This window comes from Mesoplodon bidens (assembly GCF_964165515.1).
Source record: "Mesoplodon bidens genome assembly, chromosome: 19".
Lineage (NCBI taxonomy): Eukaryota > Metazoa > Chordata > Mammalia > Artiodactyla > Ziphiidae > Mesoplodon > Mesoplodon bidens.
This window is the reverse complement of record NC_138179.1, coordinates 55,540,296-55,655,325: the sequence shown is the minus strand read 5'-3', so window position 1 is coordinate 55,655,325 and position 115,030 is coordinate 55,540,296. Positions and strand designations below refer to the sequence as shown.

The window sequence follows — 115,030 nt, the reverse complement described above, 5'->3', positions numbered from 1 at the left end:
CCAGCAAGGAAAACAAGATGAGGGAATGGCATTCAGATCGAATCTCTGGGCACAGTTTTAGGGAAGCTTTAGCTCCTTGTGAGTATTCTTTTCACATCAGTGAGTACCCACAACACAGAGGGTAGAAGAAACTGTTCCTCAGCTTTATAGTGCCCCCCCTCCCGTAAGAGCTCTTAGGCTTTTGGGGAAAAGGAGAGTAACTATCCGAACATTCTGATAGTGCTTTGCAATTTACAAAGCATTTTCACAAAAGACACATTATCCCCACTGTATGGGTAAAAAGTTCACTACCCCAAGGGCAGTCATAATAACTACAATTATATCTATCTATCTCATAAAACCTCAAAACAAACTCTTAAGCCAGGCTATCCCAGCTACCATGTATTGGCTAGGTAAGCATCAGATACACTGTAAAATGCTTTACATAAAATGTCATTGAAATATCACAAACCATCTGATGTGATAAATCCCACCTTACTAATGAGGGAAAGACAAAAAAAAATTGATAAACTTTGCCCCCAAAACACAGGTACAAAGCGGGGAAGCCAGGACTGGGAACCAGATCTTTTGAATCCAATGCCTGTGCTTCTAAGCACTGTACTCTACCGCTTGTTATTCTATTTCCATTAATTTCTGATGAGGAAACTTGACTCAGAGGTCAAGTGAATTGTTTGAAGTCCCAGCTGGTCAAGACGCAGAGCTGCGACTGGAACCCCAGCTCCGTGCCCTGGAATCGTCGGCTAATACAGTAAAGTAAGCCACTGGGCAAGAGAGCAAATGTGTGGGGGTCCCCCTCCCCAACTTACATAAAGGACACAGGGGGTTGCGGACAGACCCTGTCTTCTACTTCTTACCCCTCCCCTGAAGGATGTTTGGCCTACCCCCAAAGTCTTAGTGAGTCAGGCCCGGAGGGGTGGGTGTGGTGCTGCCCCGAGTTTCCTTCCTTTGCGTCAGGCTGTGCCAAAGGAGCAGGCTGCTAGAAGGGGAGAAGGGGCCTCGGCCCAAAGAGCAACCCGGAGTCCCGCGATTACCGTGGGGCTTGAGGCCGGTAGTGGCAAGCCCTGGGGTCAGTCCGGCCCTAAGCTCTTGGTGTCAGCAGGTGGAGGCCCAACACTGGGATGAGGGAGGGGCTCCAACAAGGAGCTCGTCAAGGCAGGAGGGTTTGCTCCCTTGTTGGTGAGTTGTAAGACCCCGAAGAAAACCCACTTCGGCAAGCTGCCATTTCCACCTTGAGGAGGTGAGGAAATAAGATTAGAGTTGAGAAAGAGTAATGACTAATAAATACCTTAAACTTGCACAGAACACTTTACAGTGTATAAAACCGTTTCACCAACCTCAGCTCATCTGATCCTCCGAACAGTCAAGAGGCGACAAGGTGGCTATTATTAGTAATAATATAGACTAGGAAAACTGTAGCGCGGGATTTAGGTGGCATGCGTAGGTTACCCTGCCTTTAAGTGACAGAGCTGAAACAAAAGCTCTGCCGCCCCTGGGAGCCCAGTGATGGGCCCTCGGAGGAGGACGGCTCCCCAAAAAGCCAGGCCTTGAGCAACGCTCTTCTTGTAGACGGCTTAGAGGCGGGGACGCTGGGCAGCCGCTAGGGGGCGCTAAGGCTGCATTGCGATTTCCGGGCGTCAGGACCCAGCAGAAGCCTGACAGCCGACCGGGAAGGAGACTCTCGGATTTGCCGGGCCGGCGCACTCCTCCTTCCCGCCCACCTGTCTGCCTTTGCACAGCGCAGCCAATTGGTCACCTCCACATCCTTATACGTCATCATTCCACGTCCACCTATCTCCTAGGCCGTCCCGACGAGCTCCGGGTCTCAGTTGTCCTCGGAGTTGCCTGGTCGGAAAGTCTCGAGGGTAAGGCGCTACCCTCGGGACAGCGGGCTCCTCTGGCCACCAGGGCCGAGGTCAAGGCCCCAGGGTGGGTGTCCTTTCCTTGGAAGCGGGTTCAGGGTTCTGAAGCGTTTCCCCTTGGCGGTCCTGAGCTGGCAGTTCTGGCGGTGGCTGCAGAGGCCCTGCTTAGCGGCGGTCGCATGCAGCTCCTATGAGGCCCCTGTCGCCGGTCGGCGATGTCCGGGTGGACTTGTCGCCGCCGCCGCTGCCGGCTGTGAGCGGGTCTCCGGTCGGGTCGTCCGGGCGTCTCATGGCCGCTAGCAGCTCCCTGGTGCCCGACCGGCTGCGCCTGCCGCTCTGCTTCCTCGGCGTCTTTGTCTGCTATTTCTACTATGGGATCCTGCAGGAAAAGATGTGAGCGGATCCCCGGGGTCGGGACGCAGACCTCCGCCCCCCTGCCCAGTCCGCCTTGTCTCCCCAGCCTGTGGTCAGGTTCGCGGTCCTCCCGCCCCTGGCCCCAGTGTTCCCTTTTGCACCCCCGCGCCGCCCCGCCCTCCCGGCGTCCTGACCGCCTTTGCCGCTGAACCTCCCTAGGTTTCCAAAACGCGAAAGTTGGTCTCTGGATTCTCGGGAGCTGGTTATTTTTCTTCCCTTGGTTGCTGTTTTTTCCTGTGGGTTCTAAGGAGCTAGGTTGTACAGGCTTAGGTTTCCATGACCTGTGCCGGCCCCTTTTTGGAACTTCCAGAGGCTTGCAGGTAGCGGATTCCTTTGCTCTCGGCCCTGCTGCTATAGCCCACATCCCTTCTTCTGCCCGGGATACCTCGTTTCACCAACTAATTTTTCACGTTTCCTCTAGCTCCATCCTGTACGGATTTTTTTTTTTCCCCCTTCGGCTACGGGATCAGCAGCCTGGAAAGTCTAGTTTTTAGATCCAATAAAATCAGCTCCTGATGTCAGTGAGCCCGGTGATCCTTACCAAACTTTCCCTACGTCTAGAGAGGCAAGAAAATTTCAAAGCGTTCAGTGGCTCTGGATTAGTAGATGGCGCTGAGGGAAGTATACTAATTCCTCCCCTCTTTCTCATGCATTTCATTCTTAGAACAAGAGGAAAGTATGGGGAGGGAGCCAAGCAGGAGACGTTCACTTTTGCCTTAACTTTGGTCTTCATCCAATGCGTGATCAATGCTGTGTTTGCCAAGATCTGTGAGTACTTAGATACTAATCTGTTGTGTGTCCCCTCCCCTTTGCATCCTAGGCATTAGGTCTAACTCTCAGCACCCTCGGCCCCTTTAGTGCTTGCAACAGCCTCTCTGTTCGATTGAGGAAACTAGTGGCTTTGGAAAAGGGTGAAACTCCATTTCCTTAGATTAAATCAACTTCTCAGTCAGAAATGTGCAGGGAATGGGTCTGCTGTGTTCCAGATCCCCATGAGAATACGTAAAGCTTTTTCCTTTGTCCTTTTGATTTTCCTTTATGTGTCAGCTTCAAGCATGTTTTGAGCATTCTCTCTTTGTTCCCTGGGGGCTAGCAGCAGGGCTAACTAGTCCCTTGAACTGAATGGACACCCCACCCCCACCCCTGCCCTCCATGAGGTCTTGCGTTAGGGTTAGGCGGGATTGGAGAGTTGGAGAATCTTCAGAGATTTCCCAGTCTAAGAGGACAGAAAGAGTTTGTGCTTCTCATCTTATTTGACAGGCACATCCCTTTCATGTGGCTTCGACTTTTGCTCAGTGGTCCATGCTAGGCCCACCAGCGTTCTCTTGTATGTTTCTTTTGTCTTCTGCCAGTGATCCAGTTTTTTGACACTGCCAGGGTGGATCGTACTCGGAGCTGGCTCTATGCTGCCTGTTCTGTCTCCTATCTGGGTGCCATGGTCTCCAGCAACTCAGCACTACAGTTTGTCAACTACCCAACTCAGGTGAAACCTTAGGGTGGAATGAGGGTTGGCTCAGAAGTTGCTTGAAAAGGTTGAAGGATTCTTCCCTCTGGCCTGTGACTTAAATAAAAAGAAGAGTGTGTTTGGGAAGTTAAGAGTGTGAAGAACCATAGATCTGAGGTTGAGTGGTGGTGGGCTGGCCGTGGTCGGGCCGCTTTCTGAGGCTGCGGTCTCTGGTGCAGGCCCCACCCTTACCTCATCTTATCGAGGCACCTAGTACAGTACCTGGCGCATCAAAGACGCTCAGACATTATTTTTGCTGAATTTAATTTCAGGTCCTTGGTAAATCGTGCAAGCCCATCCCAGGTAAGCAGAAGAAGGTGGTCGCCATCTTCCTTCCTCACTCCTCCTGCGGTGAGCTTGATCCTCCCCTGCTAGAGCTCTGTTCCTCTGGGCTTTGTCGTCTCACCATAGCCGTCTCTCGGGTTCCCTCCATCCCTTCCCCCTGCCCATCCTTTATCACTTCCGGTGGTGTTGGGTCTTCATTAGCTGGTAATCCTCACTGAGCCAGAGGCTGACCCAACCTGCCTCACATAGTCAATCATTTTGGTGTCCCCTGTGTGTGCGTTGTCATTAGACACCCTAAACCCCATGTGACCATCAGCTCCCTTTTCCTCAGCCTCTGTCACTCTTCCCTCCGGCCCCTCCCCTGCCCTCTTCCTTCCTGGAACTTTCACCTTTGTTCTCTACCTCTCCCCTTCCTTATACTCTTTGCTCAACCTTGTTGCTCAGTCGTCTCTGTCTAGATGCCAGCGTTGCACCCTCCTTTTGTCCTCTGTCGGCTTTCCTTCTCGGACATTCTTTTTTTCCCGTGAGTCTTTGGCTCCTAGGAGGAGAGTGTTGGGCTCATCAATGCCTATGGGTGCCTGAATTTTCCACTCTGTTTCTTCCCTGTAGTCATGCTCCTTGGAGTGACCCTTTTGAAGAAGAAGTATCCAATGGCCAAGTACCTGTGTGTGTTGCTAATTGTGGCTGGAGTGGCCCTTTTCATGTACAAACCCAAGAAAGTAGTCGGGATAGAAGAACACACAGTTGGCTATGGAGAGCTGCTCCTGGTATGCAATCCTGCTGGGAAAGGAAGCCTTTTCCAGTAATCTTAACAAAGGAGTATCCCCACCTATGCAGGCAGAAGGCCAGTTATATGTTTTGAGGGAGGTTGTGATGTTTCTTGCCCCACATTTCTGGTCTTTGTCTCTGGCTGCAAAGCCCTTGGCTCTGCTAAGGCCATAGTGGGGAGCCTAAAATATTTCACTATGGGTCAGCTCTCCTTCTGGGGAACGATGACTCTGAGGCCTGTGTCTAAATGCTGGTGTGAGGTTCCAGAGACCTGAGAGCAAAGAGGAAAGGAGTAGTGTGTCTCTCACTGTGGCTTTTTCCAAGGAACGTGGAAGCCAGGGTTAAAAATAATACTGTAGGGCTTCCCTGGTGGCGCAGTGGTTAAGAATCCGCCTGCCAATGCAGGGGACACGGGTTCGAGCCCTGGTCTGGGAAGATCCCACATACTGCGGAGCAACTAAGCCCGTGCACCACAACGACTGAGGCTGCGCTCTAGAGCCCACGAGCCACAACTACTGAAGCCCGCATGCCTAGAGCCCGTGCTCCACAGCAAGAGAAGCCACCGTAATGAGTAGCCCCCGCTCTCTGCAACTAGAGAAAGCCCCGCGCAGCAACGAAGACCCAATGCAGCCATAAATTAATTAATTAATTAATTTTAAAAATACTATAGGGCCTCCCTGGTGGCGCAGTGGTTGAGAGTCCGCCTGCCGATGCAGGGGACATGAGTTCGTGCCCCGGTCCGGGAAGATCCCATATGCCGCGGAGCTGCTGGGCCCGTGAGCCATGGCCGCTGAGCCTGCGCGTCCGGAGCCTGTGCTCCGCAGCGGGAGAGGCCACAACAGTGAGAGGCCCGCGTACCGCAAAAAGAAAAAAAAAAAATTACTATAGTAGCTATTACTTACTAGGTGTTAGGCACTGTTCCAAGTGTTCTACGTGTAAACTAGTTAATTTTTACAACAGTAACCTCATAACTTAGATAGCGTTATCTCCATTTTACAGGTGAAGAAACTGAGGCAAAGAAAAGTTAAATCGCTTGCCCATGGTCACATGGCTGTTAATTGGAAGAGTTGGTGGCTTACATTGCCCCGGATTCTAACCCAGGCAGTGTGACCACAGAATCCAGTCTCTGGAGCACTATACTCCAAGCCAGGAGGCTAACGTGCTGGGACTAGATTTCCTCTCTCCAGCTTTAGTGGAAGAATGAGTGTGGCTCACCATGAGCCGTTCTAGGCCCCTGCACGCCAGACTTCATGGCATCGTGTTGGGAAGCGGTAGGCTTCCTGCCCTGCGCTGATCACCTTACATCTCTGTGGCTCAGATCGCCTGTCGTTCTGAGTGCCTGAGGGGAGGAGGGAGCTCAGGTGGTCTCTCCCATCCTCCGCCTGTGGACAGATGTCTGAAGGCGGCGGCTTTTCTGAGGGGTCTCAGAAGGGTGAGAGTTCTGTGTCCTGCGTTAGGGAGGGTCCCGGTGGCCTTCTCACTGCAGGCTGTACTCTTTCTTTCCCAGCTCTTGTCTCTCACCCTGGATGGACTGACCGGCGTTTCCCAGGACCACATGCGGGCTCACTACCAAACAGGCTCCAACCACATGATGCTGAACATCAACCTCTGGTCGACACTGCTGCTGGGAGCTGGTAAGGAGCAGTTCTGCTGTTCTTCCTACGTATCAGCAGAGGGCAGAGTGCCCTCATCCACATAGTCTCTAGCTCTGGTGCCAGTTGCTAACTTTGCCTACCGCTTCTCAGATGCCTTTATGTCCAAGCCCCTGAGAAGCCTTCTTGGAGAAACCTTCACCTGTTGGCTCCGCTTGCTACTTGTTACTGGCACAGTCAGGGGTAGACCTGTGCCTGGGACCATGGGAGGACACACAGTAGTAAAGTGCTGGGGCGCCCTGGGAGCTCGCCCTCTTCTGAGGGAGATGAGACGTTGGTATGTGGTGAATACTGAACATTGTTCAAACACGGATGTATTTGCTTTTAAATCAGTGCTTCCTAACTTTGTTCACATCTGGGCGCACACGGAGTATTTTTCATACAACACACTAGGGTTAGCAGAGGAGGCTGCTGAGGGCTGGAATCGACCTGTGCTTGGGGCTGCCTTGAGCCAGGGGTGTGTGGATCAGTATCTGCACAGCATCTGAGGTTTGCTGCTTTCTATCACTTCGGCAGAAGTAACTCATTAACTTCCAAGTATTTCCCAGAAGAGTCTTTAGTTAGTTTCTCTTATCAGAAAAATAGGAGATGCCTGATGGGACAATACAAGCTCACTCCATACGTTTTTCCATGCCCTCCTTCAGAGTGCTTTAGCAGGCCTCTGCAGGTGTGTGAATATGGGCACACAAGGTGCACCGTTCATCCTTTGACGTTTCTTCCTAGGAATCCTGTTCACTGGGGAGCTCTGGGAGTTCTTGAGCTTTGCCGAAAGATACCCTACCATCATCTATAACATCCTGCTCTTTGGCCTGACTAGTGCCCTGGGCCAGGTGAGTGCCTTGATGGAGGATGGCTTGGCTTCCCCAAAAGAGACTGGCCTGGCTGCGAGAAGAGGGGTGGCAAGATTAGCCGTGATGTCCTGTTACAGACTTTAGACCCCTTGGCAGATAGATAGCCAAGAACCAGCCTGACCTGGTCTTTCCCTGTCTTTCTCTAGAGCTTCATCTTCATGACAGTGGTGTATTTTGGTCCCCTGACCTGCTCTATCATCACCACAACTCGAAAGTTCTTCACCATTTTGGCCTCTGTGATCCTCTTTGCCAACCCCATCAGCCCCATGCAGTGGGTGGGCACTGTGCTTGTGTTCTTGGGTAAGTTCCATATAGAGCGGGCAGCTCTGGACCACACAAAGGGACAGTGACAGAGCTTTATTCTTTTTCCTGAATATTTACTTGTATACTTGTGAAATTTATTAGGTTATTTTAGAGAAAAATTTTTTAAAGAGAAAAGGAAGCATTACCTCTACTCTAGCTTTCCTAAGGAACATTTCATTTGAGTGATTTCTTTCCAGTGATTCTGCTTTCCCCAGATACTGAGCAGGGTAAAATTATTATACTTATTCCCTACTCATTTATGCTGCTGTGGGTAAGCTGAAAGACCTAGCTTAGAAGTTTGATTCTGAAATTTCTTTCAGTCTTGCTGTATTTATTTTTTGGCCGCACCACACGCAGCATGCGAGATCTTAGTTCCCCAAGCAGGGATCAAACCTGTGCCCCCTGCAGTGGAAGCGCAGAGTCTTAACCTCTGGACTGCCAGGGAAGTCCCTGCTGTATTTCATATATACATGTAATTACCAGTATCTTGGTGATTTTTTTTTTCATTTGATACCAATCTCTTTTCTCTGAGGAGCTTTTATAAAACCAGTGTTTGAAAACTAGTTTTATTTAAAGCTCCAATTTTGGAGAACCAAGGCTCACCCCCACCCCTCACCCCCAAATCATTTGTAGGCTTCATTTCTCCCCATAAAGTTAAGCCCGTGTTCTCTCTCTCTATAGGTCTTGGTCTCGATGCCAAGTTTGGGAAAGGAGCCAAGAAGACATCGCACTAGGAAGAGAGAGACTACCTCCACTCCAAGAATATTTTAAGTTATTTTCTCGAACAGTGACATCTTTTGGGAAAATGGACACAATAGAGATAAAGGACTAGGTTTCAGTCTGGCTATTTTTTGTTGCTGTTGTTTTCTTTTTTTAAGGAAGCAAAATCACATACTCTAAAAAAAGCATTTGGATTTTAACAAGACAGAGTGGCTGTTTCTGTTTTTGACGGCCAGGAGCACAGCCTCGCACAAGTAAAGAAAGAAAGAGAGAGGGAAGAGGCAGAGGTTGGTGCTCGTGGCCCAGGCTGCTCCCTCGTGGGTGTGGTTAGCCTGGCTGGGTGGCCAGTTCCCCCAGGAGCTGTTGTGCTTGTGGCTTCTGTTCCCGCAGGCCAAGGTCTAAATATGCCAGGACAGGTAACTGTCTGTCAGAGCCAGAGAATGTAAAAATCACTTTCTCTCTTAAAGCTCTGGTGGGCAAATATTTCTTAAAAAACTACAGATGTATTCTCTCCTTGAGAAGCTTCTCTCAAGGTTGAGATGAAATGAGCCCAGAGCCTCAAAGCCTGCTGCGCGTTCACGTTTCCCCAGTGCCTCCCCTTCAGCCAAAGCTCAGCCAAGTCCAGAGTGGAGAGCCAGTGTGTATGTCGTGAACAGCTTTGGAAGGTCTGATTCCCTTTCTCCACCTCCGCGTCTGTTCTTGGTCCTCTCGGTCCCCTCCTGGGAAAGCTGGATTAATCCTTCCTATTCCCCTGCTAAAACATTGCAGTCCTCTGCCATCCTGGGTGTCCCCATGCCAGCTCCTGCCTGTTGAAAGGGATGCTGGTGGAAGGCACGGTGGCTGAGTCCTGGCATAGAGCCGCCGTTGTCGAATTTTCTGTGTGGCAGTGGGAGGGGAAGGCGGAGCATGCAGCAGAGCCACCTGCCCAGTGCTGCCTCAGGGTTGGAAGCCGAAATCCTCCGTGGACCAAACTTTACACATGAAAGTGCATTTCCACCAGCTGCAACCTTCACTCCATCTGTTCAGCAGCCCCAGCCCCTTGGCTCTCCAGATGGGAGCCCAGCCTCCTTCCTGCGTGGCTGCCTTCCCACCCCCCCGCCCAGCCTTTCAAACCTGCCTCACTTGCACTCGTCTCACTCTCCAGGGGCCCGAGGGTCACTGCAGCTCTGCCCCGAAAGGCCCCCTCTCATCTTGAACTCCTCCTTGAGAGAAGAGGTTTTCAATACAACCGGCTGAACTTCCTTCTTTTCTCCACCCCTTTGTTTTCTCTGTTTCTCATCCTGAAAGTTGCATCAATTAGCTCCTTCCCTACTGGACTGATAGTTCTTCCAAACTGTCTTCTGTGGCTTGGTTAGGTGGTGAGACCACGTTACCAGGGCCAGGGGCCTATAAGCAGTCCTCACCTGGGCCTGTTGTGTTAACCAGAGACATTTTCCCAGCTATCAGGCCAGTCCCCTCCACCCCCACCCCCTGCCATCCCCAACCAGGGGTCTCAGGCGTGCCTCATACCAGTCACCAAGAGCAAGAAGGCTTTCCAACAGCTCAGCATGGCCCTCACCTGATACTAGAGCAATCCTGTCCTAGGCGAGCCAGGAGCCCAGGTCTGGTATCTTCATTCAGTCCTGTGCCTATTCATCTAACCCTTCCTTCAGTGTGACATGTCCTGCGAACATGCTGTGAGTTCAAAGTTGAGCAGGACCAGTACTTACCCTCCAGGGTGTTCACAGTCTAATAGGGAGACGGGCAGATAAATCACTGCATCTCAGAAATGCAGAGCTAACAACGAAGGAAGGCGTCTGGGCAGGGTGAGCCTTGAGCTGGAGAGAGCACGTAAAGATGAAAGGGAGTGGCAAGGCAGCTTTGGCTCTACCGCCAAGTGGGAAATGGGGTTTTAAACTGCCTGGCTTCTCCCTGGGCTCCTGCTTCAGCCCAGCTCAAGTGAGAGCCCAGGAGCAGGTGAGTGGCTCTACAGGGAGGCGTCATTTCAGCTCAACTGCGAGATATTTTAAAATGTTGTGTCATCTGCCAGCTCGTTCGGGGTGGCGTACTCACCTACAGGATCACAGGAACTGAGGGTGCCAAGTCACACTCGGCGCTGGTAACACTCTGCTAGGTTATAACGGTGCCGCTAAACGTGAAATACCAGGCAAGTTCAAACAGAAGTACTGATGATCACTAACCCTGGGCAGCCCGACGTCTCGGGTTTCTAAGCATCAAAGGACTTTCATCTGCAGTTAATTCTCAGCTGTGTGTATAAGGGAGGGCACCAGGACACACATTTCCCCAAGCACTGTGTTTTGCTTCTGGGGTGTACTGTACTTAATGTCTATTTCGGTCAAACGATCTGGCTTCCTTAGGTGTTTGTGCTCAGGTTCGTGGTAGAGTGGTCTTTCCATTTCCTGTACACCTCTTAGCCTAGGGCAAGGGGAGTGACGCACAAATGTGATCTGGGGTAAAACCATAGGAAGGCTATTCTGCAATTAATCATTATAAGGAAGAAAAATTATATGTTGTTGTTCAAAGGACTTAAAGGGGCAGGAATTAAACATTCGCTGTGTGTAACCTCTAAAGTGAGTTCTTTAGGATTGGGTGATGTATCTTCTCACAGCCCTGTAACACCCCTGTGAAGAGGACTGAGCAGGCATCTGCACCTTTTATAAGTGGAAAAACAAGTTAGGGAAGGGGGCAACTTGCAGTAGGTCCCTGGCTACGTCCCAGAGATTAACTAGAACTCAAGGTTCCCCGAGTTCTAGTTGCATCTTGGACCTATGCCCTTGGAGGGGGAGAAGCCAACCTCCTCAGGAGGCCCATTGCCTCTGCCGTCTGGTCCCACTTGTCGGTGGAACAGTTTGCACACTTTCTGAGTGGTGCCGGTCACTCTCCCCAGATGTCCTGGCAGAGAAATCGTCCTGGGTCTCTGCGGGATCATTCAGCCCTTCCCACTGAAAACACACCAGCTGTCTTTAGGAACAGCAATCTCATATTTATTGAGCTCCTTCTTTCCCAAAGCTCTTTTAGTTCATGGCATTTTATCCTTACAACACTCCCGGGGAGAGCTTAGGCCAAAAACAAGTCTCTCCATATTTGGAATAGGGAACCCAAAGTCCACCAAAGCGCATTGGCTGAAGGTCACAGGACTCCGTGGCAGGGCAGGGCCCAGAGTGAGCCTCCGCTTAGCACGTGTCAGAGGTCAGCAAGCTAAGCCTAAGGCACTGGTTTCCAGCTGTTTGGATTTCCTGATCCAGTAGAATTTTCAAATAATTTGGGGGGCTGATATAAGTATGCTGGCTTTTTATATTTTCAAGTAAAGACTTTAAAAAAAATCTAATATCATCATGGCTTACAAAAGGACGCTTTAAGTCCAAAAATTTTAGGAAAGGCTATCCACCTCAGAATAAAGAATCCTTCTTCCAAAGAAATGATAGTTGGAAATCATACCCAGACCTATATAGGTAATAAGAAAAATTGATTAATTGCAGAAAATGTTCCACATCAAATGTCATCCTGTGGTAATACATTGTAGGCGTGTCACTGTGATTGCTGGCTCGAAACACCTTGGTCAGTTTGGGGCTTGTATCCCACGATTGAGTCTACTGAAGCTGAATGTCGCATAAGCATGCTGACAAAGATGGAAGCAACACGCAGTGAGGTTTTACATCATTTAGGACATTCTGAGAGAGTCTAAAACAACATCTGCCTGACCTGCCTTCCCTCTGCAGGGTCAAGAGGCGAGCAGGCTGTGGGGCCAGCAGGCTTTCCTGTAAGGGCTGCGGGAGGGAGACAGACTCGGCACCGCTGCTCCAAGGTCTGCTCCCAGGATGTTCAGGCCGAGGCTTTCCTCACCCAGCTCGGAGCACCCAGAATTTATCCTGGAAGAACCTCCCCCTACTGGTGACGGTCCTCAGACTGGGAACCAGGCGCTCTGCCTGCCGTGGCAGGAAGGCTGCGAAGGAGAGCAACGAGGGTCTTGGAACGCGGAGCGGCTTCACCCCGCGCCTTCCACTCGGCTGAGGCGCAGGTCCACAAGGGCTGGTGGGGTTTCTGTCCAAATATGCCCGACTCCTTGTTATTTCTGGGAGAGGTGGAAGGGGGAAGAGGTTCAAGGCGTTCTCCAAGGGTGGGGGGGACACAATATTTCTTCCTGCCCACTTCTGTGTTTTGTCATGGCGTGTGCGTGGCCAGAGCTAGCAGAAGCATCACGTTTTAGCTTAGGGGCTGACTAGACACCACTTCCTCCTACTCAGGACCCTGGAACTGCCACGTTCAGACCATAACCCTAGAGGGAACATCACTCTTACACGAAGGCTGAGAACTCCCTGAAATTTTAATGTACAAATGTGTGTGTAAGACAGGTGCTCACACGTATGTCAAGCCAGGAGTTGGGTTTTGCTGTAAAAAGGGTCCACAGCTCTCTTTAGATTCTCTTAGGGGTCCACTGTAATCACGGGCTCATTGAGTGAAAACTGATTTCCCAAATAGAGTTATTGTATAACTGGGCAACACTATAAAATATGAGAAAGTGTCATCTCCAGCTCTGTTTAGATGGAGGGGTGAGATTGAGTTTGCCGAGAAACCCAAGGAGGGTAATGCATCCCATCTCATTTCTAGTTTTCTCCTGGCCCCTCCAACACATTTTATCTAAGGTTGTCAGGTTTAGCAAATAAAAATACAAGATGCCCAGCTAAATTTGAGTTTCAGATAAATAGCACATACTTGTTGAGTATAAGTATGTCCCATGCAATATTTGAGACATATTTATACCAAACAATTGTGTCTTGTTTATCTGAAATTCAGATTTAGCTGGTGTTCTGTATTTATCTGGCAACAGTTTGTGGCGTTAGTCATTGTCACCCGTTCTCATGGGCCCCTCTTTTTCTGGGAAAGGAAGGCACTCTCAGATGCATTACCACTTGCAATTCTGTGCCCAGGGCTTCCAGGTACTTTTTTTTTTTTTCTTTGCAGTACGTGGGCCTCTCACTGCTGTGGCCTCTCCCGCTGCGGAGCACAGGCTCCGGACGCGCAGGCTCTGCGGCCACGGCTCACGGGCCCAGCCGCTCCGCGGCATGTGGGATCCTCCCAGACCAGGGCACGAACCCGCGTCCCCTGCATCGGCAGGCGGACTCCCAACCACTGCGCCACCAGGGAAGCCCCCAGGTACTTTTGTTCAGGGCCAAACATTTTGTAATTTCCCTCTTGGCCAGGGGGAGATGCAAGCCCAGCCCTAGTCAGCAGGGGGCAGCATTTCCTTGAAATAGATCCCCAGTGGCATTTCAAGGGCCTCAGAAGGGGGAATACTGAGCTGAGGTTTCTGTTTGCTGCTGCCGTCTTCCTTCTGTAGCTTCCCTTTTCTCCCCACCCCACCGCCCTGCCAGAGTCATCTGTGTGAAAGAAGGCTCTGATCCTGTCACTCCACTCCTTAAGTCACTTCCAAGATTCCGTGGTTACCTTCCTAATACACTCTGAAAAGCCCTTCAGGGTCCCATGGGAGTCTTCCCCCCGCTTCAACTCCTGCTGTTTCCACCCTACCTCATCCCACCCTCCTCACACTTCCGGCACCCCCCCCACCCCCATTCACCACCAACTATTTGCAGCTTCCCACTATACTATTCACTGTCACGCCTTTGCACCCACAGTTCCCTCTGCTTGGAATTCCCTTTTCCACCGGCTGCTTGTAGCAGCTCCATTCATTCAACACATTTCACAAGTGTGCTTTGAGATCGGCCCTGTACCAGGCACTCTGCTGTGGGCTGGAGATACTTGGAGGAGGGAACCGACTGGAGCCTTTCCCTTATGCATCTGACGATGGGGGCAGGGGAGAAACAGTATACAAGTCATCAGATCAACAAAGTACTTGGACTTAGTTCAAGGGATAACTGATCTGACTCCCTTGAGCAGAGCTGACGGTTCCCTCCTTTGGGTCTTCTGATGGCTTTTCATTCTAAGGGTCCCAAAGTCTAACACGTGCACGATGGTGGTAGCGAACGTGGATGAACGGAAAGAACCAGTTTAACTCTACAGGGAAGCGGGTGAGGTGGGGGGTGGGTATGTGGCCTATGACACGGAGAGCACATCCCAGCTAAAGGGGACAGTGGTGTTTTACCTCCTCCGGATTATTGCCAGATCTGTTATTTCAAAAACAGATGGAAATATTGATTTTTATGTGAACTCTGACAATTTTTTAAATTCCTTGCCAGCTAAACCAAACGTGTCTACAAGTCAGATTTGGCCTATGGCCACCGGTTTGCCACCTCTCACATTGCAACACTGTATCACTGTCTTGTGTCTGATTAGTATTTACATGTATTTTCTCCCCCAAGACTGTGTCCGTGTGTCTTTAGCCCCTAACAGTGACTGGCACAGGGTAGGTGCCAGTCAGACGTCAATAAATGTTTGTGGAAGGGTGGAAAGAGAGAGGGAGAAGGAGGCAAACTGGGAACAACCGTTTGTTGCTGGAAGTTCTTATTCCCACTGCTTTGGGCGTGGGACGGATGGAGCAAGAAAGCCTGCAACAATTTATTGCTGAGTGTGCACGTGTTCATGAGTGTGAGTCCCCACGTTAGCAGGTGTGACAGCTGGAAAATGTGTCTAAGAACCATCGGCTCCTTTCTCAGCGAGCTCCCAAGCCATCCCACCTCATTCTCGGCGGATGAGGGGGAGGAGAAGAATGCAGGGCTCAGGGTAGACTCCTGGCTTCCTTCCAGGACCCGTAGTCGCTGGCACAGAGATCAGAAAGAGCTTATAGAGGCTTTTGGCACCAACGGATACATCCTCAGGGGAAGGTGTCTGGCAGCTGCCGCCACCCACTCACTGCCTACCCGCTAGAGTGCCCGCTGCAGAGCAAGCAGGTGTGGGGGTCAAAGTAAAATGCTCTCTCTTCTCACTTGTCCAAAGTGAGACCATCAAAATGACCCTTCACCCTGCATTGGGGGGATCAAAACTCCCAAGTTGAAGAGAAGGGTGAGGATGGCTTAGACGCCCCATCGCAGCCCCCAGAGACAGAGAGGGGGCTTGACCCCTGGAGCAGTCTGCTGATTCTGCTAACGGTATGCTGTCCTTTTTACCAAGAGAGGCTTCTGCCTTGTGCCCACACAAGGGAGCATTCTTGCTGCCCCAATGAATAAGGACCTATCTTCAGAAAATAGATATCTGAGGCTCAGAACATATATTTTGTCTGATTTACAGGAGGAGTAACCAGATCAATCAGGAATCAGAATTTCCATCTTGGCCCTGAAATCTCTTGTGAGACCTGAAAAATGTGATTTTCCGAAGTGGGGAGGGTGGAGGGGCCGCCTGAAGTACATTGGAGTCACTCTTTCAGCGGGATTATGGAAATGTCTGTCCCGTGATTCTCCCTCTGGTGAGAGGTATCTTGAAAGCCAAAGATGCGTCCTCCAGCCTCCAGCGTGCCTCTTGCTCGCTACCAGCTCTTGGCCAGCCAGAAGCTTTGAAGCAAGACTTTCCAGGAAGCAATCTCTCCCACAGGCAGTGCTGACTCAGCCCAGACTCCAAGCTCTCAGAGTAGCCAGCAGGGGCAGAGACGCACAGGGGGCTGTGATCTTGGGCTGTGTGGGTGCTGCTGGGAAGGGGAGATCGGGGTGCAAGGCAGTGGGGCATGGACCCTGAATTGTTTAGGCCTTTGCTAAGGGAAAGGGGAGGAGGCTCAAATAGCGGCTCGAGTCCTCCGAGGTCCAGCATCCTTTGTCAGAAACGATCTTTCCTAAATTTCCAGAGGCAGGGGTCGTGGCCAACTTAGTACCTTGGATCTGGGAGTGAGAACATTTCTTGTCTCATTTCTAATCTGCCGTGGGGGGTGTGACTGACCATCTCTCTCTGGGGCCTCCACCTGACTCTCCAACATTCCCTTTCCCCAAAGGACCCCACTTGGATGAAAGGGAGCTGTGTGCCCCCTCCCTCCTCTTCACTTTACAAATTACCTGTGGTTCCTCCCATCTCTGCTGCTCCCTGTTTCCCTCCTGCTGCCTTCCTCCTTCAGTCCTTCGTGTCATTTTCCTCTCTCCATACTCCTCCCTTCTCTCTCTCTCTCTCAGTCTCCCCCAGTTCTGACAGCAAATCCTTTCCCTGGCACAGGCCCTCGACTTGCTTGCCAGCTCTGCTGGGTTACTCTTCTCATTTCTGTAGCTTCTGTCCAATTAGCTCTCTGGCCAAGCTCATCGGGAGCCCTCTCCTCTGGCCACGCGCCTCCTTCCTTCCTGCTGCTAGCAATGCTATCACCCACGATTCACTCCCATTTGGGAATGGGGGTAGAAAGCTGGTTTGAATAAACCGGGAGGTGTCTGGCAATCTATTCTGTCTTCTTCTCTGAAGGCCCCAGCAGAGTTAAGCAAACCTTAAGGAAGAGGACACCATTTCCTAGACCATTAAGGGCTGCAGGATCTAGTTCTAACAAATGGGGGATCAACAGCTTTTTAGAGTCAGCCAGTCCTGAAAAACGAGGGCCCAGTGACCGGGAGGACTGGAAGTCTTGCCACGGAAAACAAAGCTGTGACTCAAAGACATCATGTAGATGCTTTCTTGCTCATCCATGTTCCTGAGTTTCATGTCGTTGGCTTGGGAATTAACTTTGAGACTTTTCCAACACAGATAAAAATAGAGCTCGTAAATGCCATCACTGGCACTTTCCGATAAGGTGGCCTTTTAAGGGAAGACTGGGCTCCCAGTGGATGCAGTGAGTCAAGGAGCCTCTCAAGCAGATGTTCAGGGTTCTCACAGGCTGCCGACCAGCCTGTGGCCAAACAGAGGATGCAGGAAGAGGAAGCTCCTGAAGCCTTCTGTGCCTGAAACAACAGGATCCAAGTTCCTGAAAGGAATGTTTCTTTCACTAGCTAATTCATTTATTCATCACACAAGCATTTATCTGAATACCTATTACATGCTAGGAATGCTTCCCCGTGCTGAAAACATAACAGAGAGAGAGAGAGAAAAAAAGGGGGGAAATCCCTACCCCCGAAGAGCTTACCATCTACTGAGGGACAGAGAGGGAATCAGGCAACCACGATACAGGGGTTGCAGTGAGAGGAGAAATATGGGAAGACCTAGCTCAGGGCTAGAGGACATGCACAGCTTCCTGGAGGAACAGATGGATGAACTGAAGCTGGAGAATCAGCAGAGAATTAACCAGGGGAAGGTGAGGGTAGGGGCAGGGAAAGCTGCGGAGAAGACTGTTCTGGGAACAGATAACAGTACGTGCAAAACGAGAGAACTTGGTTTACTCAGGGAATTGTAAGTAGTCCTCTGTGTGACAGGAAACCTTACTGCTAGGTGCGGGGGCAGCATAAGAGACCACCCGGAGGCTACGGTACAGTCAATGGTAAAGAGTCTTTCCCCTCTATTAAGGGGTATGATGTTCATACTGAGGGCAGTGAAGGGTGGAATGCAAAGAAGTGACTCGATCAGATTGACTGTTTAGAAATCTCACTCGGGCTGCAGGCAGTCATGAACTGGAAGGGTGAAGGCCAGAGGTTGGGAGCCCAGCGAGGAGGCTGCTGCAATCCCAGAAAGGACTGGGGAGGTGTCAGTGAAGACAGAAGGAAGTAGGAAGAACTGGGAGAGATAACTAAAGCATGGAATTGTCAGAACTTGGTGTTGAACTAGAAGTGGGATTGAGGAGTCAAGGACACTTTCCTGTTCCCAGGCTTGAGCTACTTGGTGAGGCAAGAGAGCACCGGAGGAGAATCAGGTTTTACATCTGCTGAATATTAAGTGCCTATGGTACATCCAACTGAAGATATCAGGTTGATAGTTGAATATGTAAGTGGAGCTCAAGAGAAAGACCTGGCTCAAGATCGATTTGGAACATTCCTCAGCAGATGGATGGCAGTGGGGCGGTGAGAATAAAGGATCCATCTCAAGGCAAGAGAGGACAGTGTGAAGAGGAGAGGAACTGAACACAATCCAAGGAAAGCTGATATTCAAAGGATGGCCGAAGGAAGAGCCTGTAAAGGAGACTGAGAAGGAGTAGCCAGAGAGGTAGAAGGAACAACCAGGAGTGATGGTCGTCTGCTGTTGGCCCCCAGCATTCATTTCCTCCTCCTGCCAAGAGGGCCCTGAATTTCCTTTGGGGAATTCACTTCTCCCCTCTTCTCAGTCCTGTGGTTTGGTTCATAGGGGAGACATGCTGGCTGGCTATTCCTAACCCTCCCTGACCCACTCCCCACAGCCCTCCCACTTACTCTGTGTACTCCAGCCACACTAATTTTCCTTGAGTTTCTCAAAAACTCCATGTTCTCTCTGGCCTTAGGGTCTTTATCTGCCTGGCCGGCTTTCCTCCCTCATTCCCTTTCTCCACGCTCTTTGTCTACTAACCTTCCTTTCATGCTTCCAACCTTCTTTGACATTCCAGACAAGTCTAGGGTTTTCTGTGGTACATTCATTCATTCAGTATGTACTGAGCACCTTCTGTCCACGTGTCAGCACCGTGCTGAATGCTGGGACATTATGGAGAGCAAAAGAAACAAACAGGCCGGAGCCAACAATTGATTAGGAGAGATTGATAAGAAACAAGTAAATACACAAGACAATGACAAATTATTGTTAGTGTTGTAAAGGAAGTAAACAGAGTACCAAGATACCAAGAAGGTCCTTATTTTAGTTAAGGCAAGTGGTCAGAGAAGGTTCTCTGAGGCTGTGAAAATTAAACTGAGACCTGAAATAAGAGGCAGAGCCAGCCAATGTGAAGAGTTTAGGGGAAAATTGTTCAAGGGAGGGGGAATAGTAACCACAAATGCTCATGGAGGGAACGAGCTTGATGGGCTCTAGGAATTGATAGATGGCCAGAAGACGATGAAATGACGATGGGGAAGAAAAGAGCAACGGGGGACATAGTTGAATATGAGACTCTTAAAAGCAGTGGTACGAAGTTTGGGTTTTATTCTTGGTACAATGGGAAGCTATTCAAAGTTTTTAAGCAAGGGTGCAGCATGATCTGACCAGTTTTAATTAGATTGCCCTGGTTGCTGAGTGAAGAATAGATTGAGAAAAGAATTAGGAAGACCAGTTAGGACCCTCTCGCTGTGGTTCAGGCAAAGGAGGATGTTGGCTAGAACTTGAATGGGACTGGGGAGATGGAGAGAAGTGGATGGATTCAAGGGATACTTTGAAACTAGAACCTATGGGACTTCCTGATGGATCAGAGGTAAGGTATTAGGGGAGAAGAGGTCTCAAGGATGGTGCCCAATTTCTGGCCTGAACGAGTGGATAGAGAACCCGACTGACTTGGCTTGGACTGCCCCAGCCCCCTTTGCTGCTCCCCTGCTTCCTTGGAACCCCTGAGGCAAATCTTCAGAAGCCCAGAGCTTGAGAGGCAAACATTGTCCAAAAACCACTGGGCTGGAGAATCAGTATGATCCCTTCCGGTTTTGATATTTTAAAATTCTACGCCTGCCGATGCAGGGGACATGGGTTCGTGCCCCGGTCCGGGAAGATCCCACATGCCGCAGAGCGGCTGGGCCCGTGAGCCATGGCCGCTGAGCCTGCGTGTCCCGAGCCTGTGCTCCGCAACGGGAGAGGCCACGACAGTGAGAGGCCCGCGTACCAAAAAAAAAAAAAAAAAAAAAAGTGACAACATAAAATTCTAAACTGAAAACTCTTTGTGAATAGGGACACTATTTCTATTTCTTTTGATTTCTCCTGTAGTTACCTCCGTATAGCTCTGTACCTGGGGAGCATTCAGCAAGTGCTACCTGACTGTCCATTTGGGCACAGACCTTCCATAATTGAATTTTAGATTAAATTCCCTTTTAAAAATAGGATTCTAATGCAGAATAAACTTTCAGTTGAAATCAATTCACCTTGATAAAGTAGAGCCACGGCAAGGATAATCTAAAATTGCAAAATCCGAAGTAATTTCTATTTGAGTGGGGGCAGAGAAAAAAATGTTTTTCCTAAACAACTTGTCTACATTTAGGTAAATGTTATTTTAGGGCAAATACCAACAGGTAGTGGATCAAGCCCATTCAGAATAGGGCCAAGAAACCACTGAAAATAATTCATAACAGTGAATATAATCCATTTTTTGGTAGTATATTCTCTCTTGAAAGCAAATATTGACCCTCTAAAACTTATTTTGAAACAACGACTTTAGGTAATTCTTAGAACCATTTTAAAGATGGAGATGGAGCTGTGTGGCCAAGTCCAGGACAAAAATAAAAGACAAGGTGGGGGGCTTCCCTGGTGGCACAGTGGTTGAGAATCCGCCTGCCAATGCAGGGGACACGGGTTTGAACCCTGGGCCAGGAAGACCCCACATGCCTTGGAGCAACTAAGCCTGTGCGCCACAGCTACTGAGCCTGCAGTCTAGAGCCCGTGTGCCACAACTACTGAGCCTGTGTGACGCAACTACTGAAGCCCACGCGCCTAGAGCCTTTGCTCCGTAACAAGAGAAGCCACCGCAATGAGAAGCCCATGCACTGCAATGAAGAGTAGCCCCCGCTCGCCGCAACTAAAGAAAGCCTGAATGCAGCAACGAAGACCCAAAGCAGACATAAATAAATAAAAAATAAAAAATAAAAAAGACAAGGTGGACTCAAACCTACCATCCCCTCTCTTCTCTTTCCCGCTGCTTCTCCTCTGCCTGATACTCCACTCTTCAGACATGACCTTTCCCAGCCATTTCTCCGGGTGAAAAACTCAGAACTTCAATATCTATAAGCGCATTGATCAAATCCTCAGATAAGCACACCATTCCAAGCCTTTTATAAAAGAGGGAAGTAAAGTAGCAGAATGTCTTTTATATGCCAAGCACTTTTGAACAAACGTGTCATTTGATGCTGCTTATTACCCTATGATGAATGCCCTGTTTCAAGGATGAGGTGGGAGGGTTGGTGGTCCAGCATCTCACCCCCTTCCTGTTTGGGATGAGTACCCTGCTGCGGACAGCGTCAGTGAGAAGGAGGGCTGAACGTTACACCGTGGCAGCAAGACCTTTCTTCGCTTCCCTCCTCACCGCCCCTCCCCCCTCCCCCATGGTGGTCAGGGCCCAGGATGTGGTCTAGGATTAGTCAACAGGGTGCTGCTGCCTGGGCTTTGGGTTTGCAGCCTGAGGCACACAGATGGAAGGAAGGTTAAACGTCCCTTTGCAATGGCAGCAGCAGGAGCCATGTGTCTGGTGGTGGTACTTTGTGGCAGTGCCCAGCGGTTGGACCTCCTGGCCAGAGGGTCTTACTAAAGAAGGTTGTTGTTCTTCCTCCACTAGCCCTTGGTTTCTGCCGAATTTCCAAGACTGATTCTTCAGCTCCTGACAATTCTGGGAGCCAGAGATATTTCTTCAGTAAATTCCAGTTGGGGCTGATACAGCCAGCGTTGGGGCAGTTCTTGCAACCAGAAACCAGACTGATCTGTGAGGAAACAGACCCTGAGGTCAAGGAGCTTGTTCAGGGACCCTGGCTAGCAAGTGTCAGTGTTCTGGCCGAGAAACCCGTGCTGCTTTCTTTGATTCCATGCTTCCTGAAGAATTCTAAAGAAGGGCATAAAGGAAAGGAGCAAGGATGGCGCACGGATTAGAGTGAGGCTTGAAGACCAGCAGGCATGTGAACACTTACCCCCAAATCCACATTCAGTAACACATCGTAAATAAGTGGGGTCTATTCTATTCTGTGTAGAGGGACTGTGCTATGTTCATATATTATTTCAGTTAGTCCTCACAACATTATGAGATGGTGAACATTATTTTCTCCATTGTTCATATGGAAAGACAGGCTCAACGAGGTTCGTCCAAGTTTATATATAGAAAGCGATAGTGCTGGGTTTGAACTTGAGTCTCCGAGGCGGCTGGAGCTCATTCATTAAGCCACAGCTGCTTCACTATGAAATTTAATCAATCAATAAATGTTTCATCGCTGCCAATTTTCTACTAACCCCATCACAGCCCTAGCACAGCCTCATCAGTGTGTTCTTGTTGGTACGCTTCCTTGAGTGTGGTCTTACATCTGTATCCCAGGGGGTGTCATCTGTCACCTTAGACAGGACCATGCCCCTACTAAGGATCTTCCTTCCTGAATTTCCACCTCCTATCCAGGCACTCATCTTCTATTCATTCCTGCCTGCCTCTACCTCCCCTACTCCTTCAAGGGAAACCATGCCTTTGCTTATTGGACTGTAGAATGGAGCTGAAGATCCTCATTGGCAGAATAAATACCAGATGTCTAGGGGTCTTTGGGACAGATTCCTTGCCCAGACCTGGCTCATGATGGCCAAAGAACACTTTGTCGTTTGTGTTTTGGATTAAGAAAACAAGTTCTGTATGTTTCCTACCATCACAAAGAGCAGTGAATTGAATTGGTGCCATTGTAAGCTTGATTGTTGTTGCACAGATAAAAGCCTCATTAAGTCCCTCGTGAGGGGAGAGAAGAGGGGGTTTCTTGCTTGTTGTGGTTACAACAACGAAACAGTAAATGGAGGAAATAATTAAATAACTGCACTTTCCCCCCCGAACCTCATCAAGAGGTTGGGTGAGTTTTTAATTAGTGCTGCGTTTTCAATAAATCCGTATCTGTACGTGGTACTGATTCTTTCCTGGATAAGGAAAGATAATAATGAGAATCCTATTTTTCAGCCTCACACTAAAGGGATGCCTAGTGTATTTAATCATGCTGTAGAAATCCTGGCAGCTTTCTCTGAGCCCAGCCTCTGCTCTAATTACATTTCTAGATTTTAGTAAATTGAAAGGGAAAATGTAGGAACAAAATAATTAAAACTGAAGAGGAAGTGCATATTAAAAAGGAGAAGCTGTTTAAAATTCTTCCACACAGTGCTTCCAAGGACATCTACAGTCGTTTAATCAGATCCACACCAAATCAAAGTCCTTTGTACAGAGGCTGGTGGGATCCCATCTCAGGTGGGCGGTATGGTCCCCACGGTAGAATGGGAGCCTCATCACACCAGGCTACAGATGGAGATAGGACTCTTATGTCCTTCTAGCTCTCTGGAGATTCAGGGCCAGCCTGGACAAGCTGCTGGTGCAGACTCACCAGCTCCGAGGAGTCACCTCCCAGGTCCCAGGCAGAGTCTGACTAAACTGTAATGATTAGCCCCAATTGTAAGGTAGCTAAAGTATGTTGTCCGTGCCTCCAGTTTCCTCCTTCTGTACCCCTTCCCACCTCCATGCTCCTCCCTCCAAGCAGTACCCCTTTTCTTTCTTCCCTGCCATCCTGTGAAATCTGAAGTCAAAAGAACAGGAACTGAACAGTTTCAGTGACACTAGGAATCAGTTACTTGTAACTGGTTACTGGGTTGCCTGTGGGGCACTCTGATTCTTCCCAAGGACCAAAAACCTCGCTGGCTTCAGCTAACAGAATGAAATGTTTGTTGGTGATGATGAGTGAAATCTAATTGGAAAGTTTCAGGCACCAGCCTAATAGGTGACGAAAGTGCTTCTTGTTTTAAGTGGGGCAGGCACAGTAACCACATAACTGTTGAATTTAGGATCTCCATTTCTTGATCATTTTGGCTGAAATATGGGTTGAGCGAGCTTAAGGAGTTTAGAGTGTTTTGTCTGTCATTCCTAGGACATTTTAAGCTGTGGGATTGTAGGGTGTGCTTGCGTATTTGAAAGTGGAAGGCAGCCTGGCACTCTCACAGCCTCCCCTGTGGCTTTGCTCATGGGCTCCCAGCTTTCCCTGCTGAACAGACACACCAGCCACCCGGAGCCAGGATGCATGTGGCAGGAGACAGTCCCACAGAAGCAGAGCTTCCGGTAGCTACCCCCAAGGCAGGGCCCACACTTTGTCACCCCACGACCCATAGATTCATCTGGTTGCTCTTGGATACAGTGCCTTCTCGTGCATTTGTGTGCGTGTCTACGTAATGATAAAATCTCAGTATGGAAAAGAGACAACGCCTGTTCCAGATTATTTGGCTTGATTCAGTAAGAATAATATTTTAAAGTTGAAGCTAAAGGAAAGAATTGTAACAATAACAAATATCCCATCACTGACATTATTACTCTAACGTAATAACGTGGAGATGACCTTTTTCTCCCAGGGCCAAGATGCTCTGAGATTTTCTTTTTTGGGGGCCGTGCTGCACAGCATGCAGGATCTTAGTTCCCCAACCAGGGATTGAACCCATGCCCCTTGCAGTGGAAACGTGGAGTCTCAACCACTGGACCACCAGGGAAATCCCTGAGACTTTTTTCTTTTACTCAACTCAGGAATCAACGATAGCCCTTGGGGAGCTAGGATGTGAGACCAGCTGGGGACCCAGGTGTCCAAGACAATAAATTGTCACTGAATCAACTTCCTTTCAGTTAAGCCAGCTATATGCCTGCCTTCCCTCAAAAGAACGGTCCTTCTCCTTTCTGTTTCCAAATGCTCAGTTTTATGTTACTTAAAAGAGTCTCTAACATCATCATAAAGTCTAAAAAATATAATACTGACGGTTAGAAAAAAATGAGGTAAAGTCGTTAGTAATCCGCACCCTGCTTGCAAGTATAAGTTGCTGTTGTTAAATGCCTTTATTGTTACGGCCACCCCACTCCCACTCTTGGTGTGCCTCTATTTAGTCCTCGCACCTCCGCGAAGCCTGCCGCGCCCTGCACGCGACCCCCTCCGAGTTCCCGCCTCTTTCTTCTCAGGCCCCTCCTTCCCCTCAAATCCTCGGGCACCGGTGAGAACCAGGACGCATGCGCACTAGGGAAGGTAGGCGGAGTCTTGAAGCAGAAGGAGGAGGGGCATGAGAACCCAGAGAAGGGAGGGGAGGGGAGTAGAGGGGGCGGAGGCCGCGCGGGGTGGGGCTCGGCGGGTACGCGCTCGCTGCGTCGACGTGCTGACGCCATGACGCCCCGGCTGGTGTGTTTCGGTGTGTGTGTATGTGTGTGAGTGTGCGCGCTCCGAGTGTGTGTGTATTTGTGTATCGGCGGTTCCGCAGGTCCCGGATGTTGCGGACAGTATGAGGCGAGTGCAGGGGGACGGGGACCAGCAGCTGTCGCCGCCGCTCTCAGGTGAGTGGGGGGAGGAGAGTCGAGGAAGAGGGTTGTCCTGTCGGAGTGGGGGGGGCCGTCTCCCTTAAGGGGTGACTGACCCCCCCACACTCCCGCCCCCCGCCGCCGTACTAACTCTTCTCTGCCCCATTTCCCACATGCCGGGTTACGTGGCCCGCGAATGCCAGAGACTAATCAACCGTAAACGCGCCCCCGCCTTCGGCCCCCCCATAATTTTCCCAGCCCCATCCCCCTTGCCAAATAGTGAGCTGTCGCCTGCGGCGAGATGGGTGACTGCGCATGCGCGAGTGTGAAAGAGCCGGGGGTGCTTGTTCCCTGCCCTCGGGGCGCATGCGCATCGCTGTGTTGCAGGGACCTGCGGGATAAAGAGACCGTTGACCACGCGCCTGCCTTCCCGGGCAGTGGGCTAGACTTGGTGCCAGGTAGTGAGCCTGTTGCTTTTATCCAAAAGGGAGGATTTAAATTATTTAAGGGAGTTTATGACAAAGCACCGTTCGCATCTTGTGTTGTCCTAGAGACTCCCAGGCTACAAACGCCTCCCAGAGCCAACATGCCCCATGCTGACCCTTCTTTTGAAACTGTCACTGCAACTTCTAGTTGTAGCATTATTTTTCTTTCCTCGGATACTCCCATCGTCATGTTGTATCTTTAATGCAAACTTCCCCTAAATTTAGGAGTAGGTGCCCCAACCCATTCAATTATTCTGGCAGGGGATTTTGGTAGCCTTTCTAAGGAGGACTAGGGTCATAAAAAAGAAAGTAAGGGGAGTTTTCGTTTAGTAAAATTATTTATTATTCTCACAGAACTAGATAAAGAGCGAAGGGTATAGGGCTTAGAGTAGTAATTGTAAATCAAGACGTCAGGGTTCTCTCATCTCCAGCCCTCCTACTTTGTGTGACCTATTTGCCTCTTTTTTGGTAAAAGATCTTCCTTAGCGCTTTCGTTTTAGCTGTACATTATTGATGCTCTGAACAGCACATGAAAACAAAAGCAATCTGAAGCTACTGGTGGACAATAAATTACCCAGTGGACGTTTTAATTTTAAGTAACAAGAGTGGTGTTTCTTTCACATTCGCAAATAACAAAGAGTAATTTTTAAAAATTAACTTTAAGGTACAATAGTATTTCAGTGATCTAGAACCAGGGTTTTCAGTTGGCAGATTATACGTGGTCCCTTAATTTGCTCCTTCCTGTGTTGCCACTGCTTTGGGTACTTGCTGCTTCCCTCTGCCATCAGAACAGAGTGAGGAGTTAATAAACTGTTACAAGCAAAAGGTTTGCTGAATAGCATTGAAATGAATAACTAAATTGTTGGGGGTGTGTGTGTGCACACTTTCTGTGTTTTTCAGTTGTCTTTGCCAACCTTGTCTCCTATCTGGATAACTTAGGAATGGGACATATTAGTGAGCCTTATTTTCTCTTCTCTTTCCTTTGTGTTCTTTCTTTGGTATTTGCCTCTCAAGGCTTTTTTTTTTGCTGCCACTCTTAACTCTAGGACCTTATGTTCTTGGGCCTTAAAGTATATATATATATATATATATTTTTTTTTTTCACTTCCCCACTTAACTCTGGCCTTCTCATGGTTCAGCTGTCTTTTGTGCTGTTTTCTGTTGCCATGGTTACAGCTGCTGTTTTCTGTTGCCATGGTTACAGCTGGAGCCAAGAGAGGACACAGGAAGCGTAGGAATTTGGGGGGCATATATCTTCTTGTGTCCTGTGAAAGAGCTGGAGACTCATCTTTTTTTTCCTTGTGTGAAGACTGAGGAGTGTAAGTTATTGTGACAGCTTCACACTTAGGCTGGGGGTGGTTGGTGTCCATTTGGTACTTTGGGACTTCTCCTTTTAGAGCTCTTCATAGTGGTTAGTTTGGTGCTTGGAGATGTTTAGTGTTGCCTATGTCCAGACTTCCATCAGGTAGTCTGGTAAAATCTTGAAGTAAAGCTATGGAGGTAATAAATGTCCATTTCTCTTCTCAGTAGGCTTCTGTCCTGTAGGATGCTTTGTTTTTATCTGGTTGAATTTACTAAAGTCTCATGTAAACTTTTCATGGTATGAAGACATGAAATGCTTTTAGGTTAAGATAAGTATTAATTAAATAATTCGAACTGGTGCAGAGCCCTGTTTAAAAAATCACTCTTTAAAGTGGGTAACACATGTACATACATATGAAATAAAACTCAGACGCTACACAGAGAGGGAAGAATCTTTCTTCTCCTGTCCTCCTTTCATCGTTCTAGTTACCTCCCTCAAAGGAAACTGTTGTTACCTGTATTTTGTTTACCTTTCGAGAGATAATGCTTTGATAAGCATATACAACTATGTATTCGTTAGTATTTTGTTTTTATTTGTTGTTTATACAAATGATAAGATACTATACCCACTATTCTGCACTTTGCTTTTTTTACTTAGTATATCTTGGCTGTCATTTCATATAGTACGTAGAGTACCTCTCCCTTTTTGAAAGATGGCAGATATTCCACTGTATAGATGTACCGTCATTCAGCCAGCTCTTATTGGATACTTAGGTTGTTTTCAGTGCTACAATTAACTCCTTTTATGTACTTTTTATGTACATGGGTGTCTGTTGGATAAATTCCTAGTGGAAGGATATATGCATTTTTAATGTTGTTAGATATCACTAAATTGCTTTCCATGGAGGTTGTATTTATATTCCTGCCAGCAGTGTATGAGTCTGCCTCTTTTCTCACCAACACTGTATTATCAAATTTTAAAAATCTTTGTGCAGGGGACTTCGCTGGTGGCCCAGTGGTTGAGAATCCACGCTTCCACTGCAGGGGGTATGGGTTTGATCCCTGGTCAGGGAACTAAGATCCTGCATGCCACGAGGCACTGCCAAAAAAAGAAAAAAAAAGTCTGTGCACTCTTTTATCTCAGTTTTTTTTTTTTTTTAAATTTATTTATTTATTTATTTATTTATTTATGGCACACGGGCTTAGTTGCTCCGTGGCATGTGGGATCTTCCCGGACTAGGGCTTGAACCCGTGTCCCCTGCCTTGGCAGGCGGATTCTTAACCACTGTGCCACCAGGGAAGCCCCTTATCTCAGTTTTTAAAGTTTATTATGTAGCTTGTTAAGATTCATTACACCCAGGAGTTGTGGGTAAATACTGTCACTGTTTTGCAGATGGGAGTGGTGGTGATAGACATTTTTGGACTGAAGAATAATGTCATGAGAATAAAGTTGTATGCCTGGATAACACGGGAAATCCATTAACAATGCTAGGAAGACATGTAGAACCTATATTCTAATTTCTCCCTTTAACTCTTGCTGCTAGTTTCTCTATGTGAAATTCTGTAAGCCCATAAGTGATGTTTGATGATCTCTTTTTGATAGCAGTGACTCAAAATTGTTTATACGAGTGAACTGCCATTCTGTCGAGGAGTTGAAAAGCTAACCCAGTTAGTTAAGGTGCTTTTCTGAGTGCCTGCACAGAATACTGCTACTGGTACTTTTATTTTTTTAAATTTTTATTTTATTTACTTTTTTTCTTTTAATGGGGTATAGTTGTTTTACAATGTTGTGTTAGTTTCTACTGTACAGCGAAGTGGAGTTCCCTGTGCTATACAGCAGGTTCTCATTAGTCATCTATTTTATACATATTAGCGTATATATGTCAACCCCGATCTCCCAGTTCATCCCACCCCCCCCCCACTTGGTGTCCAGACGTTTATTCTCTATATCTGTGTCTCTGTTTCTGCCTTGAAAACCGGTTCGCTACTGGTACTTTTAAAAAGTCTGCTAGGGGCTTCCCTGGTGGCACAGTATTGAGAGTCCGCTTGCCGATGCGGGGGACGTGGGTTCGTGCCCCGGTCCGGGAGGATCCCGCATGCCTCGGAGCGGCTGGGCCCGTGAGCCATGGCCGCTGAGCCTGCGCGTCCGGAGCCTGTGCTCCGCAGCGGGAGAGGCCACAACAGTGAGAGGCCCGCGTACCGCAGAAAAAAAAAAAAAAAAGAGTCTGCTAATTGCAGAATTTGTGCTTCGCTATGAGCTGTGAGAAAATAGAAAAGAATTAAAAGATGTCTGTGCTGGAAGGAGCTTACAGTTTTATTGGAAAACCAAATCTGAATATATCAAATTATAAGAGAACAATTAGAAAACAGAACAGGAACAGAAATATACTGTGTTACATGCTGAGACGACTTTGTAAAGAAGCGATTAAGATTTAGAGGCGAGGTCATTTGGAAGGCCTTCCGGGAGGAAGTACATTTTGAGCCCCCCCCCCCCTTAACAACTGCTTAGGTGAAAAATTTTAAACATACAGAAAAATTGAAAGAACAGTACCGTTATCACCCTTATATCAATTATCCCCTAGATTCAACAATTTTTCATGTTTTCTGTATTTGCTGTATCTATGTATGTGCATGTGTCTTTACATATAATATATAAATCTTTATCTTGTAGATATCATGACACCTTAATACTTTAATGCTTTACTTTAGATGCATCTTTTTAAAATAAAGACATTGTTTTAGTTAATTGTTCTTACATTGTCACAGCTGAGGCAATTAACAATACTTTCCTAATACTATCTAATATCCAGTTCATGTTCAGATTTTCCCAGTTGTCTCCAATACAATACTTGTTAGCTATTGGTTTTTTTTCTCCAAACATGTCTCTTTAGTCTCTTTTTTTAAAGTCTTTATTGAATTTGTCACAATATTGCTTCTGTTTTTTATATAAATTTATTTATTAATTTGTTTTTATTTTTGGCTGTGTTGGGTCTTTGTTGCTGCTCGTGGGCTTTCTCTAGTTGAGACAAGCTGGGGGCACTCTTTGTTGTGGTGTGCGGGCTTCTCACTGTTGTGGCTTCCCTTGTTGCAGAGCACGGGCTCTAGAGTGCAGGCTCAGTAGTTGTGGCGCATGGGCTTAGTTGCTCCACAGCATGTGGGATCTTCCTGGACCAGGGCTCGAACCTGTGTCCCCCGCATTGGCAGGCAGATTCTTAACCACTGCGCCACCAGGGAAGCCCCCTTCTGTTTTTTTTTATGTTTTGGTTTTTTGGTCACGAGACATGTGGGATCTTAGCTCCCCGACCAGGGATCGAACCTGCACCCCCTGCATTGTAAGGTGAAGTCTTAACCACTGGACCGCCCAGGAAGTCCCCTCTTTAGTCTCTTTCTCAATCTAGAACCCTATATTTAGGAGCCACGCAGTATTGCCTTTTCGAAGAGACCAGGCCATCTGTCTTGTATAACATATCACTTCTGGAATTTTCTGAGTGTTTCCTCACAGTTTTCATTTAATTTGTTCCTTTATCTCTGTATTTCCTACAAACTGGCAGTGAAGTCTTAGTTAGATTCAGGTTAAACATTTTTGGTAATAATACTTCATAGGTGATGCTATGTACCTCGTATCACATCACAGTAAGAGAAACATCGTGTCCTAATGTCTGACTGTTAATGGTGATGAATTTGTTTGTTCAAGACCATAAATACCAGCTCTCTCCACTGTAAAGACTTTTTTCCCCTTTGTAATTAGCAAGTAATCTGTAGAGTGGTGACACTTTGGCATGATACTATTTTACTTCTCCAGCAACCTTTCACCTGATGATGATGATCCTTGCCTGAATCAGTTATTTCTTTGGTTATTACAAAATGGTAATTTTCTAATTCTGCCATTCCTTTGCCTTCCATCTTCTGTAAAGAATTCCCTCATTGGTTAGGAAAAAATTATAATTTCTTCCCAGAAGTTCAGGTAAATTATTAATTTTCCCTTTAGCAATTTTCTGAGTAAGGAGTTGGTATACCTTTAATGATAGCAAATGAATTGTTTCTTTTTCTTGCTCTCTTGGTTTTAGTATCATTATAAACTCGTGGATTTTAATTTAGTCTATGTTTTACCAATAATTATAGCCTTTTTTTTGATACTCAAAATGTCCCATATTTGACCTATGGGAACCCTTAAGCTTGGTGTATGAGTGCTTCTAGTAAAAGAAGTCCCTGGATCACTTTGTATTTTTCTTGTCTCAAATGTCCCCTCACCTCACCTCTGTACATTTATATATACATTAATTACATTTTCTTCCCTTTTAATAAATTATGTTGTTCATCTCCCTAGGGAGTTTCTGGCACCAAATTCTAAAAACTAAAGGTGCCTTTCTTTTAACACAATGCACCTAGTGTTTGACTCACTTCTGTGCCACTGGCATTGCTGGATTCTGAATCTGAGACCTCACAGATTTCTTATCTTGAATAGTCTTTGTGAAAGACAGGTAGTATCTCTGAAGAGAGCATTGCTTCCCACCCCGACATTGTTAATATAAGGTTAGCTATAGAGGAGACTGGGGAGTTTCTTCTCTCATGAGCAACCTTGCTTTTTTTCTGAGATTGAAAGGTACACAGGATGAAATTTGGAAACTGATAATTTGTATATAGTATCTTGGGGATATGGGTTTTGATTGTTATAAATCTTTGTGTGTATATGTATATATGTACAAGTATGTGTTTGTCTTTCCTCCCTTTTCCTCAATTACACACATTTCTCCAACACAGTTGGACTGTTATGTAAGATTATGCTGTAATAGCATGTTGTTTTCATTATCACTAGATTTCATCATAAAAAAGAGACAAATTTTTCTTAATTAGGGAAAATTTTCAGATAGGCCATGAACTCTGATATCTAGCTGTCTTAACACAGGGTGTGGAACAGTGCTGGATCCTGTGGATTTTTATCGTGTACTATGGACTCAGAAATGTTGATGCATCCACAGTGTTTTCTGAAAATCCATCACACTAATGAAGGATAATATAAATGAAAGATACAGTGGAACTACATTCTAAAACTGTTTTAGGGGCTAAACTAATTCCTGCCTTAGCAGAAAATGATTTATAAGATTCTTCCCATTTAGTGGTATTTTGAGTAACTTACTGATTTCAAGTTACTCAAAGCCTGACAATAACAGTATTCTGATATTTATCTGAAATTCATTTTTCTTTTTACCATCTTGTCATATTTACTTTCAGATTTTATAAGGTTATTCTTAACCTAGTTTCATAACAATACTGCCTCCATATTCAATTCTGGTTGTGTATTCAGGGAAGCACACCTGTTTCTTGTGTTTGTTTTCAGTCATGGTGAATCACTCTGAAAGGCTATGCTGATACATTTGCTACTAAGATCCAGTAGCTTCTTTTACTTTTGTTTTTGACAAGCTCCCATTATAGGAAAAAAGATTCTGAAGTTTAGCCTCTTTAGGGAACACTTGGGCCTTCATGCTTACAACTATGGTCATGTTTTAATAGAATTGGCAGGAGTTGTTTAGTTGCTCTGTGTGGCAAAGTTGGTCATGCTGCTTTGGGAGAGCTGGATGCAGACCACAGAATGGGAATTTTACATTCGGACAGTAACTGTTGCTTGACTGTGAAGACCTTTATTTTTTTAACACTTAAAGAAAAAATTTTATTTATTTATATATTTTTGGCTGCATTGGGTCTTCGTTGCTGCGCGCGGGCTTTCTCTAGTTGCGGCGAGCGGGGGCTACTCTTAGTTGCAATGCACAGGCTTCTCATTGCAGTGTCTTCTCTTGCTGCAGAGCACGGTCTATAGGTGTGCGGGCTTCAGTAGTTGTGGCATGTGGGCTCAGCACTTGTGGCTCCTGGGCTCTAGAGTGCAGGCTCAGTAGTTGTGGCGCACGGGCTTAGCTGCTCCGCAGCATGTGGGATCTTCCAAGACCAGGGCTCGAACCTGTGTCCCCCGCGTTGGCAGGCAGATTCTTAACCACTGCGCCACCAGGGAAGTCCCAACAACTCTTTTTAAAAAGTTTTTTATTTTTTGGCCACGCCACGCGGCATGCGGGATCTTAGTTCCCTGACCAGGGATCAAACCCACACCCCCTGCAGTGGAAGCGCAGAGGGTTAACCACTGGACCACCAGGGAAGCCCCAGAGACCTTTATTCTTGACTGTTGCTTTCTAAGAAGCTGTTGGCATAAATCTTCAGGCTGTGGCACCAGCTACATCAAAGAAGGGCTTGCAGTAGTTCTCTGAAGACCTCTAATTCCTCCTATCCATCTATTTATCTGTAAGAAAAAAAAAGATGTATATGTAATCATTCATCTCCTTAATTTGAGATTTACATAATCCTTTTCTTGGTATTTAGAAACAGGTACTACTTTCTGTTTCTATGATTTTGACTACTTTAGCTACTTCATAGGAGCGGAATCATGCAGTATTTGTCCTTTTGTATCTGGCTTATTTCACTTAGCATGATGTCCATGAGGTTCATCCATACTTTAGCATGTGTCAGAATTTCCTTCCTTTCCAAGGCTGAATAATACTTCTTTGTATGTATGTAATTACATTTTGTTTATCCATTCATCCACCAATGGACACTTGGGTTGCTTCCACCTTTTGCTGTTGTGAATAATGCTCCTCTGAACATAGGCGGGCAAATATCTCTTTGAGACCCTGATTTCAGTTCTTTTGGGTATATACCCAGAAGTGGAATTGCTGAATTATGTGTTAATGTGTTAATTCTTTTTTACTTTTTTTAAGGAGCCTCCATACAGTTTAATGTAGTGGCTGCACCAGCTTACATTCTTACCAATAGTGCACAAGGGTCCAGCTTCTCTACTCCTTGGCAACACTTGTTATTTTCTGCTTTTTAAAAAAAATAATAGCCATCCATAATGGGTATATTTTAATTTGTTTTTTAACTTTATCTTTTGTTGACACTAAGTTTAAACTTTAAAGTAGGATTTTTTTTTTCCTTTATGGTGTGTTTCTTGTGAGGTAATAGTTACATCCTGTATTTTCTTCTACAGGTTTTAAAGTTAAGCTTTTCACATTTAGGTTTCTGATCCACCTAGAATTTATTTTGATGCTTGGTGTTAGGTAGGGATCTAATTATTTTCATAAGGATAACCCAAAGTAGGGATTTAATTTTCTTTCCATAGGATAACCTGATATGCCACCATCATTTCTTGAATAGTCATATTTGCCCCCTACAACTTTAAATACCACCTACATGTTTCCAAATATATGAGGATTTGTGTCTGTGTTCTCTATATTCTGTACCATTGGTCTGTTTGCATATCTTGTGCTGGTACTACACTGCCTTAATTATCATAGCTTTATAATAGTCGTTCATATCTGGTAGGGCAGGTCTCACTACCTTGTTCTTTTTCTGTTCATCAACCTCTCTGAAAAACCCTGTCAGATTGGTGTATTTCAGTGAAGCATTTGCTGTCTAAATTGTATTGACATGATATATAATGGCCTTCTCCAAAAGAGAGCAAAGCCTCCCTTATCTAGCAGCTGGTCGTTAAGTTTGTCTCTTATTCTGAATGAGCCAATAATTTCCATTCAATTTTTAGTTTTGTTGGAGTGATTTTTTTTTATATAGGAATATGGTCTTCATATGGAGGGGAATCTTGTTATAATTTGTTGTCTCATACAAGGACACCAGATGAAACACTTTTGGTAACGGCATTGAGGTTCTATGGTGTTAAGGCTTTCTTGATCATAAGGAAAAGAAGCTTATTTAAAATAGCTCATATAAAAGATTTATCAGAAGGAAATAGCTGTCGTCGAATCCAAGGAAAAGGTGAACAACAACGCTTCAGAAAGGACTGGCACCAAGACAGTTCCAAGTACAATACTTCAGCAGTTAGAGGTAATGGACTCTAGTGTTTCACCATAAACAGACCTCAGTATCCATGAAGCTTAATTCAGATTCCTGAGCAATATCTGATTTGGTCAGTCTAAGGCTTGATTTCCCCTGGGCCAGATATCTGCCCCAGGTTCAACTCTGGTTGAGGATACAAAAAACAATTTGGGGCTGGAATCAGAGGCAAATTCTCTTAAGCAGTGGTTCTCAAAACTTTTTGGTCTCAGAACTCTTTACACTTTTTAAAAATATTTATTTGTTTTATTTATTTATTATATTTTATATTTGACTGTGTCAGGTCTTAGCTGCAGCACACGGGATCTTCACTATGGTATCTTTCATTGCGGCACGCAGGCTTCTCTCTAGTTGTGGCGAGCAGGCTTTCTCTAGTTGAGGTGCGCGGGCTTAGTCGCCCCACAGCATGTGGAATCTTAGTTCCTTGACCAGGGATCGAACCTGTGTCCCCTGCATTGGAAGGTGGATTCTTTACCCCTAGACCACCAGGGAAGTCCCTCTTTACACCCTTAAAAATTATTCAGCTTTTCTTTATGTGGTTTATATCTATTGATAGTTACTAAATTAGAAATTAAAACAAAAAACATTAAAAAAAATATTAATTACTTAAAAAGCTATCATATTAACACAAAAAATATATTTTTATGAAAAATAACTTTAAAAAATTATAAGAGTGACATTTTTAGATTTTTGCAAATCTCTTAAATATCCTGCTTAATAGAAGACAGCTAGAATCTCATATCTGCTTCTGTATTCAATCTGATGTGATAAATTGTTTTGATTGAAATACATGAAGAAAATATGGCCTTAAAGGACTTGTAGTTGGAAAAGGGAGGATTATTTTCAGACAATTGTGCATATTATTCTCTGATACTACACCAAAACTTGATAATTGGTAGTTTCTTCATAAGTTAGGTTGCAGTGTGGAATCTGAAATCATATCGATGTTACTGTTACATTAAAATTCATTTACATGAATTTTGTAATATCATGATACATGATTTTATAATATCATGCATTGGTTGTTTAGGAAATGTTGGTTCATTGAGTTAAGCAGATCTTCCAAATGACACGTTTCATAATATAATACCAAAAACCCACATTAGCTAATATCACTATCCTTCTTAGCAGAAAAATTTGTAAGTATTGGGCATCTATTAAGCAGCTACAGTATTTCCAAAATTTTAATTTTTGATTGAAAGCTTGGACTTTATCACTGGCAACAAATACTATCAATTGTTTTCCTTGAACGGACAGAATCACTTCATTTTCAAGAAAATGCCTGCTAAATAGTCACGTCTGAATAACCACAGTTTGCCCTTTGTTCCAAGTAAAAGTAGTGTTCCATGAAAAAAGCAGTTAGTTTAGCTCACTAATCAGAGTCACAATCGCTTTTCCTGGAGACAACCGATGTACTATCCTGTAGAGGTGCTGTTTGCATACTTCCCATTTCATCACGCAGAATATTTAAAAGACCCATACAAGGGCTCAGATTTAATAAAATTAATAATTTTTATTGCTTCATCAAGAACATTTTTAAGTGAAATTGACTTTTTAAAAAGATCACTAGTCCATGATGATAAAAGACACACATAACTCTAGTACAGTTTGATGCCATTACCTTGATTTAAGCTAAGGCATCCACAGTTATACCCATTACTGATTTTGTATCACCAGTGCAAATGCCAACACAATGAAAAAGGCAGTAGTTTCTTAGTATTATGAAAATAGTTTCAGCTTAACAGACTCAATGAAAGGGACTTTTCAGGGATCTCTGAACTACACTTTGGGAACCCCAGTGGGTAGGGAAACAGAAGTCTACTATTTGAGGTACAACAAGTGTTTCATGGTAGAGTTTTACTGGATTGCTGGTAGTGTTACTTAACATCATTTAACGTGATGTAGAAATGAATGGGATACTTAAGAGATCATAAACAGTTTCAGATTTCTTGTTGAACAGAATATTTTCCTAGTAATTATCATTTTCAAACAGCAGAATTTAAGGTATTCAGATTTTTAGCCAGATAGTCTTTCAAATATGTCATAATCTTAGGGTAACCCATTTTAATATGGCTTGTGGAATTTATGTCATCATAGTAGCACGTGCAGCTTAACATTTTTTTCAAGCAGTTGAGTACATTAAAAAGTCTGAGCTCCAAAGGTTGCATTTGGGAAGATCTTGCCTTTTCAGAAAAAACATAGAAGGGAAGGTTAAGGCTAGGAATCTGCTATTTCAGCTTTAAGTCTTTTTGGTCATTAAAGAGTCTTGTGAAAGAAAACACCCCCTCCCCCCAAATTTAAATATGTTTTATGACAGAGAAGGGGGACTAGTGGGGCTAAGTGACTTCATTTCAACAAGTATCTATTGAGTAATTATAAACAAAAGAGTTTGTAAAAGGTGGGGGAGGGTATGTTCTGAAATGAGTGGGGAATTAAACCAGTATTATGTGTTTTGGTGTTTAGAAGAGGAAGAGGGACTTCCCTGGCGGTCCAGTGGTTAAGACTCCTCACTTCCACTGCAGAGGGCACGGGTTCGATCCCTGATCGGGGAATTAAGATCCCACAAGCCCCGTGGCGCGGCCAAAAACAAAAAAAGAAGAGGAAGAGACCATTCATTTGGGAAAGTTAGGGTGGGAGGACTACCTTTGTGAAGGTTACATTTGAGCTGGGTTTTGAAGGGTAGGTATTTTAAAGGCTGGAATTTTGATAGGCAGGAATAAGAAGGGAATTCAAGCAGAAGGAATGTCATGAGTAAAAATGTGGAGGTGGGGAAATGCCGTGTTAGTATAGGGTGCGTACTGGAAATAATGAGCAGTGTAGTGTAGCTGAAGCAAAAGACACATGGGAAAATGGGAGCTAAGACAGGAAAGTAAATTGGCCCAGAACGTGGGAGGTCTTCTACCAAGGCCAGGCAGTTAGGGTTTAATGTGGTGAGTGATGGAGAGACTTTGAAAGTATTTGATTGAAACAATAACATGGTCAGAGTGTGCTTTCAGAAAATGTATTTGACCTCAATCATTTATTAATTCATTCATCGAAAAATTTTTAAAGTGCTCGGTGCCACTTAAGCGTGAGGAATGCTGTATATAGTGGTGAACCAAACAGAAAATCCCTGTTCTCATGGAATTTACATTCTAGGAAAGGAACTTCAACAAATAAACAAAATATAATTACAAATTACTGTAAATGTTATGAAGGAAAGGAATAAATTACTGTGGGGGATAATGGGGAAATTAAATTTAATTGAGGAATCTGGGCAGGCCTTGCTGAGGAGCTAAATTTTTAATAGAGTACCTACCTTGTGCCAGATGATGTTCTAGCTGCTGGGGATATAGTTAAGGAACAAAACAGACAAAAATCCCTGCTCTCATGAAGTGCATATTCAGGCAGTAAACAAGATAAATAAAATATATGTTATGTTAGAATGTGGTAAGTCCCAAGGAGAAAAATAAAGCCAGAGAAAGAGATGCTGAGCATTGAGGTGGAGGTGGGTATTGCAATTTTAGATAGAATGGTCAGGGAATGTCTCACTAAATCACTACAAAAGTAATATTTGAGTAAATATCTGTAGAAGTAGAAGGTGGAGGAGTAAACCAGAGACTCCAGGCAGAGGGAGTAGCAAGGGCAAAAGCCAGGAGGAATGTATGTGCCTGGCATGTTCAAGGCACCAGCAAGGAGGTCAGGTGGGTGGAGTTAGGTGAACAAGGGAGAAAGTAGTAGAAATAAGCTTGGAGTGGTTCGTAGGAGTCCAGGACCTGTAGAGCAGAGGGTGAGCCCTTAGCTGCATGCCAGAATCACCCAGGGAGCTTTTAAAGCTCCTGAAGCCTGGGCTTCACCTCATACCACCTAAATAAGTATCTTTGCAGGTGGAACTCAGTGGCAGAGGTGATGGAGAGAAGTAGATTATTTGAGAAGTATGTCAAAGAAAATCTATTTAATTTTAGAGTGAATGTGGGGGTTTAGGGAGAACTATGTCAAAGAAAATCTGTTTAATTTTAGAGTGAATGTGGGGGTTTAGGGAGAAGAAAGTGTCAAGGATGACTCCCAGGTTTCGGGCTCAAGTAATTGGATGGGTAGAGGTGCCACTTACTGAGATGGGAGTGGGCAATAGGAATGGGAAGAGTAGGTGTGGGATTTGGAGGGAAGATCAGAAGTCAGGAGTTCAGTGTTAGACATGTTAAAATTTGAGATGTGAATGAGGCTGAGTATAAATACGTTAAGTAGGCAGAAATGTGAGTGGAGCTTGAAGTAAAGTCAGAACTTGAGATAATAAATTTGTATATAACCTGCTTGTTGATGGTCTTAAAAGTATCTAAATGACATCATATAGGATATATTTGATGGGGAAGGAACTGAAGGTCTGGACAGTTTAGCCTATTCCAGTAATTGGAATAAGAATTGGTGCTAGTGTGAACTAGGATGGGGGCATTGGGACTAGAAAAGAAAGAGTAGGTTGGAGGTTTGGGGACCTGTGGAGCCTGTATGTAGTGGGGATGGACAGTAGACAAGGAATGAAATCGCTTTGAGATGTCAAGCCTGGGTAATGGTCGGTCTCTTAACAGGTATAAAATAGTCAGGAGGAACTGGTTTGGGAAAAAAGATAGTGTTTGGCTTTGCATATATTGACATTTAAGAGATGCTGCTTAGCAGGCAGGCAGTTTTAATCTATTGCACTGGGTTTTGGAAGAGCAGGTGAGCTTTGAAACATAAATCTAGGTTTTATTTACATAAGATTGGTTCACCATGGGAGTGGAAAAATTTTTGAAAACACAACATCCTAGGTCTTTATCCTGACCCGCTGGGCCCCCTGTGATATCATCCCTTCCATTTTCTTCTGCAGTTCGCCTTTGTGCCCCATGCTCAGGCTGCACTGGCTTTCTTTCTGTTCTTCCAGTATGCCCAGCTAGGTCCTCCTTCAGGGCTTTTGTACTTGTTTTCTCGTCTTGAGTGTTCCCTTCCTCTTGGTAGATGGAATAGAAGTTCAGAGAGAAAAATTCGGAAGTTCGCATCTGGGAAGTAGAAAAAATTCCAAGAGATCCTTGCTAAGGTATGAGAATGTCCATGAGCATCTGAAGTGGAATGGCTGTGGGAGCCATTGAAGTTGAAATCCTGTCAACAAAAAGATACCATCTTGGTCTTCATGTACTCCAGTATTCAAATCTGTTGATTAGAGATGCTAACTCAGTGGATTTCCCCTCTGCCTTGTTGGTCTGATGATGGGGTGTTGGTGGTGGTCGTTGTTGTTGACCTTTGGAATATAACTTGACTTGATGATGACTTGACTCATTGCCATCCTGTCACCACTTATGGAGATGTCTGTCCTCTGAATAGGTGAAAACTTCCTTCAGTGAAAGTTATTGGTAATTATTTCAGAAACTTCTGGCATGAAGAAACAACATGAAAACAGCAGGGAAGTTGATTACATGTTGACTTTGATACATTGTTGAGGATTACTCTTCATGAGCTAGTGTGTCACTTCTTAAGTGGTAAATAGTTGTATGTTATTTCAAATCTACACTATATTTTTTTCAGAGTGAAAAGATTTGCTTTTTTCTGATCATTAAATCATGGAGAAATACAAAAAATAGAAACAACTTTAAAAATTTCATGTCATTACTAATACTCTTTTAAAGTAACTACATAGAAATATGTTGTATGGATGCATCATATTTTATTTGGTCCATTCCCTCCTAAAGAACTTCCTTTTTCTCCAATTTTTGCTTATAAATTATTCTGTGATGAATCTTTGTACACTGATCAGATTGATTCCTTAGGATGGATTCCTAAAGTGGAAGCAGAATTGCTGTGTTGAAGGTTATGCAATGTTCCATATTTTCCTAATTATTCTTTTAATATCTTTATAGTTGAAAAGATATTTAAACAGCATTAAAGGACTTTTTAAAAAATTAATTAACTAATTATATTTATTTTTGGCTGCGTTGGGTCTTCGTTGCTGCACGCGGGCTTTCGCTATTTGCAGCGAGTGGGGGCTACTCTTCATTGCGGTGCGTGGGCTTCTCATTGCGGTGGCTTCTCTTGTTGTGGAGCACGGGCTCTAGGTGTGCGGGCTTCAGTAGTTGTGGCTCATGGGCTCTAGAGTGCAGGCTCAGTAGTTGCGGCACATGGGCTTAGTTCTCCGAGGCATGTGGGATCTTCCTGGACCAGGGCTCAAACCTGTGTCCCCTGAATTGGCAGGCGGATTCTTAACCACTGCGCCACCAGGGAAGTCCCCAAAGGACATTTTAATAAAGGAAAAAAATCGATTTTATCCTTTTACCAGCTGTTTTCCTCTCCTCATCTAAGTTGTTCTGTTTTGATTTTTAAATACCTATTCCATGTTCTCACTACACCTACCAAAAGAGAATTTGGGGGTAGGGAAAAACACATACAAAGAACAATTACAATTCTGGGCATCTTATATTATCAGATAAGGGATCCTAAGTAACATTTGTTAACTGCCAAGAAAGTGACAATAAATATGATGGGAATTCAGAGTGAACTGAGGTGATTAGGAAATGCTTCAAGGCAAGGTGGAACCTGACCTGGATCCAGAAGAGTAGTATTCAGATACGAGGTAGGAGAATGTTCCTGGCCTTCAGAATGGTATGAACAAATTTGAGGAAGGTGTGTATCAACTGACAAATAGGCAGGAGTATGCGGCTAGGCTAATTGGAAAGGAGGGTTCATGCTGTGGTGCAGTGGAGAGGCTGCTGTTGGAGTTAAGTTACATTCCAGAGGACGGATTTTATTTTTGGTACCTCTGAAGTTGTACAGTAGGGAACTTTAAGATAAAGCAGATATGTGGCCCAATTTAAGCAAACTGAATAGTCAATTTTTTGCAAGAAATATAGGTTATTTATTTATATAAGTGAATTATTTAAATAATGAACTTCCCGTAGATCTTAAAAGTTCTTATCACACACACGTTTTTTTGGTAACTGTGTAATGATGGATATTAACTAAACATATTGTGGTAATCATTTCACAATATATATGTATATCAAATCATTATGTCATACACCTAAAACTAACACAGTGTTATATGTCAGTTATATCTCAAAAAAAATGAACTTCCCAATGCTTAAATATTCATTTTATTATATAGTTTGACAGCATGTTGCAACTTTTGTGGATCTCAGTTTCTTCTGTAAAATCGAAGGGTGGTTGCTGAAGTCTTCTGGCACTTGAGATTATTACATAAACTTTCAAGAATACCTTGATTTTATGAAATAAATTGGCCTGCAGTTAGGCTGATACCCACTTCCAGCTCCTTAGGCACAATAATGCACCCCCATATCTGTGGGAGCAAAAATCCTCAGTTGGATGATCTCTCATGACTTACCAGGTCTAGACTGATTCACTTTTGGAAACTCATTTGTTCTCACCTTTTACTTCTATATAACATTTAGAGACTTTCATTTGAAAGAATTTTGTGGCCTAAGATTGAGCCTCAAGAGGATGCTGTGAGGTCGATCATATCCAGGTGCAATTTTGGATATAAATCTATAGGAAAAATTACATAATACATTCTAAAGTAGAATGTTAAGGATTTCTTTGTTTACTGTCTGTTTTGAATTATTTACACCACTTTTCACTTCCTTTAGTGTGGATAATTGAGAACTGACTAGTACTTTTTAAAACTCAGACTTTCTCTATAAAGTACATAATTGTGTTAAAGCTAATTTGTGGTATACTTCAAATATCTCCCTCCTAGCATCACATTCTTTTTACTGAAGCATATTTGACCAGTGTTGCCTTTTAGAGGGAACCAAGGTCATAAGCTGACTGACTAGCTCTTCTGACAAGCCTTCTCAGGATGCTGTTAACTTTTTTGGGCCTTTAGGATTTAGGATCCATTCCTCAGTTTTTCAAGTAAACTTGTTTCTTCAGTGCACCAGAGTTGACTGGTCTCAGAGAAAAGTGGCTAGCCAAACTCACATTGGGCTGGCAGGTAAACCAGAATGCCATTTTATTAAGGTACATGGTGAGGGTTTTATTAAGGTACATTGAGGGGCAGTCTTTTCCATGACCTAGAAAATGTGTCTGCTCAGTCCCTTCACCTCCTAGTGTCAGAGTATTATTAGTATTTTTTTTTTTTTTTGCGGTACGCGGGCCTCTCACTGTTGTGGCCTCTCCCGTGGCGGAGCACAGGCTCCAGATGCGCAGGCTCAGCGGCCATGGCCCACAGGCTCAGCCGCTCCGCGGCACGTGGGATCTTCCCGGACCGGGGCACGAACCCACATCCCCTGCGTCGGCAGGCGGACTCTCAACCACTGCGCCACCAGGGAAGCCCCGTAGTTCATAATTTTTATTTGAAAACTGTTAACCTAAAATTTTTATCTTCTAATCTATGGAGTTCATTCTGGTAGGTGGGACGTTGAACTCCATTAGCTAGAATTTGCTAGCACCTAGAAGACTTTAATTTTTTTTCAGCTGCAGCCAATCTTAAAGGGCCTACAGGTAAGGGTGTTTTTCTGGTTGTTGTTAGTGGTGGAATTTGGGGACCTCCCATGTGTTTTCTGATAATGTCATGGGCAGGACCCTTGCCAGGTGACCCTTATATTTGACTTCGTGTCCCATTTACTTCAACTGCCCCTCCCTTTCCTAGGTGATGCCTTGTTGGATTATCTGCTCTGAACCCAGTGTCTGGAGTTGGGCCCCATTGATAATTAGTCAGAGCAAGGGCTGAGAAGACTTCCCTCATTTTGAAAGATGCTTCTGGCCCTTAGCATAGGACTTGCTGTGTTTGGTGAGTTTTACGTGTAAGTGTATGTAAGGTCGGCTTTGATTTGAGTGCTTCGTGTTGATCCTTAAAACTGTGAGGCTTTTCTTTTAGTGATCCCCTGATAATAGAAGAAACTGGGGGCAGTTTTCTTAAGAGATTTAGTGTTGGGTGTGGTTGGTTTACTTGGATGAGGAAAGGAAGGATTATGTGTTGGGAATAATCTCATAGTGGGTGTTCCTAAATTATGTTTAATCACTTTTCTTATAAAATTAGAGGGAGCTTCTGCTGAAAACATACCACATTAGATATACCTCATTTCCCTGGTTCTAAAATTTTTTTTTAATTTCTTTTTCCACATTTCAGTGTAAGACCAAAGTTGTTGCTCCCTCCCCACCATGGGATGGCATACTACAACTGAAGATGTAAGAAATACTTAAAATAACAAATTACAGAAAAGTAAAATGAGAACTTTTATATATGTTTACTTTGTTTTTAGAAACTCATGTACTCCTCCTGGAGTTGCCTGATGTTTACATGGTCCTTTGCAAGTACTTCCTAGTAAACTAAGATGATATTTTCAAAGTGGATGACACTCATTAATTTAATTAACAGTTACTTGTACCTGGAGTACATGGAGTACATGGAGTATCTACTCCATGCTAGACATTATACCAATTATTTAATTAAAAAACACTTAAAAAATACACCAGGAGTTACTTCTGTGTGCTCTGTTAACACTTATCAACTCTGAGATCATGTACTATTCCATTTAACTTGGGAATAAACAGCTGAATTAATAGGGATCCTCTGGCAGTGAAGAAGATAAGGAACTAAATTGATTTTTCAGTGTACCGATATCCATCTCTGGGTGAAAGTGGCCAGACTATATGTGGAGGAATTTAGCCATACATGCTATTAAATCCATATCCTGATCTAAGATAGAACTTGATCTCCTTGGAATTAATAGAATCTGCAGTACAAGTTGCTCACTCTCACCTACTCTTTGTGCTTCCTTGTACTCAAAGGTGTGGGAGAATTGAGCAGTCAGTCATGTGGATGGGGAGTATATATTGGTACAACATTTTGTTGAGCAATTTGGCATTATCTATCAAAATAAACAGTGCTTAGACTTGGGCTTGCTGCATTTATGTTCAGGTACACCTGTTTGCTACATTGTTTGCAGTAGCAAAAACCCAGAAGCCACACATCAGGGTACAGTGGAATTCCTTGCAGCCTTTGGAAAGATCAAGGTATGTGTGTGCCTCCAAGGAGTATGAGTGTGTGTGTGTGTCTGTGTCTGTGTGTGTCTGTTTGCTGGTACATGCCTTTTTTTGGTTTTGTGTGTTTTTTTGCTTGTTTCTGAGGCTACAAAAGAAAACAGTGGGTGTCTTTAGGCTTAGGAAAAAGGAACTTGGGTGTCTGGAAGGTAACTTTTACTTTTCAATTATAGCTTCCTATAACTTTTGAATTATTTATACTGAGTACGTATTGCTTTTATTTTTTAAAAAGCATATATGTAGAGAGGCAGATGTAATTTTAACAGTTTTTCCTAAGGGTCATAGAACTTTAGTTCTAGAAGGGAGCTTAGAGAGCCTTGGACAGTTGCCCTCAATTTAAATATAAGAAAACTTAGATTTAGTAAAGTATCTGCAAAGCCTACACTAGAATTCAGGTCCCAAGGACAGCAAGAGCTTATGAATATATTGACTTGTTCTGTTCTGTTCTGTTCTAACAGTTTATTTAACTGATGTCCATTTCTCATTGTGAAGAATTGATTTCGAAAGACCCAATAAAATATTGACCTTTGTGAGACAGATCTTCATGTAACTACCTCTGGCAATAAAGGTAAAGTGGTAGTGTTAACTCTTACCTACATTTTGTAACTTTTCCTTAAAAGTGAGTTTATTTATGAGGTCTATAAGTTTTTAATATTTGAAACGAATTTGTGTCTAGAGTCCAAAGCTTCCCTTTTTGATTTGAATACTAACTGATTATCTAGATTTTTAAAACGGATTTTACTGAGTTTTTGTTCCATCTAGTTTCCAGGGATGAATAGATGGAGAAGTAATTTTTGTGTCTTCTAAATGGCTTCCTATTTAAAGACCAAGTATACTGAAAAGGATGGTAGGGAAATTGTTTAAAGGAGGAAAATTTATATATTGAGGGGGAACTCTCAGTTCTTGAAAATATGAGTTCTTCTTTTAACTATAAGTTGAGTCTTTTCCTGGCTCTTCAAGGCCAGAAACATTTTCTCTTAATTCAAACCAAGCAAAGAAATTGGTAGTAGTGAGGCTGGTGATTTAACATGGGACTGGACATCCAAACTGTATTCAACGAATATTTTTTATGGTTGATTGACTTTAGGGCTTAAGCAATGGAAACACATTTATTAATGCTCAGAGTAGTTGTTGGACTTAGGATAAAAACCTATTTTTTGCTGTGACTCTACTAGTTGTATGGGTGGGAAAAACTTAGTCTTCCAAAATTTAAATAATCCATAAACCTCTCCCAAAAAGGGACCTCTATTTGATAATAATTTGATTCAGCTAATAAGATGACTCGTTGCTTTGAAGGAAAGGGTTTTCAGGAAATAGAGTAAAAGAGTCTTTTTACATCTTGAGGATCAGAGTCAAATATGTGCAGCTTTAATCAGTTAAGGTTTGGTTGAATTGAAAGGAAGAAGAGTTACAGAGGGCCAAGAACAAATAGAGCCGCAAATTTATCTTTGTAACCTCACAGCCTTGCGGAGGAATCCAGGTTCTGTAGCCACTTTAATTCTGTTGCGAATGTAGATTGAGCAGTAGAATTGGGTATCCTGACAGTTGACTTAATTTGAACAGTCGCATTAGGTAAGACTGGAAAACAATCTGTAAAACATTTTACTGAATGTCCATTAAATCCTTTTATATCTCTAGAATATTTTGCTAATTCCTTTATTCACCAGATGTTTATGAAGCACCTTCTATGTGCCAGGCACAATACAGGATTATCTGGGTACAAGTCCCTTGCCCTCAAAGAGTATTCAGGCTAATAGCAGAGAACTCCCTTCACTTTACTCAGATCACTTCAGTCTTTTACTCCTGAAGAATTAAGTAGCATTAGCAAGTTTTCTTGGTTTTTTACTACCACCCAAAAGGCATTTGTTACAATTTTTGTTATTATTTATATCTCCATCTCCAAAAATGCTTTTACGTCTACCTTTTATTTTTCTAGCCAGTTTCCCATCTCAGAAAACAGATCTCAGCTCCCAGTCCCATTATGATCAGTTGTTTTCCTCAATTGATAGAAAATAAACTATGTACTACAGAATAAGGCTTAGTGGTCAGCAAAACTAGTGATTTCTTTAAGGCAAGACAGAGTCTACAGGCTTGATATTATAATTTTTAAAAAGAGAAGCCTACGTGGATACAATAAGAAAAGTTTCAGAGATCCAGGATGGCTTTGTTAAAAATTTTTACACCCAAATGAAGAAAGAAAGTTTAATCAAGTTTCTGTTGGACCCAAACAAGAGAAAGACCAGGGGCTGCTTCTGACTTTGAACTGGGCATTATCTCAGCAGAGCCCCCACTGTCTAGGTTCTGGTTTTCAGACTTGCAGGACCAGAATGTCAGTATTATAAGTGTGCTCAGAAGATGATCAGGCTCTACAGACTGTAGACAGTGTGGAGGATTCATTCACACAAAACAAATCCATGGAAGAGTAGGGATGGGGCTGCTACTTTTGGCTGTGGTCACAGAAGGACTTTTTTATTTCTAATTAAAAAATTTCTAATTAAAAAAACCAAAGCATTTATTTATTTATTTTGGCTGTGCCGGGTCTTAGTTGCGGCACGAGGGATCTTTGCTGTGGCATGAGGACTTCTGAGTTGCGGCATGAGGGACCTTTGCTGTGGCATGAGGACTTCTTAGTTGCGGCATGCATGAGGTATCTAGTTCCCTGACCAGGGATTGAACCTGGGCCCTCTGCATTGGGAGCATGGAGTCTTATCCACTAGACCACCAGGGAAGTCCCCAGAAGGCCTTTTTAAAAAGAGATGACTGTTGAGCTAAACATAAATAACAAGAAGCAAGTAATGTGAATAACGAGGAGAAGGGTCTTCCGGGCTGAGGGAAGATAGCACTAAGACCCTGAGATGGAAACAAGCTTGGCTTAGTTATAGAAAGAAGGCCAGTCAGTGTGTTGGAGTGAGGGATAGGTGATACATTTGGCACAGTGGACCAGTTTTTTTAGGACCCTATAGGGTCAGGTAAAGAGATTGAATTTTATTCTAAGTGTGGTTAAATGGAAGAGGGACATGATCTGATTTACCTTTTTAAAGTTCATTGTGGCTACTGTGTGGCAAAGACATTGTGCTACAGAGGAAGCTGGAAGATCAGTTAGACACCAGTTAACACTGGTTCAGATGAGAGAAAACTGCACAGAAATGGGTAAAATTTGAGATGGATAAATGTGGACTGTATTAGGAAGCTGGACAGCTGACAGGACTTGCTGATAGTTGGGGTATGAGAGGATAGGGGTTTTGGCTTGAGCAACTGGGTAGAAGATGGTGCCATTTAGTATTTTAGTCATGTTAGACTTTTCAAATGAATATAATTAAGGAATGATAGAAATTGTGCTTTTTAATTCTGTAAGCTTGTGGCAAAGGAGAGAGAGATCTCCTGGGGAAAAGACGCTGGTTTTTTGTAAACTCAGACTAGAAAATACTCTGGCATGTTAGAAAAGTAGACATTTTATTTTTAAAAATTAATGATGATAAGGTGCTAAAATATGGAAAGTCCTTAAAAAAATATGAGGACATATGATTTGTTCCCAAGGGTCTAGTCTTGAAAGTAGGAATGAGCCTATCAACAGTTTGCCCAGGTGTCATTAATAATTGTGCTCAGAATTTGTTAGAACAAAAGAGCAAAGTTTTCAACAGAGTTGACACTTGAAAACAAAATCAGAACTGAAAGTTAGGGTATGTATATATATATACACACACACACACACATATATATATATATGTATCTTCTATCAGGTATTTTTCCAGTTCCTCCGTGTTGAATAATACCTCATCTACGAATCACCTAGTCACAGGAATTAAAGTATTGAATTAGAAGTTGAAAGACTTCAGTCTTAACTCAGCCCCCTTAATAGCCGTGTAACCATGGTAGATTGTAACCTCTGAGCTTCTGTTTCCTTATTTGTAAAATACTTGCCCTGCACGCCTCACAGAGCTGTTAATAAATCATGAATGTCAGAGTACTTGGAAGATGGTGAAGCGTTGAATACTGCTTGTGAGGGAATAGTTATACAGCTTAAAGCATTTACCACAAAAGGACCTTAGAAGTCCTTTTAAAGAAGATAAGGAAGCGCTCGCTTTGGCAGCACGTGTGCTAAAATTTGAGTGATACAGAGAAAATCAGCATGGCCAAAAAATAAAAAAATAAAAAGACAAGGAAGATGGGGGTGGGAGTGCTCCGGTTGTACCTCTACTGTGAATCTTGAGGTTATGGTTTCCATTAGGCTGTAGTACTCAATTGTACAGACCTATTCTCAGTGGCCTTATAATTCTTAACCAAAGTGACCTGTGAAACAGAGGACCCTAGATAAATTTAAATGCTATGAGGATGATACAATGTGAGTTTGGTTTTGCTCTCTTATTTGGTAGTTAGAACTTTATTCCTATCCATAATGAAAACGAAAGGCAGCAAAATACGGTTAGTATTATTTACTTTTAAGTTCTTTTCCCTTTATTTGCTCTTGGGCTCTGGAGAGGCATTTTGTTTGGTTTACTTGGAGTATCTTTTCCTTAAGAAGGGAAAAGTATAAACATGCCAGATGCTTGCTAGCAGTTGAAAGCAACTGTTGGTCAGCCAGAGAAAAGAAGGAAAAAAACAGGTTGGGGAATGGAAAAAGTGAAGCAAGAGGGCGGAAAAACAGATTTGAAAGAGGAGAAAAAGCATTTAAATCATTTCCAAAAGTCTCAAGTTTTCTTTTTAAAAATCTCTTTGAGTCTAAGTACTATACTTTGAGGTGATTGAAGGAGGGGTTGGTCTTAGAGGAGAGGGAGTAAAATCAGGGAAAGTGTTCAGGTTAGAGGTAGATGATGGAGAGGAAGGAAAAGGTGCTCTCTGGAAACATGGCTCCTTGTGAGGACTGACAGTCTCTGAGGATGTACCGGGTCAAGATGGGTGTTATTCTTATTTAAAATGTGCTTCTTACTGAAGTATAGAACGTCAGTCTCTTTACTCCCTCTGCTTAAGTAACCCCGGTGCTGTGTTCCCATCAACCGGGGAAAATATTTCACCAAGAGCTAAATTTTTTATTATTGAGAAGATCTGGACTGAATTCATTGGCTCTTTTGGTTTGATTCAGACTACTATGATGTCAACTTTTTAAAGCTTTTCTAATCTACTTTTCCCTCTAAATTCATTGTTTTGGGGGACTTCCCTGCTGGTCCAGTGGTTGAGAATCCGCTTTCCAGTGCAGGGGACCAGGGGTTCGATCCCTGGTCGGGGAACTAAGATCCCACATGCCCGTGCGTACGCTCTGGAGCCTGTGCGCTGCAACTAGATAGAAGCCCATGTGCCACAACGAAAGATCCCGCACCACAATGAAGATCCCGCGTGCTGCAACTAAGACCCGACGCGGCCAAATAAATAAATAAATATTTTTTAAAAAAAAGAAAAAAAGCCGAACAAAAAGTAGAGAGATTGTGAAACCTTCAGCTGAAGTCCTCTTCATTTACTTTCTCAGTTCTTTTTCCTACCTCACTCCCCAGAGACAATTTATGACCATAAATTTAGTGTGCATCTTGTGCAGAGTGTGTGTGTGAATGTATAAATAAATTCTATTGCAGTCATTTTTTTCATTTATTCTTGTTTTCAAGATCTGTCCATCTGGATACATGTAGATCTAGGTCCCTCATTTCAGCTGTTTCATTTTTTAATTTCTCTGTATGAATATTTCACAGTTTTCCCAAACCCCTTTGAAGGATATTTAAATTGTGTCCATTTTTTTTTTTTGCCATTACAGACAGAACTTCAGTGAACAACCACCTCATGTCGTTTTTTCCTCCTCCTCCTCCTTCCTTGTTATTGCTTGGGTGGTTTGATTTTTGTCCTAAATATCTTATTTGAATTCTCCCATTTGGTTTACCACTTTGGTATTCACAATCATCATTTGAAGGAGAGGAAGGGATGAAGAAACCTTCTCTAACTTGAAATGCCAGTTTTCTTTTACTAAGGCCAGGGGCTCTGAAATGTTCTTTTCCTGTGGATTCTTTATGGACTCTGATAAATTTGGCAACCTTTGCATTTAACATTTTATATTTTTATTGTCTCATATCCAATAGCTGATTTTCATAAACATCAGTAACTACTCACGTTTTCCCTCTCTCCGTTATATGTTTTCTTTCATTACTTTTTAACTCCTAGAATACTTCCCACTCGTTAAATGTAGGACTGGTATTTAGTTGGTTGATCGCCAACCTAGTTCATTCAATTCTTGTCTTACAAATTCATCATGAACCAAATGTAGCTGATACTTACGAAAGAGTTTCTTGGAGCATTCTTAGCCAAATTAGACATTTTAAAAATGTAAGCCTTTACCTTAGATTAGAATTATTACAGATAAATTTTGTTCAGGGACCATATGTTTCAATGACCAATGGTTTTCTTTTCTTTTTTTTTTTTTTTTGGCTGTGTTGGGTCTTCGTTTCTGAACGCGGGCTTTCTCTAGTTGTGACGAGCAGGGGCTACTCTTCATTGCGGTGCGCGGGCTTCTCATTGTTCTGGCTTCTCTTGTTGTGGAGCATGGGCTTTAGGCATGCGGGCTTCAGTAGTTGTGGCTCGTGGGCTCTAGAGCGAAGCCTCAGTAGTTTGCGCATGGGCTTAGTGGCTCCGCCACATGTGGGATCTTCCAGACCAGGGCTCGAACCCGTGTCCCCTGCTTTGACAGGTGGATTCTTAACCACTGCGCCACCAGGGAAGTCCCGGTTTTCGTTTATATTTTTTTCCTGGAGTCTTTAATCCACTATACTTTAGTCATTATTGTGAGGTTGGGTGTATTTTTAAAATTTATTTATTTTATTTATTTACTTATTTATTGGCTGCGTTGGGTCTTCGTTGCTGTGCGCAGGCTTTCTCTAGTTGCGGAGAGCGGGGGCTACTCGTTGCGGTGCACGGGCTTCTCACCGCGGTGGCTTTTCTTGTTGCGGAGGACGGGCTTCAGTAGTTGTGGCACGCAGGCTCAGTAGTTGTGGCTCACGGGCTCTAGAGCACGGGCTCAGTAGTTGTGGCATACGGGCTTAGTTGCTCCACAGCATGTGGGATCTTCCTGGACCAGGTATCAAACCCATGTTCCCTGCACAGGCAGGCGGATTCTTAACCACTGAGCCACCAGGGAAGTCCCAGGGTGTATTTTTAATTTTTATGTTCCAGGGTTTTGGTTTTTTTTTTCCCCACTTTAAAGGTGGATCCTGTTCAGAGCTTTGAGCACTTGGAATGTTAAAGTGTTACAAATGAAAGCCGTTACTCTTCTCTAATAATACACTCCGCCAGCTGAAGTGTTTGAGTAGGACTTCCTTTCTTGAATATATCAACTATCTTTAAGAATTTGTGTGCTAAGTATTTTTTAAAATAATTGATAAGACCTTAAAATGGAAATCTTAGTAATAAATATAAGTGTAGAATATCAGGTGCCTGTGTATTTTCTTTCAGATTTGTTTATGTCCTAGGATATGGTTCATGTCACAAGTTACTGTGGTTGGAAAGTAACCTTCGGATCTAGGCTTATTCTGCCTTTATTTTAGGTGAAGCATTCCACCAAAAGTATAAGCTCTCTCTGTATACTCAGAAGTATGTGTGATCACTCAGTAGGCAGTGCATTGTTCAGTGAATTTTCTTCCTTATGTTGTAATCACTGAGTTTGAATGGAGTCCTTTACCTGCTCTTTATCCTGTCAATCCCATGTTTTATGCTGCAGAGAAATGTTCCTATTTTAAATCTTTCTTTAGCATAAAAGTATGTTCTTATGTGGAATACTAACACCATGGAGTTTTGTTTTCCCTTCCACTCTGGAAACTGCTATAAAAAGTTTCAGTTCCTAAGTCAAAAATAATTTTTTCTTTTAACTGTAGTCACCGTCTTGGGATATTTCATCTGGATACATAACAGAAGACTTTACTGTTTTTGTGGGCATCAGAATATAATATAAAGAACCTTCTTCTTGAAATTATATTTTGTTTGCATAATTCTTTATTTAACACACCTTTTTTCCTGACTTTAAAGAAAATATGCTCATTAAAAAAAAACTTTAATGAAAAGTATAACTAACGGAAGCAATCACTCAGTCTTCGTTGTTACATCTTGTTGAGTAATTCCCTTAGTGCTTATGGCAGCGCACACCCGCACCAGCAGTACAGGAGAGCTCTTGTCTTTTGTCTCTCTGGGCTTTCCCAGCATTGCTGTCATTAAAACATGCACTGCACATTTGTTTTAGGGGAAAATACAGTTTAGTTTGTATCAACTTTTTATAAGTCTTACCTGTGAGTCAGTACTAATAAGAGCATAAATCTGAAACTTGTAGTAAAAACAAACTTTGTTAATAAATTTGACTTACAGAGAAGGGAAGCCTTCTTTTTTTCAAATGTATTGTATTTCAAAAGTTATTGTCTATGGGGCTTCCCTGGTGGCGCAGTGGTTGAGAGTCCGCCTGCCGATGCAGGGGATACGGGTTCGTGCCCCGGTCTGGGAGGATCCCACATGCCGCGGAGCGGCTGGGCCCGTGAGCCATGGCCGCTGAGCCTGTGCGTCCGGAGCCTGTGCTCCGCAACGGGAGGGGCCACAACAGGGGGAGGCCCGCGTACCATAAAAAAAAAAAAAAAAAAAAAAAAAAAAAGTTATTGTCTAATCTTTCAAGGATAGAAATCCAAAAGAAGAGGAGATTAATAAAGTCATTTATTAAATAAGTATTTGTTTCTGATCTTCCACTTGCCAGACACTGTCTGGGTACAGCAACAAAACAGACAAGAGTCTGCCTTCTTACATCTCAGGTAAAGTGTGGTAAATGACTGTGTGCTATAGAAAAAAATGAAGCAATGCAGGAGAAATAGGATTATGGCTGGGGCGGGGAGGGGATGACATGCTTAAGGGTGTCAGGGAAGGCCTCACAGAGATGGTGGTTATTAGGGAAAGCCCCAACAATGGGGAGGGAGTGTGCCAGGAGAATATCTAGGGGAAGAGTTATCCAGGTAGAAAAAAGGGCAAATGCAAAGCCCTAAGGCAGGAATGAGCCTATTCTGTCTGAGGAACAGCAGCAGAGAAGGCCAGTGTGGCTGGAACACAGTGAACTCCAGAGAACATAATTGGAGATGAGGCCAGAGAGGTAATGAGGTCCAGTTTGTGCAGGGCCTTTTCAGTTACTGTAAGGACTTGGGCTTTTACTCAGAGATGAGATGGAAATCATTGGAGGTTCCATCAGAGGACATGATTAAACTAAGAAGGTAACACCAAAAAATACTTGTGTCCTGGCTTTGCTTTTTCAAAAGCTTTCGTTTGTTTCTTATAATAATTTGGATATTAACTAATGGCTCCTGGTGAGTAGTCATACATAGAATTAAACATTTGTGTCAGTACCGAAAATTTCCCAGGAATACAGATCTTAGGTATTGCATTTAAATTCAAAGAAAGAAAGTGTAGTAGGAAAGCCCGTCTATAGAAATTCATTCCTGGGTCGCCCTGCTTTTATTACTGAGTTCTCATCCTGAACTGTCTTGAAAAAAAAAATCAAGGGTATATTCTGTGCAATACACTATATTCACCCTTAGACATTGGAGGAGATATATACATACACATACATACACACACATATACTCTATTGGGTAATTTTATTGCATATTTTAATGCATTTTAAATTATGATTTTATTTTAATGCATTTTTATTTTGAAATATAACCCATAGAAAAATACACAAGACATAACTGTATAGTTTAAAGTTTAATTATAAAAAGCAAGTACTTATATAACCACCAATTAGACCTGGAAGTATACCATTGCCAGCAACCAGAAGAAGCTTGCTGTGTTGTGTGTTACTTCTAGAGCATAACCCACACCCAGGTGTCACTAATCTGACATTTGTGATAGTAGTTTCCTTTCCTTTGTGCTTTTACCACCTAGGATTCATCGCAAACCAATATAACATAGTTTTGTCTGTTTTTGGACTTTATATACATTAAATGGAATAATACTATATGTGTTCTTTTATGTCTTCTTTCAGAACCTAACTATATGTTTGTAAAGTTCATCCATTTTGTTACGCAGAACTGTAATTTCATTGCCATGTAGAACCCTGTCATGAATATACCCCAATTTGTGTATCCATTCTACTGTTGATGTTTTGGCTGTTAGGAACACCGCTGCTGTGCATGTTCTTATTTATGTGCGCTGATGGACGTGTGCAGGACTTTCTCTGGGCCATATTTGGGGGTAGAATTGTTTAGTTTTTAACAAACTAAACAATGGATCTTTAATTTTTTTTTAACATTTAAAACTTTTTTATTTATTTATTTTTGGCTGCATTGGGTCTTCATTCGTGCGCACAGGCTTTCTCTAGTTGTGGCGAGCGGGCTTCTCATTGCGGTGGCTTCTCTTGTTGCGTGGCACAGGCCCTAGGGCGTGCGGGCTTCAGTAGTTGTGGCACGCGGGCTCAGTAGTTGTGGCACACGGGCTTAGTTGCTCCTCAGCATGTGGGATCTTCCTGGACCAGGGATCGAACGCCTGTCCCTGCATTGGCAGGTGGATACTTAATCACTGTACCACCAGGGAAGTCCCGATCTTTAGTTTTATTAGATAAGAAAAAACTGTTTTTCAACATGGTTGTACTAATATGTCTTCCTACCAACAGTGTGAAAGTGTTCCTGTTCCTCCCAGTCCTTATCAGTATTGTCAGACTCTAAGTTTTGCCAATCCACTAGGCCTAAAAGTGTTCACTCTAGCAAATTAACTGAGAAACCAAAACCTTAAACACAGTTGGTGTGCAGTAAATATCTGTTAAATGAACTCGGCCTGACTTTTGCTCCTCTAAATCTTCTGATCGTGACTTGTCCTGTTTTAGAGTCAATAGTTCAGTACAGTTTTTGGTGAGGGCTCATTCCATCACTGACAGTAACTAGACTTGGTTGACCAAGGTAAGAGGAGCTTATTTGTGCCAGTGAAAGACAGCATTTACATTTCCAGGAAAAGATTCTGTTTTTGTTTTTGTTTTTTAAATGAAAGCAGCAAAGAGGAGATAGTAAATTTTTTTATTGGTTTATTAACAGTGCATTGTTAATTCTTTTATTTCCTTGGCTGCGCCTTGTGGCATGTGGGATCTTAGTTCCCCGACCAGGGATCGAACCTGTGCCCCTAGCACTGGGAGCGTGGTGTCTTAACCACTAGCCACCAGGAAGGTCCCAAGATGCTGTTTTTTAAAAATCACCCACGGTGTATGCAGTCCTTCATTTTCCCACAAAAAGGAAGATAGCGCCAGAATTTCCAGCCTAGGTTATACTCCTAGAACCCTTGCAACCACTCTTACCCCTGTTTCTGTTTTGAGTGACTTTGTAGGCTATGGTAGATTATTTAGGGGGATGGTGGTGGTGTTTAGCTAAGATACCTCACCAGTCTTCAACAGCCACTTCAGTGTGGCAACTGTTTATTAAAACCATAGGATACATGGCTTTGTTTAAATGTATCTCGCTTCAGTGTAATTGAGCCAGAGCACTTTCTTTTTCTTTAACATCTTTATTAGAGTATAATTGCTTTCCATTGGTGTGTTAGTTTCTGCTGTATAACAAAGTGAATCCGCTATACATATACATATATCCCCATATCCCCTCCCTCTTGAGCTTCCCTCCCACCCTCCCTATCCCACCCCTCTAGGTGGTCACAAAGCACCGAGCTGATCTCCCCGTGCAATGCAGCTGCTTCCCACTAGCTATTTTACACTTGGTAGTGTGTATATGTCCATGCTGCTCTCTCACTTCATCCCAGCTTACCTTTCCCCCTCCCCGTGTCCTCAAGTCCATTCTGTACGTCCGTGTCTTGATTCCTGTCCTGCCCCTAGGTTCTTCAGAACCATTTTTTTTAAGATTCCGTATATATGTCTTAGCATATGGTATTTGTTCTTCTCTTTCTGACTTACTTCACTCTGTATGACAGACTCTAGGTCCATCCACCTTAGTACAAATAACTTAATTTCATTTCTTTTTATGGCTGAGTCATATTCCATTGTATATATGTGCCGCATCTTCTTTATCCACTCATCTGTTGATGGACACTTAGGTTGCTTCCATGTCCTGGCTATTGTAAATAATGCTGCAGTGAACATTGTGGTACATGTCTCTTTTTGAATTATGGTTTTCTCAGGGTATATGCCCAGGAGTGGGATTGCTGGGTCGTATGGTAGTTCCATTTTTAGTTTTTTAAGGAACCTCCATACTGTTCTCCATAGTGGCTGTATCAATTTACATTCCCACCAACAGTGCAGCAGGGTTCCCTTTTCTCCACACCCTCTCCAGCATTTATTGTTTGCAGATTTTTTGATGATGGCCATTCTGACCGGTGTGAGGTGATACCTCATTGTGGTTTTCATTTGCATTTCTCTAATAATTAGTGATGTTGAGCATCCTTTCATGTGTTTGTTGGCAGTCTGTATATCTTCTTTGGAGAAATGTCTGTTTAGGTCTTCTGCCCATTTTTGGATTGGGTTTTTTTTTTATATTAAGCTGCATGAGCTGTGTGTATATTTTGGAGAGTAATCCTTTGTCATTTGCTTCGTTTGCAAATATTTTCTCCCATTCTGAGGGTTGTCTTTTCTTTTTTTTTTTTTTTTTTTTTTTTTTTTTTGCGGTACGTGGGCCTCTCACTGTTGTGGCCTCTCCCGTTGCGGAGCACAGTCTCCAGACACGCAGGCTCAGCGGCCATGGCTCACGGGCCCAGCTGCTCCACGGCATGTGGGATCTTCCCGGACCGGGGCACGAACCCGTGCCCCCTGCATCAGCAGGCGGACTCTCAACCACTGCGCCACCAGGGAAGCCCCTTTCTTTTCGTCTTGTTTATGGTTTCCTTTGCTGTGCAAAAGCTTTGAAGTTTCCTTAGGTCCTTTTTGTTTATTTTTGTTTTTATTTCCATTTCTCTAGGAGGTGGGTCAAAAAGGATCTTGCTGTGATTTATGTCATAGAGTGTTCTGCCTATGTTTTCCTCTAAGAGTTTTATAGTGTCTGGCCTTACATTTAGGTCTCTAATCCATTTTGAGTTTATTCTTGTGTATGGTGTTAGGAAGTGTTCTAATTTCATTCTTTTACATGTAGCTGTCCAGTTTTCCCAGCACCACTTATTAAAGAGGCTGTCTTTTCTCCATTGTACATTCTTGCCTCCTTTATCAAAGACAAGGTGACCATATGTGTGTGGGTTTATCTCTGGGCTTTCTATCCTGTTCCACTGATCTGTATTTCTGTTTTTGTGCCAGTACCATATTGTCTTGATTACTTTGTAGTATAGTCTGAAGTTCGGGAGCCTGATTCCTCCAGCTCCGTTTTTCTTTCTCAGGATTGCTTTGGCTATTCGGGGTCTTTTGTGTTTCCATACAAATTGTGAAATTTTTTGTTCTAGTTCTGTGAAAAATGCCATTGGTAGTTTGATAGGGATTGAATTGAATCTGTAGGTTGCTTTGGGTAGTAGTATAGTCATTTTCACAATGTTGATTCTTCCAATCCAAGAACATGGAATATCTCTCCATCTGTTTGCATCATCTTTAATTTCTTTCTTTAGCGTCTTACAGTTTTCTGCATACAGGTCTTTTGTCTCCCTAGGTAGGTTTATTCCTAGGTAATTTATTCTTTTTGTTGCAGTGCTAAATGGGAGTGTTTCCTTAATTTCTCTTTCAGATTTTTGGTCGTTAATGTATAGGAATGCAAGAGATTTCTGTGCATTAATTTTGTATCCTGCTACTTGACCAAATTCATTGATTAGCTCTAGTAGTTTTCTAGTTTTCTGGTAGCATCTTTAGGATTCTCTGTATAGTATCATGTCATCTGCAAACAGTGACAGTTCTAGTTCCTCTTTTCTGATTTGGATCCTTTTATTTCTTTTTCTTCTCTGATTGCCATGGCTAAAACTTCCAAAACTATGTTGAATAATAGTGGTGAGAGTGGGTAACCTTGTCTTGTTCCTGATCCTAGAGGAAATGGTTTCAGTTTTTCACCATTGAGAATGATGTTGGCTGTGGGTTTGTCATACAGGACTTTTATTATGTTGAAGTAGTTTCCCTCTATGCCTACTTTCTGGAGAGTTTTTATCATAAATGGGTGTTGAATTTTGTCGAAAGCTTTTTCTCCATCTGTTGAGATGATCATATGGTTTTTATCCTTCAATTTGTTAATATGGTGTATCACATTGATTGATTTGCATATATTGAAGAATCCTTGCATTCCTGGGATAAACCCCACTTGATCATGGTGTATGATCCTTTTAATGTGTTGTTGGATTCTGTTTGCTAGTATTTTGTTGAGGATTTTTGCATCTGTGTTCATCAGTGATATTGGCCCGTAGTTTTCTTTTTGTGTGTGACACCTTTGTCTGTTTTTGGTATCAGGGTGATGTGATGTTGGCCTTGTAGAATGAGTTTGGGAGTGTTCCTCCCTCTGCTATATTTTGGAAGAGCTTGAGAAGGATGGGTGTTAGCTCTTCTCTAAACATTTGATACAATTCGCCTGTGAAGCCATCTGGTCAACCCAGAGCACTTCTTATAAAGGGTTTTTTACATAGAAACTTGATAGTAATTCTTTTAGCATTTTGTGAAGTCGCTGGCAAAAGTGGTCACTCCCCTCTTGTAAATCTTGTAAATGTTGACACAGGGCAAGCCACTAATTTCATTTTTGCTGTACTCATAGGCCAGTTCATTAGAGGAATTAGCTTGAATATTTCTGACTTTAATTTCTAAGTATAATCTTTTTGAGAGATGACTAGAAAATAGAGCTCTCAGAACTAGTGATGAGATATAAGAATGGTAATTTTGACTAGTAAATCCTAGCTAATGTATCACCTGCTTTTGTAAGATTTTCCCTTTTCAGAATAGCCTAAGTAAGTAAAGACTTGCATGAGATTCAGAATCTTGTTAAGTCTGATTCATCATCTCTATTTCCAGCAAAGATTTCCTGTTAGACAAGACAAATTAGAGTCTTCCTACTGACTTGGTGAGTTTTTACGTAGTTTTATTTTAAACATAGTTTAAGATCATGAGGACAGAAGTGGAATGAAATGCATAGAAATATTTATCATGACTTTAAAAAATGCACATCTTGTAGTGCAATCTACTGTTTCATTGCAGTGCAGATAGTATGTATAGTTGGAAGTCATATAAGGTGAGCATGTAAGTTTTTTTTTAAAATAATGAGCATTACAATCAGTGTTAAACATTTTTCATAAATGGTTTCAAAAGAGGCTTTATTCTAAATATTCTTTCCTGGAGTAAACAAGAATTATTTATTCAGATCTTCTCTGGTGACTAGTACATACAGGATAAGGCTTTACACTAATGATGGAGAGGAGAAGAGATGTTTGGATTTAAATTTTTTGATAATACATGATATGGAGACTTTTAGAGTAAGATTATTTTTCTCCTGAGAAAAGATCTTCAGGGAAATTTGAATTCCAGCTTATAAAAGGAGATACCTTAAAGCAATTCATGGGCTCCCTTTTACTCTACATATAAAAGGAGTTTGATTCTGAGCAGGTTGCCTTTGTGTATGAACCTTAGAGCTCATCTCTCTGTGGGTAACTTAGACAACTGTTTCTACCATTCTGGCTAGCATCTTAAAAGTTTTGCTTTGTGGCATGAGATTCTTGCCTCAAATGCTTATGTATGTTTTTACACAGTTTTATTTGGTAAAATAGGTGTTATTGCATTTTAATCTTTTAAATTCTGACAAAAATCATTGGGAGCCAGGAAATTGTGTTAAGACGGACATTCTGTCTAACTTTCCCCTGTTTTGTCTGCCTGTGTGGTTTTACTTTTTCCTTGCGTCATGAATTTTGGAATGAACACTTGAAACTGAGAACTTCCTGCTCATCCTTTGTCCCATTTAGTTTAGTTAGAACCTTAACATTAACATAGAAATTGGCTTATTTTTTAATAACTTTGGAAGAAGGGAGAATTCATTTTTTGCAGGTGGTTTCTAGGTAAGGCACATGGGTCCATGTAAACAATCATCAGATTTCTTAAGACCATACTTAAAGGAGAAGAGTAAAGCATACATACACGTCAATCTGTCTTTCATAGGTAGGGGGAGGTCTAAGTGTCGGTCATAAAGGTAAGAGTCTCCAGAGAACACTGAATTCTGTACTGCTAGATAGTATGTAGTAGTAAATGCTGAAGAGGATCGGTTGCCCTTGTAGTAGAGCAAATCCTCTGGAGCAGGTGGGTCTTTTCAGCTTCTAAGTTAATGAACTTATTCCAAATTATATACCCTAAGACCAGTTTAGAATTTATTCTTGGTATGCATTCCTTGAGCCCTTTCTGTAGCCAGACTGTGTTAGCAAGAAATATTTTTAAATGGCTTGACTGAAACATCGATGGCCAAAGAGAACTGCTTGTTGAATTTGGCTTCTATAAAGGCCAGAGGATCCTGTGGGGTTATGCAAACTCTGCCTATTTGTTTCATGAAGTGACTCTTGTGTTTTTGAATTCCTTGCAAATTAGACATGCTTAAATTGTATTAAGGCCAAGGCATTCATCTGTTTACTGTTTGATTTTATAAGGTTCTTCATAATTGTAGTTGAGGGGAGAGAGAAGGTGAAAAATCTCAAAACAGCTTTGGGAATAGAATTATATAATAAATGGAGTCTTCTTAGCCATAAGGTTTTTCCCCTCTTCTTCCTCTTCCTTCTTCTTTTTTAAAATTCTGTTCCAGCTCTTGTTTTAGAATAAATTTTCTCAACCTAGAGGAGACGTCTTTGATAACATGTGGGATGTGTTAAAATCTTCATCTTTCCTAAGTTTGCTCTTTGTGGCCCTAGAGATTTTTGCCCAAGCCATTCAGTGGAATCAACACATTATTATAATTTGTGAAAAGAGAGAAGTTGCTGATTGCCTCTGCCTATCTAATTTCATTTCTAAAGGTGTTTTCCTTTGGAACTGAGATCCACTTTGAAGTGAAATAGCCCCTTTATAGTCAGGTTTGTTTGCTGATTTGGATTCGTGTCATTCCATTTCAGACATCTCCCAAATGATGGATTTTGAAGGTGATGTGTGGAGAAGCTTAATCCTATGAACCCCATCTGCCTTTTTTTTTTTTTTTTTTAAAGCAGTTGGAGGAGGGTTTTTTTGTTTCCCTAGCAGGGGTTTAGTAATTAACAACAGCAGCACATCACCTGATGGAGAGAACCCAGACCTTGTGAAACCTGTGCCCGTTGCAGCCATCATGGTTTACGCTGCAGGACCCTCCACCCAAGTGGAGACAGGGATTTTTTCCTTCTCTGTTGTCATGTAGATGTAGTCATTTGTGCCTAAATTAAAAAGCAAAACAAAAACTCAATAAGTCTTTTTAAGGTCTAAGGAGATGCAGTCCTGCAAGTCTGCTGAATGGCACCTACCTCTTTGCAGGACAGAGCTCTGCATCTGGAGCAGAACCTGCTGTCCCTGGACGTAGTTTAGGGAATCATGCTAATATGTCCATGTCAATCACTCTCACGTAATGGATAGTTTTCAGGGGGAGGGAATGATTCCCTAGCCCTGAACTTAAATTGGCAATAAATGTTTCTGCTCTTTGATTTTTTGTTTTTTCTACCTGGAAAAGTTGCATCCATATTGAGAATTATTCCATATTATTCCAACCTCTGAGCTGGTTGCTGAGGTCTCCTTGGGGACAAGGACACTTTGTAGTTATTTATAACCTATAGAGAAGGGCAGTAAGGCTGTGAACATCCAGCAGCACACGATGAGGTTTGGGAGTCAGTGGGAGCAGTCTGTTGTTTATTCCTCTGCTTTCCACGACTTGAAATTCTTTCATGTATCTTCTTGTTCCTCTTCATTTTGACTTTGGATGAACCTTACTAGCCGGGGTATTTCTATAAAACTCTTATCTTGTAACACTTAGATTGAGGAGAAGAAGGAAAAATAGCCTTTTTATGTACAAAAGCATGTCTAATCCTCACAGTCATTTCAGAGTCTATGCTTGCCTAAGAGATCTGTAAACTGGGAACACCTTAAAGGTACTGACATGCATGTGTAATACTATACTTGTTTCTGAGTTTTCCTTATATACAATACTTTCTTCTAAGTTTTCCTTATACACAACAGTTGCAAGAACAGTTGAACTCTTAGTTAAATATTTGGCTATGGTAGAAAATATGTTCTGCATCTTAGCCTGGTATAGAAAAAACTTAATGTGTCTATACATGTCTTAAAGGTATGTCTCCCTGTCTCTCTTTATATCTGTACACATGTGTACATGTGTATATATTTAATGTTAATTATTGTTTCTCTACATGTACATTTTTATTTATTTTTATTTTTTATTTATTTATTTATTTATTTTGCGGTACGCGGGCCTCTCACTGCTGTGGCCTCTCCCGTTGCGGAGCACAGGCTCCGGACGCGCAGGCCCAGCGGCCATGGCTCATGGGCCCAGCCGCTCCACGGCATGTGGGATCCTCCCGGACCGGGGCACGAACCCACATCCCCTGCATCGGCAGGTGGACTCTCAACCACTGCACCACCAGGGAAGCCCTCTACATGTAAATTTTAAGGGAATCAAACCCCATGTCAGATATGAAAATTATAGATCAAATCTAAATAAATGCTAAGAATCTGCCTCATTTTTATCAGTATATTGGAATTTTACTGTATAGAATTTAACTTGAAATAACTGAGAGGTCCTCAGTTTCTGACAGCTGCTGTAATGGTTCTTTCAGGATCGACTTATCCTGGAAGATGTGCTTATATAGTAATATATGGGTTGTGGGTTCAAGAACTTCCCATTTAGCCCTGTACACTTCTCTTTCTCCCAACTTTTCTTGGATTTTTTTTTTAATCAAAGAAGAATGTAGTTTTGGAATGTATTAAATTAGTTCTTCAAAATAGGAGATCAACTGATAGTTTTCTTTTTTTTTTTTTTGCGGTACGTGGGCCTCTCACTGTTGTGGCCTCTCCCGTTGCGGAGCACAGGCTCCGGACGCACAGGCTCAGTCAGTGGCCATGGCTCATGGGCCTAGCCGCTCCGCGGCACGTGGGATCTTCCCGGACCGGGGCACGAACCTGTGTCCCCTGCATCGGCAGGCGGACTCTCAACAACTGCGCCATCAGGGAAGCCTGATAGTTTTCTTTTAAAAATATTTTCTTGTTTTAAGAGTATGCTTGGATTCCTATAGCTGTTACTCATTCAGCAACTCCCAAACTTTAATCTTTTAACTAGAGTTCATTAAGGGGAAATATGATCCCAAAAGACAGTAGTCTAGTTAGTCAACAGCAATTTCATTGAACAAATATTTATTGAGTGCCTATTCCTGTTATGATACCATTTTAGGCACAGGGGGATGCTGTTCTCTCATTGTGCTTAACTTCTAGTGGGATAGACCGTAGACAAGTGAAAATATAAAAACAAGGTAATTTCAGATAGTGGTATTAAAAAAGAAATTTGAATAGGGTAATGTGATGAAAGAGGCTAGAAGTGGGGACTGCTTTAGATCTGGTCGTCAGGGATGACCTCTCTGAGGATATTACATTTGATAGGACACCTAAATGACAAGAAGGAGCCAGCTGTGAAAAGATCTGAGGGAAGAAAGAGCTTTCCAGGCTGAGGAAAGAGGCTGATGTGTTTACCAAGTAGAATTAAAGGCCTGAGTGACTAGAGCGTGGTGATTGAGAAGGGTGGGTGTTAGATGAGGTCAGGGAGGTGCACTGAAGCTGTGGCGGCCATGACAAAAGGCAGGTTTTATTTGGATAGGAGTGGAAGTCACTGAAGAATTCCTGTCTTGTTTTTCATAAGGGTCTGACTTACAAGCCATCTCATAACCAAGAAGAATTAATTGTGAAGTCTGCTAATTCCTTTTAAAATATTTTTATTTATTATTTGAAAAGGTAATATATTCACATGGTTCAAAATTCAATAAGTACAAATGGGAACAGTGGAAATTCTCCTTCCCACCCAAGTACCCAGTTTCTTTCCTTGGAAGTAACCAGTGTCCCTAGAGTCTTGTGTAGCTTTACAGACAGAGATATTTTACACACACATACATACATACATACATACATACATACATAAATATTTCTGCCTCTTTAGGTAGAAAGAGCTTCCCCATTCCTTTTTTAAATAGATACTATTATTACATTGTATCATAATTTATTTAATCAATCCCCTATTGATGGACTTTCAGGTTATTTCCATGTTTTTGTGATTACAAATAGTGCCACACTGAAAAACCTTTTATATTTGTCATATTAAATATATTAGTAGGATAAATTTCTAGACATGGAATTGTTGGATCAAAGGGTATATGCATTTCTTATTCATTCTGATATGCATTTCCCTTCATGAAGTTTATAACAATTTATACTCTAATCAGAAATGTTCTCCTTATCCTGGGCAAGTGTTATCAAACATTTTAATCTTTGCCAATTCACTGGGTGAATTAATGTGTGGTTTAATTTGCATTTATGTTTTCACATATTTAAGAACCATTGATACTTACATGTTTGTAAACCATTGGCTGTTCTTTGCGCATTTTTCTGTTAGGCTATTGACTTTTTTCTTCTTGATCTTTAGATTCACTCAATTCTAACTCCCTCTGTTAAAGAATTTTTTAAAAATACAATGTTACATGTCAGTTATATCTCAGTTTTAAAAAAGCAGTCATCTTTAACTTGTAAATTTTAGGAAACGTGAACCTGACATAAGACATGAGAAACCCTAGTCTTTCCTTTGCTGATTGAAGTCTCTCTTGATTGCCCTTGGTTTCATTTTAAGAAGTGTCTCTAAATTTAAAAAAAGCAGAAAAGAAAAAGAAAAAAGTGCATTTAGTATTTTGTTAGAGTAGATTGATCTGCAAAAAGTTTACCCATAACAAATATTCAGAAGTCATTCAAACCTTGCAAGAGAGGAAGTCAGTATGACCTGTAATAATCTGTCCTTGGGGTAATGAGAAAGAAGTTTTTACCTCCTGGGCTGTATATGATTGAGGACACAGTAACAGAAGAAATACAAACATTCCTTTGAGGTCCCAAAAGTTTCTCAAAAATGAATATACCCAAGTCTTTCTATAGTTTTTGGGGGGTTTTTTTGTTTTTTGGTTTTTTATTGTCAAGTCTTTTTGGCATCTTCTGTTTTGGAAAATGCAAACGTCTCTCAAGTTTAAAATAGTTACAACATTGGGATTTTTCCTTACTTGGAAACTGTACCAGGCTTTAAACCAAGAGAAGAAATACTTACAGGCTTTAAAAAGTCCCTAACAAACCATTCTTTGGCAAGAAACCATGTCCCAGCCATCTAGCTTGTGCATGTTTGTGTATTATATTAAACAACATGAAATTGTCAGGATTTAATAGAGTGAACAGGAAAATAAATGGTGGTATATAACAGATACGTTCAGCCTCTGAGTTGTCAGCATACTGGGAAGTTTGCTAAGCCTGGGAAAATAAATTTCTCATTAGAGAACTTGGGCAGTGTTGTTTTAACTCGTTTGAAGCCAGAACAGTGTATTTTTGTGCTAGTCGTCTCCTACCAAGGTTCTCAAACCATGACCCTCAAATAGACCTCCTCTTTTCTAAAACTGTTTTTCTGCTGGGCATCTGCGGCAGTTGGCATGAAGTGCTGAAGAGTTCACGTGCAGCCAGGCTACTTTGCTTATGAACACTTTGCCCATGGTGCCTGCTGTGAGTGAAATTAATTAGATTTGTGCTGTCCTAGTCGATTTCCCTCCCAGCAGGTTGTGTGGTTAGACCTCCTCCGAGTCTAAAGCCGATTCTCCAGTTCTACTGACTGCTGGACTCGACACTTTTAAAAATGGGAAGAAAGGTTGGTGATATTTTAAAAAGAAACCAAAGACTTGTCTACAGAATAAATGAGAAGCAAAAAAGATAGGTAAAAATGGCCAAGACCAAGGTTGTATTTTTTTCCTGGTTGTGATAATGGACCATGGTTCCGTAAAAACAGTTAAGCCATTAAAATAAACTGGGTTTTAAACTTGTCTTTTTCTTAGGCTTAGAGAATTCTTAACTTGTTAATTGTTAGATAAATTTGAAGTATTTTTTTAAACTTCAAAAGTAAACTCAAATTAGTATTTTATGATCTATCAATATAGAGCTGAGCCTGCACCTCACACCTACAGAGCCAAGTTTTATGCTCTTAACTAACATGTAAAATTCACATCTTCATTCCAACCTGCTCAAAAGATAGTTTTAATTGGGAATTTTGAACATTCATTCTGGCTCCTACTGGCAGTAATGGTAACTGGGATTTGTAAAACCGCCGAAGGTGCATTTACTCGCCACTAGATAAATAGACAGTTCTGTGAGAATGTGTCTTCCATCAGATGCAAGTCTACCTTGATCACAGGTCTCTTTTCTTGATATTATCATGAATGCTGAATTGCACAAACCGGGGAGGCCCAAATTCCATTGCAGTGCTTAGTTTAAGTGAAATAGCACATCATGTATATAAGACTTAACTTCATGTGTGATTACATGGGATTTTTTTTTTAACCTGGGTTAGGATACAGGTTTTATTAATTAATTAATTTATTTTTGCTGTGTTGGGTCTTCATTTCTGTGCGAGGGCTTTCTCCAGTTGTGGCAAGAGGGGGCCACTCTTCATCGCGGCACGCGGGTCTCACTATCGCGGCCTCTCTTGTTGCGGAGCACAGGCTCCAGATGCGCAGGCTCAGTAGTTGTGGCTCACGGGCCTAGTTGCTCCGTGGCATGTGGGATCCTCCCAGACCAGGGCTCGAACCCATGTCCCCTGCAATAGCAGGCAGATTCTCAACCACTGCGCCACCAGGGAAGCCCCGACATGGGATGTTTTAACTATAAACACATGTAGGATAGTGTTAAAACCAGTGGGGACTCTGGTAATACTGATGGTATTACTCTGTGAGGGTGCAACTATATCTGATTACTCCTCCTCCATGCTTATTACTTAAGTGGCCAGTGAATGTGAGTTGAGTGAATTTTTTTTGATATTCATTTATACCTCTTTCTGTGAAGGATTTGAGGCAGTTTCCAGAAATACTTAGCATATCAAACAGTAAAATAAATCAGTTCAGGGAATTATAGCAAAGTGAATAACAATGTTAAGAAAATAATAAAGCTATTCGGACTTCCCTGGTGGTGCAGTGGTTAAGAATCTGCCTGCCAATGCAGGGGACACAGGTTCGATCCTTGGTCCGGGAAGATCCCACATGCCTCAGAGCAACTTAGCCCATGTGCCACAACTGCTGAACCTGCGCTCTAGAGCCCGCAAACCACAGCTACTGAAGCCCGCATGCCGCAACTACTGAAGCCCGCGCAACTAGAGCCCGTGCTCTGCAACAAGAGAAGCCACCACAGTGAGAAGCCCACGTGCAGCAACGAAGAGTAGCCCCCACTCGCCACAACTAGAGAAAGTCCGCACGCAGCAACAGAGTCCCAATGCAGCCAAAAAATAATAAAATAAAATAATAATAAAGCTATAGTAGAGGGATCATATGAGCCTATATAGAGTATAGCATGTAGAATGAGCATATGAGCCTGTAGTTTCAAGAGATGGGTCAGATTTGTCTCAGGGCTTCCTAGTAGCCAAGCAAAGAGAGCAGCATTATCAGATACAGATTCATATTGTCTGTCCATGGCTGTAAACAGACCAGGTGTTCAGGAAAGAAATTTCTCCCTTGTATATTGTAAACCAGACAGTGTATGTATGATATGATGGAGTAAGTACATCCTTACACTATTCCCACAATTAATAAAATATATTTTATTGTATTTAAGTTTTTTTGTTTTTTTGATGTGGACCATTTTTAAAGTCTTCATTGAATTTGTTACAGTATTGTTTCTGTTTTATGTTTTGATATTTTGGCCGAGAGGCATGTGGTTGGTATCTTAGCTCCCTGACCAGGGATTAAACCCACACCCCCTGCATTAGAAGGTGCGGTCTTAACCAGTGGACCACCAGGGAAGTCCCAATAAAATATATTTTAAAGATAAAGCAGAACAGTACAAAGGGTAGTATATACTAAAATAGCTCTCATCCCAAACTAAAAGACATTTGTCATATTTGCCTCAGGTCATCCTAATTTTAAAAAAAACATGAGAGATCAACTTGAAATGTTTTACATTCTTTTCCCAGCTTCATTCTTCGTCCTTGCTCTCCCATCATGAATCTGATACATAGCTTGTCAATGATTTTTTTTCACTTCTACTGTATGCATATATCTGTAAATAATATATAAATCTTAAATTTGCATAAATAGTGTACTGCACATGACATTCCAAAACTTGCTCTTTTTCATTAGTGTCGTGTTAGATCTCACTCATCTCCATGGTGCTGTATATGTAGTTCATTACTTTTAAATCCTGAAGTAGTTTTTCATTGTATGGAAATAACCCAATTCAGTTATCTGTTTCCCTCCTAATGGATTCTTAGTTTGTTTGTCTGTAGCTGCCACATTGAACGACCTTGTCCATGTCTTCTTGTGCCCGTGTGCAGTTTTTCTAGGGCAGTGGTTCTCAAAGCGTTCCAGGGCGTATCAGGGTCACCTGGGAACTTGTTAGAAATGGAAATTCTTGGGCCCATTCCAAACCTCTGAATCAAAAACTCTGGGGGGCAGGGCCCAGCAATCTGTTTAGCAAGTGATCCTGATGCACCTAAAGTTTGAGAACCACTACTTTAGCACATATATAGTTAAAAGTAGAATTACTAAGTCTTAACGTGTAAGTAGGTTAAACATTACTAGATATGGCAAATTCCTACCCCAAATATACTTAATAATTTACAGTCTCACCAGCGGTGTATGAGAGTTCCTATAGCTCCATACTACGGAACAGAGGAACAGAGAAAGCAAGAAGAACCTGGAAAATCAGATACCAGTGAAGTGTAAGTGGAGAGAGATCTCTAATGCTACAGAGAAAGGAAAACATCTAAGAAAGGGATAAATGTTGCCCTTAGAGAGAGCAGCTATCAATGGGTTGATAAATAGAAGACTGTTCTTTTTTTTTTAATTTATTTTTGGCTGTGTTGGGTCTTCGTTGCCGCACACAGGCTTTCTCTAGTTGTGGTGAGCGGGGGCTACTCTTCGTTGCTGCACGCGGGCTTCTCACTGCGGTGGCTTCTCTTGTTGCAGAGCGCGGGCTCTAGGTGCGTGGGCTTCAGTAGTTGCGGCGTGCAGGCTTCAGTAGTTGTGGCTCGTGGGCTCTAGAGCGCAGGCTCAGTAGTTGTGGTGCACGGGCTAAGTTGCTCTGAGGCATGTGGAATCTTCCCGGACCAGGGCTTGAACCCGTGTCCCCTGCATTGGCAGGCGGATTCTTAACCACTGCGCCACCAGGGAAGCCCAGAAGGCTATTTATTCTTAATAATAAGTTTGCACTGAAGTGTAGGAGAAGATGAGACAGTATTTGGGAAGGCAACAAGGTAATTTTCCTTAGGAGTGAAGTATTTGTACCCTCAAGGGAAGGCGCCCACATACAGTGGTAAAGCTGTGTGTGGTGGTCACCCTGCCGTCTCCTCTCTAGGTAGCCTTTTCATGGATGTACTTTAAGTACCCTTTGAGTAAAATTCATTTGGTAAGATAATCTTAAATAGTATTGTGCAGAAGATTAAAATAGGGTGATATCATTGTGATGAGGAGACTGCTTTAGGTTAGGTGATCTTCTCTGAGGTTAACATTGAATGCTAAGAAGCCATTTGAATGATAAGGGTGGAGCGTTCCAGGCAGGAGACAACGTTTCCAGTCTCTGGAAGGTCAAATGGGAATAGTAGGATAGTATACCATTAATCTAATAAAATTCTCTTGCTTCTTTCATCATCCAGGGTGAAGAGGAACAGAAGTCTTTGTCCCCTGACTTTGGAAATCTTGTTTAACCTTCAAACTGGCGATGTCAAGGGTTCCAAGTCCTCCACCTCCGGCAGAAATGTCGAGTGGCCCAGTAGCTGAGAGCTGGTGTTACACACAGGTAGGTGCTTCTTGGGGGGATTTTGGGGGACGGAAGGAATCAGATTTCTTTTGTATGTTGGCTTTCCTGCTTTCTCTGGGTCATACCTGCCAACTAGTTAGATAAAGTACTTGTCAGCTTTCCATGCCTTGGTTTTCCATGAGGAATCTGAATGCCCTGGGCATTCATGGGAGGTTGAAAGAGGGGAACCTTTGAAACTGGATCTGCTGCCTACATCCACCTTGATGGAAGTGTATTCCTCTGTTGGGCAATTTAAGGGGAAACCAGGTTTGAGATTGCAACCCCAGGCAGTGGTATCAACATCTAAATCATCAAACAACTGCTCTGAGCAGAGGTTCATTTTAGGTGTGGCTTAATCACCTGCTTTCCCAACCTTGTCCATGTTTTTCTCACTTTCCATCCAGTGTTTCTCAGAAGCTGAGAAAAGTTATGAAAGCAGTTGGTCACTGTGAGATTTCTTAAAATGTAGATGAGAGACAGAAAAGGCTGAGCCTCCAGGCTGGCCAAACAGTGCTGTCTTCCTATGGGATTATGCAGAGGGAGGGAGGGGGACAATTATCTGATCGCCAGCCTGTTTTTCAGGTTGCCCACTTCCTATTTAATCGCTTTCTGGTTTTCTGTCAACAGATCAAAGTAGTGAAATTCTCCTACATGTGGACCATCAATAACTTTAGCTTTTGCCGGGAGGAAATGGGTGAAGTCATTAAAAGTTCAACCTTTTCATCAGGAGCCAATGATAAACTGAAATGGTGAGGAAGACTACATTTAGCTATAAAAATTTTTCTGTAAGTTGCCTGTTTTGCTTGGCTTCACGGGAGACTGACTAGAGTGGAAGATCCTTGATGGCAGGGACTTTGTTTTGTTCTTTGTTTGTTTTTTTTTTTTTTTTTTTTGCGGTACACGGGCCTCTCCCTGTTGTGGCCTCTCCCGTTGTGGAGCACAGGCTCCAGACGTGCAGGCTCAGCGGCCATGGCTCGCAGGCTCAGCGGCCATGCCTCACGGGCCCAGCCGCTCCGCGGCATGTGGGATCTTCCCGGACCGGGGCACGAACCCGTGTCCCCTGCATCGGCAGGCGGACTCTCAACCACTGCGCCACCAGGGAAGCCCTGTTTTGTTCTTAATGTATTCCCTGGTGTCTGATACATAACTGATGCTCACTGTATATTTGTTGAATTAATTCAATGAGTATATCAGGGGATCAGCAAACTCAGATGGCTGTAGGGTAATGTAAATGAGTAAAGAGAGCCAGTGTTGTAAATAATATCCATACGTGGTTTGAGTGTTGACCACTTGGCAAACTAGTGAATGTCCTAAAAGAAGTGGTGGCTACTCAGCTCCAGCTGATTAGAGGCATGTGTGAATAAGGGCTGACCATTGCCAGATTTTCTGATTTTTCAAGAAAAGCAAGAGATCTAGATTTTAATGTAATATCTCTTGACTTTTAGATTGCCTGTTTTTAAACAGTAAAGGAGATTTATTTACTTATGTACCTGGAATGCCCATGGTGTAGGATGTCTTTGAAGGTAGTTTGATCCAGCAGACAGCCCAATGGTTAGATTAAGGACCCCATCGCTCTCTGCTCTGCCCTGCTCTCCACACTGTTTGACATTTCAAGCTTAGCTTCCCTTGTGGTTGAAGGGTGACTGGCAGTAGCAATGAGCATCACCCGCTACCATCCAACAAATTCTTTGAACTTCCTCTGAACTGTGTGGCCAAGAATGCACTGATTGGTTTAGATCTAGGTTCCCTCAGTTGATCCCTGTGGCAAGGGGAATAGGATCTGGAAGTGGGGGTCAGTCCTATCCAAACCATGTGTTTTCTTGAGGAGGGGCAGGCAGTTATGGATACAACCATATGCTCTCTACAAAGACCAGAACACATATCTGTGAACCACCATTTTTGACCTCTGATATCCCACTGAAAAGTTTTAACAACTCTCCTTTCGTTTAGTACTTTTTGGCCATGTACATAAGCAGTGTACTACCAGGTGCTGAGAGAAGGCTTATTCTTAGGCATTGTATTTAAATCTGCATCTTTAGTACAATTGTGTAGTGATGTATGTGGCATATGCACTTCCTGGAGAAACACTGAATTGGGCCACCTGTATGAGAGAGGTGCCATAACACTGGCAAGGCCTAAGGATACATATGGCCTGTGTATTATATATGGTAGAAGCTGTGTTTGAACCACATGCAGTTCAGCTAATGACATTTACAACTTAACTGAGTTGAACCTATTATGTCTGAATTTTGTTTTGATCCATTGGTAACGTATTGGCATCTCTAACTCTATTTAGAAGTCTGGCTTGGAACTCTACCCTGTGTAATGAGAGTTTACTTTTGTCTGTGCTTCCTCCATACTGCCTCCTTTATTTTAATCTTAGAATATTATTGCCAGATTGATAAAATATCTATAAAAGATTATTTACTACTAACATATTTCTCTAGAATCCTTTTTCTCTCCCAAGGTGATATTGAAAGGCTCACTGGCTTTCTTTTCCTGGTTTCACTGCAATCCCAACAAAATAAGGGGCGGCTTTTCCTGAGATTGAGGATTAGAATAGATTGAGTCTAGGCTGAATTTTAAAATATTTTAGGGGGAAAAAGACTGATTTGGGAGATCATGAGGAAAGAGGAAGAGATGCAGGGGATGTGTTGTCAGATTCTAGGATGCCCCTTTATTGTTTACTTTTTTAAAGGTGCCTCAGGTTGCTCTAGAAAAGTGATTTCCAAGTAGTCATTTACTGAATCAGAATCTCCTGCTATGGGGCCTGGGGTTTTTTTTGTTGGTCTGTTTTGGTTTTTTAACATCTCCGTCTCGATTCGGATGTTCTAGTTCCCTCCTGTCCTTTCACGAGCCTACAAACATGGATGCTTTCGACATTTTTTTTTCTGTTTTGGGTAGGTGTTTGCGGGTAAACCCAAAAGGGCTAGATGAAGAGAGCAAAGATTACCTGTCACTTTACCTGTTACTGGTCAGCTGTCCAAAGAGTGAAGTTCGAGCAAAATTCAAATTCTCCATCCTGAATGCCAAGGGAGAAGAAACCAAAGCTATGGGTAAATGTTATCTTTGTTCGGCTCTTTATTTTCACATCTGGCAACTTTATATATTGACAAATTGTGGATTTGATACGGTTTTTTGAGTAATCCTAAATATAACTTTTTTTTTTTCACTCCAGAGAGTCAACGGGCATATAGGTTTGTGCAAGGCAAAGACTGGGGATTCAAAAAATTCATCCGTAGAGATTTTCTCTTGGATGAGGCCAATGGGCTTCTCCCTGATGACAAGCTTACCCTCTTCTGTGAGGTGAGTCCTTTTACCCCGCCGTGAGAGTAGCAATTCCCAGACCTGATGGGTATCAGTAGACGTAATTGTATTGTATCGAGGATGGTGAGTGAGAAAAATCCCCAAGTGGAGTGGTGCTGCACAAATGTGATTTATGTGACTGACTGAAAAGCTGTGCCGTGATTTCAAGGTTGTTGGGCATCTCAGCTTTCCACCTGTTACTGTTTAAAAACAAAGGTTGTGCACTTTCTTGGTATGTGTGATTTTTTAGCTGCTTGGGTCAGAATTCTGGCTTTTTCCTTGTGGATTTTTTCAGAAAGCATTTGGAAGGACTGTTAACTTTAAGCTGAGGAGAATGACCAACAACTAGATATGTGAATATATTTGTTCCTTGAGCTTTCTGGCTCCTCCTTGAGTATGAAATCCACGTGTGTTTGATAGAGCACTTTCCTTTTCTGCTTTTCGAACTAAATGACTCTTACCAGTTGTTGAGTGTCTCCAGTTTGTCTTGCTGGTAATTGTGAAATAGGAAGGTGAGAACCATTTTTTCTAGAGTGAAGGTTATATAAAGCTCTCTAACTCATAGTTAGCTCAGAGAGTTATCTGTGGTCAGTTAAGAGAGTCCTTCTCTCCCCAACGACCTAAAGAGCCTTTTTCAGGTTTATAGGAGAAGCCTTAAAGTAAAATTCCCAAACTGAGAGTGAGTTGAAAAATGGTTTCTTTAATGAGTATATACAAAGTGGTCATTTCATGCTGTTATCAATACATTTATAAATACTCATAAGCTCACAGTGTAAGAAATGAATAAAACCTCCAGTCAGCTGGGATGTTGGCATTCCCTGTACATCGTATGGTCAAGGAACTGCTTCCTGAGCAGCATCACTTTATGAAAATGACCACTGTGCTTTCATGGGGAAGGTGCAGGCAAGTTCCCCAACTACCAGTGTGCTCTGTCAAATAATAGGCTCACAGCATATCACGGCCTGCACAGTAGGAAAGGTGTCCCTTAGGAATCTTGCCCCTTTGTAGACGAGGCCTGGCCAGCAGTAGCCAGCTTCTTTTCCAAGTCACAGCTCATTGAATATTTCCCCGGAATAGTTGCTGGTGATTAGGAAATTTGGGAGCTATAGTTTATTAAAATATCACACTGAATACATAAAGTATAGTTTGCATAATAGCTACCTTTTCTCCTTTTTAACTGCTAAGTAATAGAAGGAAATACTAGAGTGATGGCGTCTAAAAATACATAAAATTTTGCAGTTGTTTTTTGTCTGATGGACTTGGAATTTGAATTCTACGTAAATCCAAGTAGTTATAGATCATACTCAGTTGCCCAAGTGGAGAAATGAGAACAATTAGGTGGTTTTATGTGATGTTGGATGTTACATAAACAAACCATCAATTTAATATTCACCCACCTTAGAGATCCTATATTTCAGAAAAAAAATTAAAATAGTGGAAAATTCTAATTTCTGTTGGAAATGAAAGCCAATTTTTGAACTGCTCTCTGAAGGAAGAGAAATCGCCTCTAAATAACGCATCTGGTGCTTTAGGCGACACCAAAACCTTTACTGTAGCATTTTCAAGTCCACAGTGGGTCCAGCCTTTTCTTACATGCTTCCCCTCTATACCATCACCAGATCCATTCCATCTGCTCCAGCCCTTGTATTGACATTCTTGATTTGGAAACCAGTTGGCCTGCCCTCACTTGGCAATCTCTCATCCTGTAGTTAAGTCCGAGGTGCACTCTCTCTTTGCTTCCCCATATGAAATTCTCTTAGGAGAAATCCTGTGGTTAAGTTTAGAAATGCCTTACTGACTTAGAAGGGAAGTGAGATGACACTTTGGAAACGAGGAGATGTTGAACAGGGAAACGTCTGTTCGGTTCTGCTGATGCCATCGGTTTCTTACCATCGGACCAGGTGTGCCATCTGTTCCTCTCACACTTCTCTGTTGGCCACAGGTGCTGAGTGTTGCTTCTTGTTCTTGGGCTTGTGCCTAGTGAGACTCGTTTCTGTTCCAAGGCTCTCTGTGGACTTAGTAGCATTCAGCATTGCAAGACAGTTGCGTGGGGGGTGTGTTTTGAATGTGTGGGTTTTAAAAATGTCTGCAGCTCATCTAAGTTCTTAGTGCATTTCAGAGCTGGATCATCCTTTGGTGCAAATTCTATCCTTTTGACCTGTGCTACCTCTATCAGTAGAATGTTTATAAACAAATTTATTTTGTTCATATTTATATTTTATTTACGATTGGTTTAGTTAGTATTTTCTTATAATTTAGAGGCCTTTATGAAGTTGATGTCCACGTACAGATTTAGGTTGTGAGTACTCCACTGCTCCCTTCCTTACTCAGTCTTTGGCCCAGGCACTTCTGTCCTGTTCTGATGTAAGTAATAAGTACAGTTGTTTTGTGGATATTTTTGGTCTGTTCCCAGAGGCCACAAGAGGGAATCCGAAGGTGAAAGACTGAGAATCACACATTTGTGTGTTTGGGCTGTATTTCAGTGGTAAAACTATTAATGAAACTCTGAAAAATGCCGACTGGGTAGTCTTGTTTGTAATGTGCCACACTGGGTTCACTTTTGATTCTCAGTGATCTTTCTGTCTGACTGTTAGGAAGTATGGCAGTTCTTCCAAGCTGATATTGCTTAGTTAACGCATTCCCTTAATTGTCTCTTACCACAATCCTTTGAGCTAGGTTCGTTCTTTTCATTTCATGTTACTGGGGAGAGAAGCGGTGCCTAAGGAGGTCAGGTAATTTTTCCTAACATTGTGCAGCAAATTAGTGTCAGGGCTGTGTCTCTCCATTTTCCATCTCTAGTCTGCTGTGCTACACTAAGTGAAACTGAATGCCATTTACCCAAGGAAACATGGGCTCTACCAAGGTTTTTTTTGGTAATGAAAGAGAGACTCATGAAAGCTTTACACTTTTAATTTTCTCTGTAATAATTTGGACCACAGAAAATCTACTTGAAATGTTTCAGCTTCTATTTATCTTCTTTCCATTTATTTATATCGAAAACAAGTAGCTGTTAGCAATAAATATACATGTATTCCACCGTCAACGTATATGCCTCTGACAGGTAGAAGATTCCAGTGCCTCTTTGTAATGTTGCAATTAAAGTTGAAATATTAAATACCATATGAAATATGAAATATCTCGATACTAGTTAACTCTTAAAACATCTCTTTCCTTATCAAACACAGAATATCCGTTTAAGGCCTGGGAATATGTATTTTTGCCAAATTTTAAATATGTGGGTCTGTTCATTTTTCTTTTTATCATTTTTCAAATGGATTATTTGGATATATTAGTTGCACTTATGAAAATGCTAATATTTGATCTTGACCTACAAAAATGGTGATTAAATATGTATTATCATTATAGGTTATAAAACATGATAATGTAGTAAACCTACCACCCAACCCAGCAGCATCACCAGTAACTTAGAACTGACCTATATATGCTTCTCCCCTGTCCCGTAGACCAGTTGTCTCCCTACTCAGATGACGATAATAAATAGCGCTTTTGAATTGTTTATCATTCCCTTGTTTATTACTCGCATGCCTGAACAATATACTGTTTAGGTTCGCTTGTTTTTGAGCTTTATGAAAATAGTGTCAGGATGTATGTAGTCATCCAGGACTTGCTGTTTTCATCTTAGGTTTCTAAACTTATTTATATTGTGAATGTAACTATAATTCTTTATTTTTAGTGCTGTACACTAGTTTGTTGTGTATTCACGTGACAGTTGATGGGTTTGTTTATTCATTCTCTTGCTGATGGACATTTATTTATTTATTTTTAATATTTATTCGTTTGGCTGCTTTGGGTCTTAGTTGCGGTGCGCGGGCTCAGTAGTTGTAGTGCGTGGGCTCCAGAGCATGCAGGATCGGTAGTTGCAGCGCGTGGGCTTAGTTGCCCCGTGGCATGTGGGATCTTAGCTGCCTGACCAGGGCTCGAACCTATGTCCCTTGCATTGGAAGGCAGATTCTTAACCACTGGGCCACCAGGGAAGTCCCCTGATGGACATTTAGATTGTTGCTAGTCCTTTGATTAGAAATAGTGCTGCTACTATAAACAATCTATATGCTGTCTGTTTATTTTTTCTTGATGTTTTAATTATACAGAAATTAAAAATATATTTCCAGTGGTTTTACCTTGACATTCTATGTTTAGACAAAGTAAACAAGAAATGGCACAATCTTTTATGAAATTTTATGTCTTTTATGAAATTTTCTTTTTTAAGAAAAGGAATTGACTTTGAAAGTGAGGCCCTTTTACAACTTGAAATTTAGAGGGTTATAGAGCCTTCCTGAGACATTTTCATGCAGTCACTTCTAAGACATAAATGTCACAGTCACGTCATCTTCACAGCTGCAATTTTGAATGAGTCTCCGTAGTCAACTTTATAGGCATTAAAAAAAAATCTTTAGTTTTTCTCAAAATGGTATCATTTTAGCATCATCATTTGCAGAGGAAAACAATCCCTTTCTAAGTTAAAAGTTTGGGCTCTAAAGACTCATTTGTGTATGCCATTTAAAATTTATTTTTAATTAAGCGTATTTAATGTTGGTAAGAGGTGCCAGACATTCAGAGCTCTGGAGACTCCAGGCATCCATATATCTGCAGAACAGGTCTGGCTCAGACAGTGAAGGTACATTCTCCTTCCTGCTGTGTTCCTGTCTGTGTCTGAAGAGAGGAATTGCCCCAGTGAGAGGAGTCACAGTCTTTGGGCCGCACTCATTACCAAGTGCACATGTAACCAGCACAGAGTCCACTGGTAACCATAGTTTGAAAATCAGCTGGGCTCTTGCCAGTTCATTTTACCCAGTCTAATAAATTGCCGTCAAGTGTTAATGACTTAGGGCTCCTGTCAGTCTGGTTTAATTCAGGCTTAGGAACCCAGTGCCAAAAGCATTCTCCATTCCCTTCATTGGCCATCCCAAGCGATTCCTGCCTTTCCCTATGAGGAAGTTGGATTTAATTGGTCTTTTCCTTGGTGTTTTGTTTGTTTTTAAATCAGCAGTATTTTGAAGCTAAAACTGGAAGTAGGCTGCTTCTACTTTTGGTGTTAATATTATATCAAAGAAGTAAGGGTGTTAATACGAGAAAGTTGCTGAACCAAATTAGAGATCTTACATGGGATGATCTCTGTGGGGTGGTTTGTGTTGGGTCCTGGGCTATTAAAATAATGTTATACTCTGGCTCTGATAAATGTGCTACTAATGCTAAGCACATTCATAGTTCATTAGCTTGGTTGCTTCATTGCTCAAGACCGTAACAAACAGCTCATTTTAAACAAATGCATAAACTTCTTGATAGTAAATATCTCACCCCTACACAGAAGGGACTACAGGTCGTTTGGATGGGGCATTAACTTTGCCTCTGGGTTTATGACTGCATTTAAGGAAGTGATGACTTGCATCGATGTTAAAAGAAATTTGGGTCATTTAGGATGCTCCTTAGCTGTCTTTCTCATCTAACTCATAGGAATAGCAAGAGTGGGGAGCTGATTCTCAAGGTTTGTGAATTCTGCTTTCATTTTAACATTTCTAACCTAATGTGATGTAGGAGAGGAAGCATAGCCACGGTTGTCAGGCTCATCTTCAGTTTGGTAATTTACATTTATTTTATAATGTTATATGGTTTATAAATCCTTGTAGTTTGTATCCTGACAAACTTATGTGAGCTGCATTGATCCATCTAGAAGTTACCAGGGTTTTTCTCTAGACTGAACAGTTAATTCAACTGGTTAAACCATGCTGCTGCTGAAGCCAAGCGGCAAGTTGGTTCCTCTCTAAACCCGTTGTCGTCATTCTGTTCCAAAGCTGTAAGTGCATGCCCAGCTGGAGCCAGTCATCTTGTATGTCATTGTCACCAGTGACTGAGCAAGGGTATAGATGGTGTGGGACACCCACCCGGTTATCCCCACGCAAGGTCTTCCAGGCCCAGTCCTGTTCATTAAACTAACATTTGTGAGGAAATGCCAATTATTTACCAGGCCCTATGGAAGCTGCATTTTACTTTTATGTTCCAGACCTAACTGAAAAAAGCGAAGTGCTTTTAGGCTTATTAGAGTCTTTTCTCTGGAGAGTTTAGTTTAAATGGTAGTTTCTATAGAGTTCTTTGTATGTAACCTTTTGCTTAAGGCAGAATAAGGTAAATACTTGAGGTTTAACATTTGTTTCTGTCAGTTTTTTCCCTCTGGGGGTTTTGCCCAGGCCTTCAGGGCAGGGAAGGAGGAGCTTATTAGAAGTTTGGAAGAGAAGGAGATTTGTAGGGCTCTCTCCTTATTGTCCTGAGACGGTGTAGAATAAGTATGATCATGATAGTTTGGAAATTACTTGATCCAGAGGTTAAAGACTTCATTTGTGAAGGTGGTTTCAAGAGAATATGCCTAACGTCAGTTTCTAAATGTACGATAACATTAACAACGTAAAAGTCATCTCTCCTCCTGCTGGGGAGAAAATTCCTGGTAACAAAAGCTTTGGACTGTGTTTTCTTATCTTTCACAGGTGAGTGTGGTGCAAGATTCTGTCAACATTTCTGGCCAGAACACCATGAATATGGTGAAGGTTCCTGAGTGCCGGTTGGCGGATGAGTTAGGAGGACTGTGGGAGAATTCCCGGTTCACAGACTGTTGTTTGTGTGTTGCTGGCCAGGAATTCCAGGCTCACAAAGCTATCTTAGCAGGTTGGTATTTATTCATGGGGAGCTTTAGTTGTGGTTAAACAAGGAAAAACAGTAGGCTGCATAATCACCTTTTGAATAACTTCAGCTTTTTGAACTAGTACAAAAAAACTGCAGCTAAATATATCTTTATATTGTGGTGACATTAGTTGTCAAAACCAAAAAGGCTACTCTCCATAAAAATGCTACTTCTTTTTTTCTCTCTGTAGTGGACTTAGGCCATCATTTTCAAGGAATGGATGATGATGTGTACTGGATGCCTTTGCACCTGGAGGTTAGATGTCAAAACACTGGTTAAGAGCAGGTATCAGCCCCTAGACAGGGACTTAGGATGCAATGGAGAAGATTCTGGACTCGGGACTAAACCAGCACATAGCCAGGTCCCCAGCCCTGGAGGTCTTAGCCCTCTCTTCCATACAAACATACCAGAAGAATGAGAATGTTGCCAGTGACGTGGAAGATCAGGTCTTGTTCTAGTAATAGGCCCTTGGTCTTTAAGACCAGAAAGACTGACACACAGCAGGCGCTGTCAAGGCAGACTGATGGCCTTACCTCGCAGGGAAGCATAGCTTTCAGCCACAGAAACTATATTCAGACCAAAAGATGTAAGAGGAAGTCACATGAACCTTCAGGTAACAGATTTCTTACCAAGGCCATCAGCCCTGTCATTCTAAAGTACACACCTGGCAAAACCTCTGTCTGGCTCAGTCTAGCCATCTTCCTGTTCCCCCTCTCAACTAGGCGTTACTGAGACTTGCTAGAGGAAGTCATTCACTCTTGTGTTCGTGCCTCTGTGCTGAGCTAGGCCCTCGGCACTGCCGAGACCTTTCTACAGACGCACAGTCAGCTCCTTTTCTTTTTCTCAACGATAGACGCTTCAGACCTTTAGCACTCTCCCTTAATCTCCACTTCCTAAAAGATGAGCTTGCCGCTTCTTCCAAGAGAAGCTCAAGGCCCTCCTCCCTCGGCTCTTGCCTCTCACTTGCATTTTCTCTGCATTCTCAGCGGAGGAGGTGTTCTTCGCGTCCACAGCAGACTACTTTCTGTTGTTGTTCTGTTTCATGCTGCCTCCTCAGAAGCCGTACTCGGCCAGTTAGACCCTTGTTCTCCGGTGTCTTTGCCATCTTTCTCCTGTTGCCTGTTCACACTCAGCCTGTAAACGCGCTCAAGCCTCTCCCTCTTGTTATTCTCTCCTTAGTTTCCAGAGCCGAGTTTCCTGAGTGATGTATTCATCCTCTCTCTTCTGTCCCCCCACTTATCCTCACTTTGCCTCCATGCCACAGAAGCGGTTTTCCGACGTGACACGACCTGCTAGCTCCTAAACTTGAGGGACTTAGTTTATATACTGTTTGGCTCCTTTCTTCCGGTCGCTCTGGCTGGCTTTCTGGCTACTTCTAACGTGTGGCCTCCCTCCTCTTCACCCAGCCCTCGAAACGTTGTTATTCCCCGAGGCTCTGCCTTTGTCCTCTGTTCACTCTACCTAGTCTCCCTAGATTATTTTATTTATTCTCATAACGTCAGCTTCTCTCTATCCACTGATCCCTCCAGGCATGTTGCTGCTTTGGACCCTTCCGTCTTTATTAAAAGCACCAGCCCTTTAGTCTTCAGCTTCTGTGATGTATTTATATAGTACCTTATAGTCTGTAGCCTTTCAGAGATAAGAACCATGAGAATTGATATTCTTTTGGAATAGATTAAAATATTGAGGTTCAGAGGGTTACATGATTTGCCCAAGATTATATGGTTAGAAAATGGCAAATCTAAAATTAGTCCTTTCTGACATAAATTAGGTCAAAGTTCCAGGTGCTTGTTAGCTGAAACTCCTTCTATATATTCCATCTGTTCCTCCTCTTCGGCAGAGATTGGTAGTCTCAACTTCCACCAAAACCCCTGATTTATTGGACATGATAAAATTTGAGTCCTTAGCCATTCGTGGTTGAAATTAAGTTTACTTATTTTTCATGGGGTTCATTAGACTAGAATGGGCATGGCTTAGAACACTGTTTCTGAACCTTTTGTCATTATTCCCACCCCTAAGGAAAAAATTAAGAGACATTAAGTACTAAGGAATAATATTTTGTCTAGTTGGGTTAAGATCTGAAGGGCCACAAATGATTGTGATACCTAAGATTGTCTTCACCTCGTGGGGGCGTCATCATCTCTGTTGATAATGCATGGCTTGGAGGAACAGCCAGCCTGCCATAAATAAGCCTGCACTTCATCTAGCTAACGGATGCCATTGAGCCCTGTTCTTGACCTCCTTGCTGTGTGGTCCCTGGAAGCGGAGGAAGTAGGTATCATTGTTCCAGGCAAAAATGCAGGTATTAGGACACCCTGCTTAGACCATGAAGGACCTTCCCTTTGAACCCCAAGATCTACTCAGAGGATATCGTTGTCATCTAACATAGGTAATCTGAGTAATCTCCTTGAAATAAGAATGGTTGGAATGGAGCCAATAAATTATTTTGAAAGAAGTGATTTCTTTTTTTCTCTATGTATTATATAATAATTATTCACTTATTATATAATATAAAAAGAAAGTAATTTTATAATTCTGGCATAATTTGATATAAAAGACCATTTCTGTAGTAGTGGGACAGGAAAGAAAGTGATCTCTTCTTCTGGAGTTCCCTGGTGGTCCAGTGGTTAGGACTCGGCGCTTTCACTGCCGTTGGCCCAGGTTCAATCCCTGGTTGGGGAACTGAGATCCCACAAGCCACGTGGTGTGGCCAAAAAAGAAAAAAAGAAAATGATCTCTATGATCTCTTCTTCATAACAGAAGAACCAAGAGGTTTTGGTGTGATAACCATATCTGTCTCTGTTTTCCTTTCACTTTGTAGCTCGTTCTCCAGTTTTTAGTGCCATGTTTGAACATGAAATGGAGGAAAGCAAAAAGGTATGTAACAGGATAGAGATACGTCTTTTTAGCTAGGTGGCTAGAATCAGATCATTTCCCAATTTGGCAGCAGATTTATTTTCCTGGCTTTTTTTTGTCTTAAAATGTTATTAAAATGGAGTACAGTTCCCTGAACAGACGATATCTGAGAGCAGAGAGAGGTAGTCTGGAAGCATTCTAGGTAAAGCAGAATCACTATTCCAGGCCATCCAAATAGTCTTGGGTGAGGGTATTAGAGACATGTGTTTCTCCTGAGGAAAAGAAAGGTGAAAAATCAAAGATATAGTTGTCTTGCTATGGTATTTGAGAAAACAAAGGTGGTACATATGATGGGAGAAAAAGCTATTACAATCAAATAGGGCAAAGAGAACTTTTCCATTCATGTTAGATTTAAAATGATATGAGCTCCTCTCTTCATCAGAGCTTAAAATCATGAAAATTGTTTAGGGATTTTGTTCTGTTGGAATGTTTCTCATTTTTAGTTTCTTTGGCATAGAATCGGGTTGAAATCAATGACGTGGAGCCTGAAGTTTTTAAGGAAATGATGTGCTTCATTTACACGGGGAAGGCTCCGAACCTCGACAAAATGGCTGATGATTTGCTGGCAGCTGCTGACAAGGTGAGATAAGAACAGGAAAATAATAGCAAGACTAGGAGTTTTGGTGACCTCTTGAGTTTCATGACTGGACTTTTGTGTTGCTTTGTGGGCAGGATGAACATATATCTTAGTTTGGGGTTTTTTTAATATTTATTTATTTATTTGGTTGCACCAGTCTTAGTTGCAGTCGGCGGGCTCCTTAGTGGCAGCACGTGGGCTTCTTAGTTGCGGCAGGCGGGCTCCTTAGTTGCAGCATGCAAGCTCTTAGTTGCGGCATGCGAACTCATAGTTGCGGCATGCATGTGGGATCTAGTTCCCTCACCGGGGATTGAACCCAGGCCCCCTGCATTGGGAGCGCAAAGTCTTATCCACTGGGCCACCAGGGAAGTCCCACATACATCTTAGTTTGGCCAGAACAGTCTTGGTTTACACTTGTGTTCCAACACAGTTACTGATAGCACCCTTTTTATTTTCAAAAGTATCCTGCTTTGAAGTGTAAATTATATGGTCATCCTAATTATGGAAAAGAAGGATAAGTTGATGTTTACCTCTCTTCTCTTGCCGAATTTAAGATTCAGATAATACTAACGTTTGGATTTATAATTTATAATTTATAATTTGGCTTTGTAATTTACAAAAATGTTCTTGAGTTCCTTAACTTTTATTTAAACTTTGTCAGTAAGAGAATAACTTTTACCTAGTATCCTGCTTATTAGCATTTTCAGCTTTTACCTTAGAAGTTATTGAAATATACCATATTCAGAATTGTAAGATGATGAATAGATCTTTGGGAAAAAAGAGATACTACTACAGTAAATGTATGCTTTGATTGTAAGACACATTTTAATTTGAGAAATGTTAAAGTGTGAAAATAAAAATGTAGATCTTAGCCTTCAGGAAATATGGTTATTACCTAAAACAACAGGCTGGTGATTCCCAAAATGGGGTTGAGGGGAAAAGGTTAATGAAACACCAAGTCAAATTGGGTTTTTTTGTGTTGCTCTTTTATAGCAGGACCTTTCTCAGAACCTTTTAGTATGTTGGTGCGTACTGTTAGTTTTCTAAAAGAGAATATAATAGACAAGTTTCTCCCATTTAGTTAACCCTGGAGTTACTTTTCTCAAGGATCACCTCTGGGGATTAGTGTTCCCCAAAACACACTTTGGGAAACTGACTTTCATTGTGTAGATAGACCATAGAGAGCAGTGACCTGTTCCTCCAAGGCCCTGTGGTCTGAGGAAACGTGACTGGGGGGTGGGGGCGGGGGTGTGTGTAAAAGGATTGCTATTTATCCTGCGGAAGCTTCTCTTACATTGGGGGGCAGTTGAGGCAAGGGTGTTAAAGGGCTTAAACCCGGCCAGCAGTAGACCCCATGAGAAAGATGGTTCTCTGCTGGAGGTGCCTCCTTTTCCTGCCGAGATGCTGCAACACCCACCTGAGGGGCACAGCTGGCTCTGGCCTGAGAGCACTAGAGCCTTCTCAGGATTCACTCACGGGAGTAACCTCCTTCCTGCTCCCTTAGCACCCCTGAGGAGAGTGTCTGTGTTTACAGTGGAGGTTTTATCTTTACTGATCATCTTCTTGGAGTGTTTGATGAGGCATATAAACCCAATCAGTGCTGCCAGTGAAAAGGATTGAATAACAGCTGTATCCTTCTGATCACCTTTCAAGACTTTATGAAGTACAATTAAGCAGTGTGAACATCCTCTACCCTTCCAGTCTAGCTCAGTTCTGACCAGAGGAAACTTGCTTTCAGTGGAAACTGAAAGAAGATATTCACTGTGAGTTCTGGGGAAGCAGAATACACAGCCCAAATGGCTGCTTTTTATGACCATGAGTTTATAATGATTCTGCCTCATCCGCCCTGTGGTTTTTTTTTTTCTTCTTCTTCTTCTTCTTCTTCTTTTTGGCCTCACCATGCGGCTTGTGGGATTTTAGTTCCCCAAGCAGGGATCGAACCCAGGCCCTCGGCAGTGAGAGCACAGAGTCCTGACCACTGGACTGCCAGGGAATTCCCCGTCCTCTGATTTTCAGTGAAGCAGTCACTGGTGCTTATACATACCAGGCATTTATCCCCCTCATCGTCTAGCTCCCGTAAGGATGAGTAGCATCACAAGGTCCAGTTTTTAGACAGAAATACTAAAACTCAGAGTTGTACATTCTCAGAGCCAGGGTTAGACATCCGTGTCCCTGGGGTTTCGTTCCTGCTCCTCAGCCAGAGAGCCTACTGGGAACCTATTGTAAGTACGGAGAGCAGGGGGTCGGCCTGAACTGACATCCAAGGTTGGTGTTTTTCAGTACAATTTGTTAGTTAAAGCAGCTGAGTCACAGCAGTGCTCTAAATTTATGAATGAGAAGTAACTGAAGGGTGCGTTTTTCAAATTCCATTCAAAATTTCCCATTAGACAGTCCTTGCTCTAAGCTTATTTGAAAACATTTTTACCTTTACACCTCCTTGTGAGCTTCAGGAAAACAGAATAAGAAAATTTTCATGGAAGGATCTAAACATCTAGAATTTACCCAAGAGGCTAAAACAGCTTCTTCTGAGTTTTTCCAGTCTCCTGGGGACATGTGTAATTAGACCAAAAACAAAACAAAACACATAGCCCAGACCTAGGAGACAAAATTTCAGTCTCTCGGGTAAGTACTGCCATTAGGCAGGTTTTTCAGAAGCATAATTAAGAAAAAAACCTTTGTCCCCAAGGGACAAAAATGGCTACTTTCGTCTAATTATGCAGTAGGGATCAGAGCTATTCACAGTAAAAGCCCTTCTAAAAGAATTTTATTGAGAAAGGATAAGATGAATATTCTGTGCAGCACTGTATGAAGACTGAACATTTACTTAACCTTTTCCAGTCTTTTAAAACAAAAACGGCAGCCTAATTTCTTTCTTGTGTAGTGTCATTCCTGTTTTCCATGGAAACTGTTTTCTAGTTACTCAAATGTAAGGAATTAAAGCTGCACCCAAAACCAATAAAACTCTCCTTTTGCTGCAGGAGATCACAGTGCCAGCAGATATGCCTCCTCACCCAGAATTCATAACAATAAAATTGTCTTGGTTTGATCGTCACGATTCAGCCTGAAGGAGTATTGTGTCATTGAGTTGTGAGGCCCTCAAGATGGGACCTATACGGAGACTGTGGATAACCCTCAGAGCAAACCACTCTCCTATGAACTGATTAATGACCTTTTATTTTGTGCCTTCTTTTATCCGTTCTTCCCCCTTTTCCCTGCAATTCCTTAGCAAGTTGATAATATATTTGAGAGCCAGTGGTACAGTTGCATCAAAACAAATCGGGTAGATCAGATGCGCCCAATAGCAACCTAGGACTTCATTTCCACAACGTTTATTTATACCCTTTACTTGGAAAATAGGAAGTTTTTAGGCTGAAACTGGATCCAGGGTCTCTGTTGCTTTGTTCTTCTACGCTAAGAATCTCAACCTCAACCCCAAGAAGATAGGACTCCATTTATCCTTTTCTGTTGAAAAGGAGGCCTTTGGTTGACACTCACTCAGGAATAACTAGTGGTAGAGATGGCTGGTGAAAGTCACCACAGGGCTCCTTTTCACAGCCTGAGGGGACAGTTGGAATATCCTGCTGGGCTGGTGACAATGCTTAAGTAGAAAGGACTGTGCTGCACCCTAGTCTGGCTGTAAATAAAAGGATTGCAGAAATTTAAATGTAATGTCCCTGTTGACTTGAAGCAGAGAAATGCCTCATTGTAAGGGTAGATGGTGATGGTTTAAGAGACTTTAATGGTAGTCGGGGTAGGGGAAAACTTGAAGATATGGGTCTATTCCATAATTGCCATTTTTCTAATAGACTTTAGAACTTGAACGGCAGCTGTGCAGGTTCTCTTGGCTGTTCATTTCTGCCTTGGGAGTATGGTTATGTTTTATAACTGCAGTAGCAGCATTTTCATGGTCTGTGCAGTTTTGTTAAGGTATCCAGTTACGTGACGGTACAGCTGAAGAAAACAGCTTCAGTAGCAGTCAGTCCAGAGCCATTCCTGCTCTGACGACAGCCACGCTTGTGTTTTGCAGTATGCCTTGGAGCGTTTAAAGGTCATGTGTGAAGATGCCCTCTGCAGTAACCTCTCCGTGGAGAACGCCGCAGAAATTCTCATCCTGGCTGACCTCCACAGCGCAGATCAGTTGAAAACTCAGGCAGTGGATTTCATCAACTAGTGAGTTGTCATCTTCAAAGTTCTTTCAGGGTAGTTGGGTTAGTTAACAAATGAGAAAGGAAGACTTTGAATTGGTGAGTGAAACAGGTGAGTAGCTTCATTAAGCTTTTTAGTAGTAAGTAGAGAGTGTCCATCTTTTCCTTCAGCTTGACAGTGTGAAAAATGGTTTTGCTTTCATCAGTCTCATCTGATGGGTGAGTGAAGTGTATTACTACCTCGCAGGATCAGAATTGATGAAAGTGACACCTTGCTGGTCTGAAAAAGCTGTGTCCCCTAAAGCGATAGTATCTTTACTTCACACTCACCGGCTTAAAAAAAAAAAAAGTGCAGATCTCTGGGAGAGGAGAAGTGGATTTTTATGGGTTAGTAGGAGTGTCCAATGGTCGACTGCAGAATGGGGAAGAGAGAAGGCATAATCAGGAGACGAGGTCGTGAAATAACTGTTTTGAGAAAGAAGCGTAAATTCCAGTAGATGCGTTCCTTCATCCTAAATGACCGTATTATTACTTTCTGAAATAATTCTCAGTGGGACATGTTATACTCCTTTGCCTGATGGGGAGCAAAAGTTGGAAAAAACCCCAGGAAGAGAAGCAGGCCTCCTAAATAAAGCCCTCAAAACAGCAGTTCTGGGGGGCGAGAGGTCTAAGAGGTTGTAGGGTAGGTGAGTAAACACTGTTTAACACAGAAAATGCCCTGAAAACAGGAAGTGATGTCCCCTGAGTCTGTAAGATCGTTTCGAAGCAAAGTGTGCCTCGTCCTGAGTGCTCACTCTGTGCTGGACGCTTGCTTGGTGCTTTTTAGATGTTCACCATTCAGTGACGTGTGAGTATTAGCCCCTCTTTTTCGATGATCAAAGAGGCCCCAGGCTGTGACCTGCTTTGTGGTTATGGGACTAGTACCTGGCAAAGCCTGATGCAAGCTCAGAGCTGTCTGACCCAGAGAAGTCTTGCTCTTTCTCTTTATCAGCATCACCAATGAGTATGAGGAGCTCTGATGATAGAGAAGAGCCTGAGGAGCGTTTCATCTCTTGTAATTGAGGACATAGTGTCTCAGAGTCCTAGTTTTCAGAGTTACAACAGTCGTAACCTGGTCACCTGTCTGCACATGTTCTAACGAGCAAATTCTCATGCATATTAAGGGCTCTGTCTGAGTATGTCTTACACTGACACCCATGACAGCAAACCCTGGGAAATTCGGCTGTCTAGGTGGCTGTTTAGTTCATCCTTCATTCACCCCTCTGGTAACCCATCTCTCACATTTCTCTTAGTCATGCTTCAGATGTGTTGGAGACCTCCGGGTGGAAGTCAATGGTGGTGTCCCATCCCCACTTGGTGGCTGAGGCGTACCGCTCTCTGGCTTCAGCACAGTGCCCGTTTCTGGGACCCCCACGCAAGCGCCTGAAGCAGTCCTAAGATCCTGCCTGTTGTAAGACTCCGTTTATTTTCCAGAAGCAGCAGCCACTGTTGCTGCCACAAACCACCAGGTAGACAGCGCAATCTGTGGAGCTTTTACTCCGTTGTGGGGGGAAAAGACTGCATCGTGGCCCCAGACTTTTAAAACAGCACTAAATAAACTTGGGGGAAATGGGGGTGGGGGGAGGGAAGGGCCCGGGACTCGGGGCTGTTCAACCTCATGAAAACCCTGTTGCTGCGTCACTGTGTTCTCTTTGGCCTGGCCGAGTTTGATACTGTGGGGATTCAGTTTAGGCGCTAGCCCTGAGGACATCCCAGCGGTGGTACTTTGGAGAAACCTGTCTGCATCTGACTGAGCAGAACAGATCGTCAGGTGCCTGGAGCAAAAAGAAAATTTAAAAAGGACATTTAGTTTTAAGAGAAGGGAAAAGGAAAGAAGAAAGGATTTTTGCAGAATTTCTCAAAAATCAGTTTTTGGATTCCAGTAGTATTTATGTTGAGAGAAGTTTTAGTACATCCAGCTGTGCTAAAACTTGGGTATTTGTGGGAACTCACAACCACCATGCAAGCATCAGAAGAGTTCTCTTGTTGTTAGCACTTATTGTTTGCAAGAACACAATACTTCCCGTTACCCTTTTATGAAAAACAACAAGCAGAGGTGAAAGGGGAAGGAGATGATTTGATCTAGAAGATGAGTATTCTGATGTGGTAGCTTTTGGAAAAAAATCTTTTATTGGTGTTGAAAACTGGAACAAATAATTCATCCAGAATTCATACTATCTTGACAAAAACTATGGTTCTCTGTTTTTAGATATTGTGGAAAATGTTTTTTGGCATTTTTCTCTGATTTTATTTCTTCTCCCCTGTTCCTTTTTCTAAAAAACAAACACACACAAAACAAAAACAGAGCAAGGAGAAGAGAAAAGGAAATTTTATTATTAATGCTGTGTGGAAAAACTCCCAGCCCAGATTGCTCAGCTGTTTGTACCTGACTTGCCACCTGCATAGGAGCCAGTCCTGTTCCTTCCAATTCGCCCCTCTTCCTACAGGGGAGAACTTCCAAATGTTAATTTTTTTCTTTTTGAAAATATAAATAATTACTATTTTGTACTGTGTGGTATCTCTGGTCTTTTGTTTCACTCACTTGGCTTGTCTTTTGGGTCTGAGTTCCTTAAGGGGTTTTGAAGGCCTAGTTTGATTCTTTAGCTTGCAGAGATTATGCTCAAAATGTCCAAGCAGTAGGAATTTACTGCGTCTCCCTGATCTCAAGTTTCCTTTGTGAGCTTCCAGCATCTGCCAGTCCCTTGTCCTTCTTACCTCACAGTCCACATCCTCCTGAGTGAGGGATCAGGCTTCTGCCAAGGCGAGTAACGGAAGTGGGCTTTCCTGCACCCTACGTGTTTTAAGACCGAATTCCCAATCTCCCTTCTCCTTAAGTAAATGCAAAAATATCAAGGGGACGTGAATGTGGAGACTTAATAAAGGGAAATTCTTATCTCTGACTGGTTCTGTCACTGACTGGATGTGTTTGCAGAAAAGTTAATGTCCAAATTCCCCGTGAGCTCACAGGAACGCTCTGGGGCTCCTCCTCTGCCTTTCCTACAGCAGTGTTGGACAAGGGCAGTGGGATACACTGAAGAAGCATTGGCCATTGGGCCAAGGTGTGTATTATTTGACCTATTATCAAAGGCAGGATTTGCTCATTAGAAACCACTCCTTTGCGCTTCTCGGTTTCCTCCTAAGTGTCACCTGTGTGAGCAAGTGCCCAGTTCTCCATGTCCTGGCTGCTGTCCTGTGCCTCCTGAGTCCTCACTTTCCAGATCAGCACGTGGATCTGGGGACCAGGGCGTACCCAGGGTCTCCTGGACCCACACTGTCTCTCAGGTAACTGCACTGGCTCAGCACTGCTCACGTTTCAGCAGACCTTCCTGTACAGTATCTCATTTGAACTTCCCAACAACTCGATGGGTTGGGTAGGATAAATGAGAGATAGATAGCATCTTCCCATGTTATAGGTGAGAGAAATTGAAACCCCGAGGGACATGCCTAAGGTTACACAACTTGAGTGAGAGTTCTTCTAATGTGATACCCTGAAAAGATTATGTAAGCAGCTGGAGGAAGTTGCATTTCTGAAATGTTTAGGTATGCACTCTGAGGTAAAGCTTGCTTTCTGTGGGGGTAGCAAGAGCAAAAGCTCTGGAAAGGTGCCTCAGCTGGCCTGTTTGCCAGAGGATCCAGGAGCACAAACCAGGCTTCAGATTTGCCCTTCCTCATTCACAGAAAGCTGTGGATTGGGGGCTGGTAGGTTCAGGGAACATGTCCTCGGGAGGGTAGCAGTTCTGGCACCAAGCTTCCGGCAAGATGAAAGTCTCTTCTGGGATTTCCCAAAATTTACGGGATTTCCACTGTGGGCTTTAGTGTTGGGTACAAAGCAGTTAGGAGTTCGGGTACAGGTGAAGCTGTTTGATGCTTCTCCTGTCATTATTATATTCTTTCTGGACTTGTTTGTTTCTGTTTAAATGATAGAGTTGAAGCCATCTGGTTACGAGAACATCAGAGCCCCAGCATACTGTTCACAAACCTCCCACGGCCACCACCCCCTCCCTGAGCCCCCCCACATCTGAAATTTAATTCACGTTCGCGCCACAGTCTGGGGCACGAGCTGTCACTGCGAGGTGTCCGTGCCAGTGGAACAGTTGGAGATTTCAGTGCCACGAGGATATGGCTTATTTATCAAAACAATATTTCAGGCAAGTAGTTTCACAGAACCTTTGGAGCTGCAGTTTCAGGTCCAAATACTGTATCTGGCACCATTCCCCAACTTCCCTCCTTCCTTATTGTCAGCCCCCCTCTGTCTGGCCATTCACGGAAAATTTTTCTTGTTCCTCATGTAGAGATTAAAGCTGTGTTATTAGGCATTTCAAACACCTTGATGAGGTTTAACAATTCAGGTAAGAGATGCCTCTCTTTTCCTTATCACTGGTAAGTCTGCTGGGCTTTTAGGTCTATAACGGGTTCCTCTTTTTTTTTTTTTTTTTTTAATTCCAGCCAGAGACGTCAAGATTCCTTCTTGGGCCAAAAGATCTCTAGCTTGACCACCACTCTGCGCGTTCATTTATAATTCTGGCTTAAACCTATTGTCGGTTCTCCGTATTGTGTGAGCCTGCGCACATGAAAGGAAACAGCCTGTATGTTTAGGAGCAAAACAACAGACGGGGGGGGGGGGGGGGGGGGGGGGAGGGAGCTGAGCTGTACTTTGAAAGTGACTGTTGCTTTGTTCTGGCTCTTCAACTCCTATAAAACAACAGCAGCTAAATCCCCCCAACATGACTATGTTGGATCTTTTGGTTTATCTTTGTCCAAGACAAATTCTTGGCTGGAGCCCAACCTTATTTTCCACAGCTAATTATCTTTTTAATCAGCCCGGGCCCGTGTGTTTCCTTTATCTCACGACTTGTCCCTGAACCCTGCCCTATATCATTTAGATTCATTTCTAATGGATTGCTGACTAACCCAGCATTCAGGTGAGTATCGTCGGACCGCTCTTTATGTATGTGTATGCACAAGGTAGATGTGTTTCCCCCCTTTTAATTTCAGAAGTGACCTCGCCACGTTGGGGACTTTGACCCAATAGGTGGACACCTCCTGGAGACAGTAAGCAAGGAAGCAAATGTAGGATGATCAGTATTTGGGATAATGAGCTGGGAGAACCAGAAGCTTTGACCTCCGGATGAGAGCGGAAACTTGAGCGTTGTTGACTGATGGGGTCTTTCTGTGGCGAAGCTGTGATCATGCGAGATCCCCTCCCCCCTCTGTAAACCCTGTAATGCTGGAGTAGAAAGTGGCATCTGGAATACCGTTTGGTTCTGTTTCCTGCAGCTCTAGGAAAAGAGAATTTCAGACTTGAGGGAATTCAGTACAAGCAACAGAAATGACTCAGGAGTTGAAGGGGATCAACTTCAGGGGAAAAACATGATGAAGATAAAGTAGGCGTTACTCCAGGATGGGAGTGTGGCACCAGGACCCGTAGCCTACAGGTCGCACGGGAGGTCTGTACGCTTGCCGGCTTGTGTTGTGCAGCTCCCGTTCACCCCAAGGTGATGACCGTAACATCCTCGAGGTCACTCAACCTGGCTCTGAGCCAAGAAGCAGCAGAAGGCAAAGGAATAGCTTTGGGCCTTAGGCCCGCAGACCAGAGAGAAAGTGAACATCTAAGAATTTGCCTAAGTGGACACCCCTGCTCATAATGCTCAGTTGAAATGGGGTGAGCTTTAGCCCCCTCAAGACCCTGAAAGGTGAACTTTTGACAAACTTCAGGGAAAAAAGGGGCCCCCACATAATCCATGTTCTTTTCATGTCTGAGAAAACACATCCAGAGAAGTGAGATGACTGCTCAAGGTCACAGAGATGAAAACTCGGGCCACTGACTGAGCAAACAGTACGTGAGCACCTAGAAAGTGGCAGACACTGTACTAGGCTAGGCTTGGGGTGAGGGGTAGGATCTTCCCTCCACTAATCCAGTCTAGTGGAGGAGACGGGAGTGGCCCACAGAAATAAAGCCGGGAGGTCATAGCACTGAGCACTGAAAAGCTATTGGATTTAGCAGTAAGGAGGTCAGCGGTTACCTTAGAGCAGTTTCTGTCAAATGGGGGAGGCAGAAGCCAAGACTGATGAGAAGGTAAAGCAAACATGGCTTGAGTATAAGCCGCTCTTTCCAGAAGTTTGGCAGGGAGAGAGGAAGGGAATCTCTCCCACCCACTCTTAAGAACTTAACGTCTCCATTTAGTCAACACATGTTTGCTTAGAAGCGATGGTATACAGGTTGTTCCATAAAATTACAGACACTTCAGCGGCTGACGTTTGTAATAAAAGTCATGTCTGTAGAATAATTGTAGCTTCAAATGGAGAAAACAGTCACCGTCAACCCTTACACAGTTTTGAGAATGATTTCCTCAAGACAGACACACGTTTCTATACTTCGTTAACCTCTCCATCTTCCAAGTAAAGGTTGGCTTCACGTTTATTATAGACCCTTAAAATGTTTTTCTGGGCAGTGGTTTTGTTCAGTGGCGTGCTACTTAAAGGGATAACATTTAGTTCCCCAAAATGTCAGCCCTGATTGGTAGCATTTGCCAGTTTCCGTGGTGTAAATACCCCCACTATGGCCATTTCAAACCCTGAGGTGACATTACTGGGTGCAGACTTGGAAGGGGTGTGCAGCTCCCCATTATCGAGTACTGCCACCATACAGATACGGTAGTCGAGTGTAACCTCAAGCCATAGGCAATGGTAAAGTGTAAGATAATTAGGAAGAGATGAATTTTGAGTATTTATTACTTTTGCTGTTAGTTGTACATTAATACAATTTAATTTTTAATTGGCCATTTAACAACCATCTCAAAATTTCTGAAAATTTTAACGAATGGCTCTATAGAGCCAGTGTGAACTGGTTCCAGCACACCACTGGTGTGGTTTCAAATTTGCCCTCCAACATCTGCGCTTTGTTATTTCCTGTTATCCTACAGCACTTTAAAATGCACTTACTAGTTTAATGGTAAAATGAAGTACTGCCTTTTTGGAAATTTATAGATAGATTGACATTGATAGATGAACCAATAGTCATATTACACATTTTAATCTCTCTGGGTGAATAAACATTTTTATGCTATCTCTTACAGGTACTGGAAGTGTTTATTTTTATTGAAACACTAATGAAAAGTAGGCACATCCCCTGATACATCCAACATAATCTGCAGTCATTCCGGGGAAGTGGTCTCCACAGTGTATCATTCATGTGTCCATTACCTCTATTCATGTCTCCATTACCTCTGAACAACAGTTAAAGAGGGGAAAAAAAGAAAAGGGCATTTGAGCATGGTCAGCGTACCGATGGGTGATCCCCAGGGTCTTCTACACCCACTGAAGTTTAAGAACCTTGCGTTGGTTTTGCCTTTAAAAAAAATAATAAACTTCTTAATTTGTTTTTATTTTTGGCTGTATTGGGTCTTTGTTGCTGCTCATGGGCTTTCTCTAGTTGAGGCAAGCGGGGGCTACTCTTCGTTGCGGTGCGCGGGCTTCTCATTGTCTGGGCTTCTATTGTTGCAGAGCAACAGGCTCTAGAGCGCAGGCTCAGTTGCTCCGTGGCATGTGGGATCTTCCCGGGCCAGGGCTCGAACCCGTGTCCCCTGCATTGGCAGGCAGATTCTTAACCACTGCGCCACCAGGGAAGCCCTGGTTTGGCCTTTTAAGAGTGAATTTTTAGAGCCCTTTCTGTTTTCTTTGCTAAAAATTTATTTATACCATATATGATGTGCCAGGGACTGTGCTCGTTTCTAGGGATTAACAGTGAGTAAAACTAACTGCTCCCTGCCCTCACTGGACCTGACAAGTCTAATGGGGAAGAGAGTGTCCTTAATAATCTCACAAAGACGTGACGTCAAGCCATGGTGAGTGCTCTGAAAGAAATGTGTAAGGCACCGTGAGAGCCTGGAGTGGGGAGTTAATCTCATCTGGGGCATCCAGAAAGGCTTCCCTAAGAAAGCAACTTTTTTTTTTTTTTTTTTTTGCGGTACGCGGGCCTCTCACTGTTGTGGCCTCTACCGTTGCGGAGCACAGGCTCCAGACGTGCAGGCTCAGTGGCCACGGCTCACGGGCCCAGCCGCTCGGCGGCATGTGGGATCTTCCCGGACCGGGGCACGAACCCGCGTCCCCTGCATCGGCAGGCGGACTCTCAACCACTGCACCACCAGGGAAGCCCAGAAAGCAACTTTTGAAGTGAGAGCTGCAGGATGAAGAGCTGTCAACTTGGTAAAGTTGGAGAGTCACATTCCACACAGAAGAAATCGCCTGCATGAAGCGCAGACTCAGGAGGGAGCATGGTGCATGCGTTCTAGGAGCCCAGAGAAGGCTGGGTGGCTGGAGTGTGGAGAAGTGTGAGAGCAAGTTAGAAGCCACACCTGGGGCTTCCCTGGTGGCGCAGTGGTTGAGAGTCCGCCTGCCGATGCAGGGGACACGGTTCGTGCCCTGGTCCGGGAAGATCCCACATGCTGCGGAGAGACGGCCTGTGAGCCATGGCCGCTGAGCCTGCGCGTCCGGAGCCTGTGCTCTGCAACGGGAGAGGCCACAACAGTGAGAGGCCCGCGTACCGCAAAAAAAAAAAAAGCCACACCTGGCAGGACCTTCATAGGTCACATTTAGAATCTGGGTACTTATACTAAGAACAGTGGGGAAATCATGGAAGCTTTATTAAGCAGGAGGGGGTGACGAGATTTTAATTCTAATAGATCTTTGGCTTGAGTGTAGAAAAGTTGGTGTTGAGAGTGGGGATGGAGGAAGGCAAGAGATAGCAGAACTTGAACTACGGAGATGGCAGAGCTGGAGAAGAGATACATCTGAGAGAGGTTTGGGGGCAAATTTGTTAGAACTTGCTGATTGGATAGAGTAAGGACAAAGAGGTGGGTAGGATGGATTCACCAACACAGAGACCAGTGGGAGGATGAACAGGGAAATTAGGTCATTAAATTCCTTTTACTTGTTGCTTATGAGATGCCTTGAGAAACCCAAATGGAGGTATCACATGGGCTATTGAATTTATGAGCCTAGGATTCAGAGGAGAGATCAAGACTGGAGAGATGGTTCTGGGATATACTGGTTTCGAGGTGTAATTGTGAAGCCCTTGGTGTGTTGGATCATCAGGGAGTACAGAGTGAAGAGAGAAGGGGGCCCGGGAACCTTAAGGAACCTAAAGGTTCCTAAACATTAAGGAACGCTCATATTTTAGGGCCAGTAAAAAAAGATAAGCCACAAAGAAGGAGAAGAGTTGGCTAGAGGTAGGAAGGAAACATGTCAGAGAACAAATACAAAACTGTTAAAAGTGTCAAATGCAGTAGAATAAGAGAAACAATAAAATTGCCCGTTGGAGGTAGCAACATGGAAGTCATTAGTGAGCTTAGCTGGGGCCATTTCAGTGAAGGGACCCAATCGGGGTGATGTGAGCGGTGGGTGGTCATGAGGAATGAAAAGTTCCGGCAAAACCGGAAGAAGGAAATGAGTAGAGGGAGGAGTTCCACTTTTTTTCCTATAGTATGGAAGAGACATGAGCATGTTGAAAACTGGCGAGAGGGATCCAGTAGAGAGGAAGCAGTTAAAAGCTTTCAGGTCCAGTAGAGAAAAGCCCATCTGTGCCGGAAGGTTCTGAGTGATCTGGGAGGAGAAGCGGGCGGGTGGGCGTAGGTAGGAAGAGGAGGGACACCGTCTCTGGGTATGAGGAGAGTCCTGTAGAAAGTGGGTTTGTCTCATAGTAGGAAGTTGAGCAAGCTTGCATCTGGTGACTTGTACGTTTTTGAGTGTTACGTAGCAAATAGGATCAGTGGCTGAGAATCCCTGGGATAGCGTGGGGGCTGGGAGGTGTGATCAGCCTAGTGGCTGGGGAAGCGTTGGTGAGAGTGCAGGCAGCGCTGGGGGTCTAGCCAAGGTTGGTGTTCAGAGAGCACAGCGTCTGAAGTCTAGGAGCCCGGCTCTGATCTCCTGCCACCAGTCACGATCCTGGCCAAAGCACCTGCATGTATAAGCCTTAGTTTTTCTTCTGTAAAATGGGTATTTCATAGAGTTCCCATGGAAATTAATGAGTAGCACGTATCAAGTCCTTAACACGGTGACTACCGTTCACGGGCTCCAGAAAGGTCAGCTGCCAGTGGTGCTATTGTTACTGCTGTGTACTTCTTGGTGGTCCTACCCTAAGCCATATGTATAGCCTTTAGAGTCCATGGCCTTTTAGGATTCCTTTTAGGAATGGAAGGTCAATCTGCGACGAGACCCTGAAATGGGCACCTTTGGGAGTGTGGGGATCTTCTGAGCCAGAATTCCCTGTGGGGAGAGGGAGAGCCATGCCCTGGCCAGCCCTGTGTCCTGCGAGCTCTGAGGTTCTCACCTGCTGTAACGCGTGGGGGAGTCTCAGGAAGAGTCAGCCTGCGCCAGACCTTTCAGTCACCTGGAACAGCTCTTCATTTATGATCATCACCGTCATCTTTGTTCTAATTTCCAAAAGCTAGGAGTGCTTGACGTTAGGCATTCCAGAGAGGAAGGCGAGAGGGCAGAAGCCCTCCGGCGTGGAGGCGTGGAAATAGGGGTTGGGGAGAGGATGTGAGTCACCTGGGGGCCCGGGAGCCCCGCTGCCTCCTGAGGGGCCGGGGGGAGAGGGCCGATGCCCACCTGCTAATCCAAGGCCGTCTTTCCTACATGGTTTTCCTTCTTTGGCTTCTTTTCTGTTTTCTTTCCTTTTCCGCTCCCTGTCCTTCCCTCCTCCTGGAGCATGGACGCTTCCATGATTTCCTAGACGTTTCTCTCCCCTGTCTCCAGTACCGCTCACTAGAGTGACATCTTGAGCCTGATCCTGCAGCATTAAAAAAAAAAAAAAAAAAAAAAACCTGCCTACAACCAGCCCCCCAGGGCTGATCTCCGCTGAGATACGACAGATGGCAGCGCCTGACTGAGCAGCGCGGCAGAGCTGCCGCGGCCGGTGAATGGGGCATTGGTGTACCTTTCCACACTCTTGGATCCTCCACCTTCCCGCAATTTCCCCAAACAGCGTCCGCCGCATTTATAAAGTGCAGATTGCCACCCTTGACCTGTGTCTCCTTCTCCCCTCTGTCCCTGTGAAAGACTCCCACGATAGAGAGCGTTCCGAGTCCCTCTGCGAGTCACAGATTTACTGCCAGGCCCTGTGCCTACCCCATGCCCTTGGCCCTTCTCAAAGTGTAGAAGAAATGGGTCACATACGGCCCAGTCCTCAGGGAGTCACCCTCGGGGCTACAGTCCAAGATGGGCCTGTTTCACGCACCCAGTTCCCAGGAGAACCATCAAAGGACCACAGGCCATCCAGGCTGATGAGAAATTGATCCGTTGTGTGGAGGTGATAAAGGCAGGTGAGGTGAGGGTGGGGCAGAGTAAGGCAGGAGGGGCCCCTGCAGGCTGCCTCGGCCGCCTCGGGAGTACACTTGGCTGACTGCTCTGGGTCTTTAACTCTGCTTCTAAATAAAGACCCTTTGGCCACCTGCATTCCCCGAGAGCCTCGTGTCGTGTTTACCAGTCGAGGTCCCCAGGGGAAGTACCCAGGGGCTTCTGGAGTGCAGAAGTGGGGGATTCCGGGCCCAAGGAGCAGTGAAAATACAACCGAGGGCTCCATTTCTCAACCAGAATCAAAAGAAAAGTAGATTCCTTTGTATGAGTCATCTTTTGCAGACTTCTGACCTTCCCTATGGGGATTTTTTCCTGCACATTCCTGCCCATGGTCACTCTTCTCCCTCCCTCACACCCAGGCTTGGCCAGGAACAGAGAGGGCTACAGGCTGGCACTGTACTCAGGGCCACTGCCAAACACGGTTCAATTGTTTTACCCATTCCAGCTCACAACAGCCCTCTGACAGGTAAAGATCACCCCCCCTCCATTTTACAGATGGGGAAATTGAGGCACAAAGATGTTCAATAACCTGCCACAAGTCTACAATTAGGAAGTGGCAGTGCAAGGACTTGAGTCCATGCGACTTGGCTCCAGAATCCGTGCTCTCCACCGCTGCTCTCCACAGCCTCCCCCAGGAAGAACGGGAAACCAGCCCTCTGCCTCTGCCTGTGAGCCGCAGCCACATGGCAATAGCCCTACACGGACCCGGAGCCACCGCTGCCAGAGCTGCTCCTGCAGGAACCATGAGAGCAGGTGGGGGAAGGACTGCCATCCAGGCCCAGAGGGCTGAGGGGACCAGAACGAGATCACGTGGCAACCAGTACTCAAACCCAACTCTCTCCAAGCGCACCCTAGCTGGGGGATGGCCTTGCTCTGAACCCAAGGAGCAGGAGCCCAGTCTCCCTGGGGCTGCGCAGGCCGTCCTTCCCCAGGTGGGGCCACCCCTCAAGTCATGAAGGAAGCCTGGGGTCAGGAAAAAGCAGGTACCGGGTGAGGAGCCAGAAGACCCTGGCTTTTCCTGTGACGCTCAGTGCCCCTCGCTGTGCCCCCGGAGCTAAGCCAGGTCTCAGAAGTCTGTTCTAGAGAAGACAACACACGATATCGGGACAGCTGGGAGGAGGGCTGTGCCAACACCCACGTGCTGCCCTCCCCTGCTCTCCTCACCCCTCCTGCCCACCCGCTCCTCCAGCCAGGAGGACCTGGCCTCTGGAGTGACAACGGCGCAGCAGATTGTCCCCCTGTTGTCACTTCCTCTCCCAAGGTGGCAGAGTGAAGGCTGTGATCATGCCTCAGCACACCGTCCAGTGAGGCCCATCAGGGATGACCCCCCAGGGAGAGTTTGGTGTGCAGGACACCTTTGAGCAGATATGCCTCAAAGTAAGGCCCTCCTATCTCTGGGGAGCCTCCAGGCCAGCTGCACAGGACAGGACACACAGGGCCCTGCCCTCACAAGTCTTCGATCTGATGGGGAATGACAGCGCCTATGTCCAGTCTCTAGTTAGTCTGGGGTCTCCTGCGGTGACACTCCCCAAGTTGGCAGTTACATAGCACTCCAGACTCAGCCTGAGTCAGAGGTAGGAGCAGTCTCCTTCAAGAGGGCCGTGGGTGCTGGGGGATAACAGAGGAAGCAAGGTGGAGTGGGGAGTTGAGGCTGGATGCAGGAAGAGAGGAAGGGGATGGGAAGGCGGGAGCCAAAAGGCCTGGGTACCGCGGAACACGTTCAACTACAGTGCTCCTGGCTTCCGCTTCGGAAGGAGAAATTTGGGGGTGTGGAGTGGTGGGGCCTCACGGCTCCTACCTTTTCCCCTTGAGTTTTTTCTTCTTCTTGGGGTTTCTTGCTTCAGTTCTAGCCACTGACATCATGCTGACCGCAGTAGAACATGTCCTTTAAGGCTATGGCTCAAGTGCAAACTGAACCTCTTCCCCCGATGATCTGGCCCCATGGAGACCAGCTGGAACTTTCAGAGGCTTTATTAAACAATATTTGTTAAATGAATAAGTACTAAGGGAGAACTGAAGGGTATTAACGTATTATGTCCACAAGGCTTAAAAACAGCCCAGCCTGGGCTTCCCTGGTGGCGCAGTGGTTGGGAGTCCGCCTGCCGGTGCAGGGGACGCGGGTTCGTGCCCCGGTCCGGGAGGGTCCCACATGCCGCGGAGCGGCTGGGCCCGTGAGCCACGGCCGCTGAGCCTGCGCGTCCGGAGCCTGTGCTCCGCAACGGGAGAGGCCACGACAGTGAGAGGCCCGCGTACCGCAAAAAACAAAACAAAACCAAAACAGCCCAGCTCATGGAGTCTAGGTTTCTGAGTCTGCCCTGCCAAGGCTTGGCAGGCTCTGGCCTGGCCTGGGCTACTGCCTTCTGCCTTCACAGGGAGAAGCCAGTTGAGGGCCAGCACCACGTTGGGGGAAGGGAGCTCCTTACTAGACCCCAAGAAACCGCATGGTTCCTCTGCAGCCCACCTAAGTCACCCGCTTTCATCTCCCTCCCCCGATGGATAACACTTTGAGTTCACAGGGGCATTGCTTTTCCTTGGTGGAAACAGAGGTACCCCTGTTTCTTAAGCCAGGCCAATTAGGAGGAATCAGAACTGTACCTGCTCCTGCCCAGACTGGCCCGGGCAGGGCCAGCGTCTTGAGGGACTCAGACCTGAGCGTATACAGTCTGTGCTGGTCTCAGGGTAAAGCACAGAACCAACATGGGCAGCTTCAGGTTCAGGTGGCTGGTACTGTGCTCCCAAGGGCCTCACGCCCCGCTTGGCAGTCAGCCAACCAAGCCAGAAGCACGGGCCACACAGGCTGCTCCGTACGGTTTGTGCCCACCCTGGAGGGAGAAACGCCCTACAGCCCCAGGCTCCCAGAGTGATGGAAGTGCGGCCCCTAATCTGCCCTGCCAACGACCCCCCTCCCGTTACAGGCCCCCTTCTGCACTGGACTTCCAAAGCTGTGTTGCTGCAGGTAATTAAAGGGTTTTATTAAATTAGGATCCCATCTGGCTGGGATCAGTCAGGCCCTTAACGACGATTGTGTGTCACCAACATCAGATTGTGGATGGGGACTCAGATGTGTGCGGCTGAATTTGGGGACGGGAGGCCTTTCAGACAGGGCTAGAGGATCCTTCTCAACTTCTTGGGAGCCCCCTGCAGTGCAGCAGCAACTTCTTCCACCTCACAAATGGCGGCTGTGCGCCTCAGTGCTGGAGAGAGGGCAGAGAACCAGAGCTTTTCCAAGTTCCTTCCTGCCCGTGAGTCGATAAAACCTCTCTGAAGTGCGGCAAGATATGTGAGCATTTTCTCATCTCTACAGATGAGGAAGCTGAGGTCCACAGAAGTGAAGTGCTCAACCACATCCACTAATCAAGCGGAGCTGGGGCTAGACTCAACTGCTAGAAATGGAGACCCAATAAATAGAAAACTGATAGAAGTAAGATAGAAATTCGATTTTTCTCTCACACAAAAGTCTGAAGGTAGGAGCCTAGGGCTGGTATGATATTTCTATTCCACAAACTTTTCAGGGACCAGGACTTCTTCCAGCTCATTGCCACTTCTAGGGTATGGCTCTTATCCCTCGTGGTTTAAGATGGCAGGTAGAGCTCCAGCAATCACATACATGTTCCAGGCAGCAGGACAGAGGATAGAACAAAGAAGACGGGGCAAAGGGTGTATATCAAGTTCTTAAGATTTCTGGTAGTTGCCAGATAACTGGCTTACTGGCTAGATCTTAGTCACGTGGCCACATCTAGGCACAAGGGAGGCAAAGAAATGAAGTATTTTTTTCAGGCAGCCAAGTGCCCAACGAAAAATGGAGAATTCCATTACTACGGAGATAGGGGAAATGGATATTAGTGGTCTCTGCCACACCTATTATGGGAACCCAGGTCACCTACCTCCAGCCTGGAGCCGTTTTACCTCTCCACACCAGGAGCAAGGCTGAAGTTAACACAAACCCCCATCTCCAGAAGCAAAGAAGAGTAACGTTTGTCGAGCAACTCATTTAATTTTCCCAGCAATGCTCCCAGGTAGGTGGTAGACCCCTAGTGTTTCACATAAGGAAGCTGTGGAAGATGATGTCATTTGTCCAGGGCACCCGACTACTACAGCACAGACTCCGAACTGGGACCCAGATATATCCTTCTGCGAGTCTCATGTTGTCAGTTAATTGGTTCAGGAGGCGCTAGCTTGTCTCTTGGGACCGTCGAGCCAGGCGGCCCTGCGATGAACTGGGAGGCCTTGAACTAGGCACCTTGGCTTGGATGGTTTTCAGGTCAGCCTTTGAGCTTGGCGGGCCAACAGGAACCAGGGGCTCCTGTGGAACCAGAACCCAGCGCCCAGCTGCTGAGCGCCACGTCTGCTCTGGCATTTGTGCCTTGGTGATGGCAGCAGGTGCCGCTCCAGGACTTCGGTATAATTGGCAGGTGCTGTCCCCAACCAATCCTGCCTCCGCCTAGCGGGGCTGGTGGTGCCTCTTCCCGCCCGTCACCCCAGCCCCTGGTTCTCCTGGAAGTACCAGAGGACTCAGAACCTTCGGAAGTAACGTTTCTCTCTCCTACTCCCAGCCATGACATTGGATCACTTCCTAGCACAGAGCAACTGGTTCATTGTGTCTCCCACAACCCCCTACACATACCCACTCAATAATCCAGCACCCTGGTCACTCCACGACCTTCAGCTGCCTCCACCCCCATACACACCCTTCCCCCAGCTTCCCTACCCACCTACCACCTCGTGCATCTCTGAGCAGTGGGCCTCGCCACACAAGTCTGCCACATGCAAGGTCACCAGCACTCCTGCCAAGGATGGGAAAGTGGGTGACTCAGTTCCTGCTTGCTCATCCCCGGGAAGGGGGTAAGGAGGGAGGGAGGAGGGACCCAGGCACCCATTTGCTTTTGCCTTAAACTTCATCAAGAGGAAGGCTCAGCATTGCTGCCGGCTGACCTAACATGTATTCCCCCTTATTAGCTTCACAGGTCGCTGGGAATATATTCCCTCCATGAGAGATGGGGATGCTGAGGCCCAGGTGGGAATCCTTGCCCAGACGTGCGCAAGGCTGAGGGCAGAGACCACCTCCAGGTGTTCCGATGCTTAGGAAAGAATAAGTTTCCCCACGGCAGCCAAACTGCAGTTCTTGTCCTCAGAGAGACGCCAGCCTGATGAGGGAGGCACAGATCCTAGCTTCAGAGGCTCTTCGACCTGACGTGGCAGGTACAGACCCTGGCCCCACGGGCTCCCCAGTCTGGTGGGCAGATACAGGTCATGTCCCCAAAGAGCCCCCGGTCTGGTAGGCTTGTCCCAGAGGCTCCACTCGAACAGAGAGGCCAAGGCCCCTGCCCTGGGGCAGCTCCCCAGCCAAGTTGAGCAGATGGGGGAACAGGGCCATGGGGGAACAGGGCCATGGGGGAACAGGGCCACGGGGCCAGCAGGCCAGCCACTGAAGGGCAAGTGGGAGGGGGCGAGGGTTGGGGGCGAGGATAGGAACCTAGAGCTTCTCCCTGGGACAGGAGACAGGTTAGTTCCTGAGGAATCTGCTCTCCTGTGTTTTGAATGGCAACAGTGGGAGGTCCGAGCACTTGACGGGGACTCTGGGGGTCTGTCTGCCCAGGAGGTGCCGTGGACATTGCTCACCAAAGGGGAAGAGGTTGGCGCCTTCATAGCCAGATGCTTAGATGGACTCCTTCCCTCTGTGGGGACCAGGGGGGAACAGGAAGTACCTGGTGATGGCAAGGCTAGCAGGGCGCAAAGTCTATTCCAACAGAATTACGACTCGGGAGGAAATCTGTGAGCAAGGTCCTAACTGAGACCAGCCGCCCGGGTTACTGGGGAAGGCGGAAAAGGAGGGAGAGGTTGCAGAGTGCACGCGGGCGAAATGAAGTTACTGAAATGAGCCCCCACCCCCGCCCCGTGCAGGCAGAACTGTGTGCCAGGCAGGCCAGCCCTCCAGCTGTCAGAGGTGTCCCCTGTCACCTTCCTGGATATCCGTCTGATGGGCCCACTGGGGTCCCAACACTCTGTCAGTATCTTGCTCGGTGGCCTTGGGCAAGTCCATTGTCCTCTCTGGTTCTCTCTTCATTTTTTTTCTATAAAATGAGGAGCTTGCCCAGCCCAGAGGTTCTCAAATGTGAGTGGGCTTCTGAATCACCAAGAGGGTTGTTAAAACCCAGATTTCTGGGTTCTACCCCAGAGGTTCTAATTCAGTAGGTCTGTGGTGGGGCCTAAGAATTTGCCTTTCTAACGAGTTAACGAGTGCTCATTAGAAGCACTGAACTGTCAGAGGAGCCGGGGGGTGGGCCCGAGGGCCCCCCGCCCTGCCGACCGTTCAGCCAGGTGAGACACAGGAGGGGCCCAGCGCAGCCACAGGACTGTGGGAGGTGCTCGTGGTCGGTCTCCAGTGTGTGTCCACAGGTGGGACAACGCACCGGACCCCAGCAAGCCCAAGCCCCCCATGGCCGGGCCCGAGCCCCGTCCCTAGGGTGGGGAAGGAGATGGGGAGTCTCAAACCTCTGCTCAGGAGAGACGCCCCCGCAAGCACCGTGCGGTGGCTGGGCGGAGAAGAGGCTGGGATAGGAGCGTGGGCTCCAGTCACTCACCCTTTCTGGGTCACTTCCTACGAAGGGGACGACAGCAAGGTGGCTTCTGAGACCCCACCCAGCTCTGCTCTGTGGTGTGAGGGCGATAGTCCGTGCTGAGTGCTGCTGGGCAGGGGAGACAGGCTGCGGGTCGCCAGAGCACCCTCCCCTCACGCTAGGACTCTCCTCACTGGCTACCTGGCCAAAAGGGACCCGGGGGGCCCGCACGCCGCCCTCCCAAGAGAGAAGGTCTCGAATGGCCTCCAGAGAGGGCACTGTGACCTTGGTAGTGGGGGCCCAGCCTTCCCCACATGGAGCTCGAATGGAGTTAGCCCAGCTAACTCCCAGATGAGGTGCCCCGGGCAGCCATCCATTCTGAGGCCCTCCTATGGGCTGGGGCAGGGGGGTGGCTGCTTTCAAGCCCTTTCTGTCCCTACCCCACCCTGACCTGTTCCTCCCCGAGCATGTCATCAGACTGAACACCCAATACCCCTGATTCTCTGAAGGGACCCCTCCCAGGAGACTTCTGCAGGAGGAACCGCTGGAAATCACAACGAGGAGAAGCATCAGAGGTGTCTCCTCGTCCCAGGATGCCAGAGCCAGAAAGGAACTCAGAGGACATCTGAGCGGCCCTCAAAGTGCGGTCCCTGGGCTGGGACCATCAGTGTCTACCTGGGCACTCATTACTCGTTAGAAAGGCAAATTCTTAGGCCCCACCACAGACCTACTGAATTAGAACCTCTGGGGTAGAACCCAGAAATCTGGGTTTTAACAACCCTCTTGGTGATTCAGAAGCCCACTCACATTTGAGAACCTCTGGGCTGGGCAAGCTCCTCATTTTATAGAAAAAAATGAAGAGAGAACCAGAGAGGACAATGGACTTGCCCAAGGCCACCGAGCAAGATACTGACAGAGTGTTGGGACCCCAGTGGGCCCATCAGACGGATATCCAGGAAGGTGACAGGGAACACCTGATGTGGCCCATCCCACCTACCACCTCTTCCTCCCCAGCTACTTCGCAAATGCCACCCTCACCCCCTACCAGCCCCGGCACAACACCGGCCCAGCTTTCGTGGCTGGAAAGGGGGTGGAGAGGGAAGCCCTGGAGCATCAGCTCCAGCAGATGTTGGAGCCCTGCAGCTCTGGACTCCAGAAAGTGTCCTGTTGCCATCTGAGAAACTCTGGCCGGACCGCGGAGTGCCTGTGGCCCTCCCCCCCACTCCCATACCCCTCCCCAGTAACTCAGAGTCCAATGCCCAGGAAAGCTTTATTCCTTGATCTGAGAACGAGAGTCTGCACACAGAAGTCAACAAACGGATGATTTCACAAAACCTCCCCCCTCCCCACCCCCACAGACAGACACTACGGGACAGGTCCGGCACACCCACCACAGCGTGGCCTCACCCTGCCCCGAGCTGCTGATGGTCCCGTGGGCCACAGGGGGGGCAGCATCTGTGTCCTGGCAAGACCTGGGCCGATGGGCAAGGCTGGCTGTGCAAGGCTCACTCGCTGGATACGGTCGTTCCCCGAGGAGCCAGCCTGGAGCGGGATGGAGGGTGAGCACGTGGCTCACGGGCGGGCTTCCACGCGTGGTCTTGGTGCTGGGAGAATTACGGTCGCCCCGTCTCAGCTTAAGGACGAGGGTCCCCTTCGGCACGAGGGTGGGGGTGGGGAGCAGTGGCAAGAGAAGGAATGTTGGAAAGGGGGTGGCCTGGCTGGGGGCAGATGGTCTCTTGGTCCAGACATCGAAGACTCCAAAGGTCACCACTTCAGCCTCAAGCCGCAGTCCAGGATGAGGGCTCGGGTCAGCCCGCTGGGCGGGGCTGGAGAGCTCCCGGTGCCGGCTCCCAGGGAGCCCCAGCTCCGCCATCCTGCAGGGCCCACGTGCTGTCCGCAGCGACGAGATAACCCTCTCCTTGTTGCGTTCTTTCTCAGGACGGCAGGGAGGGAGCCAAGGTTTTAGGCTCCCCTCAATGACTTTATTGGTCTGCTTGCTCCAGGGGCCTCCCGGACCCAGCATCTTTCTATTGCTCAGTGGGGAAGCCCTGGGAGGCCGCCAGAGAACCCACTCCTCGGCCAGCGCTCCTGCGTCCTGGTTGCTCCACAGCCTCCGGTTGGGGCCAGCACCCGCGACCCCTTCCCCGCCCCCTGGGGCTTGGCCCTGGCGCCGCTCGGCCTCTCCTCCTCTCCACCCCCGCGCTCCCCGCCTGAGGCCCCTTCCGCTCCCTGCCCAGTATCCAGACAGATGGCTTCCCGAGCGGGCAGGCCTGTCCTTCCAGTCCTGGCCTGGCCTCTGCGGCCTGCCCAGGGTCACCCGGAGGGGTAGTAGGGGGTATCGCTGTGGTAGTTGTAATCCGGGCACACCTTCTGGACCAGCCTGTAGTCCGTGCTGTAGAAGGCGATGTAGACGCAGACGACTTTGAAGGGCTGGGAGCAACTCCAGGTGGCTGAGCTCTGAGCGTGGTCTCGGGAGCAGGTCTTGGCCGGGTCGTGGGTGCAGAGTGAGACCCGGCGGCCCCGTTCCACCTTCTCCCACTCCATCCGGCAGTTGAAGATTTTGGAGGCCTTGGCTTCAATGAAGATCTGCTGCTCCTGGTGGAACTCTACAGCTTTACTGGGGGGCACGAGGCTGATGGAGATGTTGCCCTGGCCCGTGGCATTGTGTCGGAAGTGGACGCTGAAGGTCCCATTGCCGTGGTCCACGATCTTCCCCGTGACGAGCAGGTTCAGGGCTACCGTCTTGATGTTGGAGTAGAAGTCACCCCAGCCGAAGATGTTCTTCACTCTGGCCGACGGTGGGGGGCTGTGGTTCGGGCGACTGGGGGGCTGCCCGAGGACCCCCCACGCCTCCCCAGGTGGAGCCAGCAGCCCTAGGAGAGTGGAGTTGGCCATGGGGCGGGACTTAGGTGACATGTGGCCCCGCTTTCGAGGCATCCGGGGCCGGGGCTGGCTCTCAGGGTCATCATGCTCAGGGTCCTCTGAGCCAGGGGGACCATCATCCTGGCCACAGGTGACCTGTGGAGGGAGTTGGGAGGAGAATGAGCCCCTGGGTCCCCAGAAGACCCGGGGATTCTGGTTCACTGCTCCCCACGACCGGCCTTATCTCTGTGCTCTCCCTTCCACTCTGACTTGGGGCTGAGGGGCCCCTGCACATTGCCCACCTACTCTGGGGGTTGGGTGTGCACTCTGGCCTGTGTCGTGGCTCCCTCTCGTGTTCTGACACTCAGGTCACCCCTAGCTCCTCTCCCCACTGTCCTGCCTCTGGTCACTATTCAAAGTCTTGGAAGGATGGTGGAGAATTCTCTCCAGTAGACCATGGCAGCAGAGGTACATGGCCCCAACTCCTAGGGAGCCCCGAGTCTGATGGGGGAGGCCCAGCTCCCGATGTTGGGAGAGCCCTCATCTGACGGAAGAAGCTGTGCTGACAGAGCCCCCCACTCTGTGAGATTCCCAGGCTGATGGGGGAGGTACAGTCTCTGCCCTCAAAGAGCCCCAAGTCAGATAGGAGAGCTCCATCTCTATGCTGAGAGAGCCCCTAGTTTGACAGGGGAGGTACAGCCCTTGCCTTTTGGGACTCTCTAGTCTGTTGGATGAGACACCATCCCTATCCTGGGATAGTTTCTACCCTCAGAGGCAAAGAGAACCAACAGATGATGGAAAAGAAAACAGAACCCAGTGAAATACTCTCTCAAGTACAAATGCAGTTTAGGTTTTGGCAGGAGGATTTGAGGGAGACCTGGGGTGAGTTCCATACCCAGGAGGGCCAAACTCTCCTCCGGGGACCACTGGTGATAACATGCCAGGACATTACTTATACTAGGAGGTAGGAGTTCTTATTATTCCCACTTCACAGCTGGGGACACCAGACTCACAGGTTACATCACTACAAGGCTAAGTCACACAGAGTCAGCCCTCCCAAGGCACTGCACTCCCGGGCTCACAAGCCAGATGGGTCCTTCTACTGGGATTTTATCCAAGCCCCATCCCCACACGGGGTCTCCTGTAAACTCTGCAGAGGCCTGGCTGGCCTCTGCTGCATCAGCTCTATTGGCAGGCAACATCTGGGGAGGCTTCCTGAAGGAGCTGTGGGGAAGGCCAGCAGGACAGCCTGACAAGCTCAAACACAGGACAGCTCAGGAGGGCATCAGGGAGTGAACCAGGTTTCCTGAGGACAGCTGCCTGGTGTGGGTTTGCTCCGCTTTTCAAGAGAGTACTCACCCTATGTGTCTCGTTATGAGCACCGGGGCACCAGCTCACAGCTGGGCAGCATCTGGATTTGCTGGCGACCCTGGGATGAGGATGTGGGATGCCTGAGGTCTGGAGGGCTCCAAAGGGGTTTGTGGTCTCTTTTCTGGCCCTGGCCATGCCTGGGGTCGTGTGCGGTGGCCCTGCCTGCCAGGACCCAAGGGTTGGGCAGAGGGACAGCAGGAGGGGAGGTTCTGGGGGCTGGGCTCCAGGCGGCAGACCTGTGTGTCCTCGGCCGCCGGGGGGTCACAGCTGAATGGCTGGAGGATGGGGAGAAGGGCCCCGGGTGGGGATGTGACAAGGGAGGGCTTCTTCCACACCGTGGGAAAGGTGATTACTGTTTTGAGGAGAAGGGCAGACCCAGATGTGGGGCTGAGGCTTCTCCAAGACGGGATTGGTGGGTGGCGGTTGGCCACCCGACCCAATTGGTGGGTCGGAGGGGAGCTGAGCCCTGGGCTGGGGGCTGGGGGCTGGGGGCTGGGGTTGGTTCCCCGCGTCCTGGGCCGCCGGGAAGGAGCGAGCGAGCGCTCGTGGGGGAGCGGGCTCCGGGCGCTCCGCTCAGCTGCCGCGAGAGCCCGGGGCGGGAGCCGCCTGCCCAGGTCCTGTGGGGCTCGGGCTGCGCGCAGCCGGGAGAGGAGAGGAAAACAACAGGCGGGGAGGGAGGGAGCGGGAGGGAAGGCGGCAGCGAGGGACGCGGGGGCCGCCCCGCGCCTGTACTGGCTCGTACGCTGGGGGGCCCAGAGCGCGGGGCCCGCCGGGGCCCCTAGGTCAGGGAAGAGCCCACAGCCCTGATGACCCTGGCAGGTCATCAGCTCCACAGCCATCCCCCCCGCCCACCGCCACCCTTCCGCACGGCCCGGGGCCCGGGAAGGGGTCGAGTAACCCTTGGCGACGGCTGCGGGCATTTTCCCTCGTGCCCGTCGCACCTCCCGCCACCGGAGGCCGAGTGGGTGGGCCAGCCCAGCACCCTCTCCCCGCCCCTATTAACCCTTACTGTCCAGTCTCTGGCCTCGGCCCCGCCCTCTCCCCCAGCCTCCAGGCTTCCGCTCCATCCCCGGGATGCTGAGGGGAAGGGAGAAAGTTTTCGGGCTTGGAAGCTTCCCGCGCTCTCCCCCAGTCCTCCCGGCCCCCGCCCCTCCGCGCCGCTCCCCGCGGACCACTCACCAGATAGAGGCTGCCCTGCACTAGGAACACGAAGCAGCAGCGAGTCAGTTGCATCTTCCTCCTTTGCTCTCGTGCCCCTTTCTCTCGTCTCTCCCCCTCAGGGTACCAGGCCCTTCCTCACCCCTGCTCCTTCAGGCGCGCCGTCCCATGCTCCAGTCCCAGGCCACTCGCGGCCCTCCGCTCTGCCAGCCGCCCAGGACCGACCCCGCCCCCTTCGGTCCAGCTGTGCAGCCGCCCTCCCCCTCCCCTGGTCCAGCTGCGCGCGGCACGGCCCCCTCTCGAGGTTCCAGATGGGCGCCCCGAGCGCCTCGAAGGGCCCCAGCTGCGCGGTGGCTCCGCCGCTCCAGATATGCCCCCTCGGTTCCAGCGGCGCCGCTCTCGCCCAGATGTGTTGGGGACCCGCGCGCGCGCTCGTCCCTGTGCTAATTCCCCAGACCAGACGGCCCCTCCCGCCCCGTCGCGGCGCGCCCCCTGGCGGACGCCCCTGGCCGCGCCGAGACCCGCCGCCGCTACCCGCGCAGCGCCCCGCCAGACTGGAGCGCTTCTGGCGCCCAGGCGGCTCCCGCTTCCTCGTCCCTCCCACCGGCGGCGGCGGCGGCGGCGGCGGCGGCGGCGGCGGCAGGTACTGTGAGCCCAGTCGGTACCTCCAGAGTTAACTCCTCCCCTGCCGGCCCGCAACCCAGGGACCTAGGACGCAAGGGGCAGGATGTGGGGGCGGAGTAACTGGGCGAGGAAGGGAGAGGGTGGTGGCCTCGGGAATAGGGACACTACTTTTTCCACCCCTCTGGCAGGGCGCCTGTCCCCGGTCGCGAGCTTTGGGGATCTTTGCCCTGCCCTGAATCCCAAGAGACCTGGAATTTGGAAAGGTCATTTTTCCCAAACTCATTACGAGAGCCAGAAAAGAACGTCTTCCTTACTGTAGCCTATCCCCACAGCCCGGAGTCCACTCCTCCCCGCAAGAGTTGCATTTGTGCTGAGGGAAGTTCTTCTAGGTGTCTAGCCTGTACTCCTTTTGTTCAGGAGTCAGTTCCTTTCCTCTTCTACTTTACTCAGAGGGGCAGGGATAACCCCCCTGCCTCCCCCGAATACCTCTCAGTCCAGTCGCTGTGACGGGAAACTTTCGGCTAGAGCCCTGGGCTGAAAAGGCCACTAGGGTCCAGACTGGATTCTGGGGCTGGGGTCAGGGGTAAGCCTCCCTAGAAGCTGGGGAGCCAGGTGGGCAAGGCCTCCCTGGAGGCTGTGCCTCCATTCTTCACTACTGCCCTCCCTGTGATCCAGGGAGCCACAGGCTGGGACGTGGGGCTCCTGTGCCAGCAGGATCTCTATCTCTGGTCTCTGCAAACCTCCCAGGCGAGGAGGAAGAAAATGACCCTCATCTGAGATTCCCGAAGGTGGGGCCCATCCCCCATCACCCCACATCTCTGTGTTTTCTTCCTGGAATTGCAGGGCCCCCTTAGTCCTCAGAAAAATCAAAGGTCAGATTCTAGCACCCAGCATCCCTCGGAGGCTGTGAGGGTGAGGAGGTACCCCAGCATTTGGAGCAGCCCCAGCCTGGGCTGGGCCCATGGGGCAGGATGGGTGGGCACTCTGCTCTGGCCCTCGAGGCCCAGCTTGGTCTCTGGCTGCAGCCCCCAGCACACACCCAGCCTCCTCCCCCACCATCTGCCAGGCGGGTGCGCGGGGAATGCAGATGAATCTTAATATCAGCCTGGGCCAAGTGCGATGAGGGAGACAGATTCTGCAGAACACAGACAGCATCGCAGAGCCCCCTGCTTTCCCCAGGCACCCTGGGCAGTATGGGATGCAGCAGTGGTGGCGGTGGGGGGGGGTGCATATCTAGTCAAAGACCCCCCTTCCCCACCCAAAGCCTGGGGAGGGAGGAACAGATAAATCCTTGTCTGGCCTCTGAGCCTCTGGTCCGGCTGGGAGGAAGAAGCTGTCGGCCTGAGCATGGGCAGCTGGTTCTGGCCCTCAGCTAGGCAGATGTGTAGCTGGGCCCACTCCTTGTCCATCTCCAGGAGGTCCTATCCCCAGGAGAGCAGTGTGACCCAGCAGAAAGAGCACAGGGTTTCAGGCCAGACAGCCCTCCAAGCCTGGCTGTGTGACCTTGGGCAAGTTGCTTTGGTTCTCTGATGCCAGTTTCTTGATCTGTTGTTGCAAGAACTAAATGAGACCGAATGTGCAAACAAAGCACAGCCACAATGGCTGGCAGGCCGTCACGGCGTTCAATAAAGGGAAGCTCTTGCTTTTCTACTACCCACACATTTGCTCTGGCTGCGCCTCCTGCCAGGCTTGCCCTCACTGCCCTATTGGCTCTTCCTGGCTGTTGCTTCCTTCAAGTTTCCCCTCTGCATTCATCCATCAAGCACTGGCCAAGCCTCTCCTCAGTGCCAGGCACCAGGCCAGGGGTTGGGATACAGAGACGAATGGGACACCGTCCCTGCCCTCAAGGATCTCACGGCGTCGTGTGGAACCGAGACATGAAAATCAATGATTATAACTCAGTGTGGTGAATAGAATAACAGATCCCTCTGCCAGGCAGTATGGATACACTAAGGACCACGCGGGGTGGGGTGGGGGGTGGCAGGGGCGGTGGGGGGATCGGAGAGGGATGGCTTCCCGGAGGAGGTGATGCCGAAGGACTGAATGAATGATCAGAGGTCTGGAGGCTAGAACAGGAGGCAGTTTGCTGTTACTGGAGCTCAGAGGGGAGGGGAGGAAGCTGGAGCAGCAAGCTGGGGCCAGCTGATGGAAGGTCCTTCCTGCGGGTCAAGAGGGTTAGGACCTTGAAAGTCGTTTGAAGGGTTTTAAGGGGGCTGGTGATTACAGTCAGATTTGCATTTCAGAAAGCTTTTGGAAAATTCACTGGAAAGAGGAAAGACTTGAGGAAAGGAACCAGTTAGGGGATAAATGCAATGGCCTGGGGTGAGAGAGAGGGGTAGACTGAAAACATCTTTAGGAGGCAAATCAGGATTGCGTTGTTGCTGAAATGAGGAAGGAAGGGAGACAGAGAGTCAAGGATGATACCCAAGTTTCTGGCTCGGGCAATAGGCAGGATGCTCGCTGAGGTGGGCAGTACATGCGAGAGGATGTGTTGGGGGTGGAAGGTGGCTTCTGGGGAAGTGGGGAGGTCAGTATCAGTCATGTCACGTCTGGGTGCTGTTGGCCAAACAAGGGCAGAAGAAAGTCTAGCC

The 115,030-nt window shown here is 45.3% G+C and overlaps 3 protein-coding genes across 14 annotated transcripts; 2 read left to right on the top strand and 1 right to left on the bottom strand.

Annotated features, from left to right (window-relative positions):
- Positions 1-1,772: 1,772 nt before the first annotated feature.
- On the top strand, positions 1,773-8,483 carry SLC35B1 (solute carrier family 35 member B1). 6 transcript variants are annotated; one of them, XM_081218173.1, is made up of 10 exons: positions 2,189-2,252; positions 2,695-2,838; positions 2,938-3,041; positions 3,651-3,756; positions 4,050-4,080; positions 4,672-4,829; positions 6,338-6,464; positions 7,206-7,312; positions 7,480-7,633; positions 8,318-8,483. In XM_081218173.1, exons 3-10 carry the CDS (start codon positions 3,010-3,012, stop codon positions 8,368-8,370), a joined length of 768 nt encoding a protein of 255 aa, XP_081074299.1. In that variant the 5' UTR covers positions 2,189-2,252; positions 2,695-2,838; positions 2,938-3,009; the 3' UTR covers positions 8,371-8,483. The 6 variants fall into 6 exon arrangements, with proteins under 6 accessions (XP_081074298.1, XP_081074300.1, XP_081074295.1 ...); XM_081218170.1 differs by having other exon boundaries at positions 2,194-2,252; positions 3,626-3,756; XM_081218172.1 differs by lacking the exons at positions 2,189-2,252; positions 2,695-2,838 and adding an exon at positions 1,773-1,862.
- A 16,659-nt stretch (positions 8,484-25,142) lies between these two features.
- Positions 25,143-91,020, top strand: SPOP (speckle type BTB/POZ protein). Of its 4 annotated transcripts, XM_081218292.1 has the most exons (12): positions 25,143-25,310; positions 43,560-43,700; positions 45,412-45,521; positions 70,696-70,838; positions 71,466-71,587; positions 73,743-73,894; positions 74,017-74,144; positions 80,642-80,819; positions 83,657-83,712; positions 84,209-84,331; positions 88,356-88,498; positions 89,766-91,020. In XM_081218292.1, exons 4-12 carry the CDS (start codon positions 70,761-70,763, stop codon positions 89,908-89,910), a joined length of 1,125 nt encoding a protein of 374 aa, XP_081074418.1. In that variant the 5' UTR covers positions 25,143-25,310; positions 43,560-43,700; positions 45,412-45,521; positions 70,696-70,760; the 3' UTR covers positions 89,911-91,020. The 4 variants fall into 4 exon arrangements, with proteins under 4 accessions (XP_081074418.1, XP_081074420.1, XP_081074419.1 ...); XM_081218294.1 differs by lacking the exons at positions 43,560-43,700; positions 45,412-45,521 and adding an exon at positions 59,844-59,892; XM_081218293.1 differs by lacking the exon at positions 43,560-43,700.
- Positions 91,021-107,686: 16,666 nt separating this feature from the next.
- On the bottom strand, positions 107,687-112,054 carry NXPH3 (neurexophilin 3). 4 transcript variants are annotated; one of them, XM_081219175.1, is made up of 3 exons: positions 111,837-112,054; positions 110,646-110,819; positions 107,687-109,442 (listed from the first exon to the last, which is right to left on the bottom strand). In XM_081219175.1, the coding sequence occupies exons 1-3, from the start codon at positions 111,888-111,890 to the stop codon at positions 108,738-108,740; spliced, it is 933 nt and encodes a 310-aa protein (XP_081075301.1). In that variant the 5' UTR covers positions 111,891-112,054; the 3' UTR covers positions 107,687-108,737. The 4 variants fall into 4 exon arrangements, with proteins under 4 accessions (XP_081075301.1, XP_081075302.1, XP_081075303.1 ...); XM_081219176.1 differs by having other exon boundaries at positions 110,646-110,932; positions 111,837-112,053; XM_081219177.1 differs by having other exon boundaries at positions 110,646-110,794; positions 111,837-112,053.
- Positions 112,055-115,030: the final 2,976 nt, after the last annotated feature.

Coding starts and splice junctions, on each gene's coding strand:
- SLC35B1 (XM_081218169.1), top strand. CDS start 2,050: ATGAGGCCCCTGTCGCCGGTCGGCGATGTCCGGGTGGACTTGTCGCCG. Junction 3,042..3,625: donor TGCTGTGTTTGCCAAGATCT/GTGAGTACTTAG, acceptor GTCTTCTGCCAG/TGATCCAGTTTTTTGACACT. Junction 3,757..4,049: donor TTGTCAACTACCCAACTCAG/GTGAAACCTTAG, acceptor ATTTAATTTCAG/GTCCTTGGTAAATCGTGCAA.
- SPOP (XM_081218291.1), top strand. CDS start 70,761: ATGTCAAGGGTTCCAAGTCCTCCACCTCCGGCAGAAATGTCGAGTGGC. Junction 83,713..84,208: donor AAATGGAGGAAAGCAAAAAG/GTATGTAACAGG, acceptor TCTTTGGCATAG/AATCGGGTTGAAATCAATGA. Junction 88,499..89,765: donor GCAGTGGATTTCATCAACTA/GTGAGTTGTCAT, acceptor CATTTCTCTTAG/TCATGCTTCAGATGTGTTGG.
- NXPH3 (XM_081219175.1), bottom strand. CDS start 111,890: ATGCAACTGACTCGCTGCTGCTTCGTGTTCCTAGTGCAGGGCAGCCTC. Junction 110,820..111,836: donor TGCAGGGCAGCCTCTATCTG/GTGAGTGGTCCG, acceptor GGGTCCTGGCAG/GCAGGGCCACCGCACACGAC. Junction 109,443..110,645: donor CTCATAACGAGACACATAGG/GTGAGTACTCTC, acceptor CTCCCTCCACAG/GTCACCTGTGGCCAGGATGA.